General features: G+C 35.5%; 1 long non-coding RNA gene across 3 annotated transcripts; it reads left to right on the top strand.

Annotated features, from left to right (window-relative positions):
- Positions 1 to 32788: 32788 nt before the first annotated feature.
- LOC141583988 (uncharacterized) lies at positions 32789 to 97940 on the top strand. Of its 3 annotated transcripts, none has more exons than XR_012516825.1 (5): positions 32789 to 33005; positions 45893 to 45942; positions 46358 to 46494; positions 48601 to 48652; positions 51550 to 51843. It is a non-coding gene; the product is annotated as an uncharacterized LOC141583988 (long non-coding RNA). The 3 variants fall into 3 exon arrangements; XR_012516824.1 differs by lacking the exon at positions 51550 to 51843 and adding an exon at positions 49500 to 50184; XR_012516826.1 differs by lacking the exons at positions 48601 to 48652; positions 51550 to 51843 and adding an exon at positions 97816 to 97940.
- The last annotated feature ends 46239 nt before the right edge of the window (positions 97941 to 144179 follow it).

Genomic DNA, 144179 nt, shown 5'->3' with positions numbered 1-144179 from the left:
ACTCCTGGGCTTTTCATTATTGGTAGACTTTTTATTACTGATTCAATCTTGTTACTGTTGGTCTCTTCAGGTTTTCTTTCTCTCTCTCTCTTTTATTTTTCTGAAACAAACTTGGTAGGCTGTAGGTTTCCAGATATTTATCCATTTTCTCTAGGTTTTCCAAGTTGTTAGCATATAGTTGTTCACAATAATCTTTGATGATCTTTGAATTCTGTGATATCAGTTGTAATGTCCCTTTTTATTTCCAATTTTGCTTCTTTGGGCCTTTTTTCCTTTTCTTGGTAAGTCTATCCACAGTTTAATCAATTTTGCTTATCTTTTTTAAAATAAGTTATTTCATTTATCATTTGTATTTTGTTAACATCTATATTTTGTTTAGTTCTGCTCTGATCTTCATTATTTCTCTCCTACTAATTTGGGGTTTGGTTTGTTATTGCTTTTCTAGTTCCTTGAGATTCATTGTTAAACTATTTGAAATATTTCTATTTTGATGTAAGTTTTCATTGCTATGAACTTGTCTGTTAATCCTGCGATTGCTGCATCCCACAGACTGAAAGAACTTAAAGTGGTACACAAGAGGTTCATTTCTAAAAATGTCCACTTTCACAGCTGAAAAAAGTAAAAAAGAGAGAGTAAATAATTTGCTCAAAGTTGTAAGAAAGTGAGAGATCAGACTCTCAGTTTAATTTAACCTTTTGAAAAGTATCTATTCAATGAGCATTATCTTCTGTTCTCAATAAGTATGGGTGTTGCCATTTTTCTGTCACCTTATTTATAAGTTTTATTAACCTTACATTAATAAGGATTTTGCATGCTTTCACACTCGGCCTGCTCTTTTGCTAACAAAATCTGATGTTCAATAACCAGTAAGCAGAGAAAGTTGAATGTCACTGTAATGTAACATATGTTCTCAGCCTCCTGCACTCAGGGATCTAATGACTTGAACTCATTAACTTGACAAATAGTGTTAATTTTATTGTGGTAATTTTCAAAACTCTCAGTTTATCGAGAAAATATATGGGTAAGAACTAAATGATGGAAACATATATGTAGTACAAGTTCAATATCCACTAAAAAAAATCAATGGATAAGGTGTATTCTCATTTATATTACATAGTTTTGTAATGGGAGTAGGATAGAATAGAGTGTCCATGACCATTTCTAGTGACAGTTAGTTGTTGACTCAGGTATCCCTGGCACAAATATAAATATGTAGAATTTGTCTTTGGCTCCTTTTAGCTTGTGCTTCTACATTCTCTTTTGTATATGCATCATTTTTTCGTGTGACCTTTTATTTCCTTTTTTCTCTGAAGTCCTCACTATAGGATTGCATATGAACTTGTTTCACTTCTGTTGCATGTGTTTCTCTTAGAAGCAGACTCTTAAAAGTGTATGGATTTTTGTTTTGTTTTGGTGATGCCCTTAGGATCACAGTTAATGAAGGATGTGAAAAGCAGCAGATTTTGGCTGAACTGAAACTGTGATGAAAGCATGAAAAACAGCATTTGCTGAACCCAGGTGTACTAGAGAGCAAAAATTGCCCAAGAGTTATTCCTCATTGAACTGAAATGGCCAGGCTTTTATATTTCTATCTTTATTATTCAATGTATATGGCCTATCCCTGGAAGAGGATGATTTTGGACCAAGCTGCCTTTGCAGCTGAGGTGATCTCTGAAGAATATGAGATGAAGAATGTCTATGAAGAACTCTTCTAGCAGCTGGGCAACAAGTGTGTTTTTGAAAGGTATGGTCCATCAGAATCTCTAAAAATCCATATATCCAAATTACCATCTTTGTTCCTAATTAAGATGCGCTCAAAACATCCAAAATTACTATGCTTTCAAAGCATGCCATTGTAGATGGAAAGCCAGACATAGATACTGTAAAATAATGAATTATCCAGCTCTCTGTGGCAGATTGTGGCAGTCCAAAACATTATAGAAGAATAATAAATTCTTTTTATTTAAAAAATGGGAGCAAGGCACACATCTAATTACAAATACATTTTGGGTTATTCTCCTAATATTTAAGATAATAATTACTTTTATCATTTACTACTGATCAAACACCATGAAGAAACTTATTGTATTATTGTATTATATTTTAAGAAATTTATAGTGCTGGTTCTCAAAATGTAGTCCCTTGGCTGGCAGCATCAGTGGCACCTGAAAACTGCAATCCCATTACTGGGTATATACCCAAAAGCGTATAAATTATTCTACTACAAAGACACATGCACACATATGTTTATTGTGGCACTGTTTACAATAGCAAAGACTTGGAACCAACCCAAATGCCCATCAGTGATAGACTGGATAAAGAAAATGTGGCACATATACACCACAGAATACTATGCAGCCATAAAAACGGATGAGTTCATGTCTTTTTCAGGGACACGGATGAAGCTGGAAACCATCTTTCTCAGCAAACTGACACAAGAACAGAAAACCAAATGTCACATGTTATCACTCATAAGTGGGTGTTGAACAACGAGAACACATGGACACAGGGAGGGGTACATCACACACTGGGGCCTGGAAGGTAGGGGGCCGGGGGAGGGATAGAAGGAGGTGGAGGGATTAGGGAGGGTTAGCATTGGGAGAAATACCTGATGTAGATGATGGGGGGATGGATGCAGCAAATGGACACAGGGAGGGGTACATCACACACTGGGGCCTGGAAGGTGGGGGGCCGGGGGAGGGATAGAAGGAGGTGGAGGGATTAGGGAGGGTTAGCATTGGGAGAAATACCTGATGTAGATGTTGGGGGGATGGATGCAGCAAATCTCCACGGTACACGTATACTTATATAACAAACCTGCACATTCTGCACGTGTAGCCCAGACCTTAAAGTATAATTAAAAAAAAAAATCAAAAAATGTCAGTGGAAAAATGCACATTCTTGGGTTCTTCTTTAGACTTAATTATAAATTGTGGTTATGGGTCAAGCAATGTATTTTAACAATCCCTCTGGCTTTTAAAGTTTGGAAACCGTTGGTACGTAACAAAGGTCTTCATGGGGATAAAAGTATAAAGAATACAAGTAGAGGAGCTGAAAGTTTGTAGACATAGCAAACACAAGTTACATTTGCATCTGATTATAAGCTTTTCAGACAGATATTCAACTGTTTTCTCTTATACAAATAGAACATGTAATACTCTTATTAATCATAATAGTATTTTTTTCTAAGATATGTTGGCTATGAAAATTATTCCCTTAATAAATCAGAAGAAAATGAGAAATAAAACTAAAGCATTTCATGGATATTAATGCAAATTCCAATTCACGTATTTTTAAATGACAGAGATTAACTATAAAGCATAGTTTCTTCCATCAAATAGCAACATGTGGGATCAGGTTCCTTGATATAGCTAATCTTTCATCAGAGGAAATTATTAGAAATTGCTCACTGTAACAACTTATTTTTAGCAATTTGGAGTATGTTATATATCAACTAAAACAGACCAAGAGAAGGGCAATGGAGATAAATTATGTTCACAAAATGCTCATAATATTAGTAAAGGAGTAATAATTCTTTTAAATACAGTTGTAAAAGCAGAAATTCTAATTATGCCTTAATTTTTTCACACATTGCAAAGTGCTTAACCTAGTCTCTAGCCTTCCACTAAGTTATTCAATACATGAATTGGATTGTTTGAAAGTTTTTAAAACAAAGGGAACTTACAGTGTTAGAAGTGTACTCTTGAAACCACTGGACACTTCTCCGTATACTCATACTATTATCTCAGTGATTTTTTTGAGCAACTGTGTTATAGGAGATATTATCTATCATTTGTAATCCCAGATGCTTTTCTCATGATGTTGTACTCTGCAAAGCTCTTTGATGAGTGGTGAGATGGATGTGAGGCACAGCCTAAACAACTGTATATAGCAAATGAGAAAAATTGCCAGTGCATTGGGAGGGGAAGTTATGAGTTACATGGCAGCAGGGGTTTGAAGAGATAGACATTGTGTGAAGTTATATGTTTTGTATAATAATACCTTTCCATGGTCTTTTCTAGAAATCTTCTGTGAAATGTAAATTCATTTTTACTACACAGTAGGCTATGGTGAGCTTGTTGCACTGAAAATAAACCTAATGATTCAGTTCGAATTTAGTAAAAAAATGTGTAACTATGGTAAGACAAGGATTTCTTTCAGTGGTAACAGGATGAGTCTTTGAATGTTGACATGCTTCAGCATCGAATTTAAAGGGTCCAAATTTCCAGCCTCTTCAGACTTTACCAAATTCTCCTTTCATGCCATATATGGAGACCATTTAATTAATGGCATGCCTCCAAGAGGAAAATTCAGGGGCATTGAAGGACAGTGTGCCCTCTCTTTTTATTCTTAACTGTAGACACATTGCATTGGCTTTCATGAGGTAAAAGCAATGAGTCAAATATAAGTCATTTCTGTCCATAAGCCTCGAATCTGGACCCATCTTTATGGATTGGCCTAATTTACTCTTAGATTGGATAGGCTCTGAAGAAATATTAAACTACTTGCTTCTATTTCAGTTCTGGTAGATGAGTAAATACAGAGGATATAGTTAGTGACATTTAGAAATTTAAAATGGACAGCAAGCAAGGTGAGTAGAGTATATTAGTAGTATTTCAAAGTCCACAGTATAAGCAATACAAATATACCCATGGGAATGGAGCAAAGCCTCATTAACAAAAGGGTAATAAAGTAAAAGATAGAGAAACAAAGAAAATGCTTGTAATTTAACTCAGTCCCATCTGATAACCAGAGCAGGAAGAGGTGGAGAAGGAAGAAGGTAAGGAGAACAGGAGAAGAAAGAAATATGAAAAAAAGAGGAAAGGAGAAAAGGAGAGAAAAAGGAAGATGATGAAGGAAGGATTGAGGAATCAGTGGTGCTCAGATTTCTAAATTTCTTTATAATCTATGTCAGCATTGCTATGTGCTTTAGCATATATAGGCTGGTGATTTCCACATTTTATCTTCAATAGAAATCTTTTTCTGAATTCTAGATTTAAATATTCAGCTGCTTATTGTACATCTCCTGTGACACATCTAATTTGCATCTCAGACTTAGCCCACTAAAACAGGACCCTGCATATTTTCTCTCCAAACTTTAGCCCACCTAGTCAATGAAGGATGTGTTGTGGGTTCCTCCATCACTCATATGTCAAAACAATAGGAAATAATTATTGTGTTGACTAGAAGAGATAATGTATACTTTGTGTACTTTATTTTACTTTTCTTTCCTCTTTTTTTTCTCCTTCTTTTTACTATTTTTATATTTCATGGAGATCTATTGACCTATGAGTGTAATCTAAAATTATCAAATAATACCAGTGGAATGGAAAGTATCTGAGGGCAAGAATTTGGTGAAATTTATTACTACTATATTTCCAGTACTTAGAACAGTGACAGAGTTCTCAATCAACATTTAATGACAGTTGAAATTCAGTTAAACCCACGTATTTTAGAAACCTATTTGCAAATTGCATTCTATTGCCATTGGGATATCTGTTGGATGAGGACTGGATAAATATGTAGAATTTTCTGAGCATGTCTATAGTATGGAATGTTTTCACTGAAAACATTTGAAATTCAAAGTAGTGTTATGAATATAAATTTTGCATACTTTAATTAATTTTCATTACCGACTGTCAACTTCATTAATACATTATCCAAAATTACATCAATGTGTTCCCTGAGAGAAAATGTAGTATAAGAAATAAGTGAAAGGTCATTTTACAGTTTTTAAAGAAAAGAATACTGACATCTTATCTTTCTTTAATGTATTGTAAGATCACTAGCGGAGTAAAAGTGAGTAAGAATTCAGATGTTTACCACTTAAAAAAAATACAGAAAAGTATTTCAAACATCTGTGCTTTGATGACTGGGGAACTAATTTTATTAAAAATTGCAGCAAAACTGGTAAAAGGAAAACTTATAGGTGGTAACCCCCCTAGGTGAGTGACACTCCTAGGGCAAGCATCATTTGGGTTATTAGGTCTGTCTTGGGTTCCAGAAAAGCCATTGAGGATTATTATGTACAACATAGATGCCAGAGGATAGATTGGAACACCAGTAGAGAGCTGGACCATGTGAATTCTCCTATGATTTAAAACTATTTTATTTGAGGCCAAATTTGAGCAACAAGTAAATTCTAGTTTCAGAGCATCAGTTCACTCTCAAATTGATTTACATCTGAAAGCAATTTTTAACAAATACATTGTTTCACTACCACTTAGACTGTCCACAGAAGGCTTTTTATGGTACTCAGTAAGAGTAGAAATATTTGTTGATGTTTGAAAAGTAAGACCAAAATTTATTATAATTTTTGAAGAAGTGAAAAGTGATGAAAAATGTTAGCTTTATATTATGATGATTTAATTATGTCTCTGCTTTCATTAGCTTTTATTGGTATAGAAGTTTTATACATGCAAGTAAAGAATTATCAGTTATATAGCTTATTAACAGAACTAGCAAATTTGCCTCCACATTCAAACCAATACTTGCCAGAGGCAATCATTGATCAAATCATGTAGGACTTGCACTTTTCCTTCCTGATCTTTCAGTTTCAGGGTTTACTAAAGTCCCTCCATGGAATAGGAAAGGGAATTAGCTTGTTTCACTAGAAATACCCACCATTAATGGTACATCTCTTATAAGAGCTGCATTCTTTTAAAATACCTAAATAATAATTTTGATCATATGAACTTCGACAGCTTACGTAACTATTATTATGTTAAAGCTAGTGTCTATCTGTATAACAGATGTTAGCTCTGACATTATTTTTTTGTTTTGTTTTGTTTCCTTGTATTTTTAAAGTATTTATCTCAAGGAGACAAATGAACTTGCATGTTCATCACAGCCCTATTTGTAGTAGCAAAGATGAAATCAACCCAGGTGCCCATCAATGGTGAACCAAATAAAACAAATGTGGTACATATCACCATAGGATAGTAGGCAGCTGTAAAAAATAACAAAATTCTTTTGTTTGCAGCAATATGGATGCAGTTGAGGGCCATTATACTAAGCAAATCAATGCAAGAATAGATAAGCAAATACTGGCTGAGTGCATTGGCTCAAGCCTGTCATCCCAGCATTTTGGGAGGCTGAGGTAACCCATCTCTATTAAAACATAAAAATTAGGCGTGGTGATGGGTGCCTGTAATCCCAGTTACTTGAGAGGCTGAGGCAGGAGAATGGCTTGAACCCAGGAAGCGTAAGTTGCAGTGAGCTAATATTGTGCCACTGCACTCCAGCCTGGGTGACAGAGTGAGACTAAGTCTCAAAAATAAAAAATAAAAAAAAATAAAAAAAATGAAAAATAAAAGCAAAGCAAATACTGCATATTCTCAAAAGTTGGAGCTAGACATTGCATACTCACAGACATAAGGATGGCAATGATAGAAACTGGGGAATATCAAGAGTTAGAGGGGACATGGGTTGAATAAAACTAACTACTAGGTACCATGCTCAGTATCTGGATGATGGGATAATTTGTAATACAAAGCTCAGCATCATACAATATACCCAGGCAACAAACTTGCACATGTATGCTTGAGTCTAAAATAAAAGTTGAAAAAAATACTTATCACTAATTTATTCATAAACTATCTTCCAATTGTTTATGTTTCCTGTGAATACAATGAAAAGCTTTAGGCATTCTACCAATATTATGTTTTCTGTTGATCGTCTCTGCACTGTGCCAGTTTAGACTGGCTGTTATCCAAGATTGCTGTACAGAATTTACTGTTATTTCCCATCACCATCAATGAGAGAATTTTCCTGAACTTTCTCTGTTGTTCAGATCATCTGCTTCCTGAATCTCAGGTCTTCTTTATTGGATTACGGTAATTTTTTTTCTTTGAGCATCTTTTCCAATAGCTTCCTGAGAAAATGTACAAGAGAGAAAATGTTTTAAGGTTTGAAAATGCCCCTACTCCACCCTTATATTTAATTGAAAACATAGCTAGGTATAAAATTTTAGGTTTCTCAAAAATTAAAAGGCATTTAAAAAATGTTTGTTCTACCTTTGATGTCATTATTAATAAATCCAATGTCTTTTTTATTATTTATCCCCCAAACAATACTGGTTTATTTTTAAATTTTTTATTCTTTTAGGAAGAATATAATTTTCATGGAATTCTGAAATTTGAGGACAATATGCCTTGAGATGTATATAATTTCATTCACATTGTGTGGAGCACTTTAAGAGAATCTACCATCTGAAATGCATTTAGGATGATGTCTTGAAATATTTGATGAGTTTTTGCTTTTCCATCTTATCCCTCTCATATTTTGTTGCTTTTCTCTTATTTTTGATATGTAAAAATATATGCATTTGTGTAATTTATTTCTTTCATGTGGATGTATGTTTGAGGGGACATGTACATGCATGCATACTTTCAGACATCTCTTAGTGGTTTCCTAGTGATTCCTTTCTTCCATTTTTTTTGGATAATTAATATATATATTCATTTTAGGAAACTAACAACATAAAGTGTTTTAGCATAAAAAGGCATTACTTCTTCACTTCTTCCACATGTATACAGTCTTTTATTCTCAAAATAGTGATTTTATAATTCCTGCAGAGATTTTTATACAAATTAAAATGCATTTTTCTTCTCTTATACACAGAAGGGAGATTGCTTCCTTGCTTTTTGCACTTAATGAAACTTGCATATCTTTTTTGGTGGCAGTACATAGGAAACTTCTTATGTTTTATATACGATCATTTACTTAATGAGTCCTCTCTTAATGAACATTTTATTACTCTCATCTCTTGTTCTGACAATAATCTTGCAATGAATAATCATGCTTTTAAGCTGTGTAATGCATGGGCAAATATGCTGTAAGAAAATTCTCAGTAGTGCAATTTCTAGGTCAAATGTTATACACATTTGCAATTTTGAGAGATAGTTGCAAGGCTGCATGCCATACTAAGCTTTGGATTTCAATTTAAGAAGTGAAAAATTAAGGGCATCAAAGCATATTTTTAATAAACAAATGTTCTTTGTTTTAGGGGGTTTATAATTTACAAAACATATTCATCATATTTGTTTCTCTTATGATGAATGAACATTTTTATATTGAGAAATCGTCATATTCTATTTTCTACAAATTTTTCATGTCTTTCACCAAATTTTTTTTTCTGTTTAGTCATTATTTTCTATCAGTGTTTAGTGTTTTTTTTAAAGTATATATCGAGTAAATTAATTTTTTGTCTATGATATGCTTTGTATTTTTTCTTATTTGTCCTTTTTCTTCTGATTTTACTTATGGTGTTTTTATCTCCTTATGCAATTAAACAATTATATATATTCATATTTAATGCATATTTTATGTGTTTTAAATTTTGTGTGATAAAGTGGTCTTCACGACTACTATGAAATATTTTTCTATTTTCTTTGCTTTTATAAGTCTACTTTTACATTGAAATATTTATTCATTTGGAGTTTACCTGCTATTAGCTCTAACTTATGAATTCAACTCCTTAACGTTTTTTAGCTTATGAATCTAACTTTCTTATATTACCAAAATGTCCCCATATTATTCATCTTTTTCTACACTAATTCTGAATTTTAGTATAACTATTTCTTAAACAAACATCAATCAACTTCATTTTTAGATTTACCATGTCTTCTATGTCCAGAATATCTGACTTCTGGAGTTCTGAGCTGTTTGCAGGTTTCGAGTTATAAAATGTTTCTTTGATTTTTTTCTCTTATTTTCCCAAAACTGGCTACAAGGATTTAAGTTTCTAAGTTATGTCAATCAATCACTAAGAAATTTTCCTTTTATTCCTACATTTTAAAATGTTGTTGCTACATGTTCTTTTCTTTGTCTTAGGGGGTTTATAATTTTAAAAACATATTCACTGTATTTTAGTGGCGCTTTGGGAGCAGATAAAGACAAATGCACATAGAAAAAGTATCTTAGCTAAGTTTTATCTTCATATTGATATACAATTATGCAACACTTGACAATAGAGATACCTTCTGAGAAATGAATAGCTAGGTGATTCCATTGCTGTGCCAAAATCAATGTGTGTACTTACACAAGCCTTGGTGATATAACCTACTGTACCTTCTATACGCTAGAGACTATTGCTCCTTGGCTACAAGCCTGTACAGCACATTATCATGCTGAATGGTTTAAATGTATCTAAATTCAGAAAAGGCACAGTAGAAATACACTATAAAGGATGTGAAAATGGTACACTTGTATAAGGTACTTATTGTGAATGGAGCTTCCAGAACTGGATGTTGCTCTGAGTCAGTGAGTGAGTGAGCAGTGAGTGAATATAAAGACCTAGAACGTTACTGTATACTACCAAAGGCTTTATAAACAGTTAGGCTATACTAAATTTTAAAAAATTTCAGTAAGTTAAACTTAGCTCACTGTAATTATTTTTACTTTATAAACTTTTAAATTTTGTCTTAACTTTTTGACTCTTTTGTGATAACAGCTTAAAGTGATGCAAGAGGATAGGGTGTTGAGGCAGAAATCTAAGACTAATTCATACTGACTGGATATCAGACACTACTCCCTTTCAACCTCCTCTTTTTTATTTTTTTTTATTATACGTGTGTGTGTGTGTGTGTGTGTGTGTGTGTGTGTAATTGCACTTTAGGTTCTGGGGTACACGTGCAGAACGTGAGGATTGTTGCATAGGTACATACATGCCAATATGGTTTGCTGCCTCCATTCCCCTGTCACCTATATCTGGCATTTCTCCCCATGCTATCCCTCCCTAACCTCCCTACCCTCTGCTGTCCCTCCCTTATTCTCCAGCAGCAGACCTCAGTGTGTGATGCTTCCCTTCCTTTGTCCATGTGTTTTCATTGTTCAACACCCACCTGTGAGTGAGAATATGCAGTGTTTGATTGTCTGTTCTTGTGTCAGTTTGCTGAGAATGATGGTTTCCAGATTCATCCATGTCCCTACAAAGGATGTAAACTCATTGTTTTTTGTGGCTGCGTAATATTCCATCGTGTATATGTGCCATATTTCCCCTGTCCAGTCTATCATCGATGAGCATTTGGGTTGGTTCCAGGTCTTTGCTATTGTAAACAGTGCTGTAATGAACATTAGTGTGCATGTGTCTTTATTACAGAACGATTTATAAACCTTTGGATATATACCCAGTAATGGGATGCTGGGTCAAATGGAATATCTATTTCTAGGTCCTTGAGGAATCGCCACACTGTCTTCCACAATGGTTGAACTAATTTACACTCCCACCAACAGTGTAAAAGTATTCCTATTTCTCCACATCCTCTCCAACATCTGTTGTCTCCAGTTTTTTTAATGATGGTCATTCTAACTGGCATGAGATGGTATCTTAATGTGGTTTTGATTTGTATTCTCTAATGACCAGTGATAATGAGCATTTTTTCATATGTTTGTTGACCTCATATATGTCTTCTTTGGAAAAGTGTCTATTCATGTCCTTCACCCACTTTTAAATGGGCCTGTTTTTTCTTGTAAATCTCTTTTAGTTCTTTGTAGATTCTGGATATTAGCCCTTTGTCAGATGGATAGCTTGCAAAAATATTTTCCCATTCTGTTGGTTGCCAGTTCACTCTAATGATTGTTTCTTTTGCTGTGCAGAAGCTCTGGAGTTTAATTAGATCCCATTTGTCTATTTTGGCTTTTGTTGCCAATGTCTTTCGTATTTTAGTCATGAAGCCCTTGCCTATGCCTATGTTCTGAATGGTTTTGCCTAGGTTTTCTTGTAGGGATTTTATGGTGTTAGGTCTTATGTTTAAGTCTTTAATCCATCCGGAGTCAACCTTTATCTGAGTGGCAGTTGAAAATGAAAGTACCTTTGACTGGTTCCCTCCCTCAACCAATCAGACTGATGGCCGGCCACTACTTCATTTGCTTAGAGTGAGCTCTAAACATCTTTCGAGTAAAGATGTTTAATTGATCTTGAGTTGTTTGCTGGTCCTTCCCTATGGAGTATATTTTCATTTAAAATAAGTTCTTGCTTTCACTGCCTTGCTTTGCTTGTGTGTTTTGTCCAATTCTTTCTTAAAAATGCCAAGAACTTGTATAACTGCCCTCAACCAATAACAAAAGCACAAACATGTTGTATACAGAAATATTTTCTTTCTGTATGTCTTTATTCTAGAAGTTATTTTTCTGTTTTTTTTTTTTAACTGTTAAAACATTTTTGATAAAAAGTAAGACCCAAGCATACACTTTAGCCTGGGCCTACACAGGGTTATTAAGACATCACTATGCAATAGGAATTTTTTAGATCCATTATAATCTTATAGGAACACGGTGTATATGCAGTCTGTTGTTGACCAAAATATTATAATGTGACACATAATTGTATGGGGTGAGGATAATATTATCTATTAATATCATATCCTTTTTTAATGCAATCAGATAAAACAGCAGGAAGCACAGAGCCAACTGGTCCTGCAGCTATCCTGGGGTGAGGTGGCACTGCCAACCACTGGAAGCTGAAGTCCAGAGGCTCTATTCAGTCAAGGGGTAATGAACTCTCTTTGAGTCTGGAGACAGGCTGGAACTGGGATGAGAGTCAGTGAAGGAAGTCAAGTGAGTAGAAAAAATTAGATGAAGACAGAGAGTAGATTCATTGTTACCAGACACATGGAAGGGTGGGGGTATATTAGTCTGTTTTCACACTGCTATAAAGAACCAGCAGGGACTGGGTAATTTTTAAAGAAGAGATGTATAATTGACTCATAGATCTGTATGTCACGGAAGGCCCCAGGAAACTTAAAATTATGGAGGAAGCAGAAGCAAGCACCTCCTTCCCAAGGTGGCAGAAGAGGTGAAGGGAAAGTGCCATACATTCATCAAAAAACCAGATCTCCTGAAAGCGTTATCACAAGACTAGCGAGGCAGAAGTCTGCCCCCAGGTCTCAATCACTTCCCACCAGGCCACTCCCCCAACACATGGGGATTATAATTCAATATGAGATTCGGGTGAGGACACAGAGCCAAACCATACCAGGGAAGATAAACAGAGGTTGATGAAGATACCAATATTCAGTTAGGTGGAAGAAATAAGTCCTGGTGTTAGAAAGAATGATTATATTTAACATTTCGAAATAGCCAGAAGAGAAAAATTTAAATGTTTCTAAGATCAATAAAAGATAAATATTTAAGGTGTTGGATATTCTAGTTGCCCTGATTTGATTATATGAGTGTATCAAATCACATGTACCCTGGAAGTATGTATATCTATTATGGATCAATTTAAAATAGTTTTAAAAATAAATCATTAAAGAAAAGAAAAGAGTAGGTGAAATTTTAGCAGCTATCCCATGGGGGACATGTGAGGACTAGATCAGTGTTTATAAATAAATCCTGTAAGTTTTTAATATAAAGGTGTCTGTTTGACATTCCCAGGATTACTTTCCTAATTAATCAATATGAATAGTCTTTATTTTTCTTTAAGATACTCGGAGTCACATTTGGTTTTCTTTTGCTTTTGTTTTTGAGATAGAGCCTTGCTCTGTTGCCCAGGCTGGGGTGCAGTGGCATGACCCTGGTTCATCGCAACCTCCATCTTCTGGCTCAAGCAGTCTTCCCATCTCAACTCTGGAGTAGCTAGGACTATGATATGTGCCACCATGCCCAGCTAATTTTTTTTGTAATTTTTGTAGACAGGGGGTTTTGTTGTGTTGCCCAGGGTGTCCTGAACTTCCAGATTCAAGAGACCCACCTGCTGTGACCTCCCAAAGTACTGGGGTTCCAGGTGAGATCCACCATGACCAGGTCCACATCTGTTTTTTTGCATGTGACTTTGTTGAGCTTAGACCATATGTTATTCTGTTTTCTAGTTAAGAAATGTGTACATTTTGTTTATAATAGCCTTGATAGTCCTAAAATAATTCTATAAAATACATTGGAAATTAATATAAATTTACATACTATATCTGCAAAGGCAGAGTACAATTTAAAACAAATAATAAATGGGTGAAAATAAGATGTAGCTGACATTATAAAATCTCTTTTTGAGGAAAACTTGATCCACACCGAAATTCTGATTTCCAGGTGTATTAATCTGTTCTCATACTGCTAATAAAGACATACCCAAGACTGGGTAATTTATGAAGGAAAGAGGTTTAATGGACTCACAACTCCACATGGCTGAGGAGGCCACACAATCATGGCAGAAGGCAATGGAGAAGCACAGCCACATCTCACATGGCAGCAGTCAAGAGGGCTTGTGCAGGGGAACTCCCATTTATAAAACCATAAGGTCTTGTGAGACTCATTCACTAACATGAGAACAGTATGGGAGAATTGCCCCCATGATTCAATTATCTCCACCTGGCCCTGCCCTTGACACATGGGGATTATTACAATTCTAGATGAGATTTGGGTGGGGACACAGACAAACCATATTAACAAGTAAAGTAAGCCTAATGCTCTTGAAAATCTTATGGTGAAGGGAAATAAGCTGATATGTTTCTGGATATTGTAAAAAGAATTCATGGATACTGCTTTACTTTCCTTCCAGCTGCTGCTGTAATACTTACCAGAAATACTGTGGCTGAAAACAATACAGGTTTACTATATTACAGTTCTGAAGATCACAAGTTCTAAAATCAAGTTGACAATGGAACTTCAGGCTTCAGAGAGACTGTTTCTTTGCTTTACTCAGCCTCTAGAGGTCCCATCCTCAGTTTGTGGCCCCACCCAGTTTTCTACCTACCATGGATAAATAAAAGATGAAACAACTACTTTAGCCTAGGAAATAGAAGGATGTATTTTATATAGTTCAGGTTGAAACCTTCTGTTGCATTTCATTCATTCAGTCATTTTCTGTTTTTGTGTGTTTGGTTGGTTGGTGTCTTTTTTTTTTTTTTTGCTTTATTGATAAAATTATTAAATCAAAACAAGCAAGAAGGGGAAAAATATGCTAGGCAAAGGAAATGGCTTGAGAAAAGATGACTCTGTGGCAGAAACAAGTTGTGTCTTAGCCTTGTTGGTCTACTATTACTGAATACTACAAGCTAGGTAATTGTAAAAATAGAAATTTGTCACAGTTCTGGAGGTTGGGAAGTTCAAGATGAAGACAGTGTCAAGTTTAATGTGTGATGAAGGCTTAATCTCTGTTTCCAACTGGCACATCCTCTGGAGAAGATGAATGCCTTATCCTAACATGGCAGAAGGGACAGAAAGGCAAAAGGAAAACAAAAAACAAAGAAACAAACAAAAAAACGAGCCTAGCTCATTCTCTCCAACCCTTTTTTAAAGGACAAATTCCATTCATGAGGGCAGATGCTTCATGGCCTGCTCACCTCCCAAAAGTTCTACCTCTTATTACTGTTGCATTGGGGATTAAATTTTAACATAAATTTTGGAGAAACACAACATTCAAACCATTTCAGGCTGCATATGGTTGTCTGGGTTGGATATCTGTGTGTTGTTACATCTGTTGTGCTTTAGGGATGTAGTTGGTAGAGATTTACAGAGTGCTATGATCTAGAAATGTAGTCTTCTGACTATATTTGGCTCTGTAGAAAGAAAATTCTAGCAATTTTTTGGCAGAATTATTTTTTGTATTATGTTTGATTTATGTACCTTGTTGTAACAATATTGGAAATATGTCAAAGAAAATTCCCTCCTCTGAATGTAAATTACAGAAAAATAAATAAATAAGAAAGTTCCTAAAATAACTCTTAATGAAAACATTAAACCAGGCATTACTAAGAAAGCTTGAGTAGGATTTATTTATTCAATTTGATAAAAATAGGATATGTAATTTTATATATAGTCTAATGGGATATATTAGGGGTTTAGAACTGAGTAGGAATGCTTAAAAATAATAATGAATCTTATAACAATCAATCACAAGGTGCTTATTGACTAGAGTACCTTCATTTACAAAGTTATTACAACACTTCATCATTTTGGATGGGTAAGAGCTTTTGTGCTATGATTTAGCAAATATATGAGTGGAGATGGTTTGACAAGATAAAACCAAACCATCTTGGTGGACCTGCAATCATGATTTTTTAATAAATATAGAATGTCTTTAATTAAATTCAATGAAAACTCAGTTATTGAATTAGTTTTAAGAGGTTTTTTCTAATGCTTCTAGAGAAGTAGACAACAGTACAATATTTACATTCCTTCCTTTACAATAATAGTTTTTTTTTATTGGGACAATTTGCATCATGTTTATGATAACTATGCATAAACACAGACCTTTTATTTAAGGTGACAGAAATAGATTTCTAGCCATGTGAGTTTATAACAAAAGTAGAGAAAAAGGAAGTCAGAAAACACATTTGATCTAACCATGAAAACCTACATTCAGAAAACCTGGGGCATCTCACTTCTTTGTTTTAGTCCTTATTTATGCTGCAAACAGCCAAATAAAAACAGACGTCTCTCTTCTCACTATTTTCCCAGAATAGAGGGAACTTATAAATTATTTATGAAGTATTATACAATGGTTTCATAACTATAACTGATCAAACTAAAAAGTTTCTGGAGTGAGGCAGACGTAAAATTTACCCTCCCACAATAACCAATAATGTTATGACACTATCGGCATTTATTTGTTTATTCAGGTATGATCCTTTCTATTGCATTTAAAATTGCAACCAGTGTAAGTAGTTAATGAATCTATATTTGTTGTTCCTGGAATATTTTTATAGGGGTAGTAAATAGTTGTGGTGTTAACTTAGATTCTTTGTTATGTAAAGCTATTTAAAAACATACTGTCATTAATATAATATTTACTTATTATTTTAATTTTCTCTCCAGTAATTAGGACATTGTTGTCATCAGTTTATCTAAGAATCTTTACTGTTATATTTCTCTTTGCATCGTGTTGCACTATTTTTCCCCTCCCTGATTTTTACCCTTTACTATTTTCTCTTTCCATAGCAGCGACTCTCATGTGATATATGTATATATCAAACATATGTCCTTAAATGTGTGCACCCTTATTAAATATACATTTCTTTATGCTATTTTCTGTTTTTTTCTACCATTTCAGTTTATTTAAAGACATGGGTCTACTCATTTTCACTTCTTCTAATTCAGTATTTTATGATAATTCTAATAATACTTTCCTTTCATCTATGTTTCAATATTCATTGATAAGTGATATCAATATTTATTTCATAATTTACTTAACCTTGTCTAAATTATTTTCTTATTTTAATTTTACTTCATTTTCATTTTCCACTTCTTATATTTGATCCTTTTCCAGAGAATAAGATTTTCTGTCATTGATATTTTCAAAGATTTGCCTTTTTGGCTTCTTTTAAAATATGTATTTAATTAATTTCTGTTTATATTTATTATTTCCTTCCTTCTTTACTCTTCTGGCCTTTTTTGTTTCACCCTTTTTTCTTCTTGAGTTGAATGTTCATTTGTGTTCAGTAATTTCATTGTTTCTTCAAAAAAAGCTACAAATATATTTTTAAATGTTTTCAGCTGTATTCCGTACATTTAGGTTTGAGTATTTTCATTATAATACATTTCTAACTATTTTGTAAGTATCCTCCTGATTTATTATTTGAGTTTATTTGTTGATTAGTTTTCAAAGTATGTAGTTTTTTCTAGTTTTTTTTTTTTTTTTTTTAGTTAGAAGTTTATTTGGAATACTAATTCTGTGTTGTTTTAAAATGTTAAAGTTTATTAAAATTTATTTTTTGAATAGACTAATACCAATTTTTACTGTTTCATTTGTACTGTTAATCAAGTGTAAAATGTACATATGTACACACTCATAAAGCATATACATGCGATGAGGGCATTAATTGTGATATTACATCTGGAATATATTTATTTAATATTTTTTCTGCATGGTATTTCAGCTTCAACAAAAATGCAATTTTAAAACACAAATAAAAATGTTGATTTATGTATTTCTCTCTTTGGTTCTGTAAGTTGTGGCTTTATTTATTGTTTGAAGCTCTATTTGCATATAATCACAATTCCAACTTTTTTTTGCATATAATGATGACCACAACATTCCAATAAGCTTTATATTTTATTATATAATATTTTTATATTCAGTAATGTTTTTTCCCTAAATTTGATTTGATTTGATGTAAAAATTGTACCAACATTTTCTTGTGTCTCATAATTGCCTTGGGTGTATTTTTCTGTTTCTTTAGTTTCACACCTATTCACCATTTATATTTCTTTTACAGTACATGTTACGGGATCTGTTTTAAAAGTTTTCTTTTAATCTGTGAATCTCTATTTTCATAAATGAGTTTAATCAATTTATATATGCATATAATGCAAGTACCATTTTATTGGGGTATTTTTCTCTGTCTTATTTGTTATTTCCTATACTTTAAAATCTATTTTTCATACCCATCCTGTCTTTTATTAAAGGTGATACTGTTCAATTTTTTGTGTGATTGATTATCTCTGACACCTGCCCCTGAATTTTCTGAAATTATCACAACTTGACCTTCAGATAAAATAAATGTTTTAGAGTATTCTACTTTTTTTGTGTGTGAGCTAGTGGAGGAAAGCTAGATGATTAGAACTTTCATTTATACATTTATTTTAATTGTAATTTCAGTTTAACACCTTATGTTATCGTCAACCAATTTAAATGAAAAGAAAATATAAACCAGTGCAAAATGTGAAAGGTCTTGCCTAGGAAATCCATAATCTCTTGACATAGCAATGAATAGAGATAAAAGGACAGAAAGTTAAACTTCATCTAATTCTGTCCTGGGAGGGGAGATTTCTGTGAACACTAGTGAAATCATGGTCTCATCACACCTGTACCCAGCATTGATTTATTTTATAAAACAGGAATCTTAAGTATTAGAACAACTTGTATAATGCTAATACATATTTTAAATGTAGAATAAAATTATTAGCAATTAGACTACTAAGATAATCTGTTGAGTAAAATTAACAAAGGGTATCTCTAAGTTGTTGTAAGTTGTCTATAATAGTAGTAATTCATTATCTTGATTAACATAAAAATCCACTGGCATGTTCTTTGTTTAAAACAAAGAATAAACATTTTTCAAGATTTCCTCCATTTATTGTTTTGTAGTACATGAATTACATTTATTTTATTTATTTAATTCTGTCTGACTAGTATTACATTCCTTCTCTTGTCTTCCTCCTTCGTTTGGGAGCTGCTCCTTTATAAAAAAATGTCAACTGCTCCAGTGAAAATGGAAACATTAAATACGTACTTCACTGGTGCTAAGGTGGCTAGTTATCAAGAACCAATTATTATTTTCTAGGGTGGTAAAATTGGGAGCTCGGACTAAAAAGTTAATTTTCTGATGGCAGAAATCGTGGAATGTGAGGTTCTTAGATTGTCTGTGCCTATGTTTTCTAATATGTGAAGAAACTCTTAAATTGTTCGGGCCATTATCACAAAACATTATAAACTACCCAGACATTTATTTCTCAGTTTCAGAGGTTGAGAAGACTAAGATCAAGAAAATGGCAAATTCTGTGTCTGGTTGAGAGCCTATTTCTTGGTTCACAGGATGGTCCCTTCTCAATGTGTCCTCAATGGCAGAAGAGGCTTGTTAACTTTCTGGGATTTCTAAAGAATCCCGTTCATGGCTGGGTGCGGTGGCTCATGCTTGTACTCTCAGCAATTTGGGAGGCCAAAGAAAGCGGATCACTTGAGGTCAGGAGTTCAAGATCACCCTGGGCAACATAATGAAGCCCTGTCACTACTAACAACAACAACAACAAAACCACAAAAATTAGCTGGGGGCTGTGGCATGTGCCTATAGTCTCAACTACTCAGGAGGCTGAGACAGGAGAATCGCTTGAACCTGGGAGGTGGAGGCTGCAGTGGGCCAACATCGTGCCACTGCACTACAGCCAGAGTCTGTGAGAAAAAAAATTACCATTTATGGGGTCTTGCCTCTCATGAACTAATCACCTCCAAAATCACCTCCTGATATCACGTTGGCAGGGTAAGTTTTTAACAATGAATTTTGAACACAAATATTCATACCATAGCATACTCTGTGGAGAAACAAAATTGATTGGCTTTAAAGATAGAGATACAGAGATACAATGAGAGAAGCTGTCTTGTCATCACAACATTCTTGTCCCCAATTCTAGTTATTCCCCAAACTCAGTAGTTTCTCTGCCTTTCTTTGTGTATTTTTCCTTCTCATAGACTCTGTAATGCAAAACAGTCTCCTTATTTTCTAAACTGGATTGGGTTTAGTTTCCATCACTTGCAATGAACACTCTCCTTGCTAATATATGCTTAATCTTTGTGCAGCAGAAATTTCAAACATCTAATTATATGATATTTAATAAAGGTAACAGATGGTTACAGTTAAGGAGAAACAGAAAATAGACTAAGTGACAGCAAAACTAAGTTGTTGGCATCTACTGCATACAAATACAAGTGTTTATCAATGCAGAGATCCAAAAGAAATCTCAAAAAAGAGGTAGAAAAATATAAAGGAACAGATGAAGTTGCAAATAGATTAACATACATTCAAGTATACTGTACTTGTGTGCGTCTGTGCGTGCCTGTGTGGTGTTTGAGTGGCTAATAAATTTCTGAACAATAATTGTTAATAATTAGGTTCTCATCCAGAATCATGAATCCCATTCCAGCTTTCCATTTACTCCACAAGAAACTTAGGCATGTTACAGAACTTATCTGTACCTCATAATCTTTATCTACTAAATGACAGCTGTAAGAATACTTTTCTAAATAAGCTGTGAGATTTAAATGACAGACAAGCAGACAGGCAGACACACAATTAGATAGATAGATGGATAGCAGATAGACGATTGATAGATGATAGGTAAGGTAGATGATAGATAGGTAAATAGAGATAAAAATAGAATAATATTTGGAAAGAGAAAGTGCTACTCAATTTTATTTATAATTTTCATTAACTGCTAAATGCTGACTTCTGTATACTTTTCTCCTCGACAGAAGCTATATTAGAATAGAATAATTTCCATGTCTTCTCCTAAAGCACACTTAAAAAAACCCACAAATAGTTATTTCCTGAGCTACACCCTTGCACCACTATCTAAAGTGAACTTCTTTCACTAAATAGCAAAACAACAACAGTAGTCATCAACAAAATCAATTTTTTGTGAAGGTTATAGGGGTATTTGATATTTTTATTTATTTTAAATAATTTTGTTGATAGTCTTCATAAGTCTGTTTTTTTTTTTAAAGAAAAATTTAGTATGTGATCTTCTGCTCTGTTTCCGTGTGTTCTCATTGTTCAACATCCACTTATGAGTGAGAACATGTGGTGTTTGGTTTTCTGTTCTTGTGTCAGTTTGCTGAGAATGATGGCTTCCAGTTTCATCCATGTCCCTGCAAAGAACATAAACTCATCCTTTTATAATGGCTGCATGGTATTCCATAGTGTATATGTGCCATATTTTCTTTTTCAGTCTATCATTGATGGACATTTGAGTTGGTTCCAATTCTTTGTTATTCTCCTAATGCTGCCCCTCCCCTATACCTCCCACCCCATTTGTGAACAGAGGGTGTGGAGGGTATTGGGGAGGTGCAGCATTAGGAGAAACACATAATGTGGATGATGGGGTGATGGATGCAGCAAACCACCAACATGGCACATGTATACCTCTGTAACAAACCTGCATGATCTGAACATGTACCCCAGAAATTAAAGTATAATAAATAAATTTTACAAAATAAAAAACAAAAAAAATTTTAGTTGACACATAATAATTTTACAGTTGACACTTGGACAATATAGAATCAGAGGCACCACTATTCTACATAGTCAAAAAACTTCATATTTTTTTTTTAAAGACAGAATCTTGCTCTATTGCCCAGGCTTGAGTGGAGTGGAGGTCATCGCTCACTGCAGTTTTGAACTCCTGAACTCAAGTAATCCTCCCACCTCACTTTTCTTCCCAAGTAGCTGAGAATATAAGCGTGTGCCACCATCTCTGGCTAATTCTTTTTTTATTTTTTGTAAAGGCTGGGGTCTTTCTATGTTGCCCAGATTGCTTCGAACTTGTGGCCTCAACTGATTCTCCTGCCGCAGGCTCCCAAATTGCTGGGATTACAGGTGTGAGACACTGTGCCCAACTAAAATCTGCAAATAACTTGGATTCCTGTTTTAACTCTGAGTAGCCTACGATTGACCAGAAGCTTGACCAGAAGCATGAACAATTAATTAATATATGTTATGTTATATATATAACATACAGCATAAATACGTATATATGTACATACATGTATAAATACAGTATACATATACACTGTATTTACATAATAAAAGGTAGAGAAAATATGTTATTAAGCAATTATAAGGAAGATAAAATATATTTGCTACTCATTAAATGAAAGTGGATCATCATAAAGGTCTTCATCCTCATCGTCTTCACACTGAATAGGCTCAGGAGGAGAAGAAAGAGGAATGTGTTGATCTTGCTGTCTCAAGACTGGCAGAGGAAGAAGAAAATCCATGTATAAGTGGACCCACACAGTTCAAATCTATGTTGGTGAAAGGGTAATTACACATGTTTATGGGATAAAATGTGATGTTTTCAAATATGTATACATTGTCAAATTATTAAACTAATATTTTAAATTTTATTTTTAACTCAGGTTTTAATTAAGAAGATTTTTTTTTGTATCTGCACAGCAGTAACTTGTGTCTTGCATGTCTTATCCTTATAAAATATAATGCGTTTTATATATGTGTAATATGATGTGATTTATATAGAAATACATTTATATATGTATGTATAAAGACAGATATATCCATAATTTGTTCTGTAAGATTACAGAGAATACATGTTTAAGACATAAAATATAATGTCCATTGAAAAATAAAAGATAGATAATTAATAGGTGATATATAATAATTAAGCAGGCTAGTGGTAGTAATTATATTTTTTAAACCACATTGACAGTAAGGAGTAGAGCTATAGAATCACTTAATATATGCTATTTTTGAATGCTTTAAACTTAAATAATTTTATGACACAATTTATAGGTCATTTTAGTTTTAGAACCTTTGTTTTGTATTGATATAAATTTTTGTATATTACTTTCTATTAGTCTCAGTGTAAGAATAGGAAAAGATTTAAACTGTATCAACATATGAAATTTTATTAATTTTACAGGATTTGAAATATATTTTGAGTGTATGTACGTGCATACAAATATGTATATCTAAAATATAACTTCATGTCATTCGTATGCACATTTATATATTAAGGACATGTATTTTTGTGAGCTCATTTTACAAATTTTAACGTAAATATGGCTGAACTTTAAAAAGCATTAATTAAATTGATTTTTAATATGAGAATATAAAAACCAAACAAGGAACAGAGAACAAGGTAAAATTATTTAAGAATATTTGAGGAAAGAAATGGGAAGTACAGTGAAGGGGAATTCAGCAAATCTGTGACAAAATGTGTCAGGATTAATGTTACAATGTTTATGAAGTCAAAAATTACAGCTTTAGTTACCAGGATACTTAGTGAGCTGATTTATGTCATTCTCAGTGTAAGATTTACAGTGAGTTTTGAATGAGAATATATGTGACAAGGGACAATTTCATAAAAGAAAGAGCAAATCAGATTAATGGTGCATGGATTTAGCCATGAGACCCATTTGAGAGGCGAAGTCTATTTTTAGCCCAGTGTAATATATACATCTTATTTCTTCATATTGTCAATGTAAAAGATTCAAAGACCCTTAGATACTGTCCTATCACATAAGTAGTTTTCAAGTCTTTTCCACAGTTAGTCTCTTTAATATTTCAGAAATATTTTTACCATATGTAATCTGATTATTTCAGCTTGAAATGATATTAGTACGTAAGAGAAGAACTGCAAAATTTTTCTTTTCCTGGTAAGATCATATATTCTTCGGTAAATTTGAAAACATTTTTAATTTAGAATATTCTTATGCAGTCAGATCTGATTTTAATTTTTCAAATGTACTTGACATGTCTGCAACTCTCCATGTGATGGAACACTAAATAAAGACCTGATTTTAAATATCGCCTGTCAACTTTATCCATATATTAGGATAAAAGATAATTGATATATGTGGAACAATAAAAATAAGCCCCAATGCTCAATTATTTATTTGTTGCTGCTGTGCCATAAAGTCCAGACTATCTGTCATGTTTATGCATTTTAAATTCTACTTGCAGGAAAGAGTGCTTCTAATAACTCTGCCTTCACCATAAAATTAGGCTTTAGAAACATGATTTCAATATGTACTTACTTTTGATCCTACATAAGAAGATGTACTTTCTATATTCTAGGCTAAATATTTCCTGAGAAAAAAGTATCTAAAAGACTATATTTCTCAGCAACATTGAAGAAAAAAAACACTTCCAACAGTCATAGAATATTTTCATAGGGGTTTTTAGTTCCTTTTTTATATTAAATAAAAATTGACATGGGCTTTGGTGTATTTATATTTTAACTAGTGAAGATACTAAGATGGTTAAGAGAAGCACACAAGTAAAAATGACTGACGGGAAAGAAAGAGTGCATAATACATAAACATTAGGGTACCTTAGATCTAACTCTCCTGCTTGCATGTGATTTTTAATTAGAGATGTGGAGCACAGGAGTGCTACAGAGAAGAAGGTACTTTTTAATTTGTACATCCCTAGCAGCCGCTACTGACATCTCAAAATGTGTTACTGTCAGTCTACTTGCAGCATGCAAGGACATACGATTACTTAAGCTTATTTCGGTATGTTTTGAAACACAAAATACATTTTCCTGTGAAATATATAATAATGGCATTATAATGTTGAAAGTGACAAGTTTCTAAACACAGCAGCACAGTCTTATTTAATCTGTACTTAGTTTAACTATGAGACTAAATAATATTGTACAATCTGGCTAAGACTTATACAATTAATTCTATGGGAAGTGTTTTCAAGTTCTAATCTGACTTTTGAGAAACATATCTTCTCCTATGATTTGGTGGTGATATTTCTCGTTTTTAGTGGATGATCTGCAGGTTTGTATGTTTAAAGGGATTTAAAGTCAAAGTAAGTATTAATCGATCAGCTCAAAGACAACTCATTATGTCTCCTCCTGCTATTGTGTTTCTTATCAAGACAATGACACTTTCAGTTTGTATCATTGTATAACAATAAACCAAATCCATAGTTACAGATGAAGAAACGAAGAATGATTCAGTGATTTTCCTAGGATAACACAGGTAGTATGGTAAATCTGGAATCAGAGCCAGCTACGTGATCTGTGGGGTACTATGGAAAATAAAAATATGAGACCCCTTGTTCACAAATCAATTAAAAAAGACTTTTCCTTTCCTCCACATTCTCTCTTTTCAGCAGTGATGGTGGTTTTAATTTGCTATTTACTGCCATGCTCTTTGAGCTCAAGGATACTCATGGAGGTGAATGTCAACCCTTAAAAGGTGAAAGTTACAGGGAGTCCTGCCTTCAACGTTGCATAGGGCCTATGTTCAATCCGAACCATCCCTGTGCCTGTACCTAAAGTCCCACCTGAAGGAAAGGGTGGCAGCAGTGGGTAGGTGGGTGGAGCAGAGCAGGTATCAAGAGAACTCATCCAGGAGAGGTGGGAATGTGGACTGGGGGTGGGAGGCAGGATGTATTCAACCAGGCTATGAGCAGCTAATGCATACATAATCCATTGTCCTATCAGATTTCACTTCTAAAACAAATTCAAAGATATAATTAGTAAGAATTTGAAAACAATCCCTGCTGAACATTAAATTCAAGATTTGGGGCCTCTTTTGGTCTCTGAGAAAGTTATATGCACTTGAGGCCGGTCCTGTCCAGGACACTAAACCAGCTGATTTTACATCAGAATTTTATATCTTCTTTTATTTGAACTCCCTCTCTATGTTGAAGCTTATTTGTAGAGTGACCTTAAAAGTGTAAAGTTTGTATGGAAAGAGTCTGAGATTAGAGGTCCTAGGACCAAGAAGCTTGGACAAACCACTCATAGATTTTGGCTTTTGAATGTACTGCAACGGGATGCCCTGCATACCAAAGTACACGTACTTCACATTCTTGACATCAGCCACAGTTGACTCTCCTTAGCAGAACAGCTCCTGTACTCTGGATAACATACAACTCACTAGGCACAACATGTATAGTCCATCTGGGACTTCTTGACAATTACTTAAAGTGTCAGAAGTAGAAGTTAGCTTTTAGCTTCATGTTTGATCCCTTTCTTTTTTCACCATGAAGCCCTGGCCTCAGCCGACTTTGAACATTGAGCACTGGCTGGTTCATTATAACATTCTAGATCCAGAAATAGAAATACCATTTGACCCAGCAATACCATTACTGTGTATATGCCCAAAGGATTATAAATAATTCTATTGTAAAGACAGTTGCACACTGACATTTATTGAAGCACTGTTCACAATAGCAAAGACTTGGAACAACCCAAATGCCCATCAATGATAGACTGGATAAAGAAAATGTGGCATGTATATGCCATAGAATACTATGCAGCCATGAAAAAGGATGAATTCATGTCCTTTGCAGGGACGTGAATGAAACTGGAAACCATCATTCTCAGCAAACTGATGCAACAGAAAACCAAACACCGCATGTTCTCACTCACAAGTAGGTGTTGAACAATAAGAACACAAGGACACAGGAAGGGGAACATCACACACTGGGGCCTGGGGGATGGGGGCTAGGGAAGGAATAGTAGGGAGTTGGGGGATTGGGGAGGGGTAGAATTAGGAGAAATATCTAATGTATTTCACAGGGCAATGGATGCAGCAAACCACTACCATGACACATGTATACCTATGTAACCAACTTGCACGATCTGCACATATACCCCAGAACTTAAAGTATAATAAAAAATATTCTAGATCCACCAGGGGCCTCTTCAGTGTTGCAGCTTTTATATCTGTGTATATTATGGGACTTAGATGCAAATGTTTGTAAATATGATGGGATTTAGGAGCAAATTGGGAAAAGAAATATGAAAGGAGAATAATAGTCACATCAATCAAGAAATGAATCAATTATACTTTCTCAATAAGATCATTGATGAAGCTTATATTGCTATGTTGTTTCATCAGTTATCATTCAAATTCTTAAAGTTTTTAAGAAAGTGAGCTTGGTTCTATAAATAGAAACAACATTTATATTTTTTATAGCAAAATTTTTTGTTTTGACATATCAAGTGCCTACATATATTGTCAATTTGCTTACTGATAGTTTCTCAGCTACATAAGCAGTTTGTGTTCATCTTTGTTTTTATCATAAGTGTGACAGGCATTTTAATGGTAGTAGCTTGATCTAGAATGATAGTTATAGCTTATTCTCATCTCTCATAAACGCTCTAAATCTTTACACGTGAAGTAAGATAGTTGAGATTGACGGTGTTTTCCGCATTTGCTGAGATAGAATTTTCTAAATATTTTATGTGCTCATGTGAAAAGTTGTAGGACTGCAGTATTTATTTTGGAATGAATTAAGGGGTCAGCTCCATCTATGATTGATTTGGTTATTTCTTATTTAATAGAGTGAATAGGGAAGTGGTGTTGCTTTTTTTTTCATCTTTTACCTCGTAATTGCCCAATTGATCTACTTTAGTTGTATAAGAAAGAAAGCTCCATTTTGTATGTGTCATCATTCTCTTTGCAGATCCACCAAAAGTTATGAGGGTGCAAATGAAGAATAAATGATTCCCTCACTTCTTCAGACCTATTCAATGAGAATATTCAACAGTAGGGAACCAAGAATTCACATAAGTGATTCAATCCCTGCCAGATTTCTATGCAGTCAGGCCAAGTCTAAAATATCTTCTTCATTTAAATTGCTGGAGTACCTCTTCTTTTATTCTTTTTAAGATCATCATCACATCAATGTTTTCCTATATTATTCAGGTTTCATATCAAAGTCTCTTTTCCGGAAAAATTTTTCCTGCTAGCCTAGCTAAATTGGGTATCTTCCCTCCTTATTCCATCCTCATCAAAAGCTATTAACCTTCTTAACTTTCTTTGTTGTATTGACTTGAATTGTCTAACTTACTTATTTGTTAATGTGTTCATTGTATAAATCCCACTAAAAATTAAGCTGCCTCTGGGTCTGTCTCCATTGTTTATTGCTACTTTCCCACAAAAAGAATGAATTTGTCTCCTAGTAATTATTTTTAATGAATGAATGAATGAATGAATGAATGAGTTGTGTAGCTGTATTATGTTGTTGACAGCCACAAATAATTTTCAGCCTTCATGGAAAGCAACCTTGCTTCATTTGTTTCTCTACCTGGAAAACTATGTTATAAGGGTAGCATATTATTTCTATAATATCTTCTTTCTAAAATAGTATTCTACATTTAATGTCAAAATTTAAGGCCAAGTAAAATATGTCATTAAAAGAGAGATTGTTAGAAATAAATGGGAAATAGGCAAATATACTTAGAATTATTTTTATTTAGGAAATGATAAGATAAATACAGAATGAATAACTGATTTATTTAAAGACACAATGGTTCATGAAAGAACTAAGTCCATAAGTTTGATTTACTAATTCTTCAATCTAGCAGTGTGTCCAGAGCTTTCTGTTGTTTAATGAGAATTCCTAGTATTGGAAATCAAACTCAAATAAAGGGAATTTGCTTACTGCACAAGAAGAAGAGAACGAATTTCAATCCCTTTTTTTTCCCAGAGTTTAAACTTTGCACCTGTCATGTGTGCATTCTCTCCTTCTATCCATCTTTTATCTGTTCCTCTCAATGTAGTGATCTTTGTTTCTACAAATGAAAATAAGTTTATTTAATGGGGCTTGAGATAAGGCTCATGAATACTTCATTCTACAAGTTTCATATAAAATTTATATAAAAGGCATTGGCTAAATGCTTTTTGATTGATAATGTACCAGTTCTAAATTGAGTTATTTCTTTTTATCTAAAACTTCTGACACCCCTTTTGGGATTATTATGGAGTGTCTTGGTGATCTTTTCCAAACTGCATTTCAAATGGGAACGAGATTAGTATTGTTTGATATACATAATAATTCAAAAAAGTGAAACAAAATATCTTCAATAGCAGAGAAAAAATGTAAAACTAATTTTAGTTAATAAATATTCATTGATTTATGAAAAGTTTTATCATGGCTATTATTAGTAGCTGTCCATATTGTTATTGTAAAATAGCTTCTAGGACAGTCACCAGGTTCAAGTTTGTTCATAGCATTTGAGAAAAATAAATTATACAACATGAAATATCAATGTTGTTTTTTAATTTCTTGCTATACCAGACCTTTGTGCCAGTCCCTCTGCAAATACTGCCCTTCCCTTAAATAGAGTATCCAATAGTTTCTTAGAAAAAGAAATATCGATCAGTCCTTTAAGCTATATCCTTAACAAGAGGGAAGCAGTTTCTATAATGATCCACAGGAAGTCAATTCCAGTCATCATAGTTGATAAGAATTTTCTAAAGGTAGCAAATCAGAATTCTGGAAGAAAAGTAAAACAAAGCTTATGACTACTATAAAATTTCTACCTTTAGTGATTCTTAATGTGCGACCCTGCTCCCTTTTTCCTTTACCACATCCATATGGCATTGATAGGAATCTCTACATAGCCAAGTTTCAGAATAAAAAAAAAAAATCCCAATCCATAGAAATGAAGTTCCCTCACTCTAGTTGAAGCCTAGTCCTTAAGTCTTTATTTCCTGAATAATTTCCTGGATAATCTGCAATGGACAAATCTAGTCTTTGTGGGAAAATCTCAACTCTCATCTACATGGCTGTTGTCAGGGCTTCTGAAAGCATATTCAGAGCCCATGTCTGAATTTGGAAAAGACATCTCCTGCAGGAAGATAGAAAACGATGGCTCTCAGAGGATCATATCTACAGAGTTTATAGCTCAGTGAGTAGTTTCCACTTCTGTGCAAAAAAAAAAAAAAAACAAAAACAAAACAAACAAAAAAAAAAACAAAAAAAAAAAAAAACAAAAAAAACGCTCAAAAGATCTTCCTTTCTTCTTCCTCTGGTGAGAACTACTCCTGTGCCAGGCTGGATTCAGTCTCTATCCAACCCCAGAGGGGCTGCTTTTGTCACAGTGGGCAAATTGCTTGGCTGTGCATAGCAGCATGAGTATGGCTTTACAGGAGATATCAGAGAAAGATAGTTTAATATTAGTATATTTCAACATTAGCATATTTTTCTAAGATCTAAATAAATTTCATCAGAAATAACACCGATGCCCTCCAAGCGTACCATATCATTCTGAGCCATGGCGTACTTTGCCAACCTTATAGGAGAGTTGCTTTCATCAACTATCCTATGATAGAGGTGAACAGCGAATCGACTGGAACCCCTGTTGTTTTAAGGGTCTATATTCCAGATCTGTCAGGACCCACAGCTGAACAAGTAATGCCAAACTCTGCAAGAATAAGCCATGACTTAATGACATAGGACACTTAAAATTTTTCTTGAGAAAAACAAACAAAACATTAATCTAAGTGAAGCCTATCTAGGGACATAAATTTGCTACAACAAACAGTAAATTTGCCCTGGTAAATATAACACTTAAATGTTTGATCCATAAGTTATTATTTTTAGTTGCTTCCCTGCATTCAGGCTTGCCTAACTCACAAGATTCTGTGGAGTGATTTATCTTTCACTGTCCAAAGGAAAATGGTACAAAAATAAATTCAAGTTATAACGCTTAGTTAACAGAGATTCCTTTTTCACTTTTAAATGATAGTTTCCTAACCAAAAAACAATAATAGCAACTTAGGCTCAGTCTCCAACTGCGGAAATCCCTATATTGTCAGAGAAAATCTTCATCAGCAACATAAAAAAAAAAAAAAAATGTAGCAATGAATTAATTAAGTTCCAAAGTGATCTTGAGAGTAAAACAGATCTACTCTCTCTTCTTTCTCTATTTTTCCCTCCTTCTATTGCCATTAGCTATGGAATATTCCTTTAAAATTTTCTCACTTCTCATAAATGTGCACCTAAGGAAAATCACCCAAGATAAGTTTGAATTCCATGAGAAGATGAGGGCTAAACAAGAAGTAAGAGGCTTATTCCGAGATAAGGATTAGGTTATTTCAGTGTTTACAATGTAGCCCATCTGCGGTTTATAGCTGATCTTTGTGTTGAAGCGAAGGTGATTGGGCAACAGTGGAGCAGAAGTGATTTCTTTCACCATGTAAATTACCCACCAACACTTTAGCAATAAGCCCAATTTTCCCTTAATTTCATTTTGATTGATCCGAATGTAAAAGTATACCCGCTTTTCTAGTACTTTACATACTAATTTGTGCTATATGAAACTTAATGCAAAAATCTATTTAGGAAATTTGAATTTTCCTATAATGTAACAATTTTCTTTTCTTTAAATGTATAAATTCTGCTAACTACAATGTTATTTAGAATTTAATACTTTCAGCCATTATTCAGACAGCATAAACAATTGGCTAGTTCTGTATTATGAATAGCTAGAGGAGGTCAGGGTGCTAGTACTTAAATCTATACTTCAATAATTATAATGGGAGCATCACCTCTATTCATGTATCAGTAGAGAAGGAAAACATAAAAAAAGCTGACACTTGATTATTGAGCCAATATTGTCACTCGGATCCATTAAACATTACTAACCTGCTTTTGCACAGAGAAGGCACTAGCTTATTTTCAATTATATTTACAATGCGAAATGAATCATTATTTATTAAGTATAAAGCAATAGTAAAAAAGTGGCACCAAATCATAAGACCAATCACTGATGATGTGCCAGTATCAGCAAGTTCCAAATCAATTTTGATGAACTCTTACTGATTTGTTTGTTACAGTTATTATCCCACTTTTCTTATATATAGATCAATGATAATGTTATTTTTAATCTGCATAATGAAAAAATTACAGAAATAGAGTATATTTTCTTGTATATTAGCTACATTTGCTTCCTTTGTATATTTTTCAGTATCTGAGATGAGCTCATTTATTGATTGTACATTTGATCATATTCCTTTTTACCAATTAGAATGTAAACTAACAGGTTACTCTTTGGTTTATCAAAGTGTCTCTAGCCTCACATGCAACTCTGAAAAATACTAGACACCTCATAATGTTTTTTGAATGAAACAATGTATCCATGAAGTATACTATACATTGGACCTTGTTCATTAAATAAACAATTTGTACCTCAGAGGTAAAGAAATTTATAAAGCATAAAATATTGCGTTATCTTAAATATGCATGGAGAATAAAATCAGACACATATGTGCTTGGTTTTCCAACTATTCTAAGACTTATTTTACTTGAATTAGAGTTAAGATTTCTGAATTAAGAATCAATAGAGCTCAGAAAATTGTCTGATTAGCTAGTATTAGCTCTGAATTAAGAAAATGCAAACAGGATTTTTTTTTATTTTATAGATTTAGGGAGTACAAGTGCAGTTTTGTTATGTGTATACATTACATTGTGGTTTAGTCTGGGCTATTAGTGTAAGCATCAGCTGAACAGCATGTATCGTACCCGTTAATTTCTCATCCCTTATGGGCAGCAATAGTCGCCATTTTGTGATCTGTTGCAGTTTGCACAAGTTAAGTTTCAGTTCCTGTTTTCCTGCTGATAAGTTTCAGTTTAATGTTTCCTGTTGACAAGTTTCAGTCTTTGTTTCCTCGCTGATAAGTTTCAGTAATGTTTCAGTTTCTGTTTCTCCGCTGAATGTTTCAGTTTCTGTTTCCTGCTGGCAAGTTTCAGTTTTTGAAACTTACGAAGGCCAGAATTTCCCAACTGCAAGCTTCCTTTGGCCCGCCTCTCTGCCTGAGCCTATTTAAGCTGTGAGCTTAGCAACAATAAACGAGACTTGATCAGACTCCTGTCTTGTCTCCATTCTTCCCATCTCCTGCCCATCCATCCCCACTCCCTCCCTTCGAGCTCCTGTTGTCCTGCAGGTCGGGACAGTCTGGCGCCCAATGTGGGGCTCGAAGTAAGAGGGACACAGTGAGGGACATTGTCGAAGCTGGCCGGATTGAAGGAAGAAATCCAGAGAGGAGTCACCGTGGGAACCTGCTGCGGCCTTGATCTCTGGTAAGTGGACGACGATATTATGGGTCAGGAAATTAGTCAGCATGAGTTGTTTGTAGAAGAACTCAGCAAAGTATTAAAGGCGCGAGGAGTAAAGGTGAAAGTAAACTGGTTAATTAAATATTTTGATTATATTAAGGACATTTGTCCCTGGTTCCCTCAAGAAGGAACCATAGATCAAAGATGTTGGAAAAGAGTAGGGGATGCCCTAAAAGATTATTATGATGCTTTTGGGCTTCAAAAGGTCCCTGTAATTGCTTTCTCATACTGGAATCTAATAAATGAGATCATTACCCGAAAACATGACGATCCAGTTATTGCTAATCTCATAACCCAGGGGGAAACTTGCCTGAGAGACTCATGTAAAAATTTGTCCGATAAAAGCCCCCCCTTTAAAGAAAATTCGTTAGTTTTCGAAAAACCAGAACCCAAAGAGGGCAAGGAGAAAAAGTCAGGGGAAGCTGACTTAATGTCATTTAATAGCAACTCTGGTAAAGAGGAACAGAAACCCGCGGAGAGCGGTGGGCCTGTGTGTTCCCTAGAGAAATTTACTGAACGTGTAGCCGCAGGCCTTAAACAAAAATTAGCTAACCCAAAATATTGAAAGAGGATTGTATGGCTAGCCAGTCGAGCCAATAATTCAGAGGACGAAGGCATCGATGAGGGTATTGATTGGGATGATCTTGAGGATGAAGCGGCTCGATACCAAAATTCTGATTGGCCGCCTGCCTCATTTCGGCCATCTCCGTATGTGCCTCAGCCTTCAGCTCCACCTATGGCTTTCCCCGCCATTGATCCTCAAAAAGAAATCCAATCTAAAATAGAATATCTTAAAACTCAAATAAAGCTTGAAATTGAACATCAGGAACTTATTGAGCAATTAGAAAAAATCAAACTAGGAAAGGTAAAAGGGGATGCTTGCTTGCCCGTTACCCCTCCACCTTGTACCGGAGCCATACCTAGGCAGCGCCCTGTAGCCATGGTGCCCTCCGGTACTGACCCTTTCATGTCCACTGCTTTTCCGGTCACTGAAACCATGGACCAACAAAATAACGCCTGGTGGCATCATAATGGATTTGACTTTAAGGTCATAAAAGAGTTAAAAACAGCGGTGGCACAATATGGTTCAACTGCCCCCTATACTACTGCCATTACAGAGTCTGTGGCCGAAAATTGGCTGACCCCCAGGGACTGGCAGACTTTAGCGCGAGCCACACTCTCCGGTGGGGATTATTTATTATGGAAGTCAGAATATCATGAGTGTTGCAAAGAGACTGCTCACCGCAATGCTCAAGCTAATAATAATTGGCCCTTTGATATGCTAGCCAGCAAAGGCAATTTTGCCTCCAGTGACATGCAAATGCAATATGATGCTGGCCTGTATGCCCAAATACAGGCCGTGGGTATGAAGGCTTGGCGAAAGCGCCCCACAAAAGGGGATGTCGGCTCCTCTCTAACTACCATAAAACAAGGCCCCAATGAACCTTTCTCTGAGTTTGTTCATCGCCTTCTTACGGCAGCGGGCAGAATTTTCAGCAGTGCTGAAACTGGAACTGACTTTGTTAAACAACTTGCATTTGAAAATGCTAATGCTACTTGCCAAGCCGCCATATGTCCGTATAAGATAAAGACAGATCTTTCCGGCTACATCTGCCTTTGTTCTGATATAGGTGCCGCCTATCAGCAGGGCTTAGCAATGGCTGCTGCTTTACAAGGCTATACAGTCAAACAATTTTTAACTCATCAAATAAAAGGAAAATGTTTTCAGTGCAGAAATGTGTGACACTTTGCCAGGGATTGCGGGGCAGCAAGAAACCCTCCCCCTAAGGCTCCTGGCCTTTGCCCTCTATGTAAACGTGGCAATCACTGGGCAAACGAATGCAAATCAAAAAGGGACGCCCAGGGACAACCGCTTCTTCCATAGTCGGGAAACAGGCACAGGGGCCAGCCCCAGGCCCCGAACCAGAAACAAATTTTTGGGGCAGTCAGTTTTTTCCCGCAGGACCATCAAACTCCCAGCAACAATCCGTTTCTACCCTCTACAGAGCCACAAAGGGAAGCGCAGGACTGGACCTCTGTTCCTCCACCCACACAGTATTAACACCTGAAATGGGGGTCCAGGCCTTGCCTACTGGTATTTTTGGACCACTGCCAGATGGCACATGTGGAATTGTTCTGGGACGTAGTAGCCTAACCATGCAGGGCTTGCAGGTTCTTCCTGGATTAATAGATAGTGACTATTCTGGGGAAATTAAGGTTATGGTTACTTCTCCCAAGGTCATTAGTACCATTTCCCCTGGACAAAGGTTCTTTCAATTGTTATTACTACCTATGGTAAAAACCAATAATCCTGCAAAAAAATGCCAGCGAGTGGATGCAGGCTTTGGCTCCACAGATGTTTACTGGGCTCATTCTATATCTCATAATAAACCTATGATGACCTTGTGGCTAGATGAAAAATGATTTGAGGGACTTGTAGATACTGGAGCAGATGTTAACATTATATGCAAATCTCAGTGGCCTCCCAGTTGGCCCAGTACCCCCACACTTACCAGCCTTACCGGCATTGGACAGTCTAGAAATCCAGAGAAGAGCTCTAAATTATTAGTCTGGAGGGATGAGCAAGGCCACACAGGAAACATTCAGCCTTATATTCTGGAAGGCCTTCCCTTTAACCTCTGGGGCAGAGATCTTCTCACCCAGTTGGGGATTGTAATTGGTAGCCCTAATGACATTGTCACTGCTCAAATGCTTAACAAAGGGTATGTCCCAGGAACTGGGCTTGGAAAAAATAACAATGGGCTTCTACAGCCTTTACAGCCTAGTGGAAAAAAAGATCGTACTGGCCTAGGGTATTTTCCCTAGGGGCCTCGGTCTTTCTGTAGCCCACACTGAAAAAATCACGTGGCTGTCGGATCAGCCCATGTGGGTTGACCAATGGCCCCTCTCAAAGGAAAAACTAGCCGCTGCACAGCAGTTGGTACAGGAACAGCTGCTGGCTGGACATATTGAACCTAGTAATTCTCCCTGGAATACGCCAATTTTTGTTGTAAAAAAGAAGTCAGGAAAATGGCGGTTGCTACAAGATTTAAGGGAAGTAAACAAATCCATGGTCCTTATGGGAGCTTTACAACCCGGCCTCCCTTCCCCTGTAGCCATACCTCTGGGATTCTACAAAGTTATTGTAGACTTAAAAGACTGTTTCTTTACTATCCCTCTCCATCCAGAGGATTGTAAGCGTTTCGCTTTCAGCCTTCCCACAATTAACTTTAAAGAGCCTGTGAAGAGATATCAATGGAAGGTTTTGCCTCAGGGCATGGCCAATAGTCCCACCTTATGTCAGTCATATGTGGCCATTGCCATTGCTGAAGTTAGAAAAGATTGGAAGGATGTATACATAATCCATTATATGGATGATATACTTTTAGCAGCAGCAAAAGAGGAGGTGATCTTGTCTTGTTTCAAAAGTCTACAAACTGCCCTTACTGCTAGTGGATTAGTCATCGCCCCAGAGAAGGTGCAACTTACTGATCCCTACACCTACCTAGGATTTCAGTTAAGTGGAACTCGCCTATAGACTCAAAAGGTGCAACTCAGGCTAGACTGTTTAAAAACCCTCAATGATTTTCAAAAATTATTAGGAGACATAAATTGGCTGTTACCTTATCTAAAATTATGCAAAGTTGATCTCAAGCCCCTATACGATATATTGGTAGGGGATCCCAGTCCTGCTTCTTTAAGACAACTCACCCTTGAAGCAAAATCAGCTATCAATTTAGTTAACCAAGCTATCAATAACCAAACCATCACCTTTTTTTGATATTGACAAACCACTCCAATTTATTATATGTCATACCTCATTATCTCCCACAGCTGTGTTCTGGCAAACTGCTCCACTTATGTGGATCCATCTTCCTAATATGCCCACTAAAGTCATTGAACCTTACTACCTTGTGGTAGCCAGTCTAATTACCAAATGAAGAACCCTAGGCAAGGAATATTTCGGACAGGAACCTAACAACATTGTCCAACCTTATACCAAACAGCAGATCCATTGGCTCATGCAAAATACTGAAGCATGGCCCATTGCACTTGCCTCATATACTGGCAACCTCGATAATCATTATCCTCCCAATAAGCTTCTAGATTTTGCCAACAGACATGATTTTGTTTTTCCTAAAAATACCAGACTTCATCCCCTTCCAAATGGAATTACCATTTTCACTGACGGGTCATCCACAGGGCTTGCAGCCTTTGTTACCCCAAACCAAACTATCAGCTTTCAATCCCAATCTTCGTCTGCCCAATTAGCAGAGCTACATGCAGTTATAGCTGCATTTTCCATGTTTCCCAATGATCCTCTCAATGTTTATACAGACAGTGCATACATTGCTACCTCTGTCCCAAAGTTAGAAACAGCCCCATTCATAAAACACACCTCAACCACCGCAAAACTATTTTCTCAACTACAAAAGCTATTAATTTCCAGAACACAACCTTTTTACAGTGGGCATTTATGTGCTCATTCAGGCTTACCCAGTCCATTAGCCTCTGGAAATGCCAAGGCAGACCTAGCCACCCGTGTTATGTTAGTTCAACTCCCTAACACCCCTCTAGCTCAAGCACAACATTCGCACAACTTGTATCATCTTAATGCTCAATCCTTAAGACTACTCCATCACATAACTAGAGAACAAGCCTGACAAATAGTAAAGTCCTGCACACAATGTGCACCTCACTTACCGGTCCCACATCTTGGAGTTAACCCTCGAGGCCTCCTACCTAATGCCCTTTGGCAAATGGATGTCACCTACATCCCAGAATTTGGAAATCTTAAATATGTTCATGTCTGTATTGATACTTCTGGTGGATATATCTTTGCCACTTTACAAACCGGAGAAGCCACAAAACATGTTATTGCTCATCTTTTAACTGCCTTTGCATCCCTGGGGTGTCCACATAAAATCAAAACTGACAACGGACCTGGTTATGTCAGTACAGCCTTCACTCAATTCTGTACTCAGCTAAACATTCAACATGTTACAGGCATCACGTACAACCCCCAGGGACAAGGCATAGTAGAAAGAGCTCATCTCACGATAAAAACCACTCTAAATAAAATAAAAAAGGGGGAATGGTACCCCCATAAGGGATCACCAAAAAACCTTTTATCACACTCCTTATTTATTTTAAATTTTTTAACACTGGATCAAGAAGGACACTCTGCTGCCGATTGACACTGACATTCTGAATCCAAAAGCCATTATGCATCGGTAATGTGGAAAGATCCCATGATGGGCGCATGGCATGGCCCGGACCTGGTCCTGATTTGGCGTCGAGGATCGGTGTGCATTTATGCCAAGGAAGCCGATTCGGCCAGGTGGCTTCCCGAGAGACTTGTAAAGCAAGTAGATACCAAAAAATCCGAAAAACCAACTCCACCCAGGGATGACACCGAGCCCTGAGGGTCTTCTATCTTTTTCCTTTTTAGGAGTAAACAACATGGTATTATTTATCCTGATTGCTTTCCCTCCTTGTCTTACTGTCTATCGGTCCTGTTATACTCAGCAAACTCATGAGCTTCTCAAGATCACAAGTTGAGGCCATAAAGATGCAGCCCATTCAGGTCCATTACCACAGGCTGGAGATGGCAGACCTAGAGATGGAGCTTGATACCTTTCCTCTCAGGTCACCCAGTGAGCTGAACTGGTTAGCCAATGACGGGCAACTGAGGAGAATGAGTAAGGACACTCTGCCTAAGATAGGGAGGAAAACGTTTTTCCCCTCCCCATGACGGATAAGGAGTCAATGTTCTCTCATGTGGAGTCCTCTGACCTAAGACAGGCACGGTTCCGGTGGGCATAACTACCCCTCAGCCTAATTTCTAAATAAAATTATAAAGGGGGACCTGTGGGAGGCAATAGCCGCCATTTTGTGATGTGCTGCGGTTTGCACAAGTTAAGTTTCAGTTCCTGTTTTCCTGCTGATAAGTTTCAGTTTAATGCTTCCTGCCCACAAGTTTCAGTTTAATGCTTCCTGCCAACAAGTTTCAGTTTAATGTTTCCTGTTGACAAGTTTCAGTCTTTGTTTCCTCGCTGATAAGTTTCAGTAATGTTTCAGTTTCTGTTTCTCTGCTGAATGTTTCAGTTTCTGTTTCCTGCTGGTAAGTTTCAGTTTTGAAACTTACGAAGGCCAGAGTTTCCCAAATGCAAGCTTCCTTTGCCCCGCCTCTCTGCCTGAGCCTATTTAAGCTGTGAGCTAAGCAACAATAAACAAGACTTGATCAGACTCCTGTCTTGTCTCCATTCTTCGCGTCTCCTGCCCATCCATCCCCACTCCCTCCCTTTGAGCTCCTGTTGTTGTCCTGCAGGTCGGGACAATCCATCACTCTCCTCCCATCTTCCCACATTTTTGAGTCTCCAATATCTATTACTCCATTCTGTCCATGTGTACACATTATTTAGTTCCTGCTTATAATGAGAATAACTGTCTTTCTCTTTCTGAGTTATTCTACTTAGGATAATGGCCTCCAGTCCATCCATGTTGCTGAAAGGCATGATTTTCTTTTTTTATGGCTGAGTAGTACTCCATGGTGTGTGTGTATGTGTGTGTGTGTGTGTGTGTGTGTGTGTGTGTGTGTTCATATATATGCCACATTTTCTGTATGTAGTCATCCATTCATGAACACTTCGGCTGATTCTCTATCTTTGCTATTGGGAATAGTGTTGCGATAAATGTGTAAGTGCAGGTGTCTTTTTTATGTTATTTATTTTCTTTTGGGTATGTAAATATTAGTGAGATTGCCGGATAAAATCCCAGATGGCAGTTTTATTTTTAATTCTTTGAGAAATCTCTATTATGTTTTCCATAGGAGTTGTACTAATACACATTCCCTCCAACTTTATATAAGCATTCCCTTTTCCTGCAACCTCACCAAAATCTATTATTTTTTGACTTTTTAATAATATCCTTTCTGACTGGTGTAAGATGGTATCTCACTGTATGTTCATTTGCATTTCTCTGATGATTAGTGGTGTTGAATATTTTTCATGTGTTTTTTGGCCATTTGAAAAATGTCTGTTAATGTATTTTGCCCACTTTTTAGTGAATTTTTTTTGTTTGTTTTTGAATTGGTTGAGATCCTTGTAGATTCTGGTTATTATTCCTTTGTCAGATGCATCCTTCACAGCTATATTCTCCCATTCTGCAGGTTGTCTGCTCATTTGGTTGATTATTACCTTTCGCTGTGCAGAGGCTTTTTTGTTTAATTAAATCCCACCTGTCTATTTTTGTTTCATTTTATTTGCTTTTGAGGTCTTAGTCCTGAATTATTTTTCTAAGCCAATGTTCAGAAGAGGATTTTGCAAGGTTTTCTTTCAGAATTTTCATAGCGAGGAATAAAAGTTTAAAATAAACTAAGCAATGTTTAGTTTAAATAATGCTTTAAGAGACTTAATGATAAAAATATTTCTAGTTTGAAATGGTTAAATCTCATCAAATGTAATGACTTTAAACCCCCTTTAAGCCGGGCGTGGTGGCTCAAGCCTGTAATCCCAGCACTTTGGGAGGCTGAGGCGGGTGGATCACAAGGTCGAGATATCGAGACCAGCCTGGTCAACATGGTGAAACCCCGCCTCTACTAAAAATACAAAAATTATCTGGGCATGGTGGCGTGTGCCTGTAATCCCAGCTACTCAGGAGGCTGAGGCAGGAGAATTGCCTGAACCCAGGAGGCGGAGGTTGTGGTGAGCCGAGATCGCGCCATTGCACTCCAACCTGGGTAATGAGCGAAACTCTGTCTCAAAAACAAAAAACAAAAAACAAAAAACAAAAAACAAAAAACAACAACAACAACAAAAAACCCTTTAAAAATGACTACAAATTTATTCCATTATTAAAATAATAAAAACAAATCCACTTTTGAGAGGCCTTATTTAGTATAAATTCATTTCAAACATGGGTCATTTAGTTAAACCACAGTTAGCTAACATACTGCCAACTAACTAACTCTCCCATCAGCAATTGTTTGTACATGTATGTTCTTTCACATAATACTTTCTTAACTGTAAATATTGGTCATTCTATTTTCGAAATCTATAACACAGCTAAAGAAGTTTCATGCTACCTTTATAGTGCCATGAAAACAATGAAATAAATTTTAATGTATGGAATTATCCTGTGTTCTCATGCCTCATTCATCATTCATTGTCCATGCATTTGTTGAAAGCCTGAACTAAGTCATACACTGAAAGGCTTGCTATGAATAATACAAATAATAACTATTTCCTGTAATATGACCCCAAATCATACATATTGTATTGATGATTAAACTAAAACACTTAGTATACTCACAAATAAGGAGAGCATACATATTCACAATATACTGAGTCTCCTGATGTTTGAAATACAGATTAACTTAAAGTATTTTTAAATATATTTTATGACATATATAAGGGTATAATATAATATTTTAATGTACATATACATAATTAAATGATTAGTTAAGCTGATTAATATATTCACTATCTGTTACCTTTTTAAATAATAAGAGCACCTAAAATATAATCTCTTCACAAATTTTAAGCATTATTAACTAACTTTCTTATGCTGTACATTACATCTCTAGACTTATTCATTCTATGTATAAACAACATTTTGTCCCCCAACCTCACTCTTCCCGTTCCCAATCCCTCCTACCCACCTATTCATTGCCTTTGGTATCCACCTTTCTGCTCTTTGTTTCTAGTATGGTGACCCTGCCATTTGTGACAACATGGATGTGTTTGGAGGACATGAAGCCAAGTGAAATAAGCAAGACACAGAAAGAGAAAAGTTGCATGGTCTCTTTAATATGTGAAACTTAAAAAAAAAAAAAAAAAAAAAAAAAAAAACAACTCTGAATACTTTGGATTAAACTGGCCAGTAAAATAATTTCTATAATCTTAAAATAGCTAACTTTATAGAAAAACCTACATTAAAGTGTTAGGTAGATTTTCATTATTCATTAGCTCTTCCTCAATTAACAAATATTTATTTCATATTTAGAAAAACATAGCTCTCAACTCGGTATAGATTAATGTCAGTTATAATTACTGAACTGAGTTTAAATAAGAATTCTCTCTTTTTGAGGTTTATGAGTTGCAAAGGATTACTAAAAGGTATTCTAACATTGATGTCACTGGACATATTTATAAATAGGATTCTCAGGAGATGCAGTTTGTATGTGACACTTTCTGGGTAACGAAGATATCCATGTTATTTCCCAAGGTCATGTCTACTCTCTTTGCCTGGCAGGCACATTTGTAATATACCATAACTCTAAAAAAGTGCTGGATCAAGAATTTGCCAGGTCACAATTTCATCATCGAAAGTCAATGGCTGCTGTCTAAAGATTTGCAACTACAGCAGAGACATTGAAATTTGTTACAGATGTCTAACAGTTCCCATTCCAACTTCTGCCATATGAAAGGATTAATGCTGTGCCATTTAAAAGAAATGTTTTATCTTGCATTAACTTTCTCGATGATTAGTGGAGCTTTAATCAAGCAGGATAGAAAGACCAGCTATTCAAACTACTGAATACTGAAAAGGTCACAGTATTGCAGCATACTCTTGTAATTTACTGTCTCCTATTACATACTTTGAAAATGATCACACTCCCTTCACAAAGGCAAAACACTAACTATTTGACAAAGTCACCATACTCACTGAATCCAGCTCTAATTTAGGTCAAAGCTAATAGCATTATGTAGCTTGTATGAAAGCATTACTCTGAAGAATATAGCATAGTAGAACTAAATCCTACCAAATTCACTTTACAATTATTTTTATCATTAGGAATGTTAAAAAAAAATCATCCTTTCTTTCTCTCTTTCTTTCTTTTTTCTTTCTTTTCTTTTCTTTCTTTCTTTCTTTCCTTCCTTCCTTCCTTCCTTCCTTCCTTCCTTCCTTCCTTTCTTTTCTTTCTCTTCCCTGAACTCTTTCTTTTTCTGAAACAGGATCTTGCTCTGTTGCCCAGGTGGGAGTACAGTGGTGTGATCACTGCAGCCTTGGCCTTCTGGGGTCAGGTAATTCCCTCATAGTTCAGCCTGGGACTACAGGCACCCGCCACTGTGCCTGGATAATTTTTGTATTTTTTGTAGAGAGGGGGTTTTGCCATTATACTCATGTTGGTCTCAAACACCTGGACTCCAGCAATCCACCTGGCTTGGCCTCCCAATGCCCTGTGATCACAGATGTGAGCCACTGTGCTCAGCTCTTCTTTTTTCACTTTCAAGTTCAGGGGTACATATGCATGTTTGTTATATTAGTGAACCCGTCATGGGGGTTTGTTGTACAGATTATTTCATAATCCAAGTATTAAGCCCAGTACCCATTAGTTATTTTTTCTGATCCTCTCCCTCCTCCCACCCTTCACTTTCCAATAGGCCTCAGTATGAGCCAGAAAGCTTATTACTGGATATATACACAAAAGGACATAAATTGTTCTACCACAAAGATATATGTATACATGAAATCAGTCTAAATGGTAGACTGGATAAAGAAAATGTGGTACATATACACCATGGAATACTACACAGCCATAAAGAATAATGGGATTGTGTCCTTTGCAAGAATATATATGAAGCTGGAGGCCATTATTCTTAGCAAAATAACACAGGAACAGAAAACCAGATACCATATGTTCTCACTTACAAGTTGGAGCTAAATGATAAGAGCACATGGATATATAGAGGAGAACAAGTTTTTTTTTCCTTCCCTCCTTCCTTCCTTCTTTTTATTTCCTTCCTTCCATCCTTCCTTTCTTCCTTTCTTCCTTCCTCCCTCCCTCCCTTCCTCCCTCCCCACCTCCCTTCCTCCCTCCCCACCTCCCTTCCTCCCTCCCTTCCTCCTTTCCTCCCTACCCACCTTCCTTCCTCCCTTCTTTCCTTCCTTTCTCTCTCCCTTTCCTCCCTTCCTCCCTCCCTCCTTGCCTCCCTCCCACCCTTCCTTCTTTCCTTCTCTCCTTCCTTCCCTTCTTCCCTTTTGCTTCCGTTTTTTGTTTATAATGATGATGTGTTTTGTTAAAATATTTTTGGACATTTTTCCTCATAACTTGTCTTTCAAGTTTGAATTATTTTGTTCTATCAGTACTATTCTACAAACAGTATTTTTCCTGAAATATTTGTAACTTTCAATTTAAGTATGCATGTCTTTCCTTATACTATGGTGCACATATGTAATTTTATTTTAAAATCACGTATGGTATACATGCTAATTTTTAAGTAAAATATTATCAAATATATGATTGCTTTTCAGAGTACGCTTGTGAGACCTATTTCTCTCAAGTTTGTTTCAAGTACTTACTGTAAAAATATTATCAAGAATTATCAAAGGTAAGAGATTGAGATAAAACATATACTATAGGCTAAGATAGGAATTACGTTTAAATCTCCACTCTTGGGTTGAATTGAAGAGAAAGGACTCAGATGAGATTTACTCTTAAGATCCAAAAAATGTGAGAGAAAACCTATTTAATTAGTAATATTTTGACAAGCTTGGCCTTGAACTTTTCCATTTTTGTACACAGGCTCCTATGCCTAATTATCCTGAGTCTTTTCATTTTTAAAAAAATCTTTTTTGTGCTTTTTCAAAATCACACAGAATATTTTCTTCCACTACTGGATGCTTGCAGCATGTGCTGAGTGGTGAAGACTTTAGTTAGAAATAGGATGTTATTAAGAAAGAAAGATCCATCTAAATAATTATTTACCAAATACCTACTAAACACACTAACACACACACACACACACACACACACACACACACACACACATACACACACACAGATATTTATTAATTGTATAAGTAGTCCTTGTGCTAGAAACTTGATATAATTCATTTCATTTAATTTTCACAAAAATCCTTTGACTATTACTATTTGTAATCTAAGAAGGAGAAAAGTGACTAAGATAATCAAGTAACTTTCGAAGTCTCTTACATCTAATGAATAGTTGGCCTTGTAATCAAAATCAGATTTACCTGGTTATAAATACTATGCTTTTTCCATTATGTGTTACATTTCAAAGAGAAATAGGACATAGTATTTACATTCAAAGAGATTTCAGTCAATTAGAGCACTACAAGAGCTACAAAAATAATTATAGTAACTTAAAATGTATAAAGGCATTAAATATCAACCAAAGCAACTCACCTGTTATGCTTACTTTTGATTCTGCACCGTGTTTTTCCATGTTCTATTGCTCAAGGTCCAAATACCATTTCACATTTGTGACTTTTTTCTAATGTTTTTCTCTTTTTATAGCAATATCATATAATTTTCCTAAGGATATTTTTAAATAATATCTAAAAACAATAATTCATGAATAATGCACACTGTACACAATTGAATGGATTCCTTGAGCAAGTCACATATTCATTAGTAGAAAATACATCCATTTTCACAGGATAACTGAGGTAGCATAATGGATAGTTGTCTTGGGAAAATATTTTACTTTTTAAACACCTAAAGCAAGGCTGTGGAGTCAGAGAGAGCTAGTGACAAAGTCACAGGGAGTGAATAAAAGATTTAAACAAATAACTGACTTGATTGGATTTGAATTTTAGGAAGATTAATTAAAAAAAAGAGGGAGAGAGAGGAATAGCAATAGGTAAAGATTCTAGCACCAATTGTTATATTCTGGAAAGGAATGAAGAAAGCCTATGATAAGGCAATAGTGGGGAAAAAGTGGAATAAGAAGGTAGAAATGACAACACCATTATTAGGTCAGCAGTTCTTATGTGTGTTTGTATGTGTTTGATGAATTTTAGAGAGAAACTGGAAAAGAAGCAAGAAAAAAGTGTACCTTGTACAGAATGTATATGCTCAACTGTTTTTTTCTATTTTATAGCCCTGAAAAATGAGATCTGTCCATGGGAGTGCTGGCATACTGTCTATCAGGTATGTTGGCAGTGTGGGAGAGGGAGAGAAGGTTGCGAACAGCTTGATGATGCACAGTAGGAGAGGAAAAGTCAGATATCCAGGATGATTCCATAGTTTCCAACTTCCGTGTCTGGATTACAGCATTAATTATGAGTGTAAGAATAGAGGATAAATAGACTGGGTGTAAAGACTAAATTTCTCCTAAGGATTAACAACATTTATAAATAAAAGCAAAGGGTAAATTTCTGCGGAATCCCAGCCATTTTCCTTTGGAAATATATACTATTTCTCAATTCTATTCTATATGATTCTTCCGCATTTTTTCTTGAGTAGTACAGTGATATAATTGTTAATTCACAATTACAAATTGGTTTATTTCCAGATTACTTTTTTAGTAGTCTTTTTTGTTCAATATTGTGTATTGTTTTTACAGTGCTTCAGTGAACTTGTTGCAGAATATTCAGGAGACTGGAGAGACCAGTGGTCTCTCTGAAACAGGAGGATGTTATTAAGGTGGCCACCAACTCAGCAATAGCCACCTAAGGTTGAGCAAAAGAGAAAAAAAATGGGGTAAGTTTTATACATCCAGCATGACATAGCAGCTAACAGGTTTACAGAAACCAGAACAAAGAACAGTTAATTAATTTGCAACATGTTTTGTGATGGACATTACATTTGAAAAAATAGCATTTTGAGAAAGGCATTGTATGTTCTTTGAGTGTTATCTTGCCCTGTGACGTTGCAGCTAGTCAGCAAGAAAAACAGGAGTTTCGACATGCCTGGGAAGTTTGCTGAGAATATGGGGAGAATAGATAAGGTAGGTTTTAGAGGGAATTAATTTTAAGCAGATCTAGGGGTTAGGTTTTATATTAAACAGCATACAGTACAGCAATTTTTACTTTATTATATGGCAACTACAAATTATAAAGTTTAGTTTTTACTATTATTTAATTCCCTTCTTCAAACTATCAACATAGCCTTTACACACAAAAACTGGAATATTGGGAGTATCTCTCTCCAGCCAATGAGCAAAGACATTGACTAACTCTTCTACTTATGCAGGAGTCAGGAGGGGAGGGAGTGCTGGAAAGAAGATTGGATAAGCCCTGGACATCTTCCTGTCATAAACCCAACTATAGGAAAATTACAAACCCTAAAATCTTTTCTTTGAGTGGGGTTGTGTTTTTCAGAGGATAAGTGATACTGCAGTGGTTATAGCTTTCTAAAACACTGAAAAAAAAAAAGCCAGAATAGCAGAAAATCAATACTAATAGTTTATTCATAAGGCAAAAAGTATAATTAGTTGAGCCTGACACTTTCTGTACATCACAAATTTTGTGTTCCACTGAGGACTGGTAGATTAATCATACCGAAGCTTTAGTCAGCAGATTCTCTCTCCATGAAAAATTACTGAGAGACAAACACTTCCTGAATTCCCTTTTTTTTGATTATTTTAAAATAAAATTGCTGATAAGATGTCAATATAAACACATTATTTATTTATTTCTTACTTGTTTTGTGAATGCACTTTTCAAAATATTCCTCCTGGTTACACATTTTCATATTCATTTTCTCACTTCTCAAGGAAAGTCATTGCACTGAAGAACATTTTCAACTAATTTTCAAGTATCTATATTAGCCCACAGGATATGCTTCTTCATTCAGTTTACTTTAAAAAATATAAGTCACAGATTAAATGAAGCTGTAAGCCTCTTTGAAGTACAAATGATACTTGAGAAGTAAATGAAACTGGGAATACTTGCAAGTAAAATATGGGAAAGAAATTAAAGGGTGAGGACCAGAAATTATTTACAGCCAGTGTCCTGAGTAAGCCTCAGAATTGCATCCTAGGAGCATCAAGTTCTTGTGTTACCATATGGATCTTAAAGAAAGATTTTCTTGGTTTACTGTAGTCTGCAGACATCATCATCAAAACCTGAAAGCACTTATGATGCTAAGAAACTACCTTTGCAGATTGTAAAAACAAAAAAGAGAGAATCCTACTTAGAGTCTTGATCATATCTGCTTATTTTCCCAAGGTTTTACTGCAGTGTTATAGGATGAATAAGCATCTAGTTATATCTAATAAACCCCATACCTTATGGCTGATGATTCTAAAGGCGCATGGCTTTGTTATATTCACTTGAAGTTCTGCTTTATTTTCTGTAAATGGTTGCTTATAGTGGTCCCTTGCAGCCTATGGTGATAGTTTACAGGGTGCTACGTTATTTTTGTTTACTTGAGTGGATGTTTATACACATGCCCTTTGGATTCAGGTGTTTACATTTTATTGTTAGTAGTTTGGTATGCATATGCAGAAAAATACTTACAAGTCATTACATTTATCTGTTGCTTAGAGAGATGATGATGGGTCATAAACCCAGATATTTAAACAAACAACCAGAACAGTTTGCTACTTTCAGGCAAGATTCTTGAACTTCTTTTCTTCCCTGCAATGAAAGAGGCAGCAGAAGGGAGTCAGATAAATAACCGTCTTACATATTATGTTTACTTGTAATATTGTTATGCCATCAAGTAGAACAAAAACCAGTACAGTTGCCTTATATTTATCAAGTATTCGCTCTGTGCCAGTCTTCTAAATGTTGTATGTGAATTAATGCATTTAATCCTCAACAACACCTTGTGAGATATCTACTCATATTTCCTGATTTTTAGATAAGATACTGAAGCACACAGTTTATAATAATCTGCTCGACTTATACAGCTGGTAAGTGGTAAATCTGAGATTCATGCCTAGAAAGTTTGGCTCTAGAATTCGCATGGATAATTACCATATATAGCTGTTAACATACGCTGATACCTGGGAGATTAGAATGGCTAATTCTCAGCTTAAAGCAATTTGTGAGTACTGTCCAACTAAATAAATTACTATAAAATGTATCTGGTTTATAGAAATAATAAAACACAGGAATTGATCACTGTAAGATCTGGTTCTGAAAAAAAGAAACAAAAAGATGCCATCCAAATTGAGAGAAAAATGACGTAAAATGTGATAGTAAATATTATAACCATATACACTAATTTTATATTATAAATTTTAAATGATTTGTTTTCTGAAAAGAATTTCAACACCAAATTATTAAAGCCTAATTATTAAAATATTAGAAAAAAGCTAATGAAATAATGATCAAAAATGGGAAAATACTAACTGAAAAAGCCATGTCATTACATGTTCACTGGTGAAATCTTTAGTAGTTAGAAGAAAAATATAATTATTATATTATATTGTCAGTTTTAAATCAAGAAAACAATGTGAGATTAAGATATTTATCATATGAAGTTAATATCTCAATACCAAATGTGATAATTCAATTAAAATAGGAAACTTTATACTGATTTCATACATATACATAATAAAACATTCAGATAGAAATACTAACAACTAGAATTAAACATGATACAACATTACAGAAAGGATTTGATGCAAGAATGCAAGTTACTAAATCAATGAAAGATCATTTAATCATAAAACATATGTTCAAATGAATACCTTAACAGACCCATCTCAAGTTTGTTTTTCTTTCTTTCTTTCTTTTTTCTTTTTTTTTTTTGAGATGGAGTTCCACCCTGTCATCCAGGCTGATGTGCAATGGCATGATCTCAGCTCACTGCAATCTCTGCTTCCCTGGTTCAAATAATTCTCCCGTCTCAGCCTCCTGAGTAGCTAGAATTACAGGCACCAGCCACCACACCCACCTAATTTTTGTATTTTTAATGGAGATGGGGTTTCAGCACGTCGATTGGCCAGGCTGATCTTGAACTCCTGACTTCATGATCCACCTGCCTCGGCCTCCCAAAGTTCTGGGATTACAGGCGTGAGCCAGGTGCCTGGCCCCATTTCGAGTTTTAAAATTGAGTTGAATAGTATCAGAATGATTTTCTTCCATTAAAATGTTTGACATAAAATTTTTATTTTGTTATTTTTGCGAATTTATGAGATACATGAGAAATTTTTATATGCACATAATGCTTTGTGTTAAGTCATATTTAGGGTATCTGTCATCCAAGCACAATACATTTTAAAAGTGTATTTATCCTACTCTATCAAACATTGAATTTAGTTCTTCTGTCTTACTGCATGTTTGTCCCCTTCAATATATTTCTTCATCCTCTTGGTTCCTGTTTATTCTCCCCAATCTGTATTGCCTATTTCCACTCTCTAACTCCACATCTTCAAATATTTTAGCTTCCACGTATAAGTGAGAACATGTGATTTTGTCTTTTTGTGCCTGGCTTAGGAAATCAAAATTTTAAAATTTTGTCTTTATATTGAAGAATGATCATATGATTTATGCTTCTACATTATTATTTAGCATAATTTAGAAATTTTGTTCTCCTCAATGATGTAAGCCAGAAATTAAATGATAAGTAATAAATGGTGGAAAGGGAGAGATAATCATATTATAGAGAGATGACATTTTATCCCTAGGAACCTAAAAAAAAAAAACGTCAGCTAGAAATGAACTTGAATTTAGTGACATTGTGGATAATTTTATAAAAGTCAGTCTGCCAGCAATACCAGACAGGAATGAAAATGAGCCATAGATAGTGGACAAGTAGAGATGTGAGAAATCCACATTCTCTTATAATGGTTAGGGAAGGCTTTCTGCAGGATATTGTCCTTGAACTAAAAGTTGAAGGGAAAAAGTACTGCACTTCTTGAACCAAAAAGGGAAGACTTGCTTAGTAAGAGGGAATGCAGGAAAAGCTGGCCATTTGACTGGATCCCTCTTTTCTTATTGGATTTTTTGGAGGTGGGTAACACTGCTCTTCCTTCTCTGACTTTCCTGTAGCGTTCTCCCCAGTTTGTTTTTGCACCTGATGCATTTTATCAAGTTCTACATAGTACTCTTATCTTAATATTGCTGAACTTCACATTCAATTATTTGGAATTAATAAAAAATCTGTTATTTTGTAATTAAGTACAAATGAGACACTGTACATTTCTCTAAATATAATTCAAATAAAGTTTTACATTTTCTTCCCTTTTATCAGAGTCCTAGATGAATAAATGAGAATCTATGCTATGAATGAACAGGGCCTAGAATTCTTAGGACCATTTCAATTTAATTCTGTTACCACTCATGGATAAAAATGCCTTCTTTTTTTTTTTTCTTTCCCATCTTTGACACAGAGTTAAGGATGAATGAATTGAAGACACCAAATACTTCTTATTTCTATTTTTTTCTACTTTATATGTTTTGAGTAACATTATTTTCCCCCATCTCTTTCAGGCACGGAACAATTTCTAAAGTAATAGTAAATGTTGATATTTAAAATAAATTGTGTGTGTGTGTGTGTGTGTGTGTGTGTGTGTGTGTGTACATTTAGCCAAGTAAGTGAACTGCAATCTGACTCAAGTCCAAAAGGAAGATGGTTCTAGAAACCATTAAAATAAATCCAAGTAAAAGGAAGGTCTTCAACATAGTCACAAGTCTCTATTACTACTGTATGTATATGGGGCCAAATAGTGGGTTTTATGGAGTAAAATTTTTCTTTCCCCCTAAATACATATGTTGAAGCTCAAACCCCAGCCTGACTATTTAGAGATAGGGCTATGAGGAGGTGATAAATGTGTAATTAAAGGAGGCCCTAATCCAACAGGGCTGGTGCCTTTATAAGAGGAGGAAGAGACACTAGAGTGATCTCTCTCGACCATGTGAAGACACAGAAAACAGGTATCATCTTTGTCAGGAGGAGAGCCTTCATCAGAATCTAAATCAGTTGACACCTTGACCCGCGAGCCACCGGAACTATGAGAAATAAACATCTGCTGTCTAAGCCACCTCAAGTATGATATTCAGTTATGGCATCCCATGAAAACTAATACAGGGGGATATTTTAAAACTCAGTTCTTTTAGGAAACACTGAACAATTAAAAAGAAAAAGACACCGTAATACTGTGTGTATCGCCTACTAAGGTCCTAAGGGCACACATAACTATGTCTTTCCAGAGGAAACCCCATCTAACAACTCAATGAATAGAAATGGAACCATTAATAAGTAGAGCAGAAATTATAGAGCAAATAGGGCTTAACCTCTAATGAAGAGTCACAAAGATCACAAATCAAGAAACATATTCACTTCTAGATAGTTTCTTGTGGCTTAATTTGAATTTTAAGTCCACATAGAAACAGCATAGTAGAATTATGCACAACACACATGCACCTACACAGAGAGAGAAAAAGATGGAGAGAAAGAATATATGTGATTGGACTTTTTGGAGAACACAATTTGCGTCGTACATTGTAACTATCATCAAACAAATACTATAAGGAAGTATCATCCCTATTTTTGAAGATGATAAACTGAGACACAAAGATACAACTTGAACATGATCCCATTATTTGTGAATTAAATAACAAGAATATTAGAACAGGGAAACCCACAACAATAATTGAGACAAATTGTAACCCTCATATCACAAGTATCGGTACCTCCAGAGGTTCTGAAGAATACTTTTGGTTAAGCAGTGGATTATTTCAAATGAACTTTCTGGTAAGGCTTCATGTGGCATTTGTAATTATTAGTAGTCAAAATTATGAAAAATTTGGCTTATAGGCTTTTAAAAATTTTTTTAAATTAAGAAGGGATCATCTCACTAAGTTACCCAGAATAAAATGAAAATTTGTTTAGTGGTATTGTGTACGGATACCAAAAATTTTGCCTGATTGTATTGTATATAGAACTGAAAAACATGCCAGGAATGGAGGCATTTATGAACAAGCTACTTGTGTGCCCGTCTCTCATTCATGGTGTGTGCTTATGGCAACACAGCTTATTTTCCGGTCTGCTCACGATTTCTGCTTCTTTACAACATTTGCTTTCTGTGATCCCACATAGTCCCTATTGTATCCCAACCCTGTGAAAATAGCTTTCCAGCTTTATCTTCGAATACAAATTGCCTCATTATCTTGAAATTTGCTAGATCAAATTTAAACATCAGGGAGAGTATGATTAGACTATTTGAGCTTTTTTTGTATTATGTCATATCATAGGACTCTGTCTATCTTATGGATCAGCCACCTTCAAATTATGTAGCTTCTAATCAATAGTGGTCAGAGAGGAGAGGGCTAGTGAGAAGAAAGAAAAACCTAATGATAGTTATGTCTTAAACAGGGTTTGTAACTTCATTCTGTTATTTTTTCAACAGCATTTATTTATTAAGTACCTACTATGTTTCAGACATTGTTCCAGGCTCTGAGTTACACCTGTGACCAAAATGAACAAAATTTTGATCCAGTTTAGGTGAAATTAAAGAGAAATGAACAGCAAATAAATGGATACATGAATATTCAGCATCTCAGGAGGTAATATTTCTTTTGGAGAAAGTACAAAGCAGGATATAACTGTGAAATGTGATAGGACTGCTATTAGTACTATTGCTAGTTAATTAGAGAAGACTTCTTTGATAAGGTGACATTTGAAAGAGGTATTAAGCTTGAGATGGAGGAAGCCAAACTATCTGAGAGAATGGAGTTCTAGTTGTCCTGTGATGTGAGCATGCTTGGAAAGTTTGAGGAACAGCCAAGGATGACAGTGTTACTGTAGCAGAGAGCAGCAGGAGAGCGATAAAAAAATGAGGTCCATAAGGGAGTGAATTTTAGGCCACAGAAAGGACTTTGAATCTTACATTTTTAGCTAAAAATTCATTTGAGCATTTGAGCAAAATAGTCCTATCAACTGATTTTTTTTTTTTTTTTTGAAAACATTATGAGGGCTGGCTGTGGAATATTTAGCAGAGTGACAAGAATGAGAACAGGGAATTTCTCTTTAAAGTAGCTGTGGATAATGCAAGCAAAATGATTGATGTCTATTTCAATTACATAGATAGTTTCAATGATTGAATCCAGCATACAGAGTAAAACAATTCACCATATTTAATATTTTCAGTGTAAACAAAATAGTCTATGATTTTTTAGAAATTAATATTTTAGGAGAATGTTAATAACTATAAATATTTATATTCATGAAGAGAACTTTCTATATTCTTATGAAGCTCAAAATTTACTATCATCAGTTAGTTACTTTTGCTAATTCATTAGGAAGGGTTCTGTGTGCACTCCAAGTATGACCTATTCATTTTGGACTCATTAAGAAATCATTGTTTTTCGAGCAAATGTTACAAATGAATATTTAATTTAGTGGCAATTAAGAATGTATATTTACAGAACATTTCTTATTAATTAAAAAACCCCAATGGCTAAACATAGAAAAGTTTGACCTTCCAGTATAACTATTCACCTGTCTCTGCATTATTTTTAAAAGTACTGGAATTTGATCTGACTCGGTCATGTCTCCCTCTCGAAACTCATCCCTTCCTAATGAGGTCCTGCTCCCCCGTTGGTATGCAGCAAGTCCAGTTCTTTGTATTTTTCTGTAGAGTCCAGCTACTTCTGAGGAAGGCTTAACATCCAGAAGCAATTCTGGTAAGCCACTGTTATAAAATGCCATCCCATTATTACTTGAAATGAGCAAAAATGACTGACTTACCTCAGAATCAGGTCTTCAGTACAAACAATATGTGTTGAGATATACATATGAGCTCTAGCCCTCAGAATCACAAATTTGAGGAAAAACTGCATCTCAGTCTAACTAGATTTTACCCACTCTTTCTCCTTTGGCTTTTCTTATTATTAAAAGGTAAGGTTGACATCAAATAGTAGCACACTATGTTGTAAAATTTTTACCAAACCAATCAACTAATTTCTGAACGGATATGTTCATTAAAGCCAGGGAGAAAAAAAAGCAGGTCACAGCCTGCTCCTGGAAGCTAAGGGAAATCATCTGTGTTCTTCTTCCTCAAGATAATTCCCCAAGAAAAAGATTATAAACATATTCTGCTCGTGTTATACTTAATCAAACATTAATTAGATACAATGCTTAAACCTCCAAGTCCCAACTGTAGAGCATAATGATTTTATAGTTCACTTCAACTCTTCAGGATAAATAACCTGCCATCCAAGCCACGAGCAGTGCTTACAATTTTTAAAAAAATGTAGTCATCCTGCTAATTATAGAGTCATGAAGAAATAAGAAATAGTTTTATATATTACTTTATCACCAGTAAACAATGTTTTTTGGGATTTTGAAATTGGTCTTTTGTGTTACATATTAGCCATGGATAAGAAAATTAATTGGACCATAGTTATTTTCTCATGAATGCTATGGATTAATGATTTGAAAAGGTTATTGGAGGATGGATACTTAAGATTGTTAGAACTAATAAGTAATTAAGGATCCTCTCAATTTGTAAAAATCTACCATATTTCTATGCAGCATTGAACTATACCACTCATATGGCCCAACTTGTATTTATGCTATTTTTTTAATGAGAATCAGTAATGATTTACATCTTTTATTGATCCTAGTTATTTGGGGTGTATGTATTTTTCAAATAAATCAAAGAATCACAAAAAGGGGACAGTTTTGGAAGGTTATGTGAGCATTTTGCAATACGTACTTCTGAGTTCTCACAGTCCTAAGCGATAAATTTCACAGGTGAAGTTCTTAAGACATGCAGAAGTTAAGCAATTTGACCCAACTGACTCAGTAAGTGGTAAAGCCAGGATCTACACTAGGATCTAGGCCAGGCTCTAAACCTGGATTCATTCTTGCACTCTTAACCTTTAGAGATATTTTTTCTTATTTAACCTTGAATTTCTAGATCATAATATAGTTTTATATAACATAAATATATAGACTCAATATTTTTGTGCTTTTTATAAAGAAAAATGAATGCAAGGGAAAATGTTACAGAGGAGGAAGATGCTCACTTAACAGACACATGGCTGTGGTGTAGCAACCAAACTTTGGACTAAGAGTCAAAGACTTGATTTAAATTCTCAAGATGATTGCTTTCATTAGACACCTTAAAATTGCTGAATGTTCTTTTCCTTTGCTATAAAGAATTGGCCATAACAGCTACTTTGTAGAGTTTTTGCAAATTCAACATCTAATATATAACACTTGATTTTATATTTAACTCTTTTATTTAAATAGATTTAGGGATACAAGTAATTTTTGTTACATGAATGAACTACATAGTGGTGATGTCTGAGATTTTAGTACACCTGACACCCAAGAAGTGTACATCGTACCCAATAGTTCTTGATTCCTCCTACTGCTCCCACCCTCCCATCTTCTGAGTCTCCAGTGTCTAATATATCACTCTGTGTGTCTTTGCATATTATATAGCACTTTAAATGAAAGCTTTTTACGAATAAGAAAGTTCATTACTTCCTTTTTAAATGTAACCTTTGTTCTATGTCATCTTATGTCTTATTTAAGATTATTATTAGACAATTTATTTGACACGTCTTTGCTGTCCTCTTGTTAAACATTAAGTAATATACAAGTTGGCTTAGGTATGTGATCTGGGTAGTTTCACCAGAACAGCTAGATGCTCTTTCATCATCCCTTCCTTTCTTCCTTGAGAGTAATGGTATGAAGTTGGAAGAACACCTGTCACTGATTTTAGTGATAATCTACTTAAAATCTTTTTTGAAATACACGAAGAAACAGATGTTGAGGGAAAAAGTCACTTGTAGCCGACTCGATTGGTGTCCTAGAGTTCTCTCTCACTGATCTCTTCCTGCTTTGAACATTGTTGGGCTATGAATGAGGAAGACATTAACTGGTCTTTACAAGATAATAATGAGATATTTGACAAGTTTTCTACAGAGGAAAGCAATGATCATTTATGAGTTAAAAGATGCCTGTGATTATATAAATATTAGAGCATCCCTTCTAGATATCACCTTGCTAAAATATAATTCATCAACTAGTATGGCAGAGGCATTTTTAAAAACATTATTCTACAGATGTATTCTGCAAATATAATCACACCAGACATTGTTCTAGAAGCTTACTTAGATGAAAGGAGGGTAACAGTGTATAAGGTATGCATTCAAGGTGAACTTTCCTTTTTAAATCAGATCTAGGTTTTAGGTCCATTTTCACCACAAAACTGTGAGAAATTCAGAATCACAATTAACCCTTTTATGTGGATCAAACTTATTACATTTGTACATAATATGCTAATGATTCATTTTATAGTAAGCATGTTTTAAACATTCTTTATTTAAAAACATAGTTGTTTACAATTGCCCAGAATGATAAACATTATTACCTCTATTTTAAAGAAAAAAATTACTTAAGAGAAGATAATTTAAGTAGCTTGCTCAAAATTATACAGCAGATACATGGAAGAACTAGGATTCTAATCTGGGTATCTGCCTCTAGGGTAAGTTTTTAATCATTACCTTATACTCTATCTTTCCTACACTGTACCATTTCACCATTTAAGGACCAACTAGGGAAAATGCATGAAAATCACTTAACACAGTACAAACCTCATTTTGAGGGCTTTATATAATGTGCCAATCTTAGTAAGTCTTAGGCATCACTGAAAGCCAATATAGGGCTAAATGCATTCTATGCCTTAGCTTTTATCATGGCAGTAATAATACTCTATATTTTAAAGATAAAATAAACATCATCTTTTGTTCCCATCAGCTCCTTTATTCCCTCTGCTGCTATTTCCATCCCTGTTTCACTGTTCATTAATACCTCCAGGAGAGGGTGAGCTGAGTCAGGACACCTTTGTGGAATTCAATCGTTTAATTAATCAGCACTTAGAAAATACATGGACTTAAAAGGAGAACATAGACATAAAAGATATTGTTTAGGCTTGGCCTCAGGAATTTAAAGATACCAATTATTTATGCTACCTATTCCTGTCATGCCATGCATAATAGAGTCCCTAAAGATCTCCATTCCACTTCATTATTCTCAATCAAGCTTGACTATAAACTCTAAAAAAAAATCATATTATTTTTATGGTTTCATTAATATAAAATTCAGTTTCAGAAGATGAAAAATCATGAAACCCATGTAAGCATTTTAGAAACTCAAAGAATGTTTATCTTTCAGTCTGTTCTATGGGCTTCTGTTTTTTCAGTGGTAGTTCTTTACCTATATTGGCGACAATTGCTACAGAATGGTAATTCTCCCCTGGTTTGTGCCACATCCAAAAAGTTCCACGATGCTCAAAATACAGGCTGAAAATATATATCTTCATTTTGTAGGTGTTTTCAGCCTGCTGTATTCCAATTAGATAATTGTACTGTTTTAGGGTTTCTGTGTTCTGTTTATTAAAGATCAATCTGTTTGAAATGGAAGAAAAGCTGTGTTAAATTCATCTACTTTATTTTATTCTCCACTTTAAATGTTTGTCAAAGATAGTTCATATTACCAGTATCAAAGCCATTCTAAGCTCTATGTGTGCATTTGCAAATAAATGAATAAAGTTTTATAATATTCTCAACAAAAGTTCCCTTTGTTTTCTATTGAAAACTAATTAGTTGTATTTAGATTTTCAATTACTATTAGAAGAAAACTATACAGAAAGCCACAAAACATTGTAAGTATTTCATGATGTTTGTGTGAGAGTTACTGCTTTTTAATGTTGGTTCCTGAAGTAAGCTTCCCATAGTATTGTCTGAAAATTATATTATGGTAAAGAAACAAAATTGTATTCTGCAGTGATTCAGGGTAAAAGAGGAATCAAGATGTCACTCCCTTCTTGTCCTGGATAGGGTTCTAATCTGTAGTTTATTGGTAACACTAACAAGGGAAGTAGAAAATAGATGCCAATTTTACTTCTATGTGTAAGTACCCAGCAACTCCCAGTGCAGGAAACTTTAAAGCCTAATTAAAAATTTTGGCTTGGACTGAAGACAAAAGAAGAATATTCGATTTTCCACTCTACATTTAAATATTGAGGCTGGTAACCTCAAACGTGCCTCTTGAAATAAGCCTGAGTCTAGGCATTGTTTTCTTTTACTCAAGTAGTTACATGGATAAAGATTACGGGCCTTTATAAGTGAAAGAAAATGACTATGTGAGTCTTTCTGTTAGGAAAAGTGAAGACATGCTCAGATATGCCTCCCATGGGGGAGAGAAATTCAAGAGATTTAGTTGTGGAGGAGCCAGAAGAAGAAATAATTGACTACATAATAAACTTGCAAAAGATTGCTTAGAGAATTTACATGACTTATTTCAAGATTACCATAACCCTGCAGTAAAACCCCATTGCATTGGCTTAAAGGTAGACAAATGGATCAATGAAAGAAAGGAGAGAATGCAGCAATAAACCAATAATTATATGATCAATTAACTTTTGGCAAAAGTTGTTAAAGTGAATTCATGAGAATAAGAAAGTCCTTTGAACAGACGGCACAGAAAAATTGGATATCTGTATATAACATAAAACTTGACCAGACTTCATATTGAATACAAACATTAATTTGAGATGGGTCATATACCTAAATGTAAATGTTAAAAGAAATAATCTTCTAGGAGAAAAGAAGAGAATTTCTTAATAAACTTGGAGTGGGTAAAAATTTTTGAGAGAATATGAGCTAGAGAAGCAGTCCCCAACTTTTTTGGCACTAGTAACTGGTTTTGTGAAATATACTTTTCCCATGGAGAGCAAGAGTTGGGGAGGGATGGTTAAGGAGTGAAACTGTTCCCCTTCAGATGTTCAGGCATTAGTTAGATTCTCATAAGGAGCACGTCACCAATACCCTTCACGTGTGCAGTTCACAATAGTGTACACTCTCCTATAGAATCTAATGCCACCACTGATCGGACAGGAAGCAGAGCTCAGGTGGTAATGCTTGCTCGTCTGTGGCTCACCACCTGCTGTGCGGCCCAGTTCCTAACAAGCTATAAACCAGTACCAGTCTGCAGCCCTCGGGGTTGGGGACCCCTGGGCTAGAGGATGTATATGTGATGAAAGATTTTATTCTGAATATATAAATAACCCACAATTCAATGATAAAAAAACAACTGAGTATATATGCAACAGACCTAAATGGGCAAAAATGGAGGAATATAAATGACTCAAAGCACGTGAAAAAATTGCTCAACATGATTAGTCCTCACTGAAATGCAAATTAAAACCACAACAAGGTACTCCTTACCTAAAAGAATGGCTAAAATTAAAAGATCTGGCAATATCAGGTGTTTGTGTATTTAAAACTCTCATACATTACTGTTAAGTAACAATATAACCACTTAGGAAATCACTCTAGTAGTTTCTCATATAGTTAAACGTATGTTTGCCTGTGACCTAACAACTCCACATCTATGTATTTACACAAAAAATAAATTTAACATGCACAAGAAAAGACTCATACAAGGTGCTTATAACATATTTATTCATAATAAGCCCATACTAGTAACAATTTAAATGTTTGCCAAAGAATGGATAAACACATTGTGTTCAATCCATACTATGTAATTATACCCACCATCTCAGTTCAGGCTGCTATAACAAAATGCCATAGACTGGCTGGCTTAAACAACAGATTTTATTTATCATGGTTCTCTGATCTGGAAAGTTCAAGATGAGGGTGCCAGGATGATTGGGTTTTCAGAGAGGGTCCTCTTCCTGACTTGAAGATATCTACCTTCTGGCTGTATTTTTTCACATGGAAGAAAGAGGGAGCTCTGAGGTCTCTTTCTCTTACAAGGGTACTAATCACATCATGGGGCCTCCACTGTCAATGATTTTATGTAAACCTAATTACTTTACAAAGGTCCTGTTTCCTAACCTCATCACATCGGGGTGTAAGTCTACAACATATGCACTTTGTGGGGAAACAAACATTTAGTCTATAACACTCAGCAATAAAACCAAATATAAAACAGCATGGCATGGTGGTGGTGCCTGTAGTTCCAGCTACTCTGGAGGCTGAAACAAGAGAATTGCTTGAATCAGGAACTTGGAGGTTGCAGTGAGACAAGATTACACCACTGCATTCCAGCCTGGTGACAAAAATAATATTTTCTATTCAGTGCAAAAATTCTATGGACAATAAAAATAGGTTAAAAAAAAGCACATTTTTTCTTATTCAATTCATTATCAAATTATGTCCATTTTCTCTTCAAAATACATGAAGATCTAGCCACTTTCCACTACTTGTATTATTATAACTTTTATCAGTCTTTCTTAGACTACCTCATCAACTTCTTGTGTCTAATTCAATGCTTACTTCCTACAGTTAGTTTGTCCTTCAAGAAATGACAAAGATAAACAGAGCCAGACACTAAGGTGGTAAGGATAAATTTACGCTGCAATTACTATTGCCACAGGGAAGAGAGTACACCACGAGCTGAACTCGACTTGGATTTGTTCAAAAATGACTAGACATTTTAAAGGGAGAATGAGAGAACAGGGAGCAGGAACAGCAATGTCTCTGTTGGGGCTTGAGCAGAAGCAGGAAAAATGGAATTTTTTTTTTTTTTTTTTTTTTTTGAGACGGAGTCTGGCTCTGTTGCCCAGGCTGGGGTGCAGTGGTGCAATCTTGGCTCACTGCAACCTCCACCTCCCGGATTCAAGTGATTCTCCTGCCTCAGCATCCTGAGTAGTTGGGACTACAAGCATGTGCAACCATGCCTGGCTAATTTTTGTATTATTAGTAGAGATGGCGTTTCACAGTGTTAGCCAGGATGGTCTCAATCTCCTGACCTCATGATTCACCTCCCTTGGCCTTCCAAAGTGATGGGACTGCACCTGGCTGAAAACGGGAATTTTTAAAAAGCAGGGGTTCTCTAATGTCATTAGGCCATGAGCATTTGCGAACTGGCTCTTTATTGTAGAGTTAGGCTGCTGCTGTTCCACAGTTGCTGAGACAAGGACCCTGTCTTCAGGTGTTAGCTGGAACAAATTTTATACTGTTTTAGCAACTTTAGTGTACCTGCAGGGTGCTTAAGGGGGCTCAGTTTGCCTTCCTAAGGACGTACCTTGAAATGTCAGAAATTGTGCTTGTGTTTGTTCATGTCTCTTAGTGTGTGTGGGTGGGTGAGGCAAGGTGTGGACAAAATCATTTGTGCTGAGAGTCTCCTAGTTTAATAGGCCAAGGAGGTTGAGGCTTAGTCAAGAAGAGGACTCAGAGGAGCCTGACTAGTTTAGACAAAGAGGCAATCTTTTGTCAGCAGCCAGAGAAATCTTTCTTAAAAAGATTTTCTGTTGTGCCTTACAGAAAACTCTCCAATGGCTCCCCATAAGACTCAGAAGAATCAAACTTCTTACTGTGGTGTGCAAGGATTTAAATAATCTTTCACAGTCTGTCCATTCAAAGTAATCTCCAACACATTCCCCTTGCTTACTCTGTTCCAACTGGCTAACAGTTTTTTTTATTCATTGACTATGTCAAATATTTTATTACCTTAGAGTTTTTTTTACTTGCTGCTCTATCTTTCTGCAATCTTTTTTTTTTGAGTCAATAGTCATTTTAATAATTTAATTAAATTATATAATTACAGTATTAAACACAAACTGGTGAGGAAATAACAGTAACTCAACTAATGGGATCAGAGGTCTTGAGTGTGATAATCATTTAATCTTGATAATCTATTAGAGACCACGGAAAGGTGAGTGTTTCAGACCACTCAAAGTCCTATACACTATGGAAATACTGATTTCCAGGCAGAATTTGATAACAGTTCAGCAGGAAGATGATCCATACTCACAGTCTTTTACTCCATATCTTTACATGACCTGCTTATTCACATCGTTTAGGAATGCTCAAATGTCATCTCAGAAAACCCTCTCTCATCCACCTATCTAGGATTGTACTCCAACCTAAATCACTTACTGATTTGGTTTTATACATGACACTTTGGTTTTACATATGGAACTTTTTATTCTTTTGCAATGATTTGTACATTATTCATGTGTTTATTATTTAAGCCATGTTTTTTTTTCACAATGATGGACACTGGAGGATGAGTGATTTTCACAGCCAACTTCTCTGTGTCTAGAAGAGTGCCTGAGACTTAGTAGGAGTTCAGTAGATGTATGTTGGATAAAAGAAAGAATGGATTGGTGTTCCACACATACCTTTATATTTTTACCTGAAAAAATATTTGTGTTGAGATGTGAAAGTTTGATTTCACTTCTAATTTCAAGACAGCAGCTGACCAGCCACCAAGAAAAAGGGCCTATTTCTTGTGAAGTTGACCTAAACTTATTCCCAAAGTAAATTGAACATTAGGAATAAGATACAGTTAATCTAATAAAATCTAACAAAGAATTGAAATATTTTTGACTAACAATACATTCATTAAAAAATAAGCAGTGATCCAAATACACAAAACTGGCAGGCAATGGAGAACATTTAACATGCCCTCCGTCAACAGTGTACTTACCTGAATTTAAAACTCCTTTCCTCTCAGTCAAATTTATACAACTCACTGCTCAGGATTTGTTTTCTTATCTGATATTTCTTTGGTTAGTAAATTAATAGAGCTCGTCTGCCTACAGAATGTCCACCTTAGACCTTTCATCAGCTTGAAATAAAGTAAGCAATTACATGAACAAAAAAAGAATTGCCAGTTGATGGTGATGATAATGCTTTATGCACCTTACATTTCTATAGGATTAATGATTAGACATTTGTCCCAGGGACACAGATTTCTCCTGAATGATCATTAATCTACAGGAAACCACCTGCCCTTTGATCGTTATCCTTGAATTAAAACTTAGGGAAAAAACAGAGGACAAGGTAACTGATCATGATTCTCTTAAATTCAGGTAACAGACTATGTTCTGATAAAGAATTCTAGTCTCATAGAATCTCATAATAAGTAACTGAGGAAAATAAATGAATATGTCTATATCCCTGAGAAAAAACTGGGAAATCTTGGTATATTTAAATGACTAAGCAATAACATGATGTGTATGCAGGTATTTAGAAAATTTTATATAAAAATTACCGGACATACATTTTTACCTCTACTTTGCTAATTTTAGACTTTAATAATGGGATATCCCTAATAAAAATACGTTTGAATATCGAGTATAACAGTAGTGTTGTGGAGAAAAAGAAAATGGTAAAAAGATTGGTGATTGAAGGTGAAGTAATGATCATTATTTTGTCAGCTCTCAGGGCTAAACAGTAATAGTAAACAGGAACTTGAGGCCATTTCTCTATATAATAAATCATGAAAAGGCCACACACTAAAATTACACATGTGAAACTCATGTGCAGTCCATGGATGAGCAGTGAGGCAAAGATATTTCATTACATTCAAAGTAATGTTACTAAATTTTCATAAGGCAAAGCAAAGCAGTTAAGCTTTGTATCATACTAGAGAGGCAAACTGTCTTTAGGAAACCTAAACTAGTAGATTAAAAGCAAGTCATGGAATTAAATGCATGCTGCTGTGGTGTGTGTGTGCATGTGTCAATAAAAATAACTCTAGAATTTCTTTAAATAAGTTATTAACCTTGGCTTATGATAAGAGCAAATGAAAAACTTTTTGAAAGAATTTGTCAGAGCTGGTAAAGGCATAATAAACAAAATGTGGAAAAGGAATCACTTTATTAAGTAGCGACAGAGGAAGTGGAAGAGAAGGATGAAGGAGAAGAGATGCAAGTATAATACATGATTAAGTAGGATAAAGTTGTCTAAAGTGGGGAGGGGAGTTTTCTGGACCCTTAAGATAAACAATAAACCATTGAATCTGAAAACAACTGGAAATTAGATTATTTTGACCATGACACCACTACTTGGCCTTTCAACAATCTTAAAAAGTCTCAGTAAAATTTAATGAATATTGCATCCCTACTTTCTTTCTCAGTTCCTCTTCTGAACCTCTTAAAATGCTTCATGGTAGAGTCCTTGAACATCTTCTCTAACTGAATCCTTGATGGTACCCTAAAATTCAAATGCATGTAACCAACTCTCGACCATACCTTTATCGAAATATCCAACATATATTTTAATTATAAAACATAAAAACAAACTCAAAATATCTCTACCTAAATAGACTCCTCCTTCAACATTTCCTTTATCCATTACAGACAATGTTGTTGCATTTGCTCAGGCAGAAACACATAGAATTATCCTTTAGCTTCTTCCTACTTATTATGCCTCATATTCAAGTCATTAGAAAATCATGTTGGCTTTCCCTCCAGAATATTTTTATTATTTAATCACTTTTTACCACCACCACTGCTACCACTAGTCCATACCACCTTCATCATGCACCTGCATTATTGTAATATTATTCTAATTGGTCTTTTTGCTTCTACTCTTGTAATTCTATAGTCTGTCTCAGTAACCAGAAAGATGCTGTTAACATTTAAGTCATGTAAGTTCACTCCTTTGCTGAAAATGTTTCAAAGTCTTCCATCTCACTCAGAGTATGAGTATGACCCAGAATACATACTTTACTGGAATCCAATAATCATTATATTCTTAGCCTCATCATCTATGTTTTTTTTCTTCTATCACTGTGCTCTAACCCTGCTATTCTTTGACAACACCAGGTACATTTACACCTCAGTGTCCTTGCACTAATTGCTTCTACTTTTGCAAAGTTCTTTCTTCATATTTTCAAACTGTTCACCCCTTCACCCTTCTTCAAGGGTTTCATTTAAGTAATCAGGCTGTCCCTGACAGCCTATTTAGTGCGTGAGTCTCTATTACCATCTCTACTCCAAAAATCCTTATCTCCATTTTTCAGTATTTTTTCCAGAGTAGTTATCACCATCTACATACTATATGCTAAAATCTATTTTGTTTTAAGTTATGCTAGTTGGTTGTGTTATTTACTTGTTCTCTGCTGTTTTTTAGCAATTAGAAACTGATGGGCACATAGTGGGAGCTCAGTGGGTATTTGGGGGCTGAATCAATGAGGGATAATATATCTACCACTACCAGGCAATAACCAAATTCTGCACCTGGTATTTTTTCCTCAATAGTAATATAGCCAAATTACTCAGAGCCTTCACCCTTTTACCATTAGGCAGGACTTTTTTGTGTGTGCATTGTATTTTTTTTTAACAAAATATCTAAAACTAGATGCCAACAATATAGTCAGCTGTTTAAAATTGCTTATGAAAATCTTATTTTTTCACTCTTTGAAAAAACTTTTTCACTTTCCACCTTTTTTTTTTTTTTTACTTTCAATAAGTTTGTCAAAAGGGCAATATGTATTTTTAAAAAATGATCAGCCTGAATACATATTCATGAAAAATTCAAGTAAAATAAGAAATAGTATGTCATTTTTGCCCTGATGTTTGACAAAAACTCCAGGCAGACATGAATAGCTGGTGAAGATGTATATTGGTCAAACCTTTCTGGAAAACAAATCAACACTATTTTGTGATGTTGAAATATACACATGACAGTCAGGCAGTTTCAATTCTCGGTACATGTGCCAGAAAGACACTCTTGGCAGCAGACATCAGCACATATTTACAAGTCATTGCCTTGTTTATAATTGCACATAGAAAAAAAAAATAGGTGGAAACTGTTTGTAGTCATTTGAATCCTTATTTATATTTTCCTCTTTACCCTTGAGACGTTTGTTCAATGGTGGAGTATATTTTTGGACACTATTCATTTCACGTTTTGCCAGGTAACCTGAGGTGACTAATGGAATGTAGGGAGAAATGATATGTTCTTCTAGATCTTTTTAATTTAAACCATCTGAGGTGAATTGTCTTTCTTTCTGAGACCTGGTCTTGTTTATACACAGTATTTTTTGAATTCCATTATTTATTCACCTACAGTAGCATGCAAACTAAACATACAATCTAGGACTCCCCCCCACAACCCACCCACTGATGATATAGACACCCTCTTGGCCAAGGCAACCCCAGAAAAAAACCTCTAAACTGAGTTTCTGGCCATAACAGGACAGGAGGTCAGACATGCCTTGTTATACCCTCTCCCCTTTATGGTTTAGACAAAACAAGTGACCAGCTCTAATGTTAAAGTAGAAATCATAAGACTGACAAAGCCAACTCTTTGTAGCAATAAGAAACCAAATTATAAATAGGACCTAAGGCCGTGCCAGGCAAGGGTTAAGTCACCTACCTCTACACTTAACGAATAAACTACACTCTAACTGCCACAAGAATTTTCTTTTTCTCTAGCAGCAAAACAAGCACTGGCCTCAATATAAGCAATATTGAAACAATTGCAGCATATCCACTGGCAGACACTGACTAATTAAAACCCCTTTTCTATCAGCCATAACTATAGCTCTGATTGGATAAAAGATTGATTTTAATAACTTTCCTCTGGAAAGGAGACCATCAACCATGGACTGGCTCTGGCTGGTTTATACAGGCTATGCACTTGCGTGTCTTTGTGTCCTGAAAAATCCTTTTATAATATAGGGCCTAATACATCTAATGGCTGTGTCTCCAACCCAAAATGAACATGGGTCATATGTTACATGCATGTTTGCTCAATAAGCATGCTCTTGGACCACCTTCATGCATATACATAGCTCTTCCTGTAACCTGTTGAATATCCATGCTTGGCCAACCCACTCAGCAGAAAGCTTCTACCACTACACTTTCTCCTTCCAAGGGTAGTGTCTCTGGTCTGGGCTGAAGGCATGCTTTCCAGCCTGTGGAATGGCTACTATGCAGGCTGTAACCCCTTATAAGAAATAAAGTGTCCCTTCCTTTTTCTAAACTTACAGCTTGTGATTTTTTAAAAAATTAACTAGTAATTGCACCAGTAATGTTCAACTGAAATATAAATAAACCTTTCTGAACTGGACTAGACAGTTTTTTAGGTAAGTCTTCTGAGAGATGAGCACACAGAGAAGATAAATGCAAGCAAATACAAGATTTTTTACCATGTACTGGTTAGGCCCCAAATCCTAGAAAGCTAGGATAGATTACATAAAATCTCATCTCTCCCAGAATGCCAGGATCTCCAGTTGGCAAACTGGTGACCCAGCAGAGCCAGTGGTATAGTTCCAGTCTGAGTCTGACCACCTGAAAACTAGGAGAGTTGATAGTGTAAGTTTCAGTCTGAGTCGTAGTATGAAGGCAGAAGACTGATATCCAGCTTTATAGTTAGGCAGAGATGGCAAATTCTCTTTTACTTTGCCTTTTTGTTCTATTCAGGCCTTCAGTTGGTTGAATGAAGCCCACCCACATTAGGAAGGATAATCTTCTTTACTCAGACTACTGATTCCAATGTAATCTCACCTAGAAATACCCCGTGATATGGTTTGGCTGTGTCTCCACCTGAAGTCTCATCTTGAATTGTAGTCCCCACGTGTCAAGGGCAGGATTATAAGCATCTGGCATTTCTCCTGCTGGCACTCATTTTCTCTTCTGCCACCCTGTGAAGAGGTGACTTCAGCCATGATTGTAGGTTTCGTGAGGCCTCCCCAGCCATACAGAACTGTGAGTCAATTAAAACTCTTTTTTAAATAAATTACCCAGTCTTGAGTATTTCTTCATAGTAGTGTGAGAACAAGCTAGCACACCCTTACAGGCAAATCCAGGATAATACTGAACCAATTATGGCTCACTGTAATCTCCACCTCCTGAGTTCAAGTGATTCTTCTGCCTCAGCCTCCTGAGTAGCTGAGACTATTGGCACGTGCCACCACACTCAGCTAGTTTTTATATTTTTAGTGGAGATGGGGTTTTACCATGTTGGCCAAGCTCGTCTCCAACTTCTGACCTCAACTGATCTGCCTGCCTTGGCCTCCCAAAGTGTTGGGATTACAGGCGTGAGCTACAGCACCCAGCCCGTATTTTTATCTTAAAAACTATCTGAGGGAAAATGTGTTTCACAATTCAGCCTAATGTTTTAACAGCACGAATGAATTGAATGTAGTTATAATATATAAGAAATATAATTCAATAGTATAAGAAAATAAAAAAGAAAAAATTAAATTTAACTTGGAAAAATAAATAGGTCTGAATTCATTGTTGAATGAGAATCCACAGTATGGTGACTATATCTACTTCAATGTATAGTACTCTACCATATTAATAGAGCCCAATAAATGTGGTGATAAAATGTTCAGCTTATATGACAGTGTGTAAGAAAGTTCTTAGAGCAGAGGCACTTGATCCTCTATCTTAAAATTTTATAGAATATTGGGTGCATTATATCTCCAAAATGGTTTTCAAAAATTACTGGCACCTTGAATTTAAAATAATTTTGCATGAATTCATTCATGAGTCACCTAAAGAATAAAGTTACTATATCAAACCTTTAATTTGTAAAGCAACCATTTCAACAATGATAGATACTCAGAACTGCACTTCTGTGAAAAGCTATAGCATTTATGATGGTATAGAATTCCTGTTTATGTAGATAAAATGGTTTTGGCATAAAATAAAGCTACAAAGTCAACACAAAAAGTAAGCATATGTAAAAAATAAAATTCAGATGGCATAGAATCTGATGATGCTTAGAAGCTTGAGATTTAGAGAAACGTTTTCATGTTCATTACCACTATTTCTGATATCTCATGATAAACAGACATAGAAGCAGAATTTTGTATTGAAATATTTACTTAGAGAATAAAAAGATGGTGTATTTCAAATAAAATATAGAAATATATCACTTATTCACAATTATTTAATTGATACAGAAACACCAGCTGTATGCAATTATGATAATCATAAATGAAAGTAAAATAATTTTCAAATGACTTTGTTTTCAAATACTTAGTTAAAATATATAACCTTTAATATTAGTTTGCCTTCAAGCGTGACATAAGCAGATGACAAAAGAGATAATATGATTTTCAAAAATTAAATTGTAATATTATTTGCAAAGTACATTGTTTTGGTTTATGTTACTAAAGAAATACATAAAATTGTTTCAGTATGACATTTCTTCATTAGCCAAACATAGAATCTACTGTTATTTCTATTGAGTTTCCTGAAAACTGGAAATTATATTTCAATGACACAAGGAACAATAGTCTTTTTTTCTGAAGAGGTTGACTCTCCAAAGACAAGTATTGAGATTGCCTTTAATTATTGAACTGAAACATTTCAGAAAAGCAAGCTTATTTCCCCTTCCCTGTACCATATGTATACTTCTTATTTCTCTTTTAAAGAGATGCAAGTACCTTAGATACCCTGTTGATAATAGATTTTATCATAATTATATAAAAGAATCAATGTCTTGTCTAGTGCATACCACAAATAAATATAAACCAGCTAATTCATTAAAAAAGTTCTGTAAACCCTCAGCCAATTCCCTAAACATTGTTTAAAGCACCTATCTATAATTCTTTCATGCATTGAATCATATTTTCTGTCTTAAATGGCTTCTGCTCCTATTCTGCCTCAATTTACAATGCAAAGTGGCATTCACTTTGCATTGTCTGCAACTTTTGGAGCAGATCTGCTGCTTCCTTTTATATTGCTCCTATAGACTTTTGATCATATCATTGCTATTGAAGCATCCATCATATTACATTGTTTTATTTTATTTTAAAATCTCTTTCCCTCAGATTTGGATACCTGCAAGGAGGAACCTTGTTGAATTCCTCTTTGTAGCCACGATGCTTAGCACAGTAAAGTAAAAATGGGATTATCCAATATATAATAATTATGGGATTGTTTTCAGTATTAATTTGCTAGATACCAGATAAGAAGGACCTCGCTGAAGCTATTTTTAACATAGTGTAGAACAAGGAGTACTAGATAGGCTTTGTAGAGACTGAAATGAGTTGTAGTATCTTTTTTTTTTTTTTTTTTTTTTTTTTTTTTTTTTTTTTTTTTTTTTTTTGAGACGGAGTTTTGCTCTTGTTGCCCAGGCTGGAGTGCAATGGCGCGATCTCGGCTCACCGCAACCTCCGCCTCCTGGGTTCAGGCAATTCTCCTGCCTCAGCCTCCCGAGTAGCTGGGATTACAGGCACGTGCCACCATGCCTAGCTAATGTTTTGTATTTTTAGTAGAGACAGGGTTTCACCATATTGACCAGGATGGCCTCGATCTCCTGACCTCGTGATCCACCCGCCTCGGCCTCCCAAAGTGCTGGGATTACAGGCGTGAGCCACCGCGCCCGGCTGTAGTATCATTTTAAAGAAAAAAAAAGTACAACTTTAAATAAGTGATGAATAAAAAAAGAAGTCATTAGTTTATTCTCTGAAGACATTCCTGCTTCAAAATGGCCACACTACTCACAGAGGAAATTGCAAATCATACTGATATGTTTCTTGAACACAACTAAATGTACTTTCAACTCAATGACCCGCTAGCTGATTGACAAAAATGTCCCTGACCATTCAAAAGACACTTGACACCTACTGTCATGGAAAATGTAATGAAGGGATAGCTAAAGTTGAAAAAAACTCTACATTATAAAATGATTGCTGTTAAGATACTTTTGCAGAATGTATAGAGAACATATCATTATGTGGACATACTGTTTGACCATTCCTAGGGCTTTGAATGGGGCAGGTGAAGGTGAGAGGACCTGGAGCATCACTTTTATCAGCTTCAGAAAGCAGCCACTGCGTCTGAAGTAATAAGTAGTGTGGCCAAGATTTAGGAGACTTGTATTCATGTTCCAGTCTCATCACTTACCAATGCTAAGTTTCTTTTTTTTTTTTTTTTTTTTTTCTTTTTTTTAATTGCATTTTAGGTTTTGGGGTACATGTGATGAACATGCAAGATTGTTGCATAGGTACACACATGGCAGTGTGCTTTGCTGCCTTCCGTCCCCTCACCTGTATCTGTCATTTCTCCCCATGCTATCTCTTCCCACCTCCCCACCCCCCGCCCCTCCCCCATTTCCCCCCAACAGACCCCAGTGTGTAGTGCTCCCCTCCCTGTGTCCATGTGTTCTCATTGTTCAACACCCGCCTATGAGCGAGAATATACGGTGTTTGATTTTCTGCTCTTGTGTCAGTTTGCTGAGAATGATGGTTTCCAGGTTCATCCATGTCCCTATAAAGGACGTGAACTCATCGTTTTTGATGGCTGCGTAATATTCCATGGTGTATATGTACCACATTTTCCCTATCCAGTCTATCATCGTTGGGCATTTGGGTTGGTTCCAGGTCTTTGCTATTGTAAACAGTGCTGCAATGAACATTCGTGTGCATGTGTCCTTGTAGTAGAATGATTTATAATCCTTTGGATATATACCCAGTAATGGGATTGCTGGGTCAAATGGGATTTCTATTTTTAGGTCCTTGAGGAATCGCCACACTGTCTTCCACAATGGTTGAATTAATTTACATTCCCACCAACAGTGTAAAAGTCTTCCTATTTCTCCACATCCTCTCCAGCATCTGTTGTTTCCCGATTTTTTAATGATCGCCATTCTAACTGGTGTGAGATGGTATCTCAATGTGGTTTTGATTTGCATTTCTCTGATGACCAGTGATGATGAGCATTTTTTCATATGTTTGTTGGCCTCCTGTATGTCTTCTTTTGTAAAGTATCTGTTCATATCCTTTGCCCATTTTTGAATGGGCTTGTTTGTTTTTTTCTTGTAGATCTGCTTTAGTTCTTTGTAAATTCTGGATATCAGCCCCTTGTCAGATGGGTAGACTGCAAAAATTTTTTCCCATTCTGTTGGTTGCCGATTCACTCTACTGACTGTTTCTTTTGCCGTGCAGAAGCTGTGGAGTTTGATTAGGTCCCATTTGTCTATTTTGGCTTTTGTTGCCATTGCTTTTGGCGTTTTGGTCATGAAGTCCTTGCCTACACCTATGTCCTGAATGGTTTTGCCTAGATTTTCTTCTAAGGTTTTTATGGTATTAGGTCTGATGTTTAAGTCTTTAATCCATCTGGAGTTAATTTTGGTGTAAGGTGTCAGGAAGGGGTCCTGTTTATGCTTTCTGCACATGGCTAGCCAGTTTTCCCAACACCATTTATTAAACAGGGAGTCCTTTCCCCATTGCTTGTTTTTGTCAGGTTTGTCGAAGATCAGATGGTTGTGGGTATGTTGTATTTCCTCTGAGGCCTCTGTTCTGTTCCATTGGTCTATATCTCTGTTTTGGTACCAGTACCATGCTGTTTTGATTACTGTAGCCTTGTAGTATAGTTTGAAGTCCGGTAGTGTGATGCCTCCCGCTTTGTTCTTTTTGCTTAGAATTGACTTGGCTATGCGGGCTCTCTTTTGGTTCCATATGAAGTTTAAGGTGTTTTTTTCCAGTTCTGTGAAGAAGGTCATTGGTAGCTTGATGGGAATAGCGTTGAATCTGTAAATTACTTTGGGCAGTATGGCCATTTTCACGATGTTGATTCTTCCTAACCATGGACATGGAATGTTTCTCCATCTGTTTGTATCCTCTCTTATTTCGTTGAGCAATGGCTTGTAGTTCTCCTTGAAGAGGTCCTTTATGTTCCTTGTTAGTTGTATTCCTAGGTACTTTATTCTCTTTGTAGCAATTGTGAATGGCAGTTCGTTCTTGATTTGGCTCTCTTGAAGTCTATTACTGGTGTATAGGAATGCTTGTGATTTTTGCACGTTGATTTTGTATCCTGAGACTTTGCTGAAGTTGTTTATCAGTTTCAGGAGATTTTGGGCTGAGATGATGGGGTCTTCCAGATATACAATCATGTCATCTGCAAATAGAGACAATTTGATTTCCTCCTTTCCAATTTGGATACCCTTTATTTCTTTTTCTTGCCTGATTGCTCTGGCTAGAACTTCCAGTACTATATTGAATAGGAGTGGAGAGAGAGGGCATCCTTGTCTAGTGCCAGATTTCAAAGGGAATGCTTCCAGTTTTTGCCCATTCAGTATGATATTGGCTGTTGGTTTGTCGTAAATAGCTTTTATTGTTTTGAGATACGTTCCGTCAATACCTAGTTTATTGAGGGTTTTTAGCATAAAGGGTTGTTGAATTTTGTCAAAAGTCTTCTCTGCATCAATCGAGATAATCATGTGGTTTTTGTCTTTGGTTCTGTTTATGTGGTGAATTACGTTTATGGACTTGCGTATGTTGAACCAGCCTTGCATCCCCGGGATGAATCCTACTTGATCATGGTGGATGAGCTTTTTGATATGCTGTTGCAATCGGTTTGCCAGTATTTTATTGAAGATTTTTGCATCTATGTTCATCATGGATATTGGCCTGAAATTTTCTTTTCTTGTTGAGTCTCTGCCGGGTTTTGGTATCAGGATGATGTTTGTCTCGTAAAATGATTTGGGAAGGATTCCCTCTTTTTGGATTGTCTGGAATAGTTTCAGAAGGAATGGTATCAGCTACTCCTTGTATGTCTGGTAGAATTCAGCTGTGAACCCATCTGGACCTGGGCTTTTTTTGGGTGGTAGGCTCTTTATTGCTGCCTCGACTTCAGGCCATGTTATTGGTCTATTCAGGGTTTCGGCTTCTTCCAGGTTTAGGCTTGGGAGGTTGCAGGTGTCCAGGAATTTATCCATTTCTTCCAGGTTTACTAGTTTATGTGCATAGAGTTGTTTGTAATAATCTCTGATGATGGTTTGGATTTCTGTGGAATCTGTGGTGATATCCCCTTTATCGTTTTTTATTGCATCAATTTGGTTATTCTCTCTTTTCTTTTTTATTAATCTGGCTAGTGGTCTGTCTATTTTGTTGATCTTTTCAAAAAACCAGCTCCTGGATTTATTGATTTTTTGAAGAGTTTTTTGTGTCTCTATTTCCTTCAGTTCTGCTCTGATCTTAGTTATTTCCTGTCTTCTGCTAGGTTTTGAGTTTTTTTGATCTTGCTCCTCTAGCTCTTTCAATTTTGATGATAGGGTGTCAATTTTAGATCTCTCCTTTCTTCTCATGTGGGCACTCATTGCTATATATTTTCCTCTAGAGACTGCTTTAAATGTGTCCCAGAGATTCTGGTATGTTGTGTCTTCATTCTCATTGGTTTCGAAGAACATCTTTATTTCTGCCTTCATTTCATTGTTTATCCAGTCAACATTCAAGAGCAAGTTGTTCAGTTTCCATGAAGCTGTGCGGTTCTGAGTTAGTTTCTGCATTCTGAGTTCTAACTCGATTGCACTGTGGTCTGAGAGACTGTGTGTTATGATTTCTGTTCTTTTGCATTTGCTGAGGAGTGATTTATTGCCAATTATGTGGTCACTTTTAGAGTAGGTGTGATGTGGTGCTGAGAAGAATGTATATTCTGTGGATTTGGGGTGGAGAGTTCTGTAAATGTCTATTAGGTTTGCTCGTTCCAGGTCTGTGTTCAGGTCCTGGATATCCTTGTTGATTTTCTGTCTGGTTGATCTGTCTAATATTGACAATGGGGTGTTAAAGTCTCCCACTATTATTGTGTGGGAGTCTAAGTCTCTTTGTAAGTCATTAAGAACTTGCCTTATGTATCTGGGTGCTCCTGTATTGGGTGCATATATATTTAGGATCGTTAGCTCTTCTTGTTGCAGTGATCCTTTTACCATTATGTAATGTCCTTCTTTGTCTCTTTTGATCTTTGTTGCTTTAAAGTCTATTTTATCAGAGATGAGAATTGCAACTCCTGCCTTTTTTTGCTCTCCATTTGCTTGGTAGATCTTCCTCCATCCCTTTATTTTGAGCCTTTGTGTATCCTTGCATGTAAGATGGGTTTCCTGGATACAGCACACTGATGGGTTTTGGCTTTTTATCCAATTTGCCAGTCTGTGTCTTTTGATTGGGGCATTTAGTCCATTGACATTTAGGGATAGTATTGTTATGTGTGAATTTGATGCTGTCATTTTGATGCTACCTGGCTGTTTTGTTGGTTAGTTGATGCAGATTCTTGATTGTGTTGCTGCTTTTTTACCATTTGGTGTGTTTTTGGAGTGGCTGGTACTGGTTGTTCCTTTATATGTGTAGAGCCTCTTTCAGGAGTTCTTGTAGAGCAGGTTTGGTGGTGATGAAATCTCTGAGTGCTTGCTTGTTCACAAAGGATTTTATTTTTCCTTCACTTATGAAGCTGAGTTTGGCTGGATAGGAGATTCTGGGTTGAAAGTTCTTTTCTTTAAGGATGTTGAATATTGGCCCCCAGTCTCTTCTGGCTTGTAGGGTTTCTGCTGAGAGATCTGCTGTGAGTCTAATGGGCTTCCCTTTGTGGGTAACCCGACCTTTCTCTCTGGCTGCCCTTAGCATTTTCTCTTTCATTTCAACCCTGGTGAATCTGACGATTATGTGCCTTGGGGTTGCTCTTCTTGAGGAATATCTCTGTGGTGTTCTCTGTATTTCCTGGATTTGAATATTGGTCTGCCTTGCTAGGTTGGGGAAGTTTTCCTGGATAATATCCTGAAGAGTATTTTCCAGCTTGGATTCATTCTCTTCATCACATTCAGGTACACCTATCAGACGTAGATTAGGTCTTTTCACATAGTCCCACATTTCTTGAAGATTTTGTTCATTCCTTTTTGCGCTTTTTTCTCTGTTCTTGCCTTCTCTTTTTATTTCATTGAGTTGGTCTTCGACCTCTGATATCCTTTCTTCTGCTTGGTCAATTCGGCTGTTGAAGCTTGTGCATGCTTCACGAAGTTCTCGTGTTGCGTTTTTCAGCTCCATCAATTCACTTATTCTCCTCTCTATGCTGTCCATTCTCGTCAGCAGTTCGTCCAATCTTTTTTCAAGGTTCCTATTTTCTTTGCGATGGGTTAGAACATGTTCTTTTAGCTCATTGTAGTTTCTTACTACCCATCTTCTGAAGTCTGATTCTGTCATTTCATCACCCTCCTTCTCCATCCGGTCTGGTTCCCTTGCTGGTGAGGAGTTGTGATCACTTTTAGGAGGAGAGGTGTTCTGGTTTCGGGAGTTTTCCTCCTTTTTACGCTGGTTTCTACCCATTTTTGTGGGTTTATCCACCTGTTGTCTGTCTCTGTCCCAGGGAGTTGGAGCTTTATGAGTTTCCGTTGCACTACTGCCTTTTTTGATTTTTTTTTTTTCAGGTCGGACCCGCCCAGCTAGCAGCACGCCTAGCCTCTGCCTGCCCGCAGGGGCTTTGCTGAGCTGCTGTGGGCTCCGCCCAGCTGCCCTGAGCTCTTCCCTGTAGTCCTTTTTATATGGGCGTAGTTAGAACTGTCTGGGCAATGGTGGCCCCGCCTCTGTTATGGCGGACTCTCTCTGTTGTGGCAGGTTGCCTCGGCAACGGCGGGTTGCCTCGGCTGTAGCGGTGGAGAGTCTCAGTAATGGCGGAAGCCCCTCCCCCACGGAGCCGGACCCGTCCCGGTTCAGCTGTGCTTGGTTTGAAGGGCTCAACCCAGAGGGTTTCCAATTACTGTTTTTGTTTTCGTTGTTGTTGGGGGTGGAAGGCTGGGACCAACCGAGCCTGATCACCTGGCTCCCTGACTCAGAGTCTTTTCTTTTAAGTTGAACGACCCCGCGTTCCGGTCGCTTGTTGAAAAGGCGCCGGGATCTCCCGTGCTGCGACTCACGGAGTCGGCTCGAACCGCGGCGCCGGCTCCTGGCGGATTTTTTGCCTAGGAATCTCCTGGCCTGGCTCGCTATTTCAGATGAATGGGCTATTCTGCCGTCTCAAGGCTCTGCTCGCCAGCTAAGAGGGCTCCCAGACCAGTGGCTTTTGTACGGAGAACCGCAGCAACAGGGAGTGGTCACAGCAGCCGCGCGGGCGGAATCAGCCCTGCGGGGGCCAAAACAGCCGCAGCGGCTGGGACTGCGACGCTGGCGACCCCTCTGCCTGGGTATCTCCTGGTCTGTGGGCAATAAGAGTTCGTCTGGAAATGCGGCGTCCACTCACCCTCTGCACTTTCACTGGGAGCTGAAGTCCTGAGCTGTTCTTAGGCGGCCATCTTGAAAGTCGGATCCGAAATCAACTTTTTTAATCCTTGAAGGAAAGTTAAATATACAAAGAAGTATAATCATTGTGTCATTCAGATAATGCTAATTAAGACTTACAAGTAAATGCAATTGCATATATCCATTTAAAAACTAATATTTATAAAGAAATACTATAAAGCTTCAGACTATACTATTCTATAATTTACCATTTTGAATAACAAGAATATGTCAGCAAAGTAATTTGCTCTTAAATGCAGATTTTTATCACAATTTTAAATGGTTTCCATAAATGATCATCTTTCACTTGATGGATTTCTTATTGTCAATCGAATTTTGACTTTTCAACATTACACATACGGATAACATTAATGGTAATGTTTCTCAAATGTGAATTTACAAGCCAGATTTATTTCTTTGAGACCCAAATCCATATATCAAACTGCTTTACTTACTTCTCTACTTGGTTATAATAAGGGATTTGGAAACTCAACATGATGGTAAACAGTGAGTAATATTCCTTCTCTGCCCTTGTCTTTCAACTTTCTTTCCTCGTCTCTGAGAATGAAGCCACCACTATCCTTTCACAGAAACCAAAGATTGCAAAGTTGTTAGTAAAATCCCTCTGTTAAACTACATATGCACATAAAATATTTGGTATTGATTTTACTTTTTATATAATTTTCAGGACTATTATCTTATTTCTATCTTTATAGCTTTCATACTAATTAAATCATCACATTTTGGCTAGACTCCAGGGAGTCTTATATTTTCATGAAGTCCTCCAGCAGCTTAAAACTATACCCCACAAATCAATAAAAATATTTTTGAAATACAATAGGATTATACCATTTTCTGCTTAAAATCTTTAATAGGTCTCCCCTTGCTATTATTGTTAAGTGAATGTCCTTGATAATGTATATGTATTTGCATAACCTGGCTTCCCTACATCTCACCTGCCTTCATCTCATTCCACCATCCAGTGTACTGTCTACAGCACTCATCATAGCTTCCTTTCTCACAGTCATCATTCTCCGTCCTGTTTCAAAGTATTTGAGTGTTTTGTTATGTTAAAATTCTCATCATTTTGACCAAGGAATCAATTAATTATTGTTCGACTGTCAACTAATTACAGAAATTGAAATTAATGAAATGGAGGGTAAGCAGAAACAATGGGAAAGATAAAGGAATCTTTAGGAGTTTAAATTGATAAATACACTTTTAAAAAGCATAGGCCTAATCAAAATATAAAAGATTAAGGCAAAAATAAACATGCATAGAAAACAAGCAAGAGATATTGGTGTGATTAAAACAAGCAAGAGATATTGGTGTGATTAAGTATAAGATAATTTTAGATGCAATTTTTTGGTAAGAAATGAATGAATGATTGCCAGAGGAAATAGATAATTTTCTGAAAGAAATAAATTAATCAAATTAACCTTAAAAGAATTAAATATCCAATTAGACTATTTATCTTTAAAAAAAAAAGTTGTTGAAGTCCTACCAGTAAAAATAACATCAAGACCAAAGATTCACTAGTTATAATGTTACTTAATTCTACCACTACTTAAATAACTCTCTGCCATAAGAGATAAAACTGCCAGACATTATTAACAAAACTTGATTAGAAATAGCTCAAAAATAGAAACTGCATATACTAATTTATAGGACTGTGGTGATGGATAAACAATTTGAAACAATTTTAAACAATAAAGCTCAATGAAGAATAGTTAAGAAACCCTTTAAAAAATAGAAATGCAAAAACCACAACTGCAATCTTACTAAAAAGAATTCAGCAAAATGTTAGAAGCATAATGCTATGAAAAAAAAATAAGGGTTTCATCCAGGAAACAAGGACATTTTAGTATCAGGAAGTACAATATATTAAAAAATTAATATCAACAAATTAAAGAAGAAATTATTAGAAACTGTTGAAAAGGTAACAAAAAGTTGGTCATTCCTCTAAAAATTTAATCATAATAAGAATTTCTTAAATAAATATAATAATTGATTTTTATTCTAAATCAATAGCAAATACTGTGCTACCTATTGAAATTCAAAAGCTGTGCAAAATAAAGCCAGAAACTTGGCAGAGATATCTCATTATTACTTATTGCTTACTAAGATATTTTACAAAATGCAGTAAGGCATTTTATTACTTAAATAATAAATTTCTGTGGTAATCACCAGAAAAATTGCAATAGCAACATTTTTTCTTTTTCCTTTTTGCTAATAATATGCATAAAAAACTTGAGTCATAGAAATGAGAAACAAAACAATAAAAATTAATGAGACTTTGGTTGGTGGCTAGATTCCATATAAATATTCATAAACCGATAGTATCTTTTTCTTTATTCTGTGAAAAAGTATCTAAAATGGAAATGTGAAATAATATTCCGTTTGAATAGCAACAAAACTATAGCACTCTTGAGAAATATTAATACTTTTGGATAATATTAAATGGCCCAGGAGCTCTATTAAAGAGACTATATTTTCATAATGTCTTTCTCTACATATAGCATATACATTCAGATAATACATACATATGTAAATGTATATACAATATGAACAATAAGAATAAATAAATTCTGAATGAGAAGACTTTAACTAGCAAAAATGTCAATTCTTTCTAAAGTGACAAGAAATGTGTTGCCATTCCAATTGCAGTCGTAAAAGGCATGTTACTGGGATCTGAGTGGATAAAATGATGTTAATCTTTCTATTGAAGAATACCAGAAACTAACCAAGAAATAAATAAAAAAGAGTAGTGAGGGGAACTTATCTAAATATCACAGCATACTGTTCTACTGAATCTATACAATTGAATCATCTACTCTGGGTCTCAAAATAAATAAGCAGTCAGGAGGAATAGAATGAAGAATCTACAAATAAATTCCTGAATTTATGAGAATACAATATATGGTATTCTCAATAGTTCAACTCAGGGGAAAAATAAATAGGATATTTCATAAAATATTATGATACCACTGGCTGTGGGAAGGGGAAACATTAGCTAAATTTGAAATCTTTGAATTTTAAGGTTACAGGTTTACTCTTAATCCAAAAACGGAAAATTAGATATGGTCAACCATAATAAATTTTTTCATGCATACAAGAGTCAATTACAAAATCATTAGACTACCAATAAAGCTAGAAAAATATGTAATACTAAAAAATGAATTAATATATGTAATCTACAAAGCACCAAGTTGACAAATAAAATTGGGCAAAACATAAAACCAAATAACTTTAGGACAATAAATTTTGAAAAATAGATATATGAGAAAAAATGTTCATCCCACTCAAGAAAATGCAAAAGGAAAAATAGTTATATATATTTTTTAATCAATTAGACTATTAAAAGTCATAGTGCTATGTCACACCTGTTCTTCAAAGTGAGGTGTGGGAAAGGGCTCATATGTTGCTAGTGGAAATACAGTGTCATAGACTGTTCAGGAAGTAATCTAGAAATGTCTACAAAAAATGCATATACCTATTCACACATATGTATATACACACATACATATAGGCAGTTTAACAATATATATAAACAGTGAAATATGTTTTATGTTTTGTGAATCTCCATATATGTATACATGCATGCATATTTTTTTCACTGTTTTACGAAAAGATGGTCATACTTTATTCAGCTTTCTTTTCTTGCTCAGCAATATCTATGGGAAATCATCACGTCAATTAACTTGGTTTAATCATTTTTTTGTGGATACATGATATGACATATATGTATGTAGGTAATTACCTAGCAGAACCACACATACACAGACCCACAGAAACACCTGTGGTTTCTTTTATAATGAGCTAATGTGGATGAAGGAAAGAAGGGGAAAGAATCTAGGAAAAGTACACTTATGGGGGAAAATAAACCAAGTATATGATCATATTTATGCAGTTACATAAAATTACATGTATATGTTAAATAATTTTAAATTATTATGATTTTAAAACTTCAAAATTAAATGAATTCTAAACAATGGTGAATGGAAGATAAAGAACCTGAAATATGAGACTAGAAAATTATCTTGTGAAGGGTTTTGATGAGGAGAAGCAAATTTGGGATAGGAAAAGAGCCAAAGCAGTGTAAGAAACAAAGTTTTTAAGACAAGCAGGCGAAACTGTAAATGATTTTTACATGGATGAGGATGACACAGGCAGAGAAGGAGAGAAAGATAACCATGAAGGACAGCAAAGAACTGAAGGGACAAAGCTCGTCATCACTGGTCATTAGAGAAATGCAAATCAAAACCACAATGAGATACCATCTCACGCCAGTTAGCATGGTGATCATTAAAAAGTCAGGGAACAACAGATGCTGGAGAGGATGTGGAGAAATAGAAATGCTTTTATACTGTAAATGGAAGTGTAAATTAGTTCAACCACTGTGGAAGACAGTATGGTTATTCCTCAAGGATCTAGAACCAGAAACATCATTTGACCCCCCAATCTCATTACTGGGCATATACCCAAAAGATTATAAATCATTCTGCTGTAAAGACGCATGCACATGTATGTTTATTACAGCACTATTCACAATAGCAAAGACTTGTATCCAACCCAAATGCCCATCAATGACAGACTGGATAAAGAAAATGTGGGGCATATACACCATGGAATACTATGCAGCCATAAAAAAGATGAGTTTGTGTCTTTTGCAGGGACATAGATGAAGCTGGAAACCATCATTCTCAGCAAACTGACACAAGAGCAGAAAACCAAATACCACATGTTCTCATTTATAAATGGGAGTTCAACAATGAGAACACATGGACACAAGGAGGGGAACATAATACACCGGGGCCTGTGGGGGGTGGAGGTGGGGACAAATGGAGAGATAGCATTAGGGGAAATACCTAAAGTAGTTAGATGATGGGTTGAAAGGTGTAGCAAACCACCATGGCACGTGTATACCTATGTAACAAACCTGCACGTTCTCCACATGTATTCCAAAACTGGAAACATAATTTTAAAATGTATGTAAAGACAAAAAAGAAAAAAAAAAACAATAACAAAAAAACTGAAGGGACAAAGCCCTCCAGAGGGTGAGGCAAATAGAATTCAAGAGCAAGTGGAAAGTTCTGTTGGTGTTACAAGGATACAAGGACTTTTTCCCCTTTTGAAAACAAGAGGAAAGGTAGTAAAACCAGTTTTTTTTTTTTTTTTTCCTTTTTGAGATGGAGCCTCGCTGTGTCGCCCATGCTGGAGTGCAATGGTGTGATCTCAGCTCACCGCAACCTCTGTCTTCAGGGTTCAAGCGATTCTCCTGCCTCAGCCTCTCTGGAATTACAGGCACACTCCACCACACCTGGCTAATTTTTGTATTTTCAGTAGAGACGGGGTTTCACCGTATTGGACAGGAGAGTCTCAAATTCCTGACCTCGTTATCCGCTCATGCCTGCCTCCCAAAGTGCTGGGATTACAGGCATGAGCCACCGCGCCCAGCTGAAACCAGCCATTTTTATATATTGTCCTGTAGACACTGTGATGGAACAGGAGCATTTGCTTGGATGTTATAGCTTCTTACTGAAATACACATATTCCCAAACCGTGTATCGAATTACACTTACAAGAAAATATTACAACACGGGAACATAAAATTGCCCTTCCCCACATTTCTTTCAACAATGACTATTGTTAGTCTTTCACATTTTTACAAACCTGATAAAAATGCTATCTCGTTTATTTGCATTTAGTTGGTTTCTGTTTGGAAGAGTGTGTTAATTTTCTAATGTTGCTGTAATAAATTACCCTAAATTTAATGGCATAAAACCTACAAATTTAGTTTACCGTTATATAGGTTAGAAATCCAACACAGGTCAAAAGTGAAGGTGTTAGCAGGGCTGTGTTCCTTTCTGTAGGCTCTCGATATAAGCCACTTCTTTGTCTTTCCAGCTTGTAGAGGGCTCCCACATTTCTTGACACATGGCCTCTTTCTCCCATCTTGAAAATCTGCAACAGCAGGTCAAGCTCTTTTCATATAGTATCATTCTTTCACCACCTTATTCCAGTTTTAGGAATCCCTGAGATTAAATTGGGACTAAAGGAATAATTCAGAATAATGTCTCTAACGTCAGCTGACTAGCAACCTTAATTCCTTCTGCAACCTAAACTCCTTTTCTCCAAGTAGTTTAACAGATTCATACGTCTCAGAGATTAGAACCTGACCATCTTTAGTGGACCACTGCTCAACATGCAACAGGGAAGATGGTTTTGTCGGGAGCGTGTGTGTGTATGTGTGTGTGTGTGTGTGTGCATGCGCGCGCGTGCGGGCGTGCTCGCACATTATTTCTTCTGCTTATGCTATTTGAGATGTTTCTATTTTTTATTGATTTACCATTAAAAATATCTGATTTATTAATTAAAAATTACCTTACCTTTTTATATGTGTTATGAAATTAATTTCTGCCAGGTAAAATGCAATTTAAATATCTAGAAATAGCCTCTGATGTTAGTTGTGGAAGACCTTTTTCAAACTAAATATTTAGTGTGTGTGTTTGTGTGTGTGTAGTTTACTTTAGCCATCTATGCATCAAAGAAGGCAGAACAGCAAAATTTAGAATTAACTCAGCTCTCATTTACCATGTGATTTGATATCTTAATTGATTAATTGTTCAAGCACAGGGCCACATTATTTCTCCTCTTTTAATTCTTCCTGGATTTAGGATGATTGGTTAGTTTGCAATTTGTGATATGCTTTTTCTCAATGCTAAATATTTATTTGATCCTGTCACTGTAGTGGCCAGTAATTAGGATGGCCCCCAATTACCCAAGTCTCTTGAAATTCACACACAGGGTAATCCCTCACATACTGTAACCAGACTGTTCTGTGAAATCAATAGAATGTGGTACTTTGGAGTTTAAGTTATAAAACCCATTTCAACTTCTCTCACTTTCTCATATTCTCTCTCTAAAATCATTTGCTTTGGGGTAAGCCAGCTGCCATAATTTGAGGATCTCTTCAGGCATCTCTGTGGCTCTCTACTCATATGGTTAGGAACTGAAGGCTCTCAGCAAACAGACAATAAGGAACTGAGGACTCCTGATAATAGCAATGTGTGGGAACCTTCTTGCAAGCAGATCCTTCAACCCCAGTTAAGTCAAACTCTAGTCAACACAATACAGCTGACATACTGACTTCAACTAGGAATGCTCAGCTGTTATGCCAGTATTCTTGATCCTCAGAATCTTTGAAATAAGAGTGATTATTGTTTTAAGCCATTAAATACAGTTGGCCCTCTCTATGTGTGGATTCCACATCCATAGATTCAGATTTAAATATCTAGAAATAGCCTCTGATGTTAGCTGTGGAAGCATATATCAAAAATATTTGAAAAAATAAGAATACAACAAGGAAATGCAAATAAAAAAGAAATACACTATAACAAACTATTCACATAACTTTTACATTATATTAGGTATTGTAAGTAACCTAGAGATGATTGAAAGTATACAGGAAGATGTGAATAGGTTACATGCAAATCTATGCTGTTTTATATCATAGATTGAGTATTCATGGGTTTTGGTATCCACAAGGTGGTCCTGTAACCAATCCCATATGAACAGCGAGAGATGACTGCACTAGTAATGTGTTGTGCATTGCTAGATAAGTAAGAAAGTCACTGTAGTTATAAAATAAAAATAGCCATAGACTTCGCATTTTCATCTTTAAAATGGGGTGATAAGAACAGGCAACACAGCATTTGAAGACCAACAGATGAGAAATCTTTTGATTATTTTAATTTTAGCCTTCTATTATTCCAGTCCAACATATTTTAAAAATATTATTAAAAGAAATTGAACCAAAAGTTAATTGAATAAATAATTTACATTTTTAAAGTCTGTGAATTTTTAAAAGCATTTGTCTTTTAATGGCTCCTTGTATGTGAGACCAGGTCTGTGGCAATTCCATAAAACATAAGCTTTGATTCTCACTGGGTGTGGCAGGTCAGGCTATGGAAGTCTTTAGTATAGTTTTTAGTATAGTTTAATAACAGCATTTTTTCATTTTTTATTTTTCTTTATTCTATCACCATGATATCAGTCTCTGCCTTGTTTGCAATCATGAATCACATGTACTATTCCAGCTTATGTTGGGGTTCACTTAGGTTTTAATTGCTTTTCATATGCTATTGATTTATTACTTTCGCTTTCATATACTGTTGATTTATCCTTTATTCAGTGTCCAAGTATTTGGGGGCATTAGAATAAAATCCAGGTTTATGTATTTATTGTCCATAAAGATCCCCTTCCATGCAATTTGTTTTTCTAATGGAGTATGTAAAATCTAATCTTTATCTTCAAAGACTAGCAGACATAGATGAAAAAATGTAATGTTGGGCAATCTAATTGGGTTATTCAGATTCTTTCTAAAGAGCTCAAATAGCTAAATTAAATTTTGTATGTTGTATGTGGTGAGCCACTTTGCCACTGAAGCAGAGAAGCATGTTTTTCAAATGTCAGTGTCCTTTATTACATGAATTTGGCAATTTATTTACATTATCATAAACCTCCAGGATTTAGAGATTATCTTTGGGGTTAATCTAAATTTGTAATGATTTATTTACTACTATTTATATTCATATTGAAGAAAATGTACAACACCCACGGATTTATCAACAGCTTTGTTTGTACAGTATGTAATTCTGTTATACGAAATTTTCAGAGGTTGGGAGGAATAAAGGAAATTTAGGAATATGAAAACACTCAGCATGCTCCCTTGGCTATATATAGGAATTCAAGGATAGGCCATAATGCACCCTTCAATGTCAAAAATTCATTTATTTGTAAGTTTTGTCCCTCAGAGACCTTTGATCTGTATTCTATTTCCCATCTTGCAACTTCAAAATGTATAATGTTGATTCATTATTTTCTGACATTTTGCTTCCTAGTGAGCAGGTGGAATTCTAAAATGGCACATAAAGGCAATTTCTAATGTTCTTCTTGACACCTAAGAGGCAATCTCTTTTTCAATGGCTCATCTGAATGCAGAATCTCAGGTATGAAGCTCTGAATTGAAGATTTTATAAAAATATACAGCTTTTTTCTTTACCCTACTACACTGAGGCTTTAATAATTTTTAAAAAATCTTCAGTAGTTGTGTGTATTTGAATTTTCACTATGAGAATTATAAAGTATTCCTAAATAAGCATGTGAGCTGATATAAATTTTTGGAAATCATTACTGTTGCCCTGAAGCATGTTTATTAGTTTTTCTGAACAATATTAAATTTATTTCAGTAACACTCTCCATATGCCACTGGTTACAGAGAACATAAAATGTAAGGCAAATCATACTGGAATAAATATCAAAATAAAAATAATGGTTGCTATTTAGTATAGGTAAGGGGGAAAAAAATGTAGACCCTGGAAAGTAGGGAAAAGTAGGAAAGTAGGACAGTATATACTTTTCTTTCTTTCTTTCATCTCTCTCTCTTTTTTTTTTTTTTTTTTTTTTTTTTTGAGATGAAGTTTGCACTCTTGTTGCACAGACTGGAGTGCAGTGGCGCGACAGGCTCACTGCTACCTCCACCTTCCGGATTCAAGTGATTCTCCTGCCCCAGCCTCCTGAGTAGCTGGGAGTACAGGCACACACCACCACATCTAGCTATGTTTTTTTTTTTTTGTTTTTTTTTTTAATGTTGTAGTTGTAGTAGATACAGGGTTTCACCATGTTGGCCAGGCTGGTCTCAAACTCCTGGCCTCAGGTGCTCTGCCTTCCTTGAGTTGTCAAAATGCTGGGATTACAGGTGTGAGCCACCATGCCTAGCAGAGAATATGTTCTTTTCATATCATCTCTGGGCATTGTTTAACAAGCTTAGCTAAAGTGTAGTCATCTGTCCAGCAAGATGTATTTGTGCTTGACTTGGCCTTTTACTCTTAATTAGAGTTCATACTCTATGTAATTATAGATCAACTTCTAGACTTTTGTGTGACAGTTGTGCAAATGATTTTTCCTGATAGAAATAACCTCAAAGATTATGGTTACAGTTTCGTTAATTATAGAGTATTAACTAGTTTTATATCTAATTTAACAATTTCATTCCCATGTTTATTTTCTAGCGGTTGTAAGTTACTGGATTCCCCAAATACTAGTTGAATCAGCTTTATCATTTCACTGGTTTCTTCATGAAAAAGTTAAATGAATTTTTGACAAGTTTATAAAATAAGTTCATTATGATTGACTAAAATTAATAGACATTCTTCAGGTTGTACAGTTGCGTAAGACTTGTTTGAAAAAGATTCTGAAAATTATAATTTGATGTTTTTCAACCATAGGCTAGTAATTTAATCTGTTTAAATTTGCTGTAGCCCTTCTGAACTTATTTAACCATGGAAGGTCTTTGCGTACTATGCATCATTAGTGATATTAGTGATGTAAATTACCTGGGATACGATTGAAACGTCAGTCTACTGAACTCTACAAGCTTTGTAGTACTACTGTCAGCACAGTAACTAAATGTCTTATCATCACAGTGTATCTCCTAATGTGTGACCCAACTCCCAATGTCATCTTAGTAATAATTTTTATAAATCTTTCCTCACATTCCAAGAATTACTAGTGGATTATTCCCCTAGTAAGCAAGTTATGTGCTAACCTGAGATATTTGAGGTTGCTGGATATATTAGTCAGGGTTCTCTAGAGCGACAGAAGTAATAGGAGATATATATATATATATATATATATATATATATATGCGTGGTGTGTGTGTGTATATATATAAATATGTGTATATATATGTATATATAGAAAGAATATGCATATATATGAGATTATTAAGGAGTTATATATATACTTACATATATTACTCTTAATATATTAATTTTATATAAATATTATGTGGTATTTAATATTTAATATAATATATATGGAGTTTATTAAGGAGTAATATATTATTAAGGAGTATTATTATTATAATATATATTATTACATTATTATATATTATATATATTATTATATAGCATATATTATTGTTATATTATTAATATAATATATATCACTTCTTAATAAACTCCCATATATATCCTATTAAATATAAAATCATATATATATATATATATATATATATATATATATATACGGGAGTTTATTAAGGAGTATCAAACTCACATGATCACAAGGTCCCACAACAGGTCATCTGCAAGCTGAGGAGCAAGGAGAGCCAGTCCAAGTCCCAAAACATAAGAACTTAGAGTCTGATGATTAAGGGCAGGAAGCATCCAGCACAGGGGAAAGATGTAGGCTGGGAGAGTAGGCCAGTCTAGTCTTTTAACTGTTTTCCACCAGCTTTGTATTCTAGTAGCTCTGGCAGCTGATTAGATGGTGTCCACCAAGATTAAGAGTGGTCCTGCCTTTCACAGCCCACTGGCTCAAATGTTAATCTCCTTGGCAGCACCCTCACAGACACACCTAGGATCAATAAGTATTCTTCACTCTAAGCAAACTTGACACAGTATTAACCATCACACAGGATATTACCAGGAGTAACTGGTACTCCTGGTACTGATGACTGTTTTAGCTTCCTGGCAGAAAACAGGTAGATGTTCAAATGAGGTAATTAAGGAGTGAATAAATTAATGAGCTAGTTTCAAAAGTATGGTCTAGGTTAGAGGAAACCAATGAAGAATGTTGAAACATTCCATTCTTAGTCACAGCAGGGTACCATTACCAATTCTTGTCTTAGAGAAGCAATGAAACAAAGAGTGGTTAGCCAGAAAGAGCAAAAGATGTTTGAAAAATGACTAAACTGTTGCTACGGATATAAAAACAGAAACTTGCCACCTACATCCAAGCAGTAAAGAAGGCAAGAAAATGAATGAAGTTATTTTCTGCTGGTGTCTCTCATTACAAGTCAAAAGTCAATGAGGCTCAGCTGATGCAATCTACAGGATCATCTTCCCAGAGCATGAAGGGTAGAGCATGGAGCTATAGGAGCAAATAAAGAATATTCAGAACATTTCTCCATAGTCTGATACTTGCACAAATTTCCCTTGTAAAATAACATGTCTTAATTTTTATTTAAGTCAACATAACTACAGAAGAACATCTAAGCTTAATATATAATCTGTTACTCTCAACAGTTACACTATAGATGCATGATTCACAAACATCCTAACTCCAGAATAAATAATATTTCATTTGATTTTTGACTAAGGTAAGATCTCATGTTTTACATTGTTATCCTAGTGTATAAACATCAACAACTATAAAGGTGGCTGAATTGGTGAGTCATTTTCTCGGAAGCTAGCATTTTGGAGAATTCCAGAAAAGAACTTCCTTTCCTAAAATAGGTACAAAACTCACCAAAACAGTGAGATTTTTGCTGGGTTGATTTTATAATTTTATAAAGGCCCTTGGTATCTTTCTGTTTCCTATTTTTTATTTGCTTTTTGAAGCTTCTTTACCAGAATAATTCCTCCTTTTAAAAATTTTAATGATTGCAATACTGACCAATAGTAGTAAGGAGATACCAGAGGGTGGCAACGGAGTCAATAGCAAAACCAGTTTAAATCCTATGGCAAAGTCCCAAGAAATGTTTTTAGCTCTTTCCACTTTTCCACTCATTTTGTAAGAGAGGTTTTAACCAGAGCAACTCAGTCTTGAATAGGAACTGAGTAAAATGAGGCTGAGACCTAATGGGGTGCATTCCCAGATGGTTAAGACATTCTAAGTCATAGGATGAGATAGGAGGTTGGCACAAGATACAGATCATAAAGACTTTGCTGATAAAACAGATTACAATAAAAAGTGGGCCAAAACCCACCAAAACCAAGATGGCAACATGAATAACCTCTGGTCCTTTTCACGAATACACTCCCACCAGCACCATGACAGCTTACAAATGCCATGACAACATCAGCTCTAAAAAGGGGAGGCATGAATAATCCGCCCTTGTTTAGCATATAATCCAGAAATAACTGTATAAATGGCATAAATGGCAACTGGCAGCCCTTGCAGCCGCTCTGTCTATGGAGTAGCCATTCTTCTATTCTTTTACTTTCTCAATAAATTTGCTTTCACTGTACTCTATGGACTCGCCCTGAATTCTTTCTTGAGTGAGATCCAAGAACCCTCTCTTGAGATCTGGATCAGGACCCCTTTTCTGTGACAATATCTTCTCGTAAAACCCATATTCATCGTGTGCCTTCCAGTCTTCTGGAGTCTGAATGCCCTAACTTGTATTAAGCTCTGGTATATAACTCTGAGAAGTTGCCTGAGTACCAAATACTCTTGAACCCATAGTACTTAACAAAGCAAACAGCAGCTTCAAATAATTCACATGTGTGAATCCACCATTAGGGATTTATTATCATTTTTGTTGCTACTGCTACTGCTATTATTTGTGAGAATTCTTGGCAGGTGAGTGATATGAATTAGAGAACACTAAGCAGATGCATCTCTTCCAATGTCCTTTTACTCATCCAATATTCCATTCCTATTCAGCCCTAGCACATTACCAATAAATAAGAAAATGTATAAAATAATACAGGGTTGAAAAACTATTATTCATGAAGTCAAGGGAGAATTTTGGGCTAGTGAAATCATTCTGTTTTCATAAATATATACTGAATGTTCCTTTCATCCTTTGAATAAATGTAAAGTACATATGTGCAACAGTGTCCATGTTCTTATTCCATAATCAGCAAACTACAGGATTCCTGTATTACCAATCCACAGAATTCTTTACTGTATTTCTCTAACATTATTTCTAAAAGTATTTATATTTGTTTTTATAATTATTAAACTTTATAATGTGATATTTTAAAATTTTAAGCAAATGCTAGAAAAGGTTTGCTAATGTCAGAAACACAGGACTCAAGATTCTAAAAGCCATTTTATGGGTTAATTTTGCCAGAGTCATAACAAAGTGTGATGCTATTTAATTTGAGCAGAACACAACAAAAGCTTTGCTGCATTGCAGGTACTCCCACATATTTTTCTGTTACCTCCTTGCTGGTTTTAGCATCACCTGTGTTCAATGCACAGGAAGGGTAACTGTGGCAGTGGGTGAACAAGTTTTCTTTGAGGCAGTAGGAAGAGGAAGACTCCTTCTCACAATACATTCATACCCAGCACCAGCTCCTAGTTGTATTATCTTCTTTTGTTAATGTTCCAATCTTGTGATGAATAATTGAAGGGTAGTTTTGGGGCACAAGAAACAGTTTTTAAGCAACTCTTCCAATATATGGTTGTTAGAGAATAGTATTTTGTTTTATTCTTATTGAATCAGGATTTTTTTTTTCAAGTTAAAGTTAAACTATAAAAACAGCATACTGAGCTTGGCAAGTAGAAGAACAACTGTGATCCCAACTTTGAAACTTTCACCTCCCATCTGCAGTGTAAATTACACAGGGTCAATAGAAAATGGGTGTCTCCATTAGCACTCTTAAGGTAGTATATGTCAGAATGAAATCCTAGCTGGGTTTTTTTGTTGTTTTTTAATGATTTATTGAAGTAAAATCTATTTATGGTAAGTGTATAATTGACTGTTTTTAGTAAATTTATAGTCATGTTACCATCTCTAAAAATCAATTTTAGAACATTTCTATCACCGTGGAAAAAAATTCTGTGAGCTCTTTTACAGTTAATCCCTATTCCCAACTCAACTAACTGTCCCTTGCTGATCTTATTTTTGTCTCCAGCAATTTATATTTTCTGGATATTTTTGGCTTCTTTCACTTAGCATGCTGTTTTTGAGGTTCATCCATGTTCAAGTATGCATCAGTATTCCTTTATGTTTTAATTTTTTTGTATGTGAATCATTTCCATAGGTATGCAAATATGATAGAATTTTCCCAGTCGTAAAAATCAAACAAGTAAAAGCTCTGTCTTGATACCACATTCTGTCCACCTGTTATTCTCTTTACACAGAAGTCCCTAAAAGAGATGTCAATAATATTGTCTCCACATTCTATTTTTTCTCTTGAAATTTTATTTAACCAGAGCTTTTCCATTGCTTATTCAAGAAATTACTGTTTTCCAAGTCTACAATGAGTAAGATCTGCTTTTATTTTACTTTACAGTCTGTTCTTAGTACAGCAGCTAGGAAAAAAAAAAAAAAAAAAAAAAAAAACAACAAAATAAAACCCTTTCCAAAGTCTCATTGCTTTACTCCTCTGCTTAAATTCACTCATTCTTTACCATTTCATTCAGAATTAAAGGCAAAATTCTGCCTTAAGAATATAGCAGCTGTTGTGAGCTCACATTACAACTTTGTTCTCACCCCATCCCCCAGCCAATTTGAGTATTCACAATAGACACAATGGCATCCTTGCTGTATTTGGAAAACACTAAGTATTCTTCTGATTTTGAATGTGCTATTCTATTTTCCTAGGAGGAAGTAAGGAAATTCATACAAATGTTATATATGACTTGTTTTTCTCTTTCTTCTTAGATGTGAGGATTTCCCTGACCGCATATTGAAAACAGCCCATCACATTTAAAATTTTCTTTTTAGAGCTTATCAATGTCTGACAGGTATCTAATTATGTATTTCACTCATTTACTTCTTTTTGTTTGCCTGTTCCACCATTCGAATATACACTCTACGCTGGCACATATTATTAGGTGCTTGATGGCTGTTTGATAATAGACTGAATCAATGTCAACAATTTAATTTTTTTCCTGCAAATAACTTGTATTCATCAATTCTATATTGCTATAAAGACATACCTGAGGCTGGGGAATTTGCATAAAAAAGAGGTTTGTTTTTTTTTTAGCCATAATTCTGCAGACTATACAAGAAGCATGGCACCAGATCTGCTTCTGGTGAGGCTTCAAGAAGGCTTTACTCATGGTGGAAGGCAAAGAGAGAGCAGGCATGTCACCATATGGTGAGAGAAAGAGCAAGAGAGAAAGGAGGGATGCTAGGCTCTTTTATACAATCAGATCTTGTGGTAACTCATTACCATGAAGAGTGCACTAAGCCATTCATGAGGGATCACTCCCCATGATCCAAATACCTTCAACTAGACCCACCTCCAACACTGGGGATTACATTTCAACATGACATTTACAGGTGGCAAATATCCAAACTATTAATATACGTAAAAGGTACTATTGAGTAAAGCAGAAGAAATCAAAATCCTGTAGGACAATATCATTAGGACTGTGACAGATTATTCTCACTAATAGTACTAATTTTTCATGCTTTCCCATGTCCTTTCCATTTGGTGATTGCCATCTCAAATTCACTCTGTGCTCAACCATGTTAATAACTATTGCTTATAGGATGGTGGCCGCCTTGTACAAGTATGTACTAGACATTAGAAGGAGGACTTGCGTGCTCTCATCCTCTGTTTCTCCACTGCCTTCTCTGCTAGAATATCCTTAGGCTACTGTACTTTAGGGTGAGACATAGAGAGCAGAATTAGTTCAACTCAAAATTCCCAGCATTTTCTCCTGTTTTTTGGACATTTGTATGTCTTCATTTGAGAAGTGTTTATTCATGTCTTGAGCCCATTTATAATTGAGTTATTTGGTTTTTGCTTGTTCAATTGTTTAATTTCTTTGTAGATTCTGGATATTAGACCTTGTTGGCTGCACAGTCTGTGAATATTTTCTTCCTTACTGTAGGTTGTCTGTTTACTTTGTTGATAGTTTCTTTTCCTGTGTAGAAGCTTTTAAGTATAATTAGATCCCACTTGTCAATTTTTGCTTTTGTTACAATTGCTTTGGAGGACTTAGTCATACATAGTTTCCCAAGGCTGACATCTAGAATAATGTTTCCTGGATTTTCTTCTAAGATTCTTATACTTTGATAAATGTAAATAAAAACCACAATGAGACACCATCTCACGTCAGTCAGATGGTTATTATTAAAAAGTCAAAAAAGAACAGATGCTGGTGGGGTTGTAGAGAAAGGGCAATGCCTATACACTGCTAGTGGGGATGCAAATTAGTCCAGCCACTGCGAAAAGCAGTTTGGGGATTTCTCAAAGAACTTAAAACGGAACTGCCATTTGACCCAGAAATCCCATTACTGGTTATACATCCAAAAGAAAATAAAACATTTTACCAAAAAGACATGAACTCACATGTTCATTGTAGCATAATTCACAATAGAAAGGCATGGATTCAACCTAGGTACCCATCTATAGTAAACTGGATAAAGAAAATACAGTACATATGCACCACGAAATAGTACACAGCCATAAAAACAATGAAATGACTTCCTTTGCAGCCACATGGATGCAGCTGGAGGCTATTATTCTAAACAAATTCACACAGAAACAAACAAACAAACAAACAAACAAACAAATGCAGCATGTTCTCACTTATAAGTGGGAGCTAAACATGGCATACTCATGGACATAAAGATGGCAACAATAGAAACTGGGGACTACTAGAGTTGGGAGAGAGGCAGGAAGGCACAGGTTGGAAAACTAACTATTGGGTACTGTGCTCAGTAAGTGGGTGGTGGGATCATTCATAACCCAAACCTAAGCATGACACAATATACCCAGGCAACAAATCTGCATATGTACTTCCTGAATCTAAAATAAAAGTTGAAAAAATAAAAGCCCTAGAAAAGGCCCCAAACATGTGACAGAACCCAAACAAGATTTGTCAAACCACCGCTGATAGCAATTGCATCAGTGAGCCAAATTAAACACAGCTCAGATAAAGACAACTGACCAGACAACTGTTAGTCTTGGGAGCAAATATAAATATTTATTTTTATATGCCACTGAGGCGTTATGGTTGTTTGCTATAAGGCATTATGTCCATAGATAACTGATAAAATAATAATTTTGTACTACACAATTACTAAGACATAACCACATACATCAAGTGTTGGTGTAATGAAACTGACTCTAAAAATGAGAATTTAAAGAATAAAAATAAAACATAAATGGAAACTCATAAAATACAGAACTTTAAGAGAGTTTGAGATAAGAATGAAGAAAGAAACTGAAGTATAACCTTCAAAACTCCAAAATTAAATAATCAAATATCTATTTGTGTACTTAACTTGTAACTTAACAATTGGGTACTATGTTAGTACCTGGATAATGGGATCATTCGTAACGCAAACCTCAGGATCACACAATACATCCAGGTAACAAATGGGTTAAGTCCAAAATTAGCTACCCATATTTATGTTTCCTAAAAATAAGTACTAGATGTTAACATCTATGCTGGAAAATAAATCATAGGTCTGAAATGAAATATAAGACTAATGCATCAAATTAACAACACACACACACACACACATACACACACACACACACACACACACACACACATATATATATATATAGATAGATAGATAGATTTCTTTACAGACAAACAGGAATACAGCCTTCAATTTAAGTAGCTCTCTTGTCATTTAATGTTAAGAAGAAAAAATATAACATTTCTTTATAAAACAAAGCAAAAGTATAACGAATGATAGGACTTTAAACTTGAAGATTTGCTTTGTTAATCAGGAATGTGCTTATACCAAAAATTCAAATTTCAAAAAACTAATGTACATATAGAATTGTACATATAACAGCAACATACGGGCAGTGTCTTAGCTACATATAGCTAACAACAAAATACTGATCTATAGCAAAATGGCACAGATAATGAGCTATCAACCATGGAAGGAAAACGCAAACTTGCAGCTTAGTTGATTAACGTTTTACATGTGCAAACAAAAATAATTTCGAACAAATCAAGTATATCTCTCTTTAACAGAACAGATTGCTCATTTCTCACAGCAATATTCTGCTAATGGATGACAAGAGTTGAATTCTTATCCCTGATCTAATGATCTGGAGCAACATGTTTGATAAATTAGAAAAGATAGCACCATTAGCATGATTTGATCTCCATATGAAAGTTAAATAGGATGGGAGACAAATGATGAAGGAAAATAGAAATTGGGGTCTGTGGACTAACTTTACCTAGCTAATTCCTTTATGTCAATAAAGCTGTTAGAAAGTTAAGAGATTCAGGAAGCTGCATGTGAAACCATGCTCTTCAAAGTAGCAAGTGGCCATAGTCCTCTGTCTTTAAGGCTCTGGCATGTCTTTACTTATTTTGTAACTTCCATGGTTCATACTTAGTATCAAGTATCAGGAGATTTCAAGTATTCACTGAGGTCCTAAATGTTGGGCACTTTACCATTCCCAGCCAAAATGGTGATGTAGATGAGATTTTCTTGTAGGACTCACTCAGATGTCTACAGTAATGTCTTTGCGTATTTTGGGGAAGTCTTTGCCATATTTTTTAGCCCAATAATAGTTATTTCATGCCATTTCTTTAAATATTTGTACATTCCAAATAGTTTGTTTAAAAAATCTAAACTAATAGGTTTAGAGTTGATGAAAGTCCAAAAATCCCAGTTTTCCAGTTAGTTATTTTTCTTTTTAACATATTGACATTTTATTATTGGGGTCTGATGAGTTAATCTGAAGCTTAAATAATTTTGAATTTTAAGCATTTCAGTGAGATTGAACCATCTTGTGGCTAGGGAGATGTGTTTTATCCGTAATCAGTATTCCTAGCCGTTTTAGAGTGCTGGGTAATTCTAGACAACAGACCTTAGATTAACTATGTCAGCTGATATAACTCATTCTCAGAAAATAATACAGTGCCTTCCAAAGATAAGGTACCTTTAAATCAAGAATAACACTGTGGTAACAATAGCATCATTTCAATATTCTGCTACATTCTTAGAAAACAACAAATCATATTTAATTTTTTTCTGTATGTTTTATTCTTTTATTTTCATTTTAATATACTTTCTCCTTAGTAACTTACTAATGCTTGCTTCATTTGTTAACTTCTCTTATTTTGCTTAATAGATAAATGTTAAAAAAAAAAAAAAAGCTGAGAGTTCTCATGAGCCACTGAAAAGCTAAGTCATTTCATTTGCAAAACAAAATGGTTTCTATTATACTCCATTTATTTTGGAAATTGCTATTTAACAATGAACCTCTAGAGCAAATGAGATATACAAAAAGTAAAAAATAAATTATAATAAACAGATGAACAAGAATAAAAATAATTCAACTTTTATGTAACTAGGGATATTTTAATCAATTGAAAATAATTGAGATTTGTAATTTCCTTACTTTTGCATAATGAAAAACACTTTCATAATCCAAGAAAATTGTAGTTTATAAATATGAATTGTTATATTATGCCTACATACAACAGCTTATTATTGGAATTGATATGTATCTTTGATTTTCTTATAATGTAATCAATTTTTATAATTAAACACCATGTGTTTACATATATTTTAAAATAGATAATGCCTTTCGAAAAATACTCTAACCAATAAAAAGGAATTATTCATATTTTTGTAAGTTGTTTTGCAACACTTCCATTACCTTCCAGAACAGGAGTCCCCAACCCCTGGACCATGAACCAGGATCAGTTTGTGGCCTGTTAGAAACCAGACTACACTGCAGGAAATTGAATCATCTAATTGCAGTAAAACAAGCTCAGGGCTCCCACTCCTCCATCATGGTGAGTTGTATAATTATTTTATTACATATTATAATGTAATAATAATAGAAAGTGCACAATAAATGTAATGTGCTTGAATCATCCCCAAACCACCCCCCTCCAACCAATCCTTGGAAAAATTGACTTCCACCATAAAACCAGTCCCTAGTGGCAAAAAGGTTGGGGACCCCTGCACTAGAAGATAATACTCCATCTTTTCTCATCACTACTTTAATTTTTTCTTTAAAGCTTTTTTGTTTTTAATAAGTAAGCTCTGACTATTGAAAGTAATTACACCCTCTGAATTTATGTGTAAATGTATGTTTTTAAAAGTCAGAAATATGTCCCCAAGTCAGCCACTTTCAGAGAACTGTAGTTACTTTAGGCCCTACCACTAAGTCCACTCTTATTTCTATTCACGGATAGAATGTTCCAGAGGAACAGATTCTATGCAAATTATACAGAAATATATTCTAATTGAATGGTATAAGAAAAAATAATAACTCCTCTGTACAAAGAAATTTATATTTTAACATATTTTTAAAAGCTTTTTATTGGGAAATAATTTCAAATTTAAGGGTTTGGTCAGTTGCTGTATTTCAAGCCTGTAATGCTAGCATTCAGGGATGCAAAGGTGGGAGGCTCTCTCTTGAGCCCCAGAGTTCAAGACCAGCCTGGGCAACATGGTGAAACCCTGTCTTTACAAAAAGCACAAAAAAGCGGCCAGGCATGAGAATCCTTATAACCTCAGCTACTTGTGATATTGAAGTTGGAAGATCACCTAAGCCTGGGGTATAAAGGCTGCAGTGAGCCAAGGCTGTGCCCCTGCACTCCAGCCTAGGCAACAGAGTGAGATCCCATCTCAGAAAAAATAAATAAATAAATAAAATGGTGTGGGGGAGTTGGAGAAATAAGAAATATTGATCTACTATTTATGTAGATGCACTAATTAATATTGTATGCTATTTGCTTTATTAATTATTCTCTCTTTATATATAAAATTTTTCTTCCAAATCATTTGAGAATGTATTCTTAATGTGGTCCTCTATCCCTAAATATTTCATTGCGTATTTCCTAAGAACAAGCATACTTTGATGACTACAGTATAGTTATTCATGTCAGTAAATTTAAAATTGCTATGCTACTTTGTACCACTCATATAATAAATTTTCAATTGACTTGGTAATGTCCTTTGTATAATCCACAACAGGATCAAATATACTCCATATGATTGTCACAGCTATTTTTTCGGTTTTATTTATAAAATGTCTCCACAGCCTTTGTTTGCTATTAATGGCATTGACATTTTTGAATATTTTACTTGCTTTTATTAGGTGTACTTTTAATTGTGCCTCTTCCCTCATTTTTTGTTGTCCTGTGTTTTGTCACAATTAAATTTAATGTATGCATTCCTGGCCAGAGAGATATTCCCACCTCTCTTGTAACTACTTCCCTCATCACTTGTCTGCATCCAATTTCATTATTTCTTAGCTTATTATTCCTGTACTTCTTTTTGCAAAGATTAGCAGATATATTGATGTCTTCTTATTTCCCTTTCTTTTTTATGCAAACGATAGCATATTTAACATGCTCTTTGGACTTTGTTTTTTCAAAATTTATTAATATCTCCTGTAAGTCATTTTACATGATTTCATAGATATATTCCTTATTCTTTTGTAAAAATTTGTTTTATTTTATTTGTATACAGTTAGTGAGTACAAGTACAGATTTCTTACATGCATATATCACATAGTGGGTAAGTGTAGGCTTTTAGTGTAACAACGTGAACAGTGAATATTTTTACTAATAGGTAATTTTTCAGTCTTCATCCCCCACCAGCTTCCCACCTTTTGAAGTCAACAGAGTCTATTATTCCACTCTGTATGTTTACGTCTACCCATTGTTTAGCTCCCACTTATAAGTGATAATATGCAGTATTTAACTTTCTGCTTTTGAGTTATTTCGCTTGGGATAATGGCCTCCAGTTCCACCTGTGTTGCTGCAAAATGCACACTTTCTATCTTTTTTTATGGCCAAGTAGTATTCTTTGGTACATATGTATACCATATTTTCTTTATTCAGTCATTCATTGATGAACACTTAGGTTGATTCCATATATTTGCTACTATATATAGTGTTGTGACAAACATACAAGTGAAAGTGTCTTTTTTCTATTATAATTTATTTCTCTTTGGATATGTGCTAAATGGTAGGATTGCTGGATCTAATGATAGTTCTATTTTTAGTTCTTTGGGAAATCTTCATACTATTTTTTATAAAGGTTGTGCTAATTTACATTTCTACCAACAGTGTATATGCATTACCTTTTCTCCATGTCCCCATCAAAACCCATTGTTTTTTTACTTTGTAATAGTAGCTATTCTGACAGGGGGAAAATGGTGATCTCACAGTGTATCTCACTGTAGTGTTAATTTGAATTTCTCTAATGATTAGTGAAGTTTATTTTTTTTTTATGATTGTTGGCCACTTGTATGCCTTCTTTGCCTTGAAAAATGTCTGTTCATGTCTTCGCCTGTTTTTTAACAGTTTTTTTTTTTAATGAGTTGTTTGAGTTCCTTGTAGAGTCTAGCTGTTATCCATTTTTCAAACGCATAGTTTGCAAATATTTTTTTCCCATTCTGTTTACTCTGCTGATTGTCTTTTTCCGTGTAGAGGCTTTTCAGTTTAATTTAGTCTCATTTGTCTATTTTTCATTTCTGTTGCATTTGCTTTTGAGGACTTGGTCATAAATTATTTTCCAAGATCAAAGTCCAGAAGAGTTTTATCTACGAAGGTTTTCTTCTAAGATTTTTATAGTTTTGGGTCTTACATTTAAGTCTTCAATCTATCTTGAGTTAATTTGTCTATAGAATGAGAGGTATGTTTCAGTTTCATTATTCTGCATATGGTTATCCAATTTTTCCAGCAATGTTTATTAAATAGGTTGTCCTTTCCCCAGTGTAAACTTTTGGTGACATTGTCAAAGATAAGTAGGTTGTAGGTATGTGGTTTCACTGCTGGTTATTTTTTCTGTTCTATTAATCTATGTGTCTATTTTTATATTAGTACCATACTATTTTAGTTAGCTTTTATTTACAGCTGAATTATACTCTATTGTATGTATGCATCATAGTTTATTCAATGATTTCTCATACTTGGGCATGTAAGTAAATACCAGTATTTTTCAGCAACAAATAATGCTTCCATGAAGAACTAGAAGGATGTTGCATTAGTGAGGTGTATTGCAAGGCAAAGTCCTAGAAATAGAATTGCTATGAGAAAAGGTAAATGAACACAAGGTTTGTTAGATATTGTCAAATTTGCCTCTAGAGGTTGGACTATTTGTATATCTACCAGCAATATATGAGACAGCCTGTTTTTGTACCAACATTATGCATTGAGTATTTTTTTTTTTTTAGTTTTTGACAATCTGTTGGATAAGAAGTACTTCTCTATAGTTTGACTTTCATTTATCTTTATATGAGTAAAATCAAACATTATATCTTATGCTTAATGACTATTTTTATGCCTCCTTTTGTAAATTTTCTGTGTATATTTTTCACTGCTACAGAATTTTTGAACATTATCTTATTAATTTTAAAAGTTCTCTGTAAATTAGAAATCTTTATGATTTATGTTGTGAATATTTTCTCACAGTTGTGTCATTTTCTTTTTCATTTTTTATATTTTTTATTGTGAAATAATGTTTTGTAGTAAAATACATCATTTTTAAAATTGCATTTAATATTTGAGTAATAATTAAAAAGTCTTTTTCTCATGAAAGCTTTCTTATTCAACATACTTTTAAATAGTTTATCATATTATTTTGCAAACACAGATACCAACAATCTTAAAATTAAAATTTAGGATCAATAGCCAAAATGTATTAACATCAAGGAGAAACATTTCATTTAAAGAATGAACCAAAGAAGAATTTAGGGTAACTTGAATTTTTTTTCTTAGGTTATAATATGTCAAAATATATAAATTCTCAATACTCAAATGATCCTATCAACTCTGACTCACTTCTCAAAATAAGAGGCAAATAATCCATATTATTGATCATGAGTCATAATTTTCTAATTTCTCAGCTGTTCTAATTATGATTCTTTAGAATAGAATGACTGTAATATGTGTCTCAATCTAACATTTTTTTCTTAACTCCAATTTTTCTCAAATTGTGAACTCATTACTCAAGTTGGATTAGTTTACATTTTCTCTTCTAACAATCTTCATTCTTGCTAAATTTTTACTTGTATTTTTCTTCTTTTCTTTATTCTCCAATGTAAACATTTTCTCAGAACCAGTTTATATCTATAATATTTTTTAAGAGATAAGGTCTTGCTCTGTCGTCCAAGCTGAAGTGCCATAGCATGATCATAGCTCACTGCAGCTTGGAACTCCTGAAATCAAAAATTTCTCCCACTTCAGTCTCCTGAGTGGCTGAGACCATAGTCATGAGCCACAGCACCTCGCCTGCAGCAGCTTTTATAATGAGAACACAGTGATAACTAGGTTTTCTAATTAAATTCAGCAAAATGAATCTATTCAACATATATTTATTAAAGATTATGTCTTTAGTAGATGAACTGGTCTGAATTCATAGACTTCTTAACATTATGTATTATTGATATTGACATTTAAATATTTATATATACTTATCAGTACTGACATTTTAATGTTTTATTTTGCATTATTTAAGGTCATTCAAAATTTAAAGGAGTTTTTTTGAAGAAAAAGTGTTTTACACTTCCTTTGGGATGTGAACTTTTGCTAACTTTGGTTGCCTAGGAACAATTTCTTCCCACGCTGTCCTGGTGCTTCCTTAGAAGCAGACTTCCCCTTCACGATGAGAATTACAATTTGGCCTCAGCTGATTGAGTAATCTCTCTCTTAGGCCACAGAAAGCCATGGAAACCTGTGACAGTCTAATTAGCCTAGAACCTAGGGTTTCAGTTTAAAAATGGGCACAAATCATGTTCCTCTTTTAGATAAGTATAAAGAAGGATTTACTGTAGCAGTCATTGATAGCCAATTTGGGTCTAAGAGCAAATGTATTTAATGGATATGGATTCAGTGCTAAGGCAAAGAAGCCGAAGATAGGAAGTATTGAGCCAAAGCCACCATTAGTTCCAGAAGTTCCATATCCGGTTCTTACTACTAACTTTTAGAAAGTTAGGCACTTGGTTAGTTATAAAAAGAATTTTATTTGAACTGAAAGTTTCTCCAGCAGGGTTATTAAGTATCGCTGTTGCTAGTTGTTATTGTGGTATATTTAAACAGTAAGCTGTGATTATTCTATAGTTTACATTTCAATCAATGCATACCACTGTCTTTGAGGTTTTGCATATTAAACATTTCTTTCAAAGGATCAATAGACCTATACGAAAAAAGATATTTTTAAGCTACATTATAAGAAAGTAAGCTCTTATATTTAGTTTGTAATTGATAGAGTTACAATTTTCTTCTTTTTTTTTTTTTTAATTGTACTTTAGGTTCTGGGGTACATGTGAGGATCAGGCAAGATTGTTGCATAGGTACATACATGGCAATGTGGTTTGCTGTCTCCATCTCCCCGTCACCTACATCTGGCATTTCTCCTCATGTTATCCCTCCCCAGCCTCCACACCCGTGCTGTCCTTCCCTTAGCCCCTAACGAACAGACCCCAGTGTGTGATGCTCCCCTCCCTGTGTCCATGTGTTATCATTGTTCAATACCCAGCTATGAGTGAGAACATGTGGTGCTTGATTTTCTCTTCTTGTGTCAGTTTGCTGAGAATGATAGTTTCCAAATTCAACAGCCGAATTCTGCCAGACATACAAAGAGGAGCTGGTACCATTCCTTCTGAAACTATTTCAAACAATACAAAAAGAAGGAATCCTTCCCAAATCATTTTACAAGACCAACATTATCCTGATACCAAAACCTGGCAGAAACACAGCAAAAAAAGAAAACTTCAGGCCAATATCCATGATCAACATAGTTTCAAAAATCTTCAATAAGATATTGGCAAACCAATTGCAACAGCACATCCAAAAGCTTATCCATCATGATCAAGTAGGCTTCATCCTGGGGATGCAAGGCTGGTTCAACATACAAAAGTCTATAAACAATTTTTTAATATACAGATACATGCATGTGTAATTTAGCATACACATGTATATGGAGAGAAACTTCTAAAAGAAATAGCATAACATATGCATTTTATCAAAATTATATCATTAAAAAAATTTCCCAGCTATCTATCAAGTTAAAAATTTATAATTTACTGAATCAATGGCACCTAAAGTTTTGTTCTCACAAATGTGTTTAACTTAATTTAAGCCTCACCAGCAACACAGAAGAATATTGCCATGAGACTTAATATCAATTACTTATAATAAGATCTCTTTTTCAAAAGGGAATAGTGCTACTTATGATTATCATATTTCACTCCAGTTAAGTAAAATCTTACTTTGTTATTTCTCCTCTCTGTGTAGTGTATACAAGTCACCTGCCTCCGTAGAAAATCTTTCCTGTAACTTGGCTGGTTTTCTCACAAAAAACTAGTGTGATTTCTCATTTGAAGAGCTGACATTATTATATAAGTTATTGCAAAGCTTCAAGCTGATTAACTGGCAAGAGAAAATGTGCTGTGACTTTCACAGAAATTCTTTGATCAAAAATCTTTGTTTCCCTAAAATTCTACCTGTGCCAGAATGTTTCAGCAGAGGAGAGTTGAATGAGCTATTGATATTACAAGGTTATCTTACAAAAAATGCATGATTAAAGATCTAAGTAAATCACAAAACTGAAAACTTCAGAGGCACAAGATGAGGCTCAACAAGAACAGAAAATTCAAAAATACTTCAACACATCAGAAAATGCTTTTGGAAAGCACAGACACTCAAATAACTCTCTTTAGTATTATGGCAAATTAGGAGCTAGAAATAGAATTTTCTTGCCAAAAAAAGCTGTAATGCTTCTGGAGTTATTAATTTTTATAAAATGAAAGAAAGCAGAGAACTTCATTTCCAGCCTTGGAAGGATACCATCAATGCACAAAAATTTCTACACATTTTAAATTAAACTTCATTGAATGCTGACACAAAAATGTACAAGTAACAAAGATTTAACCTTTTATAAGAATTTTGGATAACATGGAAGGGAAAGGCTTGTTAAAATGATCTTCACTGAAAGAGAGAAAGTATTTTAATTTGAATTTATTTTATCCAGATATGTACATTTTCGTTGCTAAGCAATGCTGACCTCTTTTGTGAATACCTGATATACACTTAAGCCAGATTTCTTCTTTCCTTACTTGTTTTCTTTATTTTTAATTAATTCCTAAAGAAATAGTGAAGGTACTCATTTTACTTTAAAAAATACTAAAACTCTATATAGATGGTGGTTTTTAAAGTCAACCAGACTTAAGATAGGCTAAGTACCTTCTTAGAAATGACCTACCTGGACAAACAAAGACTGCTTTCAAGCATAATATTATTTTATTATATTAAGTTTAGCAAAAAGACTGTGAAACATTCAAAAATGTTTTTAGGTTTGTGTTTAGTAAGATGTCACTGGAGTTATACTTTATTCTTTTGGGCACCTATGCCTATATTAGAATTTAATATAACCTCTAGCTCTTAACTTACTGGGTTTACATTTTTTTTTTTTTTTTTGCCCCTGAGTACCAAGAATTTTATTCTCTTACTACCAAATGTATTAAATCAGTGTTTTCAGTAGAGTGAATTATTATTGCTCTTTTGCTGCTCAAAGTCCTGTTTCATCCCCTGGGTAAACTTTAGACATTGAAAAGAACATATACTCATCATTTTTCTTAAAACAAGGTATATTTTAGTAGCCCTCATTTTATAAAGTTTTGTTTTTAATCTCGCTTTTTTTCAAACAGTCTGGCTATAGCTTCTCTATAATCCAGTTATTTCCTCTGTAAAATAAATACAGTAACTACATCAGATGGTTGATCTAAAGTTCACATGAAGGTACACAAGTGACCTAGGACAATAACAAGCCCAGAGTTAAGTATTATATAAAAATAATGTGCTATTATATTCATGCATTTCCCACTACCATAAGGATATACCTGAGACTGGGTAATTTATAAAGAAAAGATGTTTAATTGACTCACAATTCTGCATAGCTGAGGAGGACTCAGGAAATTTAACAATCATAGGGGAAGGCAAAAGAGAAGCAAAGGCACATCTTACATGGTGGTAAGCAAGAGAGAGCAAATGAACAAAGGGAAAAGAGCCCTTTATAAAACCATCAACTCTCATTAGAACTCACTCACTATCACAAGAGCAGCATGGCGGAAACCATCCCCATGATACAATTACCTCCACTTGTTCCTGCCTTTGACATGTGGGGATTATGAGGATTACAATTCAAAGTGAAATTTTGGTTTGGACACAGAGCCCAACGATATTAGTTATATTTTTAATATCAGGTATTGAGAATTATTTGAGATTTGTGTCTTTAGGCAAACTGAGCAATATCTGGGACTCTTAAGAAAATGAGCTACTTAATTTTTTAAATAATCAAACCTTATCCTTTCAGTCAATTCTTAAAAATTTATTTTAAATTGAAATCTTTTTAAAACATACCACGTATGTTACTTTGCCTAAGTCAATTAGAATATATAATAATTATAGTTAAAATTTGGTCTCAATTAGGCCCTTTATGAGGAATAAATCTGGATATCTCTTATACCTGCTAACTGTATACCATGACCTATGCTAAATAGTACATAGATTATCTCATTTCTTCTTCCTCAAAACCATTCAAATTAGGTATTGACAAAATATTTACAAGCAATGTAACTGAAGGTTATGAAGGTTAAGAAATTTACTCATGGTAAGAGTAATAGGAGAGCTATACTTTAAATCTAAAATGATCTAATGTAAAACCTGCAGATTTAATTGTTATGAATATCCTTTTTCACATACTTTTTTACATACATGAATTTTTATGGATAAATAAAATTATGTCTATCATTTGCATAATAGGGAAACTAGTTAAATTAGATTATATGGTAAGATTATATAGGTAGTTTTTCACTTTCTTTCAATATATGTGGCCTAAATGAGAGACAGAATGTATAAGGAGATGTGAACCTAGTTTTCATTTAAACAAATGAGAAGCAGTTTATTACTGAACTGAACAGATTCTTACGTGGTACCTACTCTTGGTTTAAAACTAATTGTAGACATGGATTGTATTAATATATAATAATGTTTGAATCTAGAAAGATCCTTTCTTCAGTGTACTGAGGGTACTGCTGCTGGATTCAATTCTCTATAGGACACAGATAATGAAGGCAAATTAAGAGGAGTGTAAACAATACAGTGTTTATAACTCTTGCCATTGAGGAATATTTTCAGGTGCTGAAGAATTCTGTTCTAGAAAAATTGGCAGCATGATTTCTCATTTTGAAAATGTGGAACTTGGGGTATGAATTAGAATTATGTTCCATAGAACTACAGGAACAGGTTCAAACCATCAAGTGGAAGGTGAACTTTCATTTCAATACAAGAAGGTGCTGCCTGGCAGAGCTGTCCGGAAATGTAATAATTTGCTTGTATGACTGGGGAATCACACCCTGAAATGTTTTGTCTTTTCCAAAAAATATTTTGTAGGTTATATAAAACTTAATAGTGTGTAAAACATATGCCTTGATAACAATTTTGATTTTTTTGGTCACAAACATCAAATAGGTGCTTGTTACTAAAAATTCTCAGTTTTCTGTTGAAATGGAAAGTAGCACATGAATAAAATCTAAAGTAAATCACCAAATGTCATTTAAACAATTAAATTTCCAACTTCTTTTTATATCAAAATCTTCCTGGAGTTGTTAACAAGCAGGCCTACTAAATTTATTTGCATTTCACAGCTTCTTCGTTTATCTGCTTTGTGCAATGATTGGGAAGTAAGGGGTAGGGTAGTAAGCAACAGGAAATAAAATAACAAAAACACTGAGAGTTTGCATGTATTTTGAAAGTGTTAATTTATTTGAATATCAACTCTCCAATGTATGGACTCAATGTCTTCATACTTTCTGTAATAATAGATGTCTGCAAAGTTTCATTAAAAATATTTTACTCGTTTTCCTCTTTGAAAACAAGTCTCATTCTCTTCAGTCTTTCTCTCCTCTGAATACTCTTCTCGCTTTCCATACTATTTCTCAGCAGGTGAGCTCAATCGTAATTTCATAATAAATTGTCATTTCTCTCATGAAGAAATAATGTCATTTTAATCTTCATTCATATTTATGTTTGTCAAGTTAAATCACACTTGATACCATTGCGACTCAGTGAGTGGTAGCAGGACCAGCAGCATTGGCATAGGCTGGAGTTTTTAGCAATGCAGAACTTCAACTCCCATCTCAGACATGGAAAATCATAAGCTCCCTTTTGCAAGATTTCAAAGTGATTTCATGCCACAACGAAGCTTGAAAAGTAATACTTTATGTCTATTTATAGATGCTATCGAGGCTCCCAACCCTCAATTTCTGCCTCTATGCTGATTTGCTGATTTGTTTGCCTGTTAGGTCATTCTGTTACTTTTTTTCATTAGAGAAATGCTTATTGAGGACTGTTAGGTGTAGAGCACTATTCTAGGTGTTAGCTATAAGGCACTTAAAAATATAAGCAAGACTCTGACCCTCAAGAAGCTTATATTAGCAGTGAACAGATAAACAAAAGAAATGATTTTATATACATGCTGTACAAATGTGCCTTTTACACTCTATGTTTTTTTAAAAAAAATTTTAATATTTTTGAAAAGCAGCAAGTTTAAAAATTAAAATTTGATGAAGCCCGGTTTACCAAAGCGTTATTTTATGGCTTGTGCTATAGTACTACATTTAAGAAATTTTTGCCTAATCCAAAGTAACTAGATTGTATTTCTTTTAGAAATTGTATGGTTTTAGGTTTTATAGTTAAGCCAGTGATCCATTTTTGAGTTATTTTGGTTTCTGATACAAAGGATGAATGAAAGTTTATTTTTTGTACAGATACATCCAATTAACTAAATGCCATTTGTCATTAATGAGAAAACAAATAATGAAATAAAATGGGAAAAAGATTTGAACAAACATTTTACAAAAGGTGATGTATAAATGATAAATAAGTATATGAAAAGATGCCTAATATTATTATTCATTAGGGAAATGCAAATAAATAACACAGTAAACTTTCACTATACTCCTACTAGCATGACTAAATTTGAAACAACTGAGTTTACTCAGTGATGGCAAGAATGTAAAGGCACTGTAAGTCGGATACACCACTGTTGTGAATACAAAGCAGTAACAATCGTTCTGGAAAGTTTGGTCTTTTATTAAAAGTTAAAATTCATCTACCATATGATTCAGACATTCTGCTTGCAGCTATTTACCAATAAAATAGAAATATAGGTTGTACCACATACTTTTTCATAAACGTTTAGGGAAGCTTTATTTGTAATAGCCCAAAACTAGAAAAAAATTAAATCTTCATCAACAAGTTATACAGTAAACAGCCCGTGTACACCAATACTAAGAAATATTACTCAGAAAAATGCAATATACTATTGATACACACAAGAAAATGGGTAAATCTCAAAAAGAAGAGAAGCCCAAACAAAAGAGAGTGCACCTCCTATGATTCTATGAATATATAATAAGTCTACAGTAACAGGAAGCAGTACAATTGTTGCCTATAGATGAGAGGGGAATGAAATGGCTGGAAAAAAAAATTTGGGATAAGGTAGATATGATCACCATCACCGCAGTCCAGGTCACAGACTCTCTCTCTCTCTCCCTCCCTCCACTCTCTCTTTCTCTCTCTCTCTTTGTATCTATCATCTATCAATCAATCATTTGGCTATCAAGTTTTAGGCCACACACACACACACACACACACACACATATATATGTGTGTATATATATATATATATATATATATATATATATATATATATATATTTGACATATAAAAAATATATATGATTTTTTATATGTCAAATATCAAATTATAAACATCAAATATGCAGTTTTGTTATAAAAATAATTTGGTCATTAGATGATTTAATACAAAATAATACATTGGGGGGATTAAAGCAAACTTGGTCAATAGAGGCATTTCTGTGAGGGAGTAATCATTCTGATGAAGCACAAAGTGTGAATCTGACCTGATGTCTCCAGACTCCAGTTTGGCCCCCTGAGCCTCAGACTCACACGTCCATTGTGTAGTAGGTATATCCTTTATGACATACCAAATGCATTTCCAATTCGTGTTCAAATCTGAACTTGTCATCTTTCCCAGAAAACACTTTGGTTTCTTTGTATTATCTCAATTAGCATTAAGGCTATCCTTCTAATTTCTTATACCTTCATAAGGTTATTAGTCAGGGTTTTCTAAAGGGGCAGAGCTAATAGGATACATACATACATATATTCTATTAGGATAGTGTAGGATATATGCATGTATATACATATCTTGCCAGCAGACTCAGCAAGTCTGCTCTTCCATCCTTTGCCTGCTTTATTGTAGCCATCCTGGCAGCTGATTAGATGAAGCCTATCCAGTTTGAGGGTGGGTCTGCCTCTCCCAGTCCACTAATTAAAATGTTAGTCTCCTTTGGCAACACACTCAGGGATACATCCAGAAACAATGCTTGTCATCCTTGAATCCAAACAAGTTGACTTTCAATGTTAACCATCACAGGAGACATGGAGAGGAGAGTTCTCAACCTAAGTTATCTTGGGATTTATTTCACTTAATCTCACCCTACATTTAGTCAATTACTAATTTCTGTCTGTTCTGCTCTGCAGTGTTCTTCAAATTTGTACCTATGCCATTTTCTACTTCTAGAGTTCAGGAAACCTCCCTTATAATTCCAGCTTTCAAACTGATATACCTGCCTCCTCTTTTTTACTCTCTTCAATCAATTTTGTGCCCTGAGACCAGAGTAGTCTTTTCTGTACTGCAAAGCTAATTGTCCCCAAAGCCAAAGCAGTGTTTATTATGTAGGGCACTCAATAACTTTTTATTCCATGAAAGAACAGATTAGTGTCATTTTTCAGATCATAATTCTTCAGTAGCTTAGCATTGCATACAGTATTAACTCAAATTTCTAAGCATAGCTCAGTAGTTCTTCCTACCCTAATTTCCCACATCGACCCTGTCTACAGCTGAATACAATTTTTGAACTAAATGAAGTTCCCTGAATGCAACCACTTTCATTTGTTTCTTGATCCCATACTTGGGGACTGTAATTACCTGCACTGTGCTTCCTCTCTTTTTTAATGGCTTACTCAGGTTTCAGAACTCAGCCAAAAATACTTGGTTAGGAAAATTCCTATGCTTCTACCCATTTCTGAGACTATTTATCTGCCCTTCCTGTGTGTTCTCAGAATATCCCAAAAATAGAGAAGCCATGTCCTGGTGTGTAATAAGTAACTGATTACAAAAAATTCCTAGAATGCAGAGGCTATGCCATCTTAATTGCTCCTTCTGCACTGCATATCTTTGAGCTACAGGGGTATTACATTTAAATGATTTGAATAAATACACGGATTCTATTTATCCATTTTATTATCTCCCTACAAAGATTGCGAACAAATCTGAATTTGAGAAAAAATGCATTTTGTATTTATCTACAGAATATAGAATCATTGTAGTTAGAAATAGAGAGGAGCCAATGGTCTAATTACGAAGGTAAGAACAAGTAATCTCCAAAACTAAACTTGATTTAAGATAGATTTTGTTTTGTATTATTGTTCATTCCACTGACTTAAACTTTTATTGGTATATTGATTTAATCATATCATCATTCATTTATTCATGTATTTAATCAGTGTGGTACATATTCCACAAATTATTTAATAACTCTTATAGAATAATAATTAAGAGTATAGATTCTGAACCCAAACTCTCTGGATTTGTTCCTCGTTTTACCACTAGTATAGTGTGCGATCTTGAACATATTGTTTAACCTCTAGGCTTCTAAAATTTATAGTGAGGCAAATATTGGGAACAGTAATGCCTCAAGGCATTAAATAAATGGATTTAATAAAAGTTAAGCAGCTAGAGAGCCAAGTACTACATACATATAAAATACTGCTGGCAATTTATTTAACACTTAGGAGCAGCTGTTGCCTTTCACGGCTTTCATACTATTTCTCGTTGCTTCTGTTTAATTTCTATCTGGATATAAAAATGTAGGCACCTAGATGGCTCACAAAACTTGCATAAGACCTTCAGGGGGGCATTTTCAACTGAATGAATTCAAATTTTCTGTATGCACTAGGTGTAGAATGATATAATCAAATGGAAAAGGATGTTAGTAGAAAACCTCATTCAGCCTCTTTGTCCATAAAAACCTATGAATGTAGTGAATGATGCCTTCACAGCTGAAAATCAGCAGGCATTATAAATACTTACAAAGTAGGTTAAGAAAATGGGAACAGCAGTTAAAACGCCTAATGACGCTAATTACAATAAATAGCTAGTCAATGTCTCATCAGAAACACTGATCCACAGTCCTAGCAGGTGCTTATTACACATGGTAAATTTTGCTCTTAATAACCATTTACCCCTTGTGATATCTACATATGTAGTAAAGAAATAATAGCATTATGCATTTTGCTGGAAAAATTCGTGAGGCTGTAAAAAAAATAATATAAATGCTGTAGTAAAATGTTCAATTCTCAGGCATGAATACGGTATATATGTTTTATATATACATGAATATATGTATTATATTTATAAACATATATGAAACATATATATATGTTTTATATATACATAGTTTTGAGTCACATAATAATTTTAAGAGAATGCCATTTTAAATAAGGTATTGAAAAGGTCTGGCATTTTATAATATTTAAAACTATGTTAATGAATATTTATTAGAGAAAGGACATCATGGAATAAAGTAATATCTTAGTTATTTTTTTTACCTTATTAATGTAAGATTCATATCAGAAATCCCAACAAAAAGGAATGTAGGTGGTTCATTTAAAATTCATCCTGTATGGTGTAGGACAAAATAGTGTTTTTTAAAAGTAAAGTAATACATTTACTTGGTTAAAAATGAAAATAACTATACAAAGCTTTACAAGAAAATCATCAATCTCTCCCCTTTCTCCTCCTACTCTAACACCTGTAAGTAACTAATTGTGTTAACATCTCCTGTTTCTAAGGAAACATGACCATATGTAATTATAATTTTCTTTTCTTTTTTCCATATAAGTTAGCATAACATATGCATTGTCTGTGTTTTCTTTTTCTGTTTCTTGTTTTAGATTCAACAATATGAACCAAACAAAATTGCCTGAATACTATCATATTTGGCTCACAATTTCATATTGTCCAATGTAGTATCTTGGAGATTTATTTATACTAATATATTGAGAAATTTCTTAGTTTTCTTTCCATTATGTTTTCAACAGTTACACAGCATTCCATTACATTAATATTTCAGAGTTGATTCAATCCACCTCATATGAATGACCTTTGGATTGTTACCAATCTTTCGTAACTATAAAAAGGATCATTAGTAAACTCTCAAATGCATTAATCATATGCATTTATAGCTACAATATGTATTCTTAAAGGTAAAATCATTGGTCAATGAGTAAATGTATTTGTAATTTTTATTGAAACTGGTAAGATAATTCTAGGCTTCTCTATGGATTACTAACAAAAGGGTTAAAAAATGAAGCTGCAGCACAGCCTCAGGGGGATCCTTTTGGCCAGAACTTTCTTATTTATTGTGTATCTTTTGGAAGGAGCTGGAAGTTTCATAGTTTCTGCACCACTTGGCCCAGAAGTAGTCAAAACTTCTAATATTTTTTTTTTCTACTCAAGTGTTGGATTTCAAATGAAACTTTTCTAAGATACTAAAATATTTTCCTCAGGGAATAGTCTGTATGAAATAGAATATTCTTCCTGCCCAGGCCACACAGGAGCTGGTACACAAATAAACACTGTCTAAATTAGGTGCTTGGGGACCTTCCTTTAGCAGACGAAGAAAATGAAAAATTAGAATATCTTTGTTTACATGTAAAATGATGCATCAAAATCTGTTAATGATGTTTATCATTTTAATTTTAAGACAAAGTTATTTTCCCCTGGGTAATGTTGGATTTCTTCCAAATTGTCACAGATTCTGACTAAATGGGGTTTAAATTAATAATCTCTATTCAAGGAGCAGTCAAATCATATACCACCCACACTATTTCCACATTGACATCTGAAGGACATCTTCAACTTACAGATTCTATTCTATAAGATCCAAAGAACATTTACTGTTATTTGTAATGAAGTTTTTTTTAAGCTAACAATGTATAGGTATTTAATTTAATTTATTTCTTATAGCCTTCCAGAAACAATATATAATTAAGTATACAAAATTACTGTTAATATGTTTGTAAATGAAACAATATAATTTACAAAATATTAGAATAATTTCAGAATCCTAATACTCCAGAAAACAAGTATTAGTTCTGTTTACACTCCAAGGCCTCAACATCTAGGCATCTTTCATCCAAGTCCTCTGTAATACTCCAGGCACTTAGTCCAGCACAATGACATTCACATTCAGGTATCCATGTTCTAGGAGGAGGATGAAGGAAGAATTGAAGAATAACACAACAAAACTTGATGCCAATTGTCCCTTAAAAAAGGTTCTTTTGTAAATTTGTTTAAGTTCCTTTTAGATTCTGGATATTAGACCTCTATCCGATGGGTGGATTGCAAAAATTTTCTCCTATTCTGTAGGTTGCCTGTTCACTCTGATGATAGTTTCTTTTGCTGTGCAGAAGCTCTTTAGTTTAATTAGATCTTATTTGTCAATTTTGGCTTTTGTTGCGATTGCTTTTGATGGTTTTGTCATGAAGTCTTTGCCCTGCCTATGTCTTGAATGGTATTGCCTGGGTTTTCTTCTAGGGATTTTATGGCTTGGGGTTTTATATTTAAGTCTATATTTAATCCATCTTGAGTTAATTTTTGTATAAGGTGTAAGGAAGGGGTCCAATTTTTTTTTCTACATATGGCTGGCCAGTTTTTCAAGCACCATTTGTTGAATAGAGAATCCTTTCCCCATTGCTTGTTTATGTCAGGTTTGTCAAAGGTAAGATGGTTGTAGATGTGTGGTGTTATTTACGAGGTCTCTGTTCTGTTCTATTGGCCTATATATATGTTATGGTATTATTACCATGCTGTTTTGGTTACTGTATTCTTGTAGTGTAGTTTGAAGTCAGGTAGCATGATACCTCCAGCTTTGGCAAAGGATATGAACAGACACTTCTCAAAAGAAGACATTTATGTGGCCAAGAAACATATTTTATAAACTCATCATCACTGGTCATTAGAGAAATGCAAAACAACAATGAGGTAGGAGGAGGGATCCAAGATGGCCAATTAGGAGCAGCTCAGGATTGCAGCTCCCAGCAAAAGCATAGAAGGTGAGTGGATGCTGCATTTCCAGACTGATTTTTATTGCCCACAGACCAGGAGATTCCCAGGTGGAGAAGCCCTACGGGTCACCAGCATGGCTTGTTTGGCCCCTGCAGCTGTTTTCGCCAGTGCAGCTGTTTTGCTGGAGCCCCAGTGCGGCAGTTCTGCATACAACATACACTGGTCTGGGTGCTGTTTTAGCTGGTGATTGGAGCTCCTGGGAGACAGAGTCACCTATTCATCTGATTTAAAAGGGGACTGAAACAGGGAGCCAAGCCAGGGAGATTCCCAGGCAAAAAAGCACCATGAATCTCAGTGTGGCTGTTTCAGCCTGCACAGTGGGTCACCACATTGGAAATCGCACAGATCCCAGTGCCTTTTCAACAGGCAACTGGAACACCTAGGAGACAGAATCAACCATTCAACTAAAAAAAGAAAAAAAAAAGTTGGCGGGGGGGGCTCTGAGGCAGGGAGCCAGGTGATCAAGCTTGGCTGGTCCTACCCCCACAGAAAAAAAAGCAATTGGAAACTCTCTGGATTGAAAGTTTCACAGCAAGCACAGCTGAACCTGGGACAGTCCAGCTCGGTGGGGGAGGGGCATCTGCCATTACTGAAGCTGTCCACCGCTACAGAGGTAGTTTGCCCTTACTGAGGCAGTCCACCTTTGCTGAGACAGTCTGCCATTACAGAGAGAGTCCAACATTATAGAGGTGGGCCCCCATTGCTGAGACAGTTTTAACTATACCTGTGTAAACAGGACTGCAGAGAAGTTCACACAGCAGCAGGGCGGAGCCCACAGCAGCTCGGCAAAGCCTCTGCAGGTAGACAGTGACTAGGCTGCCTCCTCGCTGGGCAGGACAGCCCTGAAAAAAGCCAGTAGCACAACAGAAACTCATAAATAAAGCCCTAACTCCCTGGGACAGAGCACTTGAGGTTAAAAAAAAAGGGGAGGGGGTTAATGAGTTCTGCTGCAGTAGACTTAAACGTACCTGCCCAGAAGCTCTGAATGAACAATGGAGCTCATAGCTCAGCACTTGAGCTCCTATAAAGGACAGACTGTCTCCTCAAGCAGCTCCCGGACCCACATATATCCAAAGAGCCACCTCATAAAGGAGAGCTCAGACTGACATCTAGCGGGTATCCTTCTGGGACAAAGATAGCAGAAGAAGAAATTGGCAGCAACCCTTACTGTTCTACAGTCACTACAGGTGATCCCCAGGCAAGGGGGGCCTGGAGTGGACCTCAGCAGTTCTACAGCAGAGGGGCCAGACTGTTAGAAAGAAAACTAAGAAACAGAAAGAAATAACTTCATCATCAACAAATGAGACATCCACTCAGAGACCCAATCTGAAAGCCAACAACTACAAATCCACAAAGATAAGAAGAAACCAGTGCAAAAAGGATGAAAACACCCAAAACCAAAATGCCTCTCCTCCTATGAGGGAATCACAACTCACCAGCAAGGGAATAAAGCTGGATAGAGAATGAGTGTGATGAATTGACAGAATCAGGCTTCAGAAGGTGGGTAATAAGAAACTTCTGTGAGCTAACAGAACATGTTCTAACCCAATGCAAAGAAACTAAGAAGCTTGAAAAAAGATTTGACAAAATGCTAATGAGAATAGACAACTTAGAGAGGAATATAAGTGAATTGATGGAGCAGAAAAACACAACATGAGAACTTTGCGAAGCATACACAAGATTCAACAGCTGAATTGACCAAGCAGAAGAAAGGATATTAGAGGTCAAAGATTAACTCAATGAAATAAAAAGACAAGGCAAGATTAGAGAAAACAGGGTAAAAAGGAAGGAACAAAGTCTCCAAGAGATATGAGACTATGTGAAAAGACCTAATCTACGTTTGATAAGGTTTACCTGAATGTGATGGAGAGAATGAATCCAAGCTGAAAAATACTCTTCAGGATATTATCCAGGAAAACATCCCAACCTAGCAAGGCAGGCCAATATTCAAGTCCAGGAATTACAGAGAACACCACAAAGATATTCCTCAAGAAGAGCAACCCCAAGGCATATAATAGTCAGATTCACCAGGGTTGAAATGAAGGAGAAATACTAAGGGCAGCCAGAGAGAAAGGTCGGGATACCCACAAAGGGAAGCCCATCAGACTCACAGCAGATGTCTCAGCAGAAACCCTACAAACCAGAAGAGAGTGGGGGCCAATATTCAACATCCTTAAAGAAAAGAATTTTCAACCCAGAATTTCATATCCAGCAAAACTAAGCTTCATGGTTGAAGGAAAAATAAAATCCTTTACGAACAAGCACGTACTCAGAGATTTCATCACCACCTGGCCTTCTTTACAAGAGCTTCTGAAAAAGGCACTAAACATAGAAAGGAATAACCAGTACCAGCCACTCCAAAAACATACCAACTGGGAAAGAACATCAACACAATGAAAAAAAACTGCATCAACTAAAGGGCAAAACAGCCAGCTTGCCTCAAAATGGCAGGATCGAATTCACACATAACAATATTAACTCTAAATGTAAATGGGATAAATGCCCCAATCAAAAGACACAGACTGGCAAGTTGGATAAAAAGCCAAAAGCCATCAGTATGCTGTATCCAGGAAACCCATCTTACATGCAAGGATACACAAAGGCTCAAAATAAAGGGATGGAGGAAGACTTACCAAGCAAATGGAGATTAAAAAACAAACAAACAAACAAACAAACAAACAAAAACAGGAGTTGCAATTCTCGTCTCTGACAAAATAGACTTTAAACCAATAAAGATCTAAAGAGACAAAGAAGGAAATTACATAATGGTAAAAGGATCAACACAACAAGAAGAGCTAATGATCCTAAATATATATGCACTCAATACAGGAGCACCCGGATACATAAGGCATGTTCTTAATGACTTACAAAGAGACTTAGACTCCCACACAATAATAGTGGGAGACTTTAACACCCCATTGTCAATATTAGACAAATCAAAAAGACCAAAAATTAACAAGAATATCCAGGACTTGAACTCAGATCTGCAACAAGTAAACCTAATAGACATTTACAGAACTCTCCATCTCAAATCCACAGAATATACATTCTTCTCAGCATCACATCACACCTACTCTAAAACTGACCACATAATTGGAAGTAAATCACTCCTCAGCAAATGCAAAAGAATGGAAATCATAACAAACAGTCTCTCAGACCACAGTGCAATCAAGTTAGAACTCAGAATTCAGAAACTAACTCAGAACCACACAGCTTCATGGAAACCAAACAACTGGCACTTGAATGTTGACTGGATAAACAATGAAATGAAGGCAGAAATAAAGATGTTTTTTAAAACCAATGAGAACAAAGACACAACATACCAGAATCTCTGGGACACATTTAAAGCAGTCTCTAGACCAAAAATATATTGCAATAAATGCCCACATGAGAAGCAAGGAGAGATCTAAAATTGAAACCCTGGCATCAAAATTGAAATAACTAGAGGAGCAAGATTAAAAAAAAACTCAAAACCTAGCAGAAGACAAGAAATAACTAAGATCAGAGCAGAATTGAAGGAGCTAGAGACACAAAAAAACCTTCAAAAAATCAATAAATCCAGAAGCTAGTTTTTTGAAAAGATCTACAAAATAGACCATTAGCCAGATTAATAAAAAAGAAAAGAGAATAATCAAATAGATAAAACAAAAATACAATAAAGGGGATATCACCACAGACTTCACAGAAATACAAACCATCATCAGAGATTATTACAAACAACTCTATGTGCATAAACTAGTAAACCGGGAAGAAATGGATATTTTCCTGGACACTTGCATCCTCCCAAGCCTAAACCAGGAAGAAGTTGAAACCCTGAATAGACCAATAATGAGGTCTGAAGTTGAGGCAGCAATTAAGAGCCTACTACCAAAAAAATGCCCAGGTCCAGATGGGTTCACAGCCGAATTCTACCAGATATACAAAGAGGAGCTGGTAGCATTCCTTCTGAAACTATTCCAAACAATCCAAAAGAGGGAATCCTTCCCAAATCATTTTATGAGACAAATATCATCCTGATACCAAAACCCAGCAGAGACTAAGCAAGAAAAGAAAATTTCAGGCCAATATCTATGATGAACATAGATACAAAAATCTTCAATAAAATACTGGCAAACTCATTGCAACAGCACATCACAAAGCTTATCCACCATGATCAAGTAGGCTTCATCCCGGGGATGCAAGGCTGGTTCAACATATGCAAGTCTATAAACATAATTCACCGCATAAACAGAACCAAAGACAAAAACCACATGATTATCTCAATTGATGCAGAGAAGGCCTTTGACAAATTTCAACAGGCTTTATGCTAAAAACCCTCAATAAACTATGTATTGACAGAATGTATCTCTAAATAATAAAAGCTATTTTTGAAAAACCAACAGCCAATATCATACTGAATGGGCAAAAACTGGAAGCATTCTCTTCGAAATCTGGCACTAGAGAAGGATGTCCTCTCTCACCACTCCTGTTTAATATAATATTGGAAGTTCTAGCCAGAGCAATCAGGCAAGAAAAAGAAATAAAGTGTATTCAAATAGGAAAGGAGGAAGTCAAATTGTCTCTATTTGCAGATGACATGATTATATATCTAGAAGGCCCCATTGTCTCAGCCCAAAATCTCCTGAAACTGATAAGCAACTTCAGTAAAGTCTCAGGATACAAAATCAATCTGCAAAAATCACAAGCATTCCTATACACCAATAACAGACTTAAAGAAAGCCAAATCAAGAATGAACTGCCATTCACAATTGCTATCAAGAGAATAAAAAGCTAGGAATACAACTAACAAGGAACATAAGGACTTCTTCAAGGAGAACTACAAACCACTACTCAATGAAATAAGAGAGGACACAAACAGATGGAGAAACATTCCATGTTCATGGTTAGGAAGAATCAATATCATGAAAATGGCCACACTGCCCAAAGTAATTTACAGATTCAACACTATCTCCATCAAACTACCAAAGACCTTCTTCACAGAACTGGAAAAAAAACACTTTAAAATTCATATGGAACCAAAAGAGAGCCCACATAGCCAAGGCAATTCTAAGCAAACAGAACAAAACAGGAAGCATCACCCTGCCAGACTTCAAACTATGCTACAAGGCTACAGTAATCAAAAAAGCATGGTACTGGTACCAAAACAGAGATATAGACCAATGGAACAGAACAGAGGCCTTGGAGGCAATGCCACACATCTGCAGCAATCTGATCTTTGACAAACCTGACAAAAACAAGCAATGGGGAAAAGATTCCCTATTTAATAAATGGTGTTGCAAAAACTGGCTAGTCATGTGCAGAAAGCAAAAACTGGACCCCGTCCTGACACCTTACACTAAAATTAACTCCAGATGGACTAAAGACTTAAACATGAGACCTAACACCATAAAAACCCTAGAAGAAAATCTAGGCAAAACCATTCAGGACATAGGCATAGGCAAGGACTTCATGACCAAAACGCCAAAAGCATTGGCAACAAAAGCCAAAATAGACAAATAGGACCTAATCAAACTCCACAGCTTCTGCTCAGCAAAAGAAACAGTCATTAGAGTGAATCAGCAACCAACAGAATGGGAAAAATTTTTGCAGTCTACCCATCTAACAAAAGGCTCATATCAAGAATCTACGAAGAACTAAAAAGACTTGCAAGAAGAAAACAAACAAGCCCATTCAAAAGTGGGTGAAGAATATGAACAGACACTTTACAAAAGAAGACATATGTGAGGTCAACAAACATATGAAGAAATGCTCATCATCACTGGTCATAAGAGAAATGCAAATCAAAACTACATTGAGATACCATCTCACACCAGTTAGAATGGCGATCATTAGAAAATCTGGAGACAACAGATGCTGGAGAGGATGTGGAGAAATAGGAACACTTTTACACTGTTGGTAGGAATATAAATTAGTTCCACCATTGTGGAAGACAGTGTGGATTTCCTAAGGACCTAGAAATAGAAATTCCATTTGACCCAGCAATCCCATTACTGGATACATATCCAAAGGACTATAAATCATTCTACTATAAAGACACATGCACACAAATGTTCATTGAAGCACTGTTTACAATAGCAAAGACCTGGAACCAACCCAAATGCCCATCAATGATAGACTGGACAGGGAAAATGTGGCACATACACCATGGAATATTATGCAGCCATCAAAAATGATGAGTTCACGTCTTTTGTAAGGACATGGATGAATCTGGAAACCATCATTCTCAGTAAACTGACACAAGAGCAGAAAATCAAACACCACATGTTCTCACTCATAGATGGGTGTTGAACAATGAGAACACATGGACACAGGGAAAGGAGCATTACACACTGGGGTCTGTTGGGGTGAAATAGTGGAGGGACAGTGGTGGGTGGGGATTTGGGAAGGACAACATGGTGAGAAATGCCAGATATAGGTGATGGTGAGGAAGGCAGCAAATCACACTGCCATATGTGTACCTATGCAACAATCTTGCATGTTCTTCACATGCACACCCAAACCTAAAATACAATAAGAAAACAACAACAACGAGATACTATCTCACCCAGTTAGAATGGCAATTATTAAACAGTCAGTGAATAACATGCTGGCAAGGCTTGGAGAAATAGAAACACTTTTACACTGTTGATGAGCGTGTAAGTTAGTTCAATCATTGTGGAAAACATTGTGGTGATTCCTCAAGGATCTCAAACCAGACTTACCATTTGACCCAGCAATCTCATTACTGGGTATATACCCAATGGATTATAAATCATCCTACTATAAATATACATGCATACACATGCCTATTGCAGCACTACTTACAATAGTAAACCAAACACTATGTGTTCTCAGTTGTAAGCAGGAGTTGAACAATAAGAACACATGGACACAGGAAACATCACATACTGGGGCCTGTCAGGGAGTGGGATTAAGGGGAGAGAGAGCATTAGGAAAAATACCTAATGCATGCTGGGCTTAAAACCTAGTTGATGAGTTAAAAGTTGCAGCAAACCACCATGACACATACCTATGTAAAAAACCTGCTACATTCGGCACATGTATACTAGAACTTAAAGTAAAACAACAACAACAAAAAATTGAAAAAAAGATTTTCAAATCTGCAATGATAGTTTCCACCTGCTTTTTGCTGACCAGTCTTAATCATCTGGCCATTAAAAAAAGGGGGACTGAGAAGCAAAGGTTTGTTGTGGGGCAGCCAGTTTCCAAGACAGACATTAATAGGGGCAAATTGATAATGGGGGAAACCAGCAATTTCTTGCCATATGTTTTTCCAGTCTTTAAAAAAATATTCCATATGTGTAACAATATGTTAGGATAAGCTTTAATACCAGACGATGGCAGCTAAAAGTAGTCATATAATTCTAAACAAAACATGTATATCTTCCAGAATAAAATAGTGTCTGGCTAGCAATCATTGAAGTTCTGGCAAAACAGAAAAGGAAAACAAAAGTGAAAACGTTTTAAAAGATAGAAACACATGACATCACCAAAAATTAAAATGTTTGGTTCAATTGTTCGAATCTGGGAAGATTTTTCATTGACTGAATAGCTTCACTGGAAGACAGATGGATCAAGCTTAAATACATTTTCTTATTTGATGCCTAACAATCTAAACTAACCAGAAATATTGCCTCTATCTGATCCAGATTTGGAGGATTTAGGGTCTGCTCTTAGCCTCCAAATTTTTAGACTGCAATGCCCACACACACACAAAGTGGGTTTGACTATGGTATCATGAATAAAGGGGAAAAAAGGAAAATCCTCTAAAATTCATTGAAAACCTAAATATGACCAAAGGCTGGGAATTGTTGCTTTTTAATGTGTGTGTGCATGCGCTTCTGATAAGGAGTTAATGTATATACATAAAACTTCCTTAGGGATTTGAAAGTTACTCTTGTGTAGGAATGGGAATAAAGTAGTTAGAAGTAAAAAAGCTTGTGAGTTTTGGTAACTAAAAATGCTACATAAATGAAAAGTTTTATTGCTGACCTAGTAAATTAATTTTAGTGTGGGTTTTGATTAAGAGGTGTGTAATCAATTAAAGTTTGAATAAAGATCATCATGGTTTTATGATATTTAGATTTGTATAATGATTAGACAAAATAAAGGAAGGCTGAAACCAATAAACCTATTTATCACTATAATGCTATTTCTTTGTATCTCACAATAGAATATAAGTTTCTGGATGGCAAAGGCAATGGAAGTCAATTTATGTTTGTATCTAAAACACTGGATACATTGAACATGATCAATTAGAGTTTGATTGATGAGTAAACTTATAAATAAGTGAAAGCAACTAAAAGTAATTATTCATGCCAAGTCAGCACAAAGACATTTTTAATTTGAAAGGGTCAATCTTATTCCCCAACTTTTAATCTTTTAATCCCCAACTTTTTTCTTCTAGATTTCTCACTATGTTGCTATCACCAAAATTTTAATCTCTCATCCTTTCCTTTATTTCTGTATATTCATTTCCCTATTATTTATGATAGAGCCTATGACTTTTTCATATCCATTATTCTCTTATGCATATCCTGTTCTTGATTCCAACCTCCTTGATCTAGGCCCCTGTCCCTGATACAACCAAATGTGGTTGAATCTAGGTACCCTTTCCTGTTTTAGCACGTTAAAGCTGTCACAGAAAACTCTTCCCCTTGTATAAATGCATTGTTACAGTTTTCCATTCACCCCCCATATATCTGCCTATCCGGTATGATAGCAACTGTTCACATGTGGTTATTTATATGTAAATTAATTAAATTGAAATGAAATGTTTAAAGTAGCTTAGTAGTACTTATCATATCTAAAATGCTCCATTGTCATATATATTTTTAACTTTTATTTTAAGTTCAGAAGTACATGTGGTGAATGAACAGGTTTGTTACATAGATAAATTGTGTCATGGGACTTTGCTACACAGATTATTAATATTTCATCACCTAGGTTTTTTTTTTTGAGATGGAGTCTCGCACTGTCTCCCAGGCTGCGTGCAGTGGCACAATCTTGTCTCACTGCAGCCTCTGCTTCCAAGGTTTAAGCAATTTCCTGCCTCAGCCTCCTAAGCAGCTGGGATTATAGGCACCTGCCATACTCAGCTAATTTTTGTACTTTATTAGAGATGGAGTTTCACCATGTTGGCCAGGCTGGCCTCGAACTCTAGACCTGAGGTGATCCCCCTGCCTTGGCCTCGCAAAATTGCTTTGATTACAGGCGTGAGCCACTGCACCCAGCCTATCATCCAGATATTAAGCCCAGTATCCACCCAGTATCCTGATCCTCTCTCTTCTCCCATCCTCCACCCTTTGGTAGGCTCCAATGTGTGTTTCCCCTTGATGTGTTCATGTGTTCCACCATTTAGCTCCCACTTATAAGTGAGAACATCTGGTATTTGTTTTTTTGTTCCTGAATTACTTTGCTAAGGATAATAGCCTCTAGCTCCCTCCATGTCCCTGCAAAGGACATGATCTCATTCCTTTTTATGGCTGTATAGTCTTTCATGGTGTACATGTACCACATTTTCTTTATCCAATGTATAACAGATGGGCATTTAGGTTGATTCCGTTTCTCTGCTATTGTGAATAGTGCTACAATGAACATATACATGCATGTGTTTTTATAATAGAACAATTTATATTCCTTTGGGTATATACCCAGTAATAAGATTGCTGGGTCAAATGGTATTTCTGTCTCTAGGTCTTTGAGGAATCACTGCACTGTTTTACATAATGGTTTACCTAATTTACACTACCACTAACAGTTTAAAAGCATTCATTTTTCTCCATAATCTCACCAGCATCTGTTATATTTTGGCTTTTTAATAATAGCCATTCTGACTGGTGTGAGATGATATCTCATTTTGGTTTTGATTTGCATTTACCTAATGATCAGTGCTGTGGAGCTTTTTCTCATGTGTGTTGGCCACATGTATGTCTTCTTTTGAGAAGTGTGTTTTTTGTGTCCTTTGACCATTTATTTATTTTTTTCTGAAGCAGAAAATATTTATTGCATTATACAATAATTATCTTCAATTAGGACAATTTAAGGTGTTAAAGTTAGTGACAAGGATAATTCATAATGGAAAATATTAGGAAAATACAAATTATAGTTTAACATGAGACATCACTGCTTGCAAAAATCTATTCAGGATAGAATTCAAGATGTAATGTTTATAGATGTTGGGTATTATACTTTTGTCAGATGCATAGTTTGCAAAAATGTTCTCCTATTCTTTAGTTTTCTGTTTGCCCTGTTGATAGTTTATTTTGCTGTGCAGAAGCTCTTAAGTTTAATTAGATCCCATTTGCCAGCTTTTTATTTTGTTGCAATTGTTTTTAGTGTCTTCATCAAGCAATCTTTGTCTGTGCCTATGTCCTGAATTGTGTTGCCTAGATTTTCTTCTAGAATTTTTATAATTTTGGCTTTTATATTTGCCTTTAATTCACCTTAGGTTGATTTTTGCATATGGTTTAAAGAAGAGTCCAGTTTCAATTTTCTGCCTATGGCTAGCCAGTTCTTCCAGCACTGTTTATTAAATAGAGAATCCTTTCCCCATTGCTTGTTTTTGTTAGGTTTGTCAAAGATAAGATAGTTGTAAGTATGTGATTTTATTTCTTTGTTCTCTATTCTGTTCCATCAGTCTATGTGTCTTTTCTTGTACCAGTACCATGCTGTTCTGGTTACTGTAGCCCTGTAGTATAGTTTGAAATCAGGTAGCATGATGCCTCCAGCTTTGTTCTTTTTAGTTAGGCTTGCCTTAGCTCTTTGGGCTCTTTTTTGGTTACATAGGAATTTTAAAATAGTTTTTTTTTCTCCCTAGTCCTGTGAAGAATGTCAACTGTAGTTTAATGGGAATAGCATTGAATCTATAAATTGTTTTGGGCAGTATAGCCATTTTCACAATATTGATTATTTGTATCCATGGGCATAGGATGTTTTCCATTTGTTTGTATTACCTCTGATTTCTTTTTTTTAATTGTACTTTAGGTTCTGGGGTACATGTGCAAATCATGCAGGATTGTTGCATAGGTACATACATGGCAAGGTGGTTTGCGGCCTTCATCCCCCATTTCCTCTATCTGGTATTTCTCCCTTCATTATTCCTCCCTACTCTCCCCACCCCCCACTGTCCCACCCTCAGTGCCCCCCTCAACTGACTGTAGTGTGTGATGCTCCCCTCCTTGTGTCCACCTGTTCTAATTGTTCAATACCCACCTGAGTAATAACATGCAGTGTTTGGTTTTCTGTTCTTGTGTCAGTTTGCTGAGAATGATGGTTTCCACATTCATCCATGTCCTATGAAGGACATGAACTCATTGTTTTTTATGGCTGCATAGTCTTCCATGGTTTATATGTGTCACATTTTCTTTATCCAGTCTATCATTGCTGGGCATTTGTGTTGGTTCCAGGTCTTTGCTATTGTAAACAGTGCCACAATGAACATACATGTGCATGTGTCTTTATAATAGAACAATTTATAATTTTTTAGGTATATACTCAGTAATATGATTGCTGGGTCAAATGTAATTTCTATTTCTAGGTCCTTGAGGAATCACCACACTGTCTTCCACAATTGTTGCACTAATTTACACTCCTACCAACAGTGTAAAAGTGTTCCTATTTCTCTATATCCTCTCCAACATCTGTTGTCTCCAGATTTTTTGATGATCATCATTCTAACTGGTGTGAGATGGTATCTCAATGTGGTTTTGACTTCCATTTCTCTAATGACCAGTGATGATGAGCATTTTTTCGTATGTTTGTTGGCCTCACATATTTCTTCTTTTGTAAAGTGTCTGTTCCTATCCTTCATCTACTTTTAAATGGATTTGTTTGTTTTTTTCTTGTAAATCTGTTTTAGTTCCTTGTAGATTCTGGATATTAGCCCTTTGTCAGATGGGTAGATTGCAAAAAAATTTTCCCGTTCTGTTGGTTGCTGATTCACTCTAATGACTGTTTCTTTTGCTGAGCGAAAGCTGTGGAGTTTGTTTAGGTCCCATTTGTCCATTTTGGCTTTTGTTGCCATTACTTTTTGTGTTTCAGCCATAAAGTCCTTGCCTATGCCTATGTCCTGAATTGTTTTGCCTAGGTTTTCTTCTAGGGTCTTTATGGTGTTAGGTCTTATGTTTAGATATTTAATTCATCTGGAGTTAATTTCAATGTATGGTGTCAGAAAGGGGTCCAGTTTCTGCTTTCTGCACATTGATAGCCAGTTTTCTCAACACCATTTATTAAACCCTTTCCCCATTGTTTGTTTTTCTCAGGTTTGTCAAATATCAGATGATTGTAGATGAGTGGTGTTGTTTCTGAGGCCTCTGTTCTGTTCCATTGGTCTATGTCTCTGTTTTGATACCAGTACCATGTTTTGATTACTCTGGCCTTGTAGTATATTTTGAAATCAGGCAGCATGATGCCTCCAGCTTTGTTCTTTGTGCTTAGGATTGTTTTGACTATGCGGGCTCTCTTTTGTTTCCTCTCTTTGAGTATGAGTTTATAGTTCTTCTAACAGAGATTCTTCACTTCCTTTGCTAACTGTATTCCCAGGTATTTTATTGTTTTTGTGACAATTGTGAATGGGAGTTCATTCGTGATTTGGCTCTTGGCTTCCCTGTTGTTGATGTGTAGGCATGCTATCAATTTTTGTGCATTGATTTTGTATTCAGAGACTTTGCTGAAGTTGCTTGTCAGTTTGAGAAGCTTTTGGCCTAAGATGATGGAATTTTCTAGATATAGGATCATGTCATCTGCAAGCAAAGATAGTTGGGCTCCATCTCTTTCCATTTGAATATGCTTTATTTCTTTATCTTGCCTAATTGCTCAGGCCAGACCTTCCAATACTATGTTGAGTAAGAGTGGTGAGAGAGGACATCCTTGTCTTGAGCCATTTCTTCAAGAGGAATAGCTCTTTCAGTATGCTATTGGCCATGGGTTTGTCATATATGGCTTTTATTTTTTTGAGGAATGTTTCTTTAATACCTAGTTTTTTGAGAGTTTTAACATGAAAAGTTGTTGAATTTTATGGAAAGCCTTTTATGTATCTATTAAGATAATCATGTAGTTTTTGTGTTCAGCTCTGTTTATGTGATGAGTTGCACTTATTGATTTGTGTACATTGAACCAAACTTGTATCCCAGGATGAAGCCTACTTGATCATGGTGGATTAGCTTCGTGATGTGCTGTTGGATTTGTTTGCCAGTATTTTATTGAGGATTTTTGCATCAATGTTCATCAAGGATATTGACCTGAAGTTTTCTTTTTGTTGTATCTTTGCCAGGTTTTGGTATCAAGATGATTCTAGCCTCATAGAATGAGTTTGGGAGGAGTCCCTCCTTTTAAATTTTTTGGAATAGTTTCAGTAGGAATGGTACCATCCGTTCTTTGTACATCTAGTAGAATTCAGCTGCAAATTTGTTCAGTCCTGGTTTACACAATGATTTAATTGGTAGGCTATTTATTACTGCCTCAATTTCATAACTCATTGTTGGTCTGTTCAGGGATTCAGTTTCTTCCTGGTTCTGTATTGAGAGAGTGTATGTGTCCTGGAATTTATCCATTTATTCTAGATTTTCCAGTTTATGTGCATAGAAGTGTTTATAATATTCTGTGACAGTTGTATTTTGTGGGGTCAGTGGTACAGTATTGTTCAGCCAGTACTGAGATAGAACCATTCCATCACTATACAAAGTTCAGTTTGAAAACAGTGCTGTGTGCCATTCAGCAGTTTTTTCTATGTATCAAGCTTTCTCATTCTGTCATCAGTGTTTATTAAAAACATTTTCTGTTATTTCCTCACAGTCAATATAATCCCTGCTGCCAGCACTCTGAGAAGATAATCTTCTTTATACTTTCTAGAAATACAGAGGAAAGTATCATGAGAAAACTTCCTTCTCTTCCTGTCTCAGACCTACAAAATTAGGTGCATCCAGAGCCAGCATCTCGTTTCATCTCAAGCTCCTTTTAGTGTTGCATTTTTAATTTCCATATTTTCTTTTCTTAGTAGACAACTGGTATGTAAACATTTTTCAATTATCAACTTTATCCAAAATACTTCTCCTTATATTGACTTCTTTAAATAGTAATTATATTATTTAAGTTTCTCTTTTTTACAGAAATAAATTTGTTTTTTTATCTCACATGTATTCCTATATTCTCCCTCTTTTTTTTCAAAGTGTTATTCATTCTACTTCCTGAGGGTATATGATTGCACACCTCCATCTAGCTAGCTGTACTAAATCTGTCTGTTCCAAATCTGTCTATATGAAAGTGACTAAATACCCTGGCCATTGAGTTCGATAGGCACTTTTCAGTTCTTACCTTAGTTAACTTGCACTAAGTACATATTTTCCCATGTTCTCATCTTGAAATATTTTTTCATGGATTCCACAGCTCCAGAGTTATAAAATCATAACCTAATCTCAATTATAAACTAATCTTAGTTCCATCAAGCACTATGAAGAGAGGAAACTCATGTTTCTTAAACTTTATAGTATTCCTTACACTTAACACAACTCCTAGTGTATGGAGAGCATTCTATAAATATCTTTTTAATTATAAATCTGAAGATATATCCCTTTGTACTAAATGTATTTTAGAAATTTTTAAAGGGTTCTCCTAAATAATCACTTAGTAATAAGCTAAATTTTATAATGACTATGGCAAAATTATTGGACGTGAGATCTTTTTGATGAAGGCATAGATTTTATCAACCCAACCTCTCTTGCTTTGGGAGATAAAAGGATTGGAAGTAAAGCATTTTACCTGATCTTTAATTTTAGTAATATTGGCTGGGACTGCAGTCAGCTAAAGGCTTGACTGGGGCTGGAGGGTCCACTTCCAAGATGGTACATTCACGTGGCTTTTGGCTGTCAGTCTCAGTTCCTCCCCATCACGCTCCTTCTCCAGGGAGCTAACGTCTTTCAGAGCAAAACATTAATCCAAGAGCAAGATGATAATCAGGAAGCTGCAAGATATTTTATAACATAGACTCCTAATCCATATACTGTTACTTCTGCTTTATCCTCTCCATTGGAAATGAGGGACATCCAAGAGATCGAGAGCATCCTGGCCAACATTGTGAAACCCCCATCTCTACTACAAATATAAAAATTAGCTTGGGTGGTGGCACACACCTGTCGTCCCAGCTACTTGGGAGGCAGAAGCAGGAGAATTGCTTGAACCTGGGAGGTGGAGGTTGCAGTGAGCTGAGATTGTGCTACTGTACTCCAGCCTGGAGATAGAGCAATACTCTATCAAAAAATAAATAAATAAATAAATAAAAAATAAGAAGTGAGAGACATCAAAAATTTGTAGACACATCTTAAGACACACACCTTCACACATGTATGTATGTGTGTATATACGACTTATATGAGTGTATATGTGTGTGTGCTTATTATACTGATGCCCAACTCATAATGGATACTCAATAAATATTGATGAATAAAATTTTTACACTGCATGCAGTTTTATCCTGTTTTATTTAAAATATTACAAACATGGTCCTATGATATTAAGAAATAAAAAAATATATATATAGTCTACTCTTCTCTGGCAAACAAACTGATAATGAATCTCTTTTCTTCCTTAACCAGAAACTGATCAAAGCTTAATCTAGAGTTGATTTGCCAAACTCTGTTTTAGTCACTTCTAGTTGATAAAATACAGTAAAAGTTAAGAATTTTACTGCAAAGAATTTACAACCTAGGCTGAGATATTTCTAATGTATACACAAGCAAATACTTGTAGGATATAATGACAGTTATTAATAACTACTGTGAAGAGGATGAAAGAAAATGTTGTTCATAGTCACTGTAAGTTGGTGGCCAGGAAAAGGCTCTAGAGGAGCTATCATTTGAACTGGCTCTTGGAATAGGAATGAGGCAGCATTGTAGTAAGAGCTTGAGAAACAGACACTCAGTCTATGATACTTCGTTACAGGAGCCTGAACTAAGACAAATAAGACTTCTGAGAGTGTCCAGTGGAGAGATATTAAACTCTAATTTATATTTTTGAACTATCACATTCATTCACATTTTGAGGAAACAATAATGGTAGCAGAGAGACCAACAGATAGAATATTTTTATGCTATATATTAGAAAAGATGGTGACTTGAACTATGAACTTAGTAGCTGAGATTTAGAAAAGTTAGTGTGTTTTAGAGATATAAATTGAGTGAAAGTGTTATACTGAGCACCATTTCGAGAAGAATTTAAAAAATCAAATAGAGATCAGCTGAATAAATTTTGATATTATTTACTGAGACATGAAACGCTTAGGTGGGAAATACTTTCAATGAGAATAGATTAAGACTTTTATTTCCATCATTTCATTAGAGATGACTATGAAGCATTAAAATGGAGTATACAAGTAGGCAATAGCAATTTTATATATAATACATTTATATTTATACACATATATATACACACATATATATGTAAATAATACTTATATATTATTTATACATTTTGATTTCTACATCTTTGCTATAGTATATCTTAAGCCAGGAAAGTAGTGATTATTCTCATATATGTTTTTCAGAGGAGGGTCAGGTTACCAATATCATTTAAGGGTCATATTTGAAGCTGTTGCATCAGATAAAGTAATTAACATATACATTGTAGATAAAGGAAGAAAGACCAATATAGTGCCCTATTTACTATAATATTATTTACTATAATATTTAGAGGCCTATTAAGGACAAAAAGCCAACAGTGAAAAACCAAGCATAAGTAGGCAATTCAAAGTAATATTCTAAAACTCAAGAGAAGAAAGTATTTAGGTGAGAGAATTGTCAACTGCAACAAATGTTGAGGATAGTTTGTAGTAAAATGATCCAGAAAATTGGCTTTTGGCTTTCGAAAGAAGGGAAGAGATCTAGTACAATGTAAAAAAAAGGAAACATAGAGATGCCTATCACATTATAGTAAGAAGGAAGACAGTGTATAGTACAGACGTCAATGGCTTGTTTAAATTAATGATGAGAAGAAGTCATCTCACTTGATGGTTACAGTTTTTTTCTATGAATTATTAAATAAAAAGCATTACTTGAGATTTAGAAGAGCAAGATAGGATAACACATTGTATAAATAATAGTCATAGATTATAGGAAAATACATTTTTAAGGAAAGAGCATTGGTATCTTCTGGTAGTGTTGAACATTTAATATTTCTGAATATAATTAGAAGTGATTTCAGTCAAAATTTCTGTATTTTTTTACAGAAACATTTAGCTTCACAGTAGTGAGATGCCTAACTTTAACCAGGATTGGAATTTTGTCATGTAAGAAAGAAATATGGGATAAGTAAATAGTTATAGGTGTTTGCAAAATAATAACTGTAAAACAGGACCAGTGAAATTGGACTGGGTTTGGAAGAAATTGACATAAGAATGTAAGGTCTACTGTAAATGTCATTGTGTCTCTAATCATCTGAGTGAAATACTAGGGCAGTGAAATTAAGGATGAAACAATAGATATAAAGTGTCATGTTTCAAAATGAGACTTAGATACATTTATGGGGGATAACAGTGGAGGGAGGTAGATAGTTCAGTGAAGAGATCAAGAAACTGAGTTATGTTGAATTGATAGTTGATGGACCTCAATGTTTAAATCACCATGGAAGTTAACCTGAGTAGCAAGGGAGTTGAAGGCCAATGATCATGGTGTGGGAGTCCTTAGTGAAATGTAGAGATGAACTGAGAAGTCCGGAGATTCCTGCAGTAAGAAGTGGCTTACTTAGGTTGGGATTGGGGAAGCCTCTGGTGAATTTCTTCCTCAACTTGATAAATATGGGTCTCAAACTGTCTAAAGAGATGGATGCTAACACCAAAGTTTGTAACTATTTTCAATCTGATTGTACATTTTACCAAAACACACAGAATTTAAGATAAATAGAAGTAAGAAGTTAACCTTTTTTAAAAAATCTAAGTGTATGTAAGCACTGGTATGGCTCATAATTCAGACACTACTTTCCTGAAGTTTTTTTGTTAAGTGATTATTATGCAGGCATTACTCTGATTTCAACACTCATTTAAAAGGCCTCGTAAATATATAAATGTACCTCTCTGTCTTGGTAGAGAGCATGAAACACTAAAGTATATTTTTAATAGTTAAGAATGTTTCAAAGCCAGCTATCATTATCCTGATCATAAATTTATTAATATGGGTGTGTGTCATAATGAACCTGAATCAATATAACTTCAGAATTGTTTTCTTCAAAATATATTCCTTTAGAGATTTTAAAAGCCCCAAATAACTTGTTCTTATCATTTGAGTGACCTTACACAAAACCTTAGTTTATTGAGCACTCCTGTGAATCATTTAAATACATTGTCTTTGAAAACAGAAGCTTTGAGGAGAGAAGCCTTTTAAGAAATGTGTGTAAACTACCTAAATTTTGAGTACCTTCTATTAAAATATACCTATCACAGTAAATAATGATAGAAAGCTATTTTTAACTGTAATATCACACCTTTTTTTTTCTAAGCAAATAAAGTAATCAAATATTATATTTTTATATAATAGCAAAGTAACTTTTTTAATTCTGAAGAATGCTAGTAGTACTACTGTGATCCCATTGTTATGGGCATGAGAAAGTTCATCTAAATAAGGAAGAAGAAAACAGAAAAATACACAAGAGATTGGCAAACATTTTCTCTTAAATGCAGAAACTGTACTCAGTTTGGCTGCTTCGATCATTAGATTAAAAAATATATATCTCTATATTCTTTCCAATAAGTTCAATTTTCTGTGCATTTTTATTTCTTGAGTTTCTCAAAATTTAAACTTCTCACTAAATTGACACCATAGTAGCACCTTATATTGTGACTGTACTTCTTAGTAACTTACCTTTTCACTAGAACATATTCAAACTTCTGGTTTGTTAAAAACTTCATGTTGATTGATTTTTCTTCTCATAATATGAAGTTGAGCAGAATAAACCTCTGAAATATTTTCCCTGAAGGGTTAAGTTCACCATTGTATTCCTTTATATATTTATGTATTTTACTGATCAATGTGATGTGCATAAAATAAGAGCTTTCTAAAAGTAATTGAATTTTCCATTGAAAGTAAAAAATAATTTATCTTATTTTTAAACCTACTTTTTAAATCACACTAACATATTGAACACTACAATGGTATCAAACTCTATATCAGACATACTACACATTTGTAAATGTGTTCTTTGTGGTTACTCTAAATCAATAAAAAAATTGCACTTTCCCATTAGCAACATATATTAATAGATATGTTGTACATTAGAGAGAAAATGTCATAAGTATGTTTTAGAATGTTTGAAAGTAATTTATTTTCATTAAAGCAAACAGTATAAAATAGACAAATTAAAATACTACTTTGTCCTAAAAAATAACAGTAACATAGTTATTAATTCAATTAATAAGAATGCTTCAGTAACAATGTAGAGTGATTACTGAATGTGTAAGTAACTAAAAAAGAAATAATAAAGTGGTGAATATGTTACATGCCACATACTTCCTTGTTAACTTTGGCATAGTTCCCCTGATAATTTTTACTTCACGTGTATTCCAATACATATTAGACTCTAATCAAATATTTAACTTTTACCAAATTTAGAAAGCATACATCTCAAAGAGAGGCATTAATTCCACCCAAGTGGGTAAGTCTTAATTCTCTGAAATTGGTAAACTGAGAATGAATTTAATGCTCATGTAAATATTAAATCGAGCAGCATAAAATTTCAAATACAAAATCACATAGGCAGTATATAGAGAGAAATACAAGGGTTGATAAAGCATTGATTTTTTTTTCCCCCAGAGAATCTCATGTGTCCCTTGTTCCCCTCTCAGTGCTCACGATAGGGGTGTGGCTCACTTCTTCAGTGCCCCGTCGCTGAAACCTCTAAGGCAGCATACAGATGGGCAGGCTCTGGTGTTCCAACACCACAGCAGTGTCTAGGGGTGAATATTTAAAGCTGAAGCCCCAGTGGGCGTGTGTTACAGGGTGCTTTTTTAGTTTAGCTGTCCACAGGCAGCTTGTATCAGTCAGCTCAATTAGACTCCTGCCTTACCACAAAGACAGAGGTCTTTCTGTGTACTAGAAGAACTGGATCAGACATGGGCTTGGAGAATAAGATTAAGGCTTTATTGAGTAGAAGTAGCTCTCAGCAGATGGGGGAGCCAGAAGGGAGATGATTTTCCCCTAGAGTCAGGCCACTCAGGGGCCCGGGCTCTCCTCCAGCTGCCCCAGTCAAACTGCCTTGTTCCACAAGTAATGGCCTCCAGGCATACTGTCATCTATTGTGTGCTCTTCTGCTGATATGCTCCCCTTGATGTCCAGTTGCTTGTGTCTTCTTCCACTGATCTGCTCCTCTCAACATCCAGCTGCTTATGTGTATGCCCGTTAGGGTCTCAGGTTTTTATAGGCACAGGATGGGGGCATGGCGGCCAGGGTGGTCTTGGGAAATGTAACATTTGGGCCCGAAGGCAGGAGTGCCTATCATCATTAAGGTCCACGAGCACAGGCCCGGAATGGAGCCCTCACCAGGGGCCTGCCCTTCTCCCAGCGCTTCCCTGCCCCCTTCCTTATCATTTCCTCCCTCTGAAGAGGTACATCCAACTGCCATTAGAATGTAGAGGATGACTGGTCTTAGCTGCTTGCTACTGACAGGGCACATTGTTTTGGGGAAAACTGCAGTCACACAACTCCCAGAGGAATCTAAGGGTACCTAGCAAAGAGGAGCCATCATTCCAGGCTCTGGTTGCCTGACAGTTTGGAGTTTGATGGCCTCTTAGGAGTGAGAGAAAAAAAAAATTTCATAAGGTTAAGTCTGCATGGCTTAAACATGAATATTATACAAGGAAAAAATTTGATGCCAAAGATTATAGAGGTAAGAAGTGAAATATACAAATGACAACATTGTACCCTGAGCTATCTCAGTCTGGGGAATTAAATTAAATCTTGTAGGCTGGGCGCAGTGGCTCAAGCCTGTAATCCCAGCACTTTGGGAGGCCGAGGCGGGTGGATCACGAGGTCAAGATATCAAGACCATCCTGGTCAACATGGTGAAACCCCGTCTCTACTAAAGGTGCAAAAAATTAGCTGGGCATGGTGGCTCGTGCCTGTAATCCCAGCTACTCAGGAGGCTGAGGCAGAAGAATTGCCTGAACCCAGGAGGCGGAGGTTGCGGTGAGCCGAGATCGTGCCATTGCACTCCAGCCTGGGTAACAAGAGCAAAACTCTGTCTCAAAAAAAAAAAAAAAAAAACCTTGTATAGGGGCAGTTAAACTTTAGAAGACAGGTAACGATTCTTGCCATATCTTTAGCAGTTAAAAGGTGTAACCTGGGAGTTTTGGATTTTGTGGGGTTGCATGGTGGCCGTGAAAGCTTCTGTCTCTTTCTTGTGTTTCCTTTTCTCTATTGTAGAAGACCAAGGTGGCCACCTTCAGGGGATCCCCTAATGTGCTATCTGGTCTCAGGGACCATACCTCCAACTTCCTTGTGATATCACGAGTTGCCCGAGTAATAAATTTTTCCTTTAGAATTAGCTGTCCCTCAGCTGAATTAGGAGATAAGAGAGGTATGCTTTACTATGCCTCTCTTTGCCTTTCCAGGAAAACAGTGGGATTTTCATCAAATCCCTGGTCGATAATGGAAAACTTAGTATAATTGAGAGGATTGCTCTTATCCGAGGTAAACCCTCCGTTATGCACACCTGAAAGTGTCTCTTTTCAGTCTTCATCTTGTTGTTGGGGTCCCATTTAAGGTTATTCATTGGCACTGCTTCTATTCCAGTTGGATAACACTCACCTCCTTCCCTGTTGCTCTATGTGATACAAAGCTCATCCCCAAATCTCTCTTCTGCTTGCCAAGCAGCCTGTTTCTTCCTGTCTGTCAGGATCTGATTCAAAAGTAACATAACCCCTCTCCAGGATAGTTCAAATATTTGGATAAAATTCTGGAAATCCTCTATATATCACGGTCATCTGAAAAGTTGCCAAGATCTCCCTCAATTTGCTTTAAGTCCTGTAGGGAGAAGGGGACCTGGACCTTACTGGGCCCAAATTCACTGGGCATCCGTTGGAGGGGCAAGAAGGAGACTGGGGCTTGTTTAGGGTGAAGATTTCTAGGAGGGAGCAAGTGAGAGGCTGAAGCTGGGTAGGGTGGTCAGGATGGACCTGGCGGAGGAGCAGGGCTGGAGGGAGCTGGCTCCTCTGCTGGAAATGCCTCTGGGATTTGTGTCTTCAATTCCTTGGGCTTGCCCCTTGCAGACTTCCCTGAGACAACAAACAGGAGGGCTAGATCAATCCTACATTGTTGGCAAACATCTGGATTGTCTTGCAAGGTATAGAAAGCCTGCACCTAGAGGCCGCAGACCATCTAGCCTCCTGTCTACAGAAAAGTTTCAGTTGCCATATGGTATCAAAGCGAATGCTCTTTTCCTGAGGTCATGCCAGCTCTTCCTGTAAATCATAATTTGGCCAAATCTTTGTGCAAAGGGCTATGAGGTGTTTTTCCACCAGATTCTAAGGGTCAAAGCAGTTCCTATAGTTAAGGATACACTCCAGAGGAATATAAGCTGTGGGTGGTGAAGTTAACTAGTTGTCCATTCTGAAAGACAGAGAATAGAGGAGTTCCTCACTCCTTTCCTTCTTTCAGTGAAAAACAATAAGGATGTGATGGAGAGAGAAAGCAAGCATACTCCCTTCGCTTTCCACCTCTTGTCCCTGAGCCCTGGTAAACTTGGCAAGAGCCAGCCATGGTAGCAATGCAGTATGGACCCATGAAGCAGGGAAAATCTGGAGAATAGAAATTAACCACCCTCATCTATGCCTCCCTTTCTCCCTGCTATCAGCAAACCTTGAATTTCCTGGGCCTGTTTATGCCATGAAGCATGGCCTGCTTCCATGAGGTAGAGTTTTTCAGCAGGAATTGATCCTGCTAAAAACAGACCCATTTACATTGGGTCTGTTGCCTGCCTTTGGATCCCTCAGTCCTGATTTTTCTTTCTAGGGTCTCTGCCTGAAACCTGGAATCAAGTTTGGGACTGAAAAAGTGTTTGGACTGAAAAGGTATTTCAGAGGTTGTTTGGGTCTGTTCAGAGTGTCTCAAATGTGCCCTGCTGAATTTGCCATTCTTAGCCAGCAAAGGTCGTTCCTCTATTAACTTCCCTATCAGAAACAGAACTTGGAGGTGGAGCCCGCCCATTTCGAAAAGGGAAAAAAAAAAAAAAAAAAGGAGAGAGAGAGAGAAAAAAAAAAAACAGTTAAAGGGGCAAAAACAGGGGGATACTGGAGGGGATCTTTTGCTTAGTGCAAGTGGACCCCTCTAATCCTTATAATTTTCCCATCTTTCACCCAGTTCGAACCAGGTTGAATCGCTTGGCCACGAAAAGAAAGGTTCCATTGGCACGCTGGCAAGAAGCACGCTTTAGTGTCCTGGCTACCACCTAAAGCTTTCTTCTGTCCACTTTGTGGCTGGTGGACTGGGTGCCCAAGCTGGGAGGGGAAAAGATAAAGAGAGGTCCTCTGAGCCTTGTGTGCCTGCTGCTGTCCATCGAGCAGAGACATACATGGTACCTCTAGGAACAGCTGGTTTGATTTGCACCTTTGGTGGCTGAGCCAATTGTTCATTTTATTTAGTAACATTGCCGCAGCCAGTAGCAAAACTCTTAGCATTATAAGGAAAGAGATAAGAGCCATTTCAAACCATGAGAGAAAAGAGATGAAATCTGGGGTTTTTGACCAGTTCAGTTAGGGTAGTTTAAAATTCCGTGAAGGGAAACAGAGCCTCTTACCTGGAGGAAAGAAAGGGAGGCAGCAGGGCTTTGGAAGAGGAGCAGACTCGACAGTTTCGCATTTGCTCACACTCATTTGCTTACTGATATCCTGAACGAGCCCTCGGTTGAAACAGAAAAAGTTATCCTGTCCCTTGTCCTCCTCCTAGCAGCGCATGCAACGGGGGTGTGGCTCACGTCTTCAGGGCCCTGCTGCTCCATCCTCTAGAGGAGCATACAGGCAGGCAGGCTGTGGGGCTCCAACTCCACACCAGTGTCAAGAAATGAACGCTAAGAGCTGAAGCCCCAGAGGGTGTGTGTTACAGGGTGCTCTTTTAGTTTAGCCATCCATACGTGGCTTGTGTTAGTCAGCTCAATTAGACTCCTGCCTTATCACCGGTACAGAGGATGTTCTGTATCCCAGGGTTCTTGCCTTCATGTACCAGAAGAATCAGATCACATGTGGGCTTGGAGAATTAGTGTAAGGTTTTATTGAGTGGAAGTAGTTCTCAGCAGACTGGGGAGCCAGAAGGGAGATTATATTCTCCTGGAGTCAGGTTGCCGGGCAGCCTGGGCTTTCCTCTGACTGCCCAGGCCAAACTCTGCCTCATTCCACCTGTCAGTGGCCTGCCAGCGTGTGCTATCTGCCGGCATGTTCCCCTGGATGTCCTCTTGACGTCCAGCCACTTGAGAGTGTGTCTGCTAGGGTCTCTAGTTTTATAGGCCCAGGATGGGGGCTGGTGGGCCAGGGCGGTCTTGGGAAATGCAACATTTGGGTGCAAAGGCAGGAGCACCTGTCCTCACCCATGTTTGTGGGGACAGGCCTGGGGTGAAGCCTTCACCAGGGACCCTTACTTCTCCTCCTAGCACTTCCCTGCCCCTCTTCAATATCAATAAAACTTCTTGAGAAAATAGGTGTGTTAGATAATTTTCATTTAGGTATGAGTTATATTGCTGCTAGTTTTGGGTTTGATGTTAATCAAAATATACATTAAATAAAAAGTATAAACAGAAACATACATAAAACCAAGTTATGTATTGATCGGTTAACAAAACTGTTGTCAGCAGAGGCTCACAGGAATCTAACCCTGTATTTCCCCTAGGAGAAGTAATTCAATATGGGCTAATTTCGTGTTTATGATGACTTTATAAAACTTAACTACCAAGAATGACTTGGTAGTTAATACAGTTAAGTAAATAAACTTAACTGTATGTTACTTTATATATAACTATTTTTATGTAATACTTCTATTTACTTGACTTTCTAATTCCTTTTAAGTAATTAGTTCTTATGGCTTGCCCACTGTCAATTACTTTAATCATTTAATGTATTTATTATTTTATTGCTGTGATTGACTCTCGTAAATATTTTTAAACTTGAAATTTAATCTATTTAGAATATTTTATTGCAATGGCTGGTCTCCTTGTGTAGTCTTCATAGGAAGAAACTCCACTGACAGCTAACTTCATCTTCTGATTTTCATATGGAGCCAGAGTCCAGGGGTAAAACAATAATATGCCATATCTACAATCAGGTTCCAGTTATATACAGTTATGCTTACTGAATTTGAAGACCAGGTGATAGATCCTCAAGGAAACTACTGAACAATAAAGTTCATATTGCAAAAATTGCAAAAAATAGAGGAAAGATGTGCCTGACCTTTAGTATCTTTATGTTGTATGAGACCAGAAAATTTAAATACAGTGTAGATATTTACTTAAATCAACCCAATTCAAGCTTCTGTCAAGAAACATTCCTATATGGCCTACCAAAGATATGTGTATGAAGAAAAATGGAAAGAATGGAGATTTTAGAGGTTCTGGAAATTCTTTGGTGGGACCCTCCCAGTGCTATGTAATAAAATGGTAAGAACTAAATCACTAGGATGCATCAGTTTGTTAGGCACCATTGTGAAGCACTTTAGATCCTTTTGCAGTCTCCTCTTGCTCTAACCACCACTACCGTAACCAGCCTCTTCTGGGCACTGATCAGCACCAACAAGGTGCATCTGACAATACCTCAGCCTTTTATTTCCCACTCCAGACTTTTTTTGATGTTGTTAAAAGAAAAGCCAGAGTCCTACAGTAGTCAAAGTAGTGAAAACATATTTTTCTATTCAGCAGAGGAAAAGAGACCTCACTATAAAACTGGGCTCAATTCTGAAAGCAGCACGGACAAGTGGGGTTTTATAGCCAATGTGTAAACTGGGGGTCAGGGAATGGAAAATTACTAAGTGAAAACATCAGGAAAATTTCTAGCTAAACTAACCTAACATAATTCTTGCTGAAGGAAAGTGAGGGTAATTACGTATTGCCTGGGGGATGGCGGAGGATGAGAAACCCAGTAAGATATTGAGACTGATAAGATATTAATGGCGTGAGATTCTTACTAAACTGACTGAGCAGAATTCTTGCTCTTGAGTATAAAGCCCAAGGGCAGATACTAGTTAAACAGGGATGAGAAAAGCCTGCCTAGATTTTGGGGAGAGTCTTTGTCAATGTAAATTTTCAGGACACCTTGGAATTCTGTTTAGCACCCATATTTTTCAAACCAGAAATATGGGGAGACAGAGCAATCTGTTGATGGACTTAACAATTCGCTAGTGAGAAATGGGAACTAATGGGTATATTTACCATTCCATTTCTCCACACCTTCCATTACTGTGGACTAGCCTGATATATAGCTTGTGGACTATTCTGATGTAGAGCTTGTGTGCTATATTGACTTCTCAGAAGAAGATCCCAAGTTACTAATGGCTTCTAATTGACTCTCTGTCTTTGCCTCTTATTTTCTTTCTCTCCATGTTTACTTCCTTAGATTGAACACCTAATGAAGTAGTAACAAATAAAATATTTGCCTGAGAGCTGGTTTTCTAGAATCAGAAGTTAAGATACTCAGTTCGGACTTTTGTTGTTGCAAGTTGCAGAACATGCAAACCAAAATGCCTGGTGGTATGCAAGTTTTAGAAATGACTCAATTCAAGACTCAAACATTAGCAGCAGGATGTGATTTTTTTCCAATTCTTGCTTCTGTTTTGCAATTTCTCATCTTTATTCTCAAGCTTCGTTTAACAACAAAATGATAGTGTTCATCTCATTCTTGAATTCCAGGTCCCAGAGCAAAGTTAAGTGACCTTTTCACATAACATGCTGACAATATATTTTTTAATGTAATTGTCCTATTGAGTCATATTTCTATCAAATTACCAAATATTTTTGTAATATTAGCTTAAGATGTGTTCTCAATTCTTGTGTTAGAATTAGTGTCAGTTTTACTTGAACTCTAATGGCCTGAAAGTGAAATCAATGATGTTTCACCAGAGGGAAATTAAAGTTTGGTTGTGTGAAGAGGTCTGATTGGCTGCTGAAAAGTCAACATTTGTCATCTCCTCAGGATGCATGCTGTTCTGTTACAAAATGCCATCAGAGATAGGATAGGCATTTTCCTACTTCAAACTTCTAAATCAGAAGCATCTAGGGACATCTAGGAACATAGCTGTAATTGTTGAAGCCTAGAAATAAAAATACATTTGTAGGTGAATCAGAATCAAAGGAAGCTATTGTCATTGTGTGCATGGTTGAACAAAAGCAGCTGGGAGCCCAGTACAGTGGAACATTAAAGAAATAAGAAAAGCAACATCTGCCACCAGTCAAGATAGGTGTCTGAAGCAGCAGTTTAAACAGAAGTGAAGTAGAGGGAATGCCACGAATGTCAATTGTCTGTTTTAGTGGGTCGCATTGACTCTTGGAGTTTAGGAAAAAACCATGAGCTTAAATTTCGTTATTTGGGTAGTGAAATCTACTGAGTTAGTGGATTTGAGCATAAACTGCTAAATAGCCTATCTACAATAATATCACCAGATTGAATTCATCAATTCAATTAGTCGAAGTTTAATAAAGCCTTAGTTTTCATTTACCTTTATTTTACATTAATTCATACTAATTTACATTTTAAGTTTTCTTCTCCTTTTTTTTTTTAGAGTTTGGATCTCAGATTTCTACTTACCTATAATCATCAGAAGATTATTTTCTTTCTACCCCAGTTTCTACATTTCTAGTAATAGCTATTTTATGATTGCTGAGGAAAGATAAAGTGCTCTGGAGGCCTCCATCTGCAATCAATTATCAACTCTACCAGCTATATAATCCTGTACACCTTATTCTCAAATTCTCAGTCTCTTCTTTCATAAAATAAGGATAATAAAAGTATTTACTTTGTAGGTTTAAGAATTAAGCAAAATAATTTTTACAACTCGATTAGAAGAGTGCCTGGCATACACAGGTACTACAGCATTGCTTGAAAATAATCAGTCCGTATTTGCGTCTATTCATCACAAGTTAATATAAATTGGAAAGTTAAATCAAACCATGGCCTTTTAAAAATATACTCCTTAATTGGGGAAATTCATTATAGACACAATTTTTGTTACTCATACTCACCTGTGTACTAGAGAGAACCCTGGAGTGTCAATTATGTAACATTTAATATCAGGCAAAAAAAAAAAAAAAAAAAACTGATAAGTTAATTTAGGCTAAGAATCAAGATATTATGGTGTATTGTGAAATGAATATGTCTCTGCAACAGAAAAAATTATTAGATTTTTGAGTCCTTAGATGTTTACAAATTGAAGAATTCAGTAGCAACTGGCAATTCTAGGGAGCCAAATTCAATTCTGTAAGTTTTATCTTCTTTACAAAGTTGAATTTCCAGTGCTGGAATGGGTCTCCTTAACAGATCATGAGCTTGCCCTCATTAGAGGTGTACAAACATGAACTATATTTTATGTAGCTGTTATTGTAGAGTCCATTCAAAAATCTGTTGGCAAATGGGCTTGATACTGTTTTTAATCTTTTCTATCCCAGAATATTACTATGCAAGTCCATTCCCTTCAAATTCAAATAAGTCATACATTTGCAAGAGACAGAAATCAAAAAAAAAGAAGCCAAATAACTATGTTTACTAAAGGAATTGAATCTAAACCTAATCCCTATGGATTAATGTCAAAGCAAGTTCTCTTCCGCTTTTTTTTTTTTTTTTT

The sequence above is a fragment of the Saimiri boliviensis genome, chromosome 3, assembly GCF_048565385.1.
Source record: "Saimiri boliviensis isolate mSaiBol1 chromosome 3, mSaiBol1.pri, whole genome shotgun sequence".
Classification (NCBI taxonomy): Eukaryota; Metazoa; Chordata; class Mammalia; order Primates; family Cebidae; genus Saimiri; species Saimiri boliviensis.
This window is presented reverse-complemented; position numbering and strand designations above follow the sequence as displayed.